Source organism: Cetorhinus maximus, chromosome 18 (genome assembly GCF_964194155.1).
Source record: "Cetorhinus maximus chromosome 18, sCetMax3.hap1.1, whole genome shotgun sequence".
Taxonomy (NCBI): Eukaryota; Metazoa; Chordata; class Chondrichthyes; order Lamniformes; family Cetorhinidae; genus Cetorhinus; species Cetorhinus maximus.
In genome coordinates this window covers 82683729-82827907 of record NC_135896.1, presented here as the reverse complement: position 1 = coordinate 82827907, position 144179 = coordinate 82683729, and the positions used below count along the sequence as shown (strand labels likewise).

Sequence of the window (144179 nt, the reverse complement as noted above, 5' to 3'; positions counted from 1 at the left end):
GCCAACAATGATCATTATCATTTTACTAGGACCGTTCTGTGATTGATGAATCTTGAAAGGGGAAAAAATATCATGCATGATTGAGGCGGGGGGTAAAGGGGGTGGGGGGGTGGAGACAGGCCATTCGTGAGACCACATCTCGAATACTGGGTCTCCTTATTTAACGAAAGATGTAAATGTGTTAGAGGCAGTTCAGAGGTGGTTTACGAGATTGATACCTGAATTGAGTGGGTTGTCTTATAAGGATAGGTTGGGCAGGCTGGGCTTGTTTCCACTGGAAACACTTAGAAGAGTGAGGGGTGACTTGATTGAAGTATATAAGGTCCTGAACGGTCTTGACAAGGTGGACTTGGAAATAATGTCTCCTCCTGTGGGTGAGTCCAGAACTAGGGGGCTCTGTTTTAAAATTAGGGGTCACCCTTTTAGGACAGAGATGAGGAGAAGTTTTTTCTCTCAGAGAGTTGTGTGACTTTGAAACTCTCTGCCTCAGAAGGCAATGGAAGCGGAGTCATTAAATATTTTTAAGGCAGAATTAGATGGATTTTTGTTAGGCAAGGGAATCAAAGGTTATTGTGGGTAGATGGGAATGTGGAATTAGAAATACGAACAGATCAGCCATGATACTATTGAATGGTGGAGCAGGCTCAATGGGCCGAATGGCCTACTTCTGCTCCTATTTCATATGTTTGTATGTTCAAGTAAGGGGCCCAGAAACAGGAGAAGCACCAGGGCCCAAGATTTCTCTCCTTGGCCCTGGGCAGCATAGACAGGAGATTGAAAAAACGGCTGACCAAATACTCAAGAGAAAGAATTTCTCATGAATACTGAGTTCTCTCTGTTGTGTCTGTATCTCTGAATGAATCAATGACCTTGAAGAAGGTTCAGTTACCTTCAGATGCTCAGTAGCTTCTTGTCTAGGTAGCTCTTTCCTGCTTCACAAAAAAGAGCATAGCCTCAGTAGTGGTTCAATCTAATTGAGTACTTAACTCTGAATAATCATGTCAGCTTGTCAACTCCAGAAACCCCTCAGAACTTAATCTGCACTTGTTGCAACTCCTTTCTTTTCACAGGAATGGGAAATACTTTTAAAATTAGTTGATGCTCTGCCTTATGCTGTGGCTTAGTGGGTGGCATTCCCACATCTGAGTCAGGAGGTCATGGGTTAAGTTCCTCGACAGGGGCTTTAGCACAGTTCCCAGTATGACACACCAGCACAGTAATGGGTGTTGCACTGTGAGAGGCTCTGTCTTTCAGATGAAACTGAGATTAAACTGTGGCCTGGCCTGCCCTCTCAGGTGAACATACAAGATCTTGCGGCACAGGTTCAAAGAAGAGCAGGGGAGTTCTACCTAGTGTCCTGGCCAATATTTATCCCTTAGCCGACATCAGTAAAACCAATTGGGGCTTGTAGCTGATGGATTCTACTGCTGTTACCATGATACATTCTGTTGTCGCTATGCTTGAAGGATACTGCTTGGACACCATGAAGCAGTCTTGTATAGGTTACAAGGAAGTCTTTATTAACAATACTGAACTATGTACATATTTACAGTAGGTACTCCATACTCGGTTCTTACACATGCTGCTCATCTCTAGACTGGCCTCAGCTCTAGGTCATGTGCCTTCTTACATCACTGTGTAGGTGGTATGTACTCAGTCTTATATTAACCCTTGAGGTACCAGATCCTCCTACTACAATAGTGCCTTCTATTTTGGGGCCTCCTAAAGTTTGAAAATGGCGTCCACAACGCACACACAAACATTGATGGGAGCGCACTGGATGCCATGTTTATAAAGAGGTTTCCCTAACAACCACTGGAATGACCATACAGAGCAGGCAGATCATGTTATCAATCAGTGTGCAACTCTCATTCGATGCCAGCACTGCCATTTTCAAGTTCAATGCTGCAGCTTACATTCTCACTTAACTTCACGCAGTTGAACACAATGTTAAATGACATGAAGAGCCCCTCACCACATTGGTGCTCCTTAAAGGGATCATGAACTCCTTACAGCTTCGTTGCTGGATTACATCTTCTGGGAGTTGGTGCAATTCTGCACATTTTGGGAGCTTTTGCCTAAAATTTCAATAATCTACAGTAGGGCTGGACAAGTTATGATCCGGGGCCTTATCTGGCCAACCAATTGATCCTATTTGGCCCACCACTGTGTCTAGCAAATAACAAATATAATAAATTAAATGAATAAAAATAGCATCTCTCTGAGGTGCAGTACTGGTGCTCATCTTAGGCCTTACTGGAGTTCATGGATTTTGATCACAGTGTTGCCAGGTCCGACTGGAAAATAAGCTCAATTGGTCTTTTGCACAAGCCCAAGCCAATCTGGCGGCAGTGAGGTTGGTGCTTTATAAGCCAAATGCTATAGTTCTCTGTGATTTAAACACTAATAAGTAAACGCTCAGCAAATGTTACGCTGTTCAGCTCCTGTAAAATTCCACAGGACAATATATATCGATGAGGAAATATTTAAGGTAAATGGTGTGCTATTTGTCAGCTATATAATAGCTTTGATTAAATAATACCAATATTAAGCAATGTACTACCTATTGAGCACATTTTTACTTCTGTTCCTAGTGCTTATGTTTCTTTTTGCCATACCTAACCAAATTTTTCGGAGGTATCTTAGAAACTGAAATATCTCAGCTTAGTGTATTGTGGACATTTTCTATTGACTTTGACTCTAATAATCAAAAAATATGTTAACAAAATATTCAACCCAGGGATGAGCAAGTAAGCAGCAGTGTAGGTGTGGGTAACATAGATCAAATACAGCGATTGATTATTTTCTGTTTTATGTTAGATGTTTGTTAGTATTGGATTTTTCTTACCCATTATTGTTAAAATGAAAAGTTCTGAAAGTTTATAATTGCTGAAAGTTTTTCTTTTTCTACAAAATTTTTCAGCACTTGTCAAGCAATCAGTTTTACAGTTTTATTTATGGCACAGCAGTATTAGTGACTAAGTTTTGGATAAACCTCTATCATGTTCATTAGCATGTTAACAACAACAACAATTTTGTCTTATTTCCCATCTCAAAAGTTTTATAACGAATAATCAAAGCGTTCAAAGAAAGTGTTTTTCAAAACATGGGGCAGAATTTTACTGCCTCTCCCCATGGGCAGGTTTCCCACCAACTACCCACCTGCCCCCAAACTTGTTGTGATTTTATGGGCGGCGGGTGAGGCCTGGGTTGTTCCACCCTCCCTTGCCCAATTGAGGCCCCTCGAGTGGCCGCTTCCTGACCCAACCGCTATTTTGCACCAGGCAGGAGGAAGTCAGGGGTGGAGGCAGGGAGTGGGGGGTTGAGGGGGGTGGTGAAGCCCAGCAAAGTAGCCGGTTCGGGCCTCGGGGTGGGAAAGTGGTAGGGGGTGGGGATTGCCTGCTTCATAGGTCCCCCTTTTGTGATTGGGGGCCCCCATCTCCCCTGGTGCCCTACTTACCCCTGATAGCTTTTACATCCTGTCCACCACCCCTTTGGCCCCACGCTCCAGGACCTCCAGTCCTAGCCCTGCCGAGATCTCCCCGAGTACACGCCTCGCAGCCAGCTCCTGGTACTTTGATGTCCGGGACTGGATGCAATCCCAGCAGTGGCCACTATTCTCAGTGGCATTATTGGACCCAGGGAGCTGCTGACCAATCAGATGTCTGGCAATTCTTGGAGGCAGGACTTCTTCCACAGATAGGGGCAGAAGGCCCATCTTTTTTTAAATTCATTTACGAGATGTGGCCGCCCCTGGCTAGGGCAGCATTTATTGCCAATCCCTAATTGCCCTTGGGAAGGCGGTGGTGAGCTGCCTTCTTGAACCGCTGTAGTCCCTGTGCTGTAGGTACACCCACAGTGCTGCTACAGAGGGAGTTCCAGGATTTTGATCCAGCAACAGTGAAGGAATGGCAATATATTTCCAAGTCAGAATGGTGAGTGATTTGGAGGGGAACTTCCAGGTGGTGGTGTCACCATGTGTCTGCTGCCCTTGTCCTTCAAGATGGTAGTGGTCCTGGGTTTGGAAGGTGCTGCCTAAGGAGCCTTGGTGAGTTCCTGCAGTGCATCTTGTAGATGGTACACACTGTTGCTACTGTGCGTCGGTGGCGGACGGAGTGAATGTTTGTGAATGTGGTGCCAATCAAGCGGGCTGCTTTGTCCTGGATGGTGTCGAGCTTCTTGAGTGCTGTGGGAGCTGCACTCATCCAGGCAAGTGGGGAGTATCCCATCACACTCCTGACTTGTGCCTTGTAGATGGTGGACAGGCTTTGGGGAGTCAGGAGGTGAGTTACTCGCTGCAGGATTCCTAGCCTCTGACCTGCTCTTGTAGCCACAGTATTTATATGGCTAGTCCAGTTCAGTTTCTGGTCAATGGTAACCCCCAGGGTGTTGACAGTGGGGCATTCAGCGATGTAATGCCATTGAGTGTCGAGAGGGTTGGTTAGATTATATCTTGTTGGAGATGGTCAGTGTCTGGTACTTATGTGGCGTGAATGTTACTTGCCACTTGTCAGCCCAAGCCTGGATATTGTCCAAGTCTTGCTGCATTTGGACATGGACTGCTTCAGTACCTGAGGAGTCACGAATAGTGCTGAACATTGTGCCATCATCAGCGAACATCCCCACTTCTGACCGTTTGATGGAAGGTCATTGATGAAACAGCTGAAACTGGTTGGGCCGAGGACAGTACCCTGAGGAACTCCTGCAATGATGTCCTGGAACTGAGATGATTGATCTTCAACAACCACAACCGTCTTCCTTAACTCTCTTCAGAGCATTACATGGCTGCAGGGCAGCCTTGTGGAGTGGGGGTGAGTCCCCATCCCCACCGCCGACTTTTTTGGTAGTGTGGCAGGGAACCCTGTCACCTGTTAAATGTTGCCCATGAGTTTTTTCTAAAGCCTCTGTGATTTGTCTCCTGAGTTTGCTTCCAGGGAGTGTCCTGCAGGTTAGTCTTTAATTCCTGGAGACTCCTGGTTATTCCTGGAGGGTTGGCATCCCCACGCCAAGCTGAAGTAGGTGTGAAGGGATTTGAGATGTGGAAGAACCCTTTAAAATCAGGGATATCACTTCACAATAGATGGACTGAGAGAGGGAACCCCAGCAATTTCAGGACCTTCAATGTCTTATTCCTCAAGTTTTGTGACTTGAGTTAGTTGGAAAAGTTCTCAGTAAAACACAATAGCAATTAAAAAGCTCCCCAACTATTTGATTTATTTTAACTTCAGGAGATAAATGTTACCTCCGTCTACTGGTTGTAAACAGCCATTTGAAAACAGTTCAACAACTATTTGCATTTATGTAAATCCTTTAACATAGTAAACAGGCCCAAAACACTTCACAGCAGTCAGTCAAAGAAAATTGAAACTGAGCCCAACAAAGAGGCATTGGAACAAATGACCAAAAATCCTAGTCAAAAAGATAAATTTTACGGAGAGTTTCAATGAAGGAGATAGAGGTGGAAAGATGGAAAGAGTTAGGAAGGGAATCCCAGAATTTAGAGCCTAGGCAAATTAAGGCACAGCCCATCAAAGATGGGGCAAAGGAAGTGGGAGATGGAAGACAGGCCAGAATTGGACAAATGTAGAGGTCTCAGCGGGTTGTACGGCTGGAGGAAGTTACGGAGATAGGGAGGGTTGAGGTCATGGAATGATTTGTACACAAGGAAGACAGATTTAAAATTGAGGTGTCTGTGGACTGAAAACCAATGTAGTTCAGAAAGCACAGGAGTGACCGATAAATGGGACTCGGTGTGAGTTAGAGTATGAAGTTTTGGATGAGTTAAAGATTACAGAGGGTGGAGGATGGAAGGCTGGCCAGGAGAGCATTGGAATTGTCAGGTCTGGAGGTAACAAAAGCATATGAGAATTTCGTCTCAGTTACCAGATAAATAGGGGTCATGGAGAGGGTAACTGGGCTCCACAAAGATACACCATACGCCTCACTATTGACTGCTGTTTGGCTAAGTTATTTATAATTGTAGAGTGACAGACTGACATGGATGGGGAAAGGGAAAGTAAATTGGACCTGCAGAAACAGGCCTCATTGGCACCACTCCAGCTTGGTATAGAGGCATAGAAACTGCCAGACAGGCTCACCACAGACTGGCACTACTCCAGTTTGTTCATCGGAGAGAGAAAAGGACTGAGGGAAAAATAAATGAAACCTTCAGTGGCAGGCTTCACTGGCACAAGTCCAGTTTCTTGATGAGAGAAAGAGAGAGAGAAAGAGAAAGTGAGGCCTGCAACGACAGGCCTCACTATGGGACTAGCTAGCCTTTCTTTGATAGATTTAAGGCATGCTTTGCATAAGAATAAATGGGAACAGTGGGTTTAATGAGTGCTTCAGCGCAGATGGACTAAAACCATTGGAGAGGGCCTTTAAAATGCTCTGTAATCCTAACTCAAGTGAATCAAAAGGTTAAATTGCGATCCATATTGACATACAGGTTATCGCAAGGAGCCATATTCTCCAACAAAGTGCCCCAGCTTACTTTGAGTAGTGTGATGATTTCTTTTTGGACACAAAATGAGCTGCTTGTCATTTTGGGTCCCATCCATTTTCCTATGTTTCGATATTTCAATGTGGAAGGTGACTTCACAAGCAAGATAACGCTTTTGGAAGTCTTTCGGTTTTTCCATGTCTTCAAACATCTCCCCAGAGAAGTAAATGGCAGCCCAGAGCAGCTTTCAATCATTTGACCATTCAAAATGGCAGACTGGCATTGGCAGCGCGATCGTAGTGGGACAGAAGGGGAGGACTCCATCGGGTTTCCTAGACTGCTAGTCAGGGAATTACAGAAAGTTGTAGCTATTCATTCGGTTCAACAAATTTGCTTTCTCTAATTGAACCATCAAGTCTCATCCAGCACACTGTCACCCTTTACCATTCCCTTTTTGTAGCGATTGTTAATTTCCCTTTAAAAGAATTGGATTATGGACTCTTCTTCAACATGGTTTTTGTGACAGTGAATTGCACATTCTAACCACCCTCTGTGTAAAGGAAGATTTTCTAACCACCCCTCTGATTATTTTTATTTGTGGTTATCTCAAATTCATGCCCACTCATAGATAAATGGAATCAACCTTTCACATTTAGCCTGCCAGGAGCCTTGGCTATTGTGAAGGCCTCTACCAGGTTACACGTTCTGTCTGGCTCCATTTTCACACAAAGTTTGATTTGCAGGGAGTTAGGAGGATTTTGTCTTTGTCTACTAGACAGAAACTGGGCATGTGGGCACTTAACTATCCCCAGGATACTTAAGAAAGGAAGAGAATTGCAGAATTACGTGGAATGTACAGCACAGAAACTGACAACAAAACCAAGGGAGTACAACCAAGGCAGTTATTGTTGTAAAGTAGGAAAGGTAGCAGCCAATTTAGGGACAGTAAGATCCCACAAGCTGCAAAAGGCAAAAAATCAGGTGATCTGTTTTTAGTGATATTGATTGAGGGAAAGTGCCCAAGAGGGATCCTGAGTTTAACATCCCATCTGAAAAGCTGACACTCTCCAACAGTGCAGCAGTCCCTCAGTACCACACAGGAGTGTTAGCTGAGATTTTGTGCCCAAGTTCTGGGGTGAGATTTGGCCTTCTGACTCAGAGGTGAGAGTGCCACCACTGAGCCACAGCGAACATCCTACACAAGTAAAAATTGAGTCACTAGTGAGAACAGAGTGACTCAATAAATCATTGAAGATACTGACCTTTTAAATAATTCATGTTCAGGGTAGCTTGTACTTCCCTTCCTCCAGTCTTGCTTTCTCCTTTCAATAACAACTTACATTTATAGCACCTTTTAATGTGGTAAAGTGCCTCAAGGTTTTTCACAGGAGCGTAATCAAACAATATTCGACACCAAATTACATAAGATGATGTTAGGGCAGGTGGCAAAAAAACCATGCACAAAGAGGCATGTTTTAAGGACCATCTTGAAGGAGGAGAGAGAGGTGGAGGGACAGGGTGTTTAGGGAAGGAATTCCAGACCTGAGGACGGAGGCAGCTGGAAGCACAACTGCCAATGGCAGGGCAAAGAAAGTCAGGGGTGCACAAAAGGCCAGAATTGAAGGAGCTAAGCGATCTCAGAGAGTTGTACAGCTGTAGGAAGTTACAGAGATAGGGAGGGGTGAGGCCTGGAGTGTTTTGGAAATAAGGATGAGAACTTTAAGATCACCGCGTTGGCGGACCCAGAGCCAATGTAGGTCAGCAAGCACAGTGGTGATGGTGAGCAGAACTTGATGCAAGTTAGAATATGGGCAGCAGAATTTGGCAGCAGAATTTCTGTCTGCCTCTTTCTCTCACTTCCCCTTCTCTCTATCTCTCTCTGTGTCCCTCTCTTTGGGCTATATTCACTTTTCTACCGGAATCACTGTGGTAATGTATGAATGATTTAAACCATCTAGCATTCCTGCACCCACGGGAAGGATTTTGATAGAGTAAATAAGGAGAAGCTGGTTCCAGTGGCAGTGGGTCAGTAACCAGCAGGTTGGTAATTAGCTAATGAATCAGAGGAGAGATGAGGAGATATATTTTCACACAGTGAGTTGTTCTGATCTGGAATGCATTGCCTAAAATGCATTCAATCATAACTTTCCAAAGGGATAAATACTTGAAAAGAGAATATCTTATGCAGGATTACAGGGAAGAAGTGGGCAGTGATATTAATTGGCTAGCTCAATCTGTGCTCTATGACCTTTTAAATATGTCCTCTGGTTATTTTAAAATACTCTGTTCTCTTACACATTTATTTTATTCCATTTTGGAATATTAAAAGAGTGAACGCGTAGGAGGTTTTGGGAACCTGAAAACTTCACTGGTACTCCAAGGGTTAACTTCCTTCTTGTTTGGTGCTGGCTGTGATTCTGTTGGAATATCCCTTCTGCCGTAATTCAGGGGAATTCCACAGCCCTAGACAGAGGACAGCCTAATGTCCTCATGCTAATGTTTCATGACCTAATGCTTTGGGCTGTAAAATTACAGAGGTGGATTTGAGGGATAGTCCGAGGTTAATGGGAGTTTTGTACAAAGGGCTCTTCCTGAGCAGGGAGATTTAGAGGATTGTTTGTGTGTGCATGAACCAATGCTTTGATTCGCTATCTAGCTCTGTTTAAAAATATTTTGCCTTCTTTTAATATCTTTTCTTGGAGCTGTCCTGATACCTTTGGAGTCCTAAATTTTCGAAGGTCAAATGCCGTGATCAGAGGTGGAAAGCATAGGGACATGAAAACAGTTTTCTTTGGAGAAATGAAGTGCATTCAGTAGCTCTTGCATGGATTGGCATCTAATTATTCCTTCAGTCACAGCTGGATTTGAGGCCTTTGTTAGGTGACTGATGGGAGCTTACAGACCCACTCTTGACGATCATAAAGTGAAAGTTTTAAAAAAATGAGATCCTTGGCTTTATAAATAGGAATATAGATTCTTTAACTCAGAGGTGCATTGGGTGCCGGGGTGGGTGGGTGGGTGGGTGGGGGGGGGTGCAGCGGGGGTGTACTATAACCCACGGGAAATTTCAGTGCATCTGTCAATGGCATTTTAATGCAGCCAATTTATTGCCATTTTATTTCTGGGTCTGGTGTCAGTGGGTATGATAAGAATCCTCACAAGTTATCTTAACCCCAGTCCTTGAAGGGCCATTCCAAAGATGGAATTTGGAAGAGATTGGAGTTGAAAGCAAGAGAAAACAAGATGTTACCCTGTTTCGATTATGTGTTCTTTGATGTGCTGCGGGGCCCATTGGGAGCTGGAGAGAAATACTCTTATCCACCAATGGGAGGGGGAAACCTGCTGCTACCACAAAGAGGCTGGAGGTGGCCCAGAGGTTAGCGGTAGGAGCATAGTCCCCCACTCCTGGATTCGATGCAGGAAGTGCTTTAATGACCTAACGAGGTCAGGAAAGGTTGATTGAGCTGCTGGAGCTGATTCTCCATGAGAGTCGCCAATCTCTCGATGGAGGATATTGTGTGTTCAAAGCAGAGGGAGACTGCAATGTTCATGCCCCGGATGGACACCTCCATTGTATGGACCAGGGCACACATACCTTCTGGAAGCTCCATCAGATCTCTACGTACTTCCCACTGGGACTTCAGCATGTTCCCCCTGATGGGTGACTCCAGAGCTTCGTCATCTGTCTAGACTGTTTGGATCCTTGATTGGTCTGGACGATGATCCATCTGATGGATGAAAAACAGCAGTAGGTATACATGAGCATTAAGGAAGCAGAGCAAGTAGCTGCTGCTGTATTCTGCACCTGGGTATGGTGTAATTCAAATATATAATGATACAAGAACACGGAGAAACAGTGACCATAACCTTGCATTTCTTGCTCCTGAGCCCTTCATTTCTGATGCCACCCCCATCGAAAATGTATCCCCTTCATTTTCGTCCTCCTCAAAAACTCCTGCCTCTCCTCAACCAGCAGATCTCAACTCCCTGCTAGCATGGCAATTCTAAAATGTTCTCCTCCACTGGCATCAGCACTGCCAGATTTGGGACTCCACCACTGAATTCCAGCACATTGTGTTTCCTGTTCTCCTATGAAGACCAGAGCACATTCGTGTATCCCTATTCTATATGGCTGAGGTTTACATGCTTCTTTCCATCATCGCTGGTCCATGTGCCCAACACATTACAGGACTTCTCCCTCCCAGGTATACCTGCCATCCTACCTGGTCCTCAACAGCATTGATAGGCACATGTCTCCTTTGCGTCTGGAGCCAATCGTTCAACACCTTCCAGCTCCATCAATTGCATACCCACACATATACATCCATTCAAGATGTAAATTGGCTTCCTTACTCACCCTTGCGGAGGGGAGAAGGTCATTCACCCTCTTCCGACACTGCACCCAGGTCCTACACACAAGCCCATGGCTGCTCACTTCGCCCCCATCTCTGCCCAAGCTTTCATGGTTAGATGTGGAGACTTCCTCTTGCCATCACCTGGCAGCAGTAGCTACCATCGATCCCTGACTGCCTGCAAGCAGTCGGTCAGCTTGGCATTGTCCTCTGGCCATGCCTCAAATCCCTTCACAAGCTGGTCCTGCCCGTTCTGCAGGATAGCAGAGATTGACTGCCTCTGAAGAGGGTCCTGTCACGGCACAAAGTCCCAAATTTGTTCCCTTGTGTCCTCCCAGCATCGTCCCTGACGTGATTTTACCCTCCGCCCCGGCCTGCAGTTGGCTTCATGGAAGAGCCCGCCCTGTACCCCCGGCCCAGAGCGCTGGGCCTCTCAGCGAGTGACCCTCACGCTGGCCGGCCAGCGGGTGTCGGCTGCCGGTGTTGGGCGGGAGTGGAGTTTAGCCGCCGGTCCGGCACGCAAGCTGAATGAAACATTCAGACCTCGGGACAGAGAGAGAACCAGAGATGATCTCCCGCAGATTTTTCAACTGGTAACTGCAGAGCAGGAAGTGCTGCGGACCGCTGACTTCTTGATGTCCGAGGCCATTGGCGATGTCCCATCTCCAAATACCAGGAGACAAACTTAAATACCAGCAATGCTGATGTGGTACAGCACTCAATCATGGATATCAACAGTGAGTGAAATATGGTCATCTTCATCATAATAAATTGCAATAGCTTGCCAAGACTAATTCATATATTTTCTCTCAGTCCCTTCACATGTACATCAGAAGTCATGAACATCACAGACGACGAATCCTCTGAGGGGCTGAATCCTTCTATAAGTGCAGCATCACAGGGTGTTTCCCAGTTGAGATATTCACGCTCAGCGAGACCGCTTAGACAGGTGGCTGAGCTTTCACCCGGTGACTCAAACTTCACAAGTGAGGAAGAGCAGATGGTGGTGTTAGGGACAGCTGCGGAGAGTCCATGTTGAAGGGTGCAGCTCTCTCTGAGACCAGCTCAGCTGGATACAGATAAGCTATCCTGGAGGCTGGCGGTGAAAAGGACAATCTTTGGGGAGCACCAGAGAATTCGTGATGTACTGACAGGTCTTCCAAGCACATTGAGCACAATTGCAGAGAGAAGGAGCAATTTGCCTTAAGCATGAGGTTATTGATGCCTGAGGGCATTGAGATGGAGTGTTCTTCCAGGGACAGGGTGACCAACTCCATGCAGCATCAAATGCTGCAATCAAATAAATTCATGCCCACCTTGACCAAAGTTGTGCGGGCTCTGGATGCCAACATGTCAGACACCTTAAATAGGAAAACAAAAACAGAATTACCTGGAAAAATTCAGCAGGTCTGGCAGCATCGGCGGAGAAGAAAAGAGTTGACTTTCGAGTCCTCATGACCCTTCGGCAGAACTGAGTAAAGTTAGGAGAGGGGTGAAATATAAGCTGGTTTAAGGTTGGGGGGGCGGGGTGGGGTGGGGGGGAGAGAAGTTGGTGGGGGGGTGGGTGGTTGTAGGGACAAGCAAGCAGTGATAGGAGCAGATAATCAAAAGATGTCACAGACAAAAGGAACAAAGGGGTGTTAAAGGTGGTGATATTATCTAAGAAAATGTGCTAATTAAGAATGGATGGCAGGACACTCAAGGTACAGCTCTAGTGGGAGTGGGGTGGAAAGACTGACGACAGGGTATTACAGTTATAGATTTAAAAATAATGGGAATAGGTGGGAAAAGAAAAATCTATATAAATTATTGGAAAAAACAAAAGGAAGGGGGAAGAAACGGGGTGGGGATGGGGGGAGGGAGTTTAAGATCTAAAGTTATTGAATTCAATATTCAGCCCGGAAGGCTGTAAAGTGCCTAGTCGGAAGATGAGGTGCTGTTCCTCCAGTTTGCGTTGGGCTTCACTGGAACAATGCAGCAAGCCAAGGACAGACATGTGGGCAAGAGAGCAGGGTGGCGTGTTAAAATGGCAAGCAACAGGGAGGTTTGGGTCTTTCTTGCGGACAGACCGCAGGTGTTCTGCAAAACGGTCGCCCAGTTTGCGTTTGGTCTCTCCAATGTAGAGGAGACCGCATTGGGAGCAACGAATGCAGTAGACTAAGTTAGGGGAAATGCAAGTGATATGCTGCTTCACTTGAAAGGAGTGTTTGGGCCCTTGGACGGTGAGGAGAGAGGAAGTGAAGGGGCAGGTGTTGCATCTTCTGCGTGGGCATGGGGAGGTGCCATAGGTGGGGGTTGAGGAGTAGGGGGTGATGGAGGAGTGGACCAGGGTGTCACGGAGGGAACGATCCCTACAGAATGCCGCCAGGGGCGGTGAAGGGAAGATGTGTTTGTTGGTGGCATCATGCTGGAGTTGGCGGAAATGGCAGAGGATGGTGGGGTGATAAGTGAGGACAAGGGGGACCCTATCATGTTTCTGGGAGGGAGGAGAAGGCATGCCCACCAGCCTCCGCATTCAAAGGATCACTAGAGCTGTACCTTGAGTGTCCTGCCATCCATTCTTAATTAGCACATTTTCTTAGATAATATCACCACCTTTAACACCCCTTTGTTCCTTTTGTCTGTGACATCTTTTGATTATCTGCTCCTATCACTGTTTGCTTGTCCCTACAACCCCCACCCCCCCTCCCCCCACCAACTTCTCTCCCCCCACCCCACCCCGCCCCCCCAACCTTAAACCAGCTTATATTTCACCCCTCTCCTAACTTTATTCAGTTCTGCCGAAGGGTCATGAGGACTCGAAACGTCAACTCTTCTCCGCCGATGCTGCCAGACCTGCTGAGTTTTTTCAGGTAATTCTGTTTTTGTTTTGGATTTCCAGCATCCGCAGTAGTTTTTTGTTTTTACCTTAAACAGGAAGATAGATATCTTAGTCTTAGTTATACGCCACCCCATTAATCGGACCAAATTTCTCTCCCAATTCATTGGTAACAGTACAATCCGACTGGCTGACAAGAGGGATGATGGTGAAAAGGGGACATAGAAGGGAGGACTCTGCTCAAAGTATTTCCACTTTTCACCCATTGCTTCCTCCTCGGTCAGTATCCAATGGCAGTGACAGCCGCTGCACAGGTGCAGGTGGGGCATTCTTTGGCAGGCCTTCAAGGGCTCCAAAAGCCAGTGATTATCGGCCAAGAGCATCTCTGCAGTCAGAGCAAAGATCTGAGCAGCCTGTCTCTACCTCCATGTAGGAGCAGTAGGAAAAGAAAAAATAAAGCTTTGTAGTTACACAAGGGTATGCACATGAGTGTGTGAGAAAATGTTATGTTGAGAAATTTCTGTTCTTTAGCAGAATTACATAAATAGATTTGCACTTCTTTCCTATCTTGTCCATTCTTGGTTGCTTGGTGACAAGTTACCTTTTAACTGGCTTGATGATGAATGAGAAGACCTAAATTGACAGGGATCAATGGGGGTTGTGCAGGAGTTGGTTGTTTGCTGAACTGCTTTGTATTAGTGGCACTGGGAGAGTGGTCTTTGCACACAGTTCTGACTTCAATCCACTGCTGCAACCTAGGTGAAGCTTGCTTTAGTAAGGACATCGCCAGAATCCTGGGCAGCAATATGAGCAGCTAGTGATGCATTGTCTTCATCACTTTCCACCTCCATGCCTTCCTCCTCCTCCCTAGAATTATTTGCAGACATTCTGTGCTCTGGGCCTTGTAACTCCTGCGGATCCAAACCTCACTGTGTGCAATGCTGTACAGAGCCCAGTACTTCACAGTCAATCTGAACATCCTGGCTGGTGCACACTGAATAGTGCCTCTAATCTATCCAGATGCCTGAAATGTATCTTCAGCATGCTGCTGGCTTATTTGCTTATCTAGTGGTCATTTGGCATTCATTGTGGTGCTGTTGAGCTTCATTGGTTGGGTTTCTGAAAGGTATTGTCAGCCAAGTTTGAAGAGTCTCTTAGCAACCAACCTTTTATATCTCCCTCCTGGTCCAAAGATGTCAGGGAGCTTAGGATGAAAGCATCATGGCAGCTCACTGGGAATCTTGCACAGCCCTGTGGTTGACAAATACTCCTTTTCCTTGCTGACCTGGGGGTGCCTGGATTGCCAGGTGTACAGTTGATGATGCTCTGCATCTGTGGGAAGCCAGCCAGAGATGCAACTATGTCTCATAAGCCAATTTATTAGTAGCATTGTCACAGGCAATATTCACATAATTGCCAGCCCTGGCAAAAATGACACCAGTCACCTGTCTTATGCATTTGTGGGCCATCGACTAGGGGGATCCTGGACCTGCCACCATCTGACGTGATAACCTGCGCCTCCTGAGGCCCCACTGTTCAAGGAAACCAAGCCTCTGCCAGTACACCTTGTGCCACGGACAGTGCCTCCTGTGAGCTACTCCCCTTTACTGCTTCCCCTGCCCCCACTACCCTGCTGTTCCTTTCCTATGCTGCTATCTTCTTGGCTATCCAGCTACTGATCTCTCAGGAGGAGGCTGCCGTGCTGCTGCTGCTGATTGATCATCTTGGTTGGCATCAGAGGTCCAACCTAAGACAGCCAATGCATCACGCATGCTGTTGTGATTCAGTAAAGGATGTCAAGGTCTTGAAGAGGGTGTGAAGGAGATTTATCAGAATGATATCAGGGATCAGGGAATTCAGCTATGTGGAGAGACTAGAGAAGTTGTATTTGTTTTTCTTCGAACAAAGAAGGCTAGGGGAAATTCAATTGAGGTGTTCAAAATTATGAGGTGCTTTGATAGAATAGATAGGGAGAAGCAGTTTCCACTGGCATAAGGATCAGTGAAGACAATTGGCAAAAGAACCAGTGTTGGGGATGAGGAGAAAGCTTTTTGTGTAATGAGTTGCCTTGATTTCGAACAATTTTCCTAAAATGGTGATGGAAGCAGATTCAATAGTAACTTTCGAAAGGGCATTAGATATGTATTTCAAATTTGCAGGGAAAGAATGGGGAGGTTTTGGACTAATTGGACTGCTCTTTCAAAGAGACAGCGCAGGAATAATAAGTCGAATGGCCTCATTTGAAGAAGAGATGCTGAGCTACCAGGACATCAAAGCCAAGGACAACTCAAGTCCTGAGTCTGAGACAATGCTAGGAAATTGTGGAAGAGTGCCAGTCAGGGTACAGAGCCTAGCCAGCCAACCCATACTGGAAGCTGAATTCATTCTTGGTGTTAGGGATTCAATGGAGGCTTAGCCAGGTACTGGGCACCAGGCAAAGGGCCTGGTCTGTCAATTTTTCCACCGCTGTAACATAATAGCTTAATGTAGCTGCCACTAAAATAATTGTTTTACCATAAATTAAATTAGGAATTGCTGACCTCTTGTCTAGTTGCCAAATATGTCCATGAAATTGTGTAATATTCAAAGTAGTTCATTCTGTGTACTGCATGATTGATTCACATGATGGCCCTCGAACAGCCAAAACCAGCAGTGGTAATGCAGTACATTGTCCTGTAACTGTGTCACAGTGTGCGTACACATTGTGTAACTCTGAGTTGTCCTGTACCCGCACCACAGTTTGTAACAGTGAATTTTATTGCCTGTATGTCTCTGTGCATCTACACACCATGTACCAGATCTTGTGTCTTCTTATCAAACTCCCAGACAGTTGCTACTCTTTGAAAGTACTGATATTCACAATAATTCATTATTAACTTGACACTTTCCAGTGCTTTCAGGTTTGACGAAAAATGATTTGACAAATCCATGAAATACTTATGATTTTTAAGCTCTTGGGGTCATGGGCCTATAATGGTTATTGTGTTGTAATTAAATGTGGTTAGTTCAATGTTGTATCCCAGATCATTTTAATTGAATTCTCCTTGCTCAATTCAATGAAGCCCTTTACATTTTTCCACTCCATGCCCTGTGCCTCTGATGCTCTCCTTGTTGCTCCCACTGCCTGACTGGTGCTTGTGTCTCCATCCATGAGAGTTCCACTGGCAGTCTGTAGGCCCCACTGAACAGAACAAGAGACTGGCATAGAATCATAGGGCGGAATTTTACAGCCCCTCCCCTCGGTGGAATTTTCTGGTCCCGCCGAAGTCAATAGACTCTCGATCGGCTTGCCGCATTTCAGGGCCCTGTCCCCGCTGCAACGGGGCCGTAAAATTCCATCCATAGAATAATTACTGCACAGAAGGAGGCCATTTGGCCCCTGCCAGCTGTGGACAGAGTTGGGTCTTTTGCTTCCAGTCCAGCTGAGTGTTGGAAATAATTAATATTGATCACTGTTGTCTTACAAACTGTTCTTTGCATCATTTAAATTCCCAGTGCTGTGACGATATGGAACTCCATGGAATTGGGTTTCCCAATGTTATGTGCATCCAAGATTTAGTTAAAGGAACATGAAAAAGGTCAGCTAGAATTTCTAGATGCTTCTTTTTGGTTTCAGAAAATGGCTTAAAGTAGCAATTCAAGTTAAGTACTTTATTTCTCTGCAGCTGATGATTTGTTTTGCTTCTGTATAAACTTTTGTTCTGCTATAACTATTTTTTGTTATTTAGCCTGATGCTTACACATTGTTCCATCTGTTGGAGAGTCCAAAGGCATAGAGTGAGCATCCTATTCACTTGCAGTCAATGCCCCAGGGATAGATAGCAAATCTTGCTATTTTGATCACCATTTTGTATCAATTTAATAGTTCATGGGAGGTGGGCCTACCTGTGGAAACTATCCAACTAGAGTGAGTACAAATAAAGTGTAAGTTGAAATCATAATATTCCTTCTTGGGGTGTGTTAGGCTCTGGTACTTACTATGGTAATATTAATAGAGTGAATTAAGGGTGAACTTGGTTTGCTCCTCAATGAAAAAGTAGGGTTGTGCTCCTTACTGTGTGAGCTATTGCTGTTCCCTGACTGTGGTAAACAGTCTATAGATGATAAGGGAGTAGATAATTGCAGCTGAGGTACTAAGCTAAGGTGAGAGATGAGCATTATTGCAGAAGCATAAATGAGCAGTGTTGGTGGCTGACAGGATGTGGGGTATGAAATCCAGATCTGAACTAAGCAGGAAACTGAGGTTTTGCAAGGTCTTTATTGATTTACTTTTATTTTTTTCCATTCACAGGATCCCTGAAAAGGCCAGAATTTATTGTCCATCCCTATTTTCCCATGAGAAGGTTATAGTGAGCCAAATTCTTGAATGGCTAAAGTCTAAATGGAGAAGGTCCTCCCACAATGCAGCATTTTGATCCAGCAACAATGAAGGAATGGCGATATATGTCCAAGTCAGAATGTTTTGTGACTTGGAGGGGAACTTTGAGGTGGTGGTGTTCCCATATGCCTGCTGTCCTTGTTCTTGTAGATGATAGAGGTCACAGGTTTAGGAGATGCTGTTGAAGAAGCTTTGATAAGTTGCAATAGTGCATACTCTGCATGATACACACTAGCTGGGATTTTCCGCTGCTGTTTATGGTGGACGTTATCGCAGGGGGGAGCAGAAAATATCGGGAGATGGCAAAAATCGGCTTCACATTGTTGTAAAACCAATCGATGATTGTCCGCTCCACCCATCAATGGCAGGCTGCGCTTTCCGCCTCCACATGTTGGGAACCTAATTCCAATATTTGAGCATCTCATTATAAGCCCTGCTCATTGGAATCATCCCCCCGTGCTGGATCATGAGCTAATTAAGCTGATGTGTTTCACAACGGTACATAAGTGACGTGCACCTGGCGGCCTGCACTTTGCTCGGGACTTCGAGGTTGATTTGCCTACCTTGCTTCGGGCAGCACTTGCGGTCATCAGCGGCAGGCTCCGCAGGCAGCACCACATCACTTTTAAGGGGGCTCATGGGCAGGTCTCAACCTACCAGATCAGCAGTAAGGCAGGGGTGTCTTTTTAATGGCTGCAGGGCTGGGAAGGGGGCTTTCCCAGGGTCTAAGTGGGGTCACATGTTGATTAGTGTAAGTGGCCTCAAGATGGTGAGGGCTATGGAGGCAGTCTCCAGAGGAGATGAGGCCAGATGGAGATGTGAGGGTGTGTGTGAGAGATTGAGTAGTGATGACTCTTGAGCTGGCAGTGAGTGACGTGCCACTGAACGTGACATGGCCTTGTGAGTATTTTTTATTATTCATTCATGGGATGTGGGCGTTGCTGGCTAGGCCAGCATTTATTGCCCATCCCTAATTACCCTTGAGAAGATGGTGGTGAGCTGCCTTCTTGAACCACTGCAGTCTATGTGTTGTAGGAACACCCACAATGCTGTTACAAAGAGTGTTCCAGGATTTTGACCCAGCGACAGTGAAGGAACAGCGATGTATTTCCAAGTCAGAGTGGTAAGTGGTTTAGAGGGGAACTTCCAGGTGGTGGTGTTCCCATGTGTCTGCTGCTCTTGTCTTTCCAGATGATAGAGGTTCTGGGTTTGGAAGGTGCTGCCTAAGGAGGCTTGTTGAGTTCCTGCAGTGCATCTTGTAGATGGTACACACTGCTGTACCTGTGCGTCAGTGATGGATGGAGTGAATGTTTGTGAATGGGGTGCCAATCAAGTGGGCTGATTTGTCCTGGATGGTGTCAAGCTTTGGAGCTACACTCATCCTAGCAAGTGGAGAATATTCCATCGCAGTCCTGACTTGTGCCTTGTAGATGGTGGACAGGCTTTGGGGAGTCAGGAGGTGAGTTACTCACCGCAGGATTCCTAGCCTCTGACCTGCTCTTGTAGGCACAGTATTTATTTGGTTGGTCCAGTGCAGTTTCAGATTAATGGTAACCCCTAGGATGTTGATAGTGGGGAATTCAGTGATGGTAATGCCATTGAATATCAAAGGGCGATGGTTAGATTCTCTCCTGTTGGAGGTGATCATTTCCTGGCACTTGTGTGGTGTGAATGTTATTTGCATCTTGTCAGCCCAAGCCTGGATATTGTCCAGGTCTTGTTGCATTTGGACATGGACTGCTTCAGTATCTGAGGAGTCACAAATGGTGCTGAATATTGTGCAATTATCAACGAACATCCCCACCTCTGACCTTTTGATGGAAGGAAGGTGAAGATGAAGCAGCTGAAGATGGTTGGGCCTAAAACATTACCCTGAGGAACTCCTGCAGTGATGTCCTGGAACTGAGATGACTGACTTCCAACAACCACAACCATCTTCCTTTGTGCTAGATATGACTTCAGCCAACTGAGTTTTTTCCCCCTGATTCCTATTGACTCCAGTTTTGCTAGGGCTCCTTGATGTCACACTTGGTCAAATGCTGCCTTGATGTCAAGGGCAGTCACTGTCACCTCACCTCTGGAGTTCAGCTCTTTTATCCATGTTTGAACCATGGCTGTAATGAGGTCAGTAGCTAAATGGCCCTAGTGGAACCCAAAGTGAGAGTCAGTTAGCAGGCTATTGCTAAGCAAGTGCCTTGTAATAGCACTGTTAATGTCCCCTTCCATCGCTTTACTAAGCGTGTGTGTTTAGAGTGATGAGATAGTTGCCTTACCCTGGTGGCACAGATGAGATCATTCATCCTCTTTCTGTATTGGATGGCTGACCTCTTCTGTGCAGCGTTGGCACTGACTGCCACTGCCTCCCAAGCCAGAGTGGTGAGATTGCTGGACATCCTGAGGCCAGGGCGGGTGTAGAGGACATCACGGTGGGTCTCCAAAAGCCATTCCAGGGACAGATCGCTGAACTCCTCTTGGCTTTCGGGCCCAGATCTTCACTGGAGCAGTCCTGGGCTGCAAGCATTGAGAACTGTGTGCGCAGCTGCAGTTTAGATATGGCACCCGGAGTGAGGAAACGGTGAGGTAACAGTGTGGCAAGCGATTCAGAGGCCGCCCGCCAAGGACACGGTGTGTTTCCTGTGGCTGCATAATTAATGAGGTGGGAAAGCAGATGATACGGCGCGTGTGCATGCGTGTGTGTGTGTGATTTTTCTTACCCTCTGTGAGTAGTATTAATTATTCGCCTTTAACCCTTTTATAATCTGCATCAGCAACTTGAGTCTATGTAGATAATAAATTCACAGCCTCCAGAAAAATGAATGTGTAGTTTCCAAGTTTTATCACCAACCTTAAAGGAAGCGATGAGTTCTCAACATAATAAAAACAGTGAGAACTGGAGATACTCAGCAGGTCTGGCAGCATCTGTGGACTTGAAACGTTAACTCTGTTTCTCTCTCCACAGATGCTGCCAGACTTGCTGAGTATTTCCAGCAGTTTCTGTTTTTATTTCAAATATCCAGCATCGGCAGTATTTTGCTTTTATTTTAAAGTTCCCAACATGTTTTGTTAGTGATGGAACTTGGGGCAATGGCTTAACAGCTGAGATTGAGCCACAATGTATAGGACCTGACTTATGAAACATTTGGTGATGCAGTTTTGGTCTCTATTTTTAAGGTAGGATACATTTGCATTGGAGGTGGAACAGGGAAGGTTCACTAGATTTGTCCTATAATGAGAGGCAGGAGTTTAGAAAAATGAGAGGAGAGGGTCTTGACTAGGGTAGACACTAAGAGGTTGTTCTCTTTGCCTGTGGAATTTAGAACACGGGGGCATAGTCTCAGGATAAGAGGCCGATCATTTTGGACTAAGATGAGAAATTTCTTCACTCAGAGGATTGTGAATCTTTGGAATTCCCTACCCTTTAGATTCTCCATTGTTTAATATGTTTAGGGTGGAGATAGACACCTTTTTGGTCTCTCAAGAAATCAAGAAATATGGGGCGCAGGTGGGAAGGTGGAGTTGTGGGCATCGCTGGCAAGGCCAGCACTTGTTGCCCATCCCTAATTGCCCTTGAATCAAATGGCTTGTGAGACCATTTCAGAGGGCAGTTGAGAGTCAACGACGTAGCTGTGGGTCTGGAGTCACATGTAGATCAGAGCAGGTAAGGGTGACAGATTTCCTTTTACAACAATCAATGATAGTTGTGATGGTCAGTATTACTGAGACCACCTTGATATTCCAGATTCATTAATTGAAATTAAATTCTGCTAGCTTCTGTGGTGGCATTTGAACCCATGTTCCCCAGAGCATGAACCTAGGCCTCGGGATTACTAAGATAAAAGCAAAATACTGCGGATGCTGGAAATTTGAAACAAAAACAAAAATTGCTGGAAAAACTCAGCAGGTCTGACAGCATCTGTGGAGGGGAAGACAGAGTCAACGTTTCGAGTCCGTAAGAACTGATGAAGAGTCATATGGACTCAAAACGTTAACTCTGTCTTCCTCTCCACAGATGCTGTCAGACCTGCTGAGTTTTTCCAGCAATTTTTGTTTTTGCCTCGGGTTTACTAGTCCAGTGATATTACAACTAGGCCATCATCTCCCCAGTTGAGGCAGAAGACCAGCCATGATCGTATTGAATGACGGAGCAGGCTTGACAGGCCATATGGTCTACTCCTGCTCCTATTTCTTAATTACAAATCATAATCTTTCCTCTGCCACTTTGCAGCTTAATGAAGGCTATCCTATCTGGGATCATAATTGGGCATTGAGAGCCGTGGTAATTTAAACTGCTCGGGTCCAGCAAGTAAAGAGATTATATTCTGACTATAACTGTTCTGAATTATTTCATTAGGCGTGCCTCTCCTCCCTGTTTATTACATTGTCTGACAATGTACCAATTTACCTATTGCATTCATGAGTGATGAAATCAAGTGTTTCTCAAGAAGATCAGCTGTAACAATTGCCATTAGTCCTACAGTGCACATCAGAGGAGACAGCAATAACTCCAATCAGTGGGTGCAATGTAATCAGAAAGAAGAGAGGGAAACTGGGAACCATTTTGCATTTGTCAATGATGCATATGAACCTTCTACCTTCCAGCTCCCAGTGTAAAAAATAAAGATGAATCTACTCATTTCTTGTTTTTACACAGCATTACATCAATTAAGAGCAAAGAGTGAGATATTTGTGAGTATTCTGCTTATTATGTGCTTGATTTTCAAGTGTTCTACTGCTTGAAAATGATCTTGAAATGGTACAATACCACTAGATAAGGATTACATGCCTTTGTCTTTACTTCAGCAAGGCTGAAACTCTCATCCAGATTTGACATCCCCAACACCTTCCTTGCCTTTCCCCAAAACTCCAACTAGTCTAAAACTATGTCGTCTGCAGCCTGTCTTGTCCACTCCCTATCACCCCTATCTTCCCAAGGCTATCTGTGCCAAACGTAATACATTCAGGGCCTTACCCTTCATTTACAAGTGTACTTCCACAGCCTGGATTCTCCGGAACTCCATCCATTCCTATCTTCCAGCTCACCACCATCACCACATGTTTTCCTACCACTGTACCACCTTCAGATCCACTCTCATCCTTATATTGCTGAAGCTCCTTGGGGTTGTCGTTGAGTTCTGATGGAATTGATAGAGAGAAACTGTGTTCATTGAGAGGAGTGTTGGTAACCAAAAGACACAGTTAACCAAGGTTCAGGAGATCAGAATGTAGAATCGGTTTGGGGGGCCTGTAGACCACTCCCACTAGTGACTTCTTTCCCCTACTATTCCTCATCACCAAGTTCCCCTCTCCCTTCCACCGCCTGATTTACAGCTATCACTGGAAAGTTTTTGTATTCTCTATAGTAGCAGTGACCATAATATGATTGAATTTTACATCCCGTTTGAAAGGAAGAAGAGTGGGTTTAAGACTAGTATTTTAAACTTAAATAACGGCAACTATATGGACGTAAAAGCTGAGCTAACTGAAGTGAATTGGGATATTAGGCGAGGGGATAGATCAATGGAGAAGCAGTGGCAGACACTTAATGGGGATATTTCAGAATACTCAGAATAAGTATATTCCTACTATAAAGAAAAATTCTAAAGGGAGGACCCAACATCTGGGTTAATTAAAGAACTTAAGGAAAGCATCAAATTTAAGGAAAAAGCATTTAACTGTGCAAAATGTGTGGCAGGTCAGATGATTGGACATAATATAAAGAATGGCAGAGAATGACTAAAAGATGAGTTAGGAAAAATAAATTAGAGTATGAGAGGAAGCTAGCTAGAAATGTAAAAATAGATCACAAGAGTTTCTACAGGTATTTCAAAAAGAAAAGCGTAAGTAAAGTGAGTGTTGGTCCTCTGGAGAGTGACAATGGGAAGTTAATAGTCGATAATAAGGAAATGGTGGATGAAATGAACAAATATTTTGCTTCTGTCTTCACTATAGAGGATACAAAAACTTTCCAGTGATAGCTGTAAATCAGGAGGCGGAAGGGAAAGGGGAACTTGGTGAACTTACAATCACTAGGGAAGCGGTACTGAGCAAACTGATGGAGCTGTGGGCTGACAGATTTCCGGGTCCTGATGGACTTCATCCTAGGGTCTTAAAACAGGTGGCTAATGAGGTAGTAGCTGCATTGGTGTTAATTTTCCAAAATTCCCTAGATTCTGGAAAGGTTCCATCAGACTGGAAAGTAGCAAATATAACCCCTTTATTCAAGAAGGGAGGGAGGCAGAAAACAGGAAACTATAGGCCAGTTAGCTTGACGTCTGCCACGGGGAAGGTGTTAAAATTGATCATTAAGAAGGTCATAGCTGGGCACTTAGAGAAACTCAAGGTAATCAGGAAGAGTTAGCATGGCTTTGTAAAAGGGAAATCGTGTTTAACCAATTTATTGGAGTTCTTTGAAGGAGTAACATGCGCTGTGGATAAAGGGGAGCCTGTAGACATGCAGTACTTCCAGATGCCATTTGATAAGGTGCCACGTCAAAGGTTATTGTGGAAAATAAAATCTCATAGTGTAGGGGTAACATATTAGCATGGATAGAAGATTGACTGGCTGGCAGAAAACAAAGAGTATGCACAAAGGGATCTTTTTCTGATTGACAGGGTGTGACGAGCAGCTGCAGAATTCCGAGCTGCGGAGAGATCTTGGTATTCTAGTGCATATGTCACAAAAAGTTAGTATGCAGCTACAGCAAGTAATTAGAAAGGCTAAAGGGATGCTATCCTTTATTATGAGAGGAATTAAACAACCCAAACACTCCTTTCAAGTGAAGCAGCATTTCACTTGCATTTCCCCTAACTTAGTCTACTGCATTCGTTGCTCCCAATGCGGTCTCCTCTACATTGGAGAGACCAAACGTAAACTGGGCGACCGCTTTGCAGAACACCTGTGGTCTGTCCGCAAGAAAGACCCAAACCTCCCTGTCGCCTGCCATTTTAACACTCCACCCTGTTCTCTTGCCCACATGTCTGTCCTTGGCTTGCTGCATTGTTCCAGTGAAGCCCAACGCAAACTGGAGGAACAGCACCTCATCTTCCGACTAGGCACTTTACAGCCTTCCAGACTGAATATTGAATTCAACAACTTTAGATCTTGAACTCCCTCGTCCACCCCCACCCCCTTTCCGTTTCTTCCCCCTCCCTTTTGTTTTTTCCAATAATTTATATAGATTTTTCTTTTCCCACCTATTTCCATTATTTTTAAATCTATACCTGTAATGCCCTGTCAGTCGTTCCACCCCATCTCCACTAGAGCTGTACCTTGAGTGTCCTGCCATTCATTCTTAATTAGCACATTCTCTTAGATAATATCACCACCTTCAACACCTCTTTGTTCTTTTGTCTGTGACATCTTTTGATTATCTGCTCCTATCACTGCTTGCTTGTCCCTACAATCACCCCACCCCGCCAACTTCTCTCCCCCCACCCCCACCCCCACCTTAAACCAGCTTAAATTTCACCCCTCTCCTAATTTTACTCAGTTCTGTTGAAGGGTCATGAGGACTCGAAACGTCAACTCTTTTCTTCTCCGCCGATGCTGCCAGACCTGCTGAGTTTTTCCAGGTAATTCTGTTTTTGTTTTGGATTTCCAGCATCCGCAGTAGTTTTTTGTTTTTATAAAAATAAGGATGTTATGCTTCAGTTATATAGGGCATTGGTGAGACAACATCTTGAATATTGTGAGCACTTTTGGTCTCCTTATTTAAGGAAGGGTGTAAATGCATTGGAGGCAGTTCAGAGGAGGTTTACTAGATCGATACCTGGAATGAGTGGGTTGTCTTATGAGGAAAGGTTGGACAGACTGGGCTTATTTCTACTGGAACTTAGAAGTGTGATGGATGACTTGATTGAAATAAATAAGATCCTGAACGGTATTGACAAGGGGGATGTGGAAAGGAAGTTTCCTCTTGTGGGTGATTCCAGAACTAAGAAGCACTGTTTTAAAATTGCCCTTTTAGGACAGTGATGAGAAGAATTATTTTCCCTCAGAGGGTTGTGTGACTTTGGAACTCTCTGCCTCAGAAGGCAGTGGATGTGGGGTCATTGAATATATTTAAGGCGGAGGCAGATAGGTTCTTGTTAGGCAAGGGAATCAAAGGTTATCAGGGGTAAATGGGAATGTGGAATTCGAAACACAAACAGGACAGCCATGATCTTATTGAATGGCGGAGCAGGCTCGTGGGGCTGAATGACCTACTTCTGCTCCTATTTTTTATGTTCATATTTAATAAAAGCATGGAGTACAATAAAGCAGGTAAGTTACACTAAAGTTTTATAAATCGGTGATTAGGCCTCAGCTGGACTATTGCCTCCAATTCTGAGCACCACATTTTAAGAAGAATGTCAAGGCTTTGGAAAGGGTACAGAGCAGATTTACTATCATGGTACCAGGAAATTGGAATTTGAATTTTGTGGAGGGACGAGCGGAGCTGGGATTGTTCTCCTTAGAGCAGAAGAGGTTAAAGGGTTGGATTAATAAAGGTGTTCCAAATTATCAGGGGCTTTGATAGAGTAAATAGAACGAAACTGTTTCCACTGGCAGGAGAGTGGATAACCAGAGGTTTAAAGCTTTAAAATAATGGGCAAGATAGCAGGGGATAGATATATTTTTATTTCTAAATTTACACAGCAGTTCATTATGATCTGGAATGCACTGCCTAGAAGACTGGTGGCAGCAGATTCAGTAGCCACTTTCAAAATGGAATCAGGTAAATACTTAAAAAATAAATATTTGTAGGGCTGTGGAGAAAGAATGGGGCAGTGGGACTAATTGAACAGTTCTTTCAAAGAGTCAGCACAGGTGTGATGGGCCAGATGGCCTCCTTATATGCTGTAAGATTCTGTGTTGCTGCATAACATGGGGAAACCCAAGAGAGAGATGGAAAGGTATACAAAAAAGAGAGGTAATCATTCTCAGGAAAATAAAGAAAAAGATAGTGTTATAAGATTTTTATGGAATTAAATGCCATTTCCTCATCTTTTGGTAATTGTATGATGTTATGACATTGATTAACACACATTAAGTAACTAGTTAATTGCCGTTATTTGCTTGATTACAGAACTGAGAATGTTTTGCAGAAATTAATTAAGTTTGGAAGAGGCCTCATTAGGTTCTCTGTGGAAGAGACCATGTTTGCTTTCTCTTGAGGACTTCTAATGAGAATACAGATAAGAGTAAATAATTTTTTAGGTTATCCCATCTTTGGGATTTCCAAGGGGACCGATAAAGTTTCAACTTTTGCAATGTGTTACTCATTCTTTGGTCCTGCTCAGTGGAACCTCAGAGGTTTCCTCAAGCTCCAAACTGTGTGGCATGTAACTGTGGCCAAGTGGTGTGCTGGACCCGAGAAGTCCTTGCCCAAGGTGTGTGTACTACAAGGAGCAATCAACGATCAAGTGGAAATCCATGATGTTTTTTACCCCAGCTTGGCTTGAGCAAACTGAGTCCTATCTGTAGCACCCTCATAAGCAAACCCTCTGAGATCAGTAACTCAAAAACCAGTGTTCAAGCCTGGGGCATTCTTGGATTGGGTGGTCCACTGTCCCACTAGAATTTATTAAGAACAAAGTTACGGGGCACCTTAGGATATCCTGAAGTACATTACAGCAAAGTGAGGCAGTCTTGACTCTGTTGTTGTAATGTAGGAAATGCAGATCCCACAATATGATAATGGCCAAATAATCTGTTTTCATGATGTTGCTTGAGGTATAAGTGTTGGCTGGGACACCAGGGAAAGCTCCCCTGCTCTTCTTCAAAATTGTTTAATTGGAGGTGGCCACCTGAGAGGGTGGTCAGGACCTCAGTTTATTGTCTCATCAGAAAGAAGGCACTTCAGACAGTGTAGTGCTCCCTCAGTTGAGATCCATATTTTCTAAGTAATTACATTGGAAATCTATTTTAACAAGTTTCATACAGCCCATGAACATCAATACGATAAATTTCAAGCCAAGCCGTGTTTCAGCCTGAAGTCAAGAGGGCTTAAAAATCATCACCTGAACAAGTGTTATTATCAGCCCATTATATCTCTTGACAGAGAAGCCAATTTGTACTGCTGGCTTACTGCATCATTAGATACAGAAAACATAAGTATTATAGATTCCAGTCATACTCAATGTCTCAGAAATCCAGCATTGCTGAATCTAACAATTTTCAAATTTAATATTTTGATGTATGCCAGGGCCAGGTGCTTCCTGTCAAAACCACACAATGCAATAAATCACAACCTGATCATTTTAAACTCAGAAAAAATGCGGAATTAGTGTAGGGAACTATGGGAGGGTTGTTTAGTGAGAGGAAAACCCATTTTTATAAATGTAATGGCAGAGTCTGATTACCATTTTGCTGGATTGTAAGGCTGGCTAGCTGTCAGATAAGCAATCTATGGCACCAGGTTGTAGCCAGGCAGTGGAGATGAGGGAGAGAGAAATTGGGGTTGAGGAGGGAGCATCAATGGGGGAGATGGGAAAGGCCAGGTAGGGACATCGATGAGGTGTCTGCAGAGACCGAGAGAGGAGGGTAGAAGATTGCAGGGGGCCCATAGAGGATATTGTGGGGGCAGTAGCCTAGAGGAGGTCACAGGGAGCCATAGAAGACCTGGAGGGAGGCAAAAACAGGCAGGAAATTGTGGGTTGTGGAAGAAATTGGGAGGGCATCGGATTGTGGGATTGGGAGTTGATCCGATCGCTGGGGAAGTTAACCAGGTAGCTTGGTTGGCTGGGGACAGGTGGGTGTGTAGGAGAACACTCATGCTCCTCTTAGCCCACAGGGAGTGCTGGAAAAGCACTTAAATGTTTCATGCAGTAATTCTCACCTCCCTTCAGCTGTTGGGTTCCCTGAAGTAAAGGAAACCTGGCCACCCACTGTTAACCTTGAATAGGGATAAAATCTTAAGACATGTAACCTTAGTAAAATATTTAAATGAGGTGGGTTGGCTCCCTACCACCACCGTACCCCCACTGTTCTGCCTGTATTAAATCCAGTAAATCCAGAAGTGGACAGATTCAATTTGGCTTTGAATTTTTAAAAAATTGTTGTTTCCCACTAACCCAAATCCACATGTTTTTGGGGATTAAAATTACCCCCACTTCTTTCTTAATTTCCTCATAACTCAACAATCTGTGCCAATGAAGCATGAATAAACTCCATAAGTGTCTGTGCTATTGCATTGCTCTGCCCATTATTAGTTAGGAACCAGATTATGATGAGTTAGGTGTACAAATTATACTGCCAAGGAGGCTGAACATACTCTATGAAAAATAAAGTGCGAGCCAATGCTGTCAGAAATCAATTCTACTCATGCATGGTCAACCCCATGGTCATGCATGGTCAACTCCATGGCCATTCATGGTCAACTCCATGTGTCACATCCATACACAAATTTACCAGCCAGGGGAGGGGAGTGTATCTACAATCGCATGACACAGTTTCAAAAACAGTTGTCCACTGAGGTTGACATTTATTGATGGGCTTCAAAGCTCAGTAGATGCTGCACCCAATTTTTTGTGGAATTTCATTTCCCTGTTGCTTGCTGAAGTAATTTAATTTCAAAATACATTGCAATGTGTGCCTTGAGTAACCTGTATAGCTGGAGGGAATCAGTATTGGTCAATGTGAAGCTGTTAGTAATTAAGGGAAGATAACTTAAGGGTATTATTTACAAGTCGAAACTAACTACTTGACCATTTAAAACACAATAATTACACTACAATCAGAATATTGTCTTATCTTCAAAAGGCATTGATTCAATAGACATGGTTCAGAGAAGATAGCAAAAATTTAAGATGAGATTTACTGAGCAGGATATCTCTTCATTAGAGAAAAGAAGAATGAGGAGAGGAGGATCCAGGTTTTTAAAATGATGAGATAATGGATAAGATGGGTATAATCTGAACTGTGAATGCAGGACTAAAGGGCACAACTGAAATATCAAGAAGTCCAAAGTAATACCTGGTGTTGGGGGTTGTTGCCACAGTGAGTATGATAAATAAAACTCCCAATGTTTAACCTCTTTAAAAAAAGAGTTATGAATAACTGGTTAAGTATGGGTTTAAAGGTTACAAGGACTAATCTTAGATGTATATTGTCTTTGGAATGTGCTGAGTCATGCACTGTTGAGAATATGTAATGGAGGGGGCATAAGTGTAGGTATTATTTTTAAAAACCTCTTTCATGACCCCAAGATGTCCCAAAGTGGTTCAAAATCTTTGAAGAGCATTTGAAATGTAATCATTGTTGGTCAGTTGGAAAAGTAGCACATCTGAAGCAGAAACAAATATTAGTACAGGTGACCAAGAGATTAGCCAAAGAGGTAGATTTTTAAGGAAGGCCTTAACAGCAGGGAGCAGGTTTGTAAAGAATTTCACAGATGGCACAGCTGCCAATGGTGGAAAAGAAAGACTTGCATTTATAAAGCACCTTTCATGACCTCATGACATCCAAAATGCTTTACATGCAATGAAGTACTTTTGAAGTATCCTCACATTTCACTGTTGTAATATGGAGAATGCAGCAACCAATTTGCTCAAAGCAAGCTCCCACAAACAGCAATGTGACAGTGACCAAATAAACTGTTTATATGATGTTGATTGAGGGACAAATACTGGCCAGGACGCTCCCTTGCTCTTCTTCAAAATAATGTCACAGTTGCACTGGAGTGACAGCCTAGATTTTTAATTCAAATCCTGGAGTGGGACTTGGAACCCATAACCTCCTGACTCAGAGGTGAAAGTGACACTGACTGAGCCAAGGCTGAAATGGGTGCTGGACAAGAGGCCAAAGTTGGAGGAAAGTAGTTCGGGATGCTGTAGGTCTGGAAGGGGGAGGTCATGGAAGGAGGTGAACATGGACGATATAGTGATGGTGGAACTAGGAAGGTTTGGTAATAAAGAGGATATGGGGTTAGCTCAGAGTCAAATTAGAACAGTCAAGGCAGTGGGGTCTGGTTCAACCTGAGAGACAGTCCCCCTAAAGCAGGGATATTGAATCAGTAGCTAAAGGAGTTTGTTGTAATGGGGAAGTCCATCAGCTTAGAGATTCAATGGACAACACTTACTGTATTGTCTTAAAGGGGGTACAGTTTTCGTATATAAACAGGTGTCTGTGTTGCTTGTTCTTTTGGGAAAAGAGCCAGGAGAATCATGTGTCATTTTTATCACGGTGATGTCATGTAACAAGTAACCTGATTATGTTACACGTGGTGCGCTCCAAACAAGATAAAAGATTTGCCAAACATTTGCCTCAGCTTTGTGGAGTTTATCCACATCGTTCTATTTTTTTTTTAAGAGAACGACGTTTGCAAACTTTTATCGCCAATGATGAGCAAGTGTTGACCGCAGCAGCAAATGCTGCACACTGGATCGAGCAGGTGGAGACTGGTTTGTGTGTTTACTGCATGTTCGGGGTTGGGGTGGAACTGGGACAAATCGGCTCTTGGCCCGTGTCCGGAGGTGGCGCAGTAACGCCAGCAGCAGGCGTAGGGTTAGGGGTGACTTTGACTTGTCTCACAGTTGAGTGGAGGGAAAAGGATGCTCTGTCAACAAGCAAGCCAAGATTTCTTCTAGGTGGCGACTTGTTATTGTGCGAGGAACGACGCACATTTCCGATGCACCCCCGCCCCATTGCAAATACCACTTTTTATCTTCATTTTCATTATTATTTATTTATTTTTTCGAATCTCCAGGTCGATAAGGGGGACGTGTGTACGTGTGCGTGATTTGCAGAATGTTGCATTCCAGCTCCCGGCGAAGTCACGTTCCCGGAAGCGGAGCATGACATGTTTTCTTTCTCGGGGGGTTCGATTGCCAATTGAACTGGTCCGGACTCTTGGAGCTCAGGTCGGTGGATAGAGGGGAGGAGGGGAAGAGTGGGGAGGGAGGGAGGAAGGAAGGAGGGAGGGGCGGGAGAGGAGAGATAAAGAATGTGCCCGAGATTGAAGTGCGTGCCTCACCGCGTCTCAGCTGCTTGCAAACTTCGACACAAGGTACAGCAACTGGGCTTCCCACACGAGTGATGCACTTTCAGCTGATCGGTTCCTCTTTCCCTCCATTGCAAAAGGCGAGACAAAAACTGAAAAGAAGTCTTGTCGGCCCGTCTTAAACCCAACTCTCTCACTTAAGCGCAGGACAAGTTTTTATATATATATATAATATATGTGTGCGTATATAATATGAATGCACAACGTGTTGTATTTCAAATGTTCGTTCCCTATTAACCAGAACGATACAGAGAAAAAAAAACACGCAGGTCGTTTCTTCCTCCCTCTGCAAACAGATAGGAAGCACGTTGAAAGCCGATTCTTGGAATCGATCGATTATTGCAATCGGGAAGTGATCCCACTCGCAATGCTGCTCTGTTACTTGGTTTTGCATTTTTATTCCAGGAAAGGGAGTGAACTGATCTTTTAAGGGAGGAAGCAAAGGTTATCTTGCTCCGAGAAAAGACGGCCGAATCCCCACACTCTGATTCGGGTTGGGGGTGGGGGGGTGTGTGTGTACTTTCTGCACAGACATCCCCCCCCCCCCCCCCCATGTCCCCGCCTCCATCATTATTTATCCATTACCGCGGCCCATATGGCAACCGTTACTTTTACTTTTGTTATGCAAATTTAATTTTCTTTTTTTTTCGTGCACACGTAATATTACCCACCACCCAAAAAAAAACATGGCGCAGGGCAAGCTGGGCTGAAAAAAAAAGTTGCTGCTTTTTTTTTCTTTTTTGGAAAAAAGAAGAAAACAAAACACCTAAAGAGGAAATGTTCTTTTAGCCCCGCTTGGTTTATGTGTGGTCTGCAAGCAGCTCGAGCCCCAGGTAGGTGTCAGCCTGTCAATCAGCGGGTCCAGGGCTAGCGGCTGCCCCGGGGATCTGGGCTCGGCGCGCGGCTGGACGTGCGGTGGCGATGGTCGCCACATCGGATGCACCGGTCAGAAAAGAAACGGGGGATGCACCCGTCTCGGGCCGGCATGCGGGTGCAATGCAGCGAGCCGCCGGAATGCAGCTTTTGGAAGTTTTATTTGAAATGGGGAAGGATGCAAATTTTTTTGGGTGGCGGGCGGGGGGGGTGGTGGTGGTGGTGAGAGAGAGAGAGAGAGAGAGAGAGAAAAACAACAAACCAGAATTAACAAGGGTGGGTGATGGATGGTGGGGGAAATCGGGAGGGAGGGAGTGATGGACGGGCCGCGGCCGCGCGCGCGCGCGGTGCCAGCTGGACCCCGGGCCGGCTCGAGCTGCCCGCGAGCCTGCTTTTCCCCGGGGTTCTACCCCAACCGCCCGCCAACCGCCGTCCACCCGTGTGGGCGCTGACCGGCCCTCTTTTCCCCCCCCCCCCCTCATAAAGCCTGAAGGCCGCCCTTCGCAGCCCCGCTGAGGGAGTAATGACCCGGCCCGTCCTGACACCAGCAACCCCCCTCCCCCCGGCGCCGGACTGTGCTAAAAGGGCAGGGACGGGGAAGACTAACAGCCCACAGGCCTGCCTCGTCCTCTACCGGAGTCCGGCTCGCTCCACCACCACCAGCCCCCCCCCCCCCCGCGCGCGCCATCTTTCGCAGCTCAACCGGGGGGTCGGCGGGGGGGGGGGGGGTTGGAGAGGTGAGGGGACGGGGGCGGTTAGGGGAAGGAGGAAGTGAGAGGCTAGAAAAAGAGATCAAAGAAGGTGCGAGGAGCATTAAGAGTGCAGGCGGGGGGGAAGAGGTGGAGAAGAGGAAGAAACAACCGCGGAGAGTGGAAAAGTGAAAGGAGCTGTGGAAAAAAAAAACAGACGGAGGGGAGAAGAGACCAAGTGAGAGGGAAGAAGTGAAGGAGAGAATGTTTAAAATCAAACATAGCGAGAGGGAGGTAGACATGGTAAGGGGGAGATGTTGAAGTGGCTGAAAGGGTGAAAGAGAAAAGCAGGAGAGAGAAAAAAAAAGTGAGGGGGAAGGATAGAGAGATGGGGCTGCAAAGGGAGAGAGCAAGGGTGTGATGGCAGTGGCTCAAGAGAGAGGGAAGGAAAGAGATGGAAAAGGAGGACAGGCAGTCGTGGTGGGATAAGCAGAATGAAGATGGAAGGGGAGGGGAGGCTGGCCAAGGCAGAGCCCTAAGGCGAGGGGTAATGGGAAGATCAAGATCGTGGGGGAGAAAAAGATAGGAGGACCCTACAGCAGAAATTGAAGGGGGAAAATTAGAGAGTGGATGGGGAGAGAATAAGGGAAGAGGAAAGGATGGAAAGTTGAGAATTGTAAGGAAGAGGAAGCTGGAGTGAGGGGGATAAAGGATGAGAGAGAACAGGAGGGAGGGAGTATGACATAAAGGAAAGGTAAATAGAAGATGAAAGAGGGGTGATGAGGAGAATAAACAAGAAATCGCAGGTGAAGACAACATGGCCCATCAAGCCTGCTCCACCATTTAGTATGATCATGGCTGATCTGAGGCTTCATCTCCACTTTCCCACCGCCCCCCCCCCTAAATCACACCATTCTCTGAAAGACCAAAAATCTGTCTATCTCAGCCTTAAATATAATCAATGATGGTAGAAAATTCCAAAGATTCATAACTGTTTGAGTGAAGAAATTTTTTCTCATCTCAGTCCTAAATGATGGGCACCTTATCCTGAGACTTTTTCTATATTTCCTAGCCAGCGCAAACAACTTCTCAATACCTAGCCTGTGAAGCCCCGTCAGAATCTTTAGAGAGGAAGAAGGCAGAAATAAAAGTTCGGAATGAGGGAAATAGTGAAAGATAGGTAAAGGGACCTTGAAAAGAGGAAAATGAGTAAAACAGGAGGAGGTGGGATGGAAAGGCAAAGGGATGTGATGAGTGAGAAGGATAGAAGGGAAGAAGTGGAAAAGTTGGGGGATATACGAACAGCAGAGAGAAATGATATGGAAGGGGGTGAGTGAAGGAGGTGGGAAGTAAGGGAGGAAAAGGAGCGAAAGGATAAAATGAAAATGAGGGAAAGAAAATGGGATTAATGGGAAGAGGAAAGCTGAAAAGGAAGAGATGCAAAAAATGATTGTGAAAGGAATTAGTGGTGAAGAGTGAACGAGGAGAAGGGGATGGGAGGAATGATGAAAGGGAATAATGGAATAGTACAAAATGGAGAAAGATGAAATGAGATGCTGAGGGGGAGGAATGCTGAGGGAAATGCATAGGAGAACTAACTATTGTGTCAAAGGTCTGAGTTTGAGGAAAGATGGCACAATCTTGGGTTTCTCAGCCTGAAAATTTGTCTGGAATGTGGTGTTACAGTAGTGTTTGGTAGATGTATGGAGCAGGGAAGCCTGGAAAATTACTTTAACCTGTGGAGAAGGAGAGGCCATAACAGAGAAAGGAATGGTGATGAGTGAAGAAGGCAGGGACATGAGGGCTAAGAGCAGCATTTTGGGAATGTGTGGGGATTAGTGAATGGGTGACAGACATGGGAGGGGTGGGGGGTGTGATGGGACAGTAAAGATGAAGGGCTGTGTGTGGTGGGGAAAGGAGAATCGTGACAAGGTGTGGGAGGGCAGAGTGGTGGGAAGGAAGCATGCAATGGGTTGAAGGGAGGGTGAATAATATTTTTGCTTCCTAATCAATGAATCTGCAATATGCTTTTACTTTATACAGTTAGATGAAGATGAAAGGTTGGGCGGAGGGCAGAAGGGAAGAGAGAAAAGGAATTTGTTACTTTTACTACTTCCATTGCACTCCTGACATCATAGGAATGTTCAGCAAAGTGGTAAATGTTGTTTGAGGTGGTGAAGCCATGCGTAATGCTGGGTAAGCAAACTGGCCATGTGCTAGATGTGCTCAAGCCTGTAGGCCTTGGATCTGAGGTCATGGAGATGGTTATTATACCAGCAGAATATGTAGGTAGGGGATTGTGATCTGATGGGGGCAAGGGCATGGAAAGCTGGATAGATGACTGAAATGGCAGTTTTGTGGCTGAGTTGAGGGCCAAAGCAGGAATTTGCTAGAGAAGGTTCTGCTGGAGCATGAGTATGCTGGGTTGGAGATGGGCAGAGAGACAGATTGCTCAGATGAAACATTTGCATGATGGGGATTTGTGCAATGGTGAGGTGAAAAACATGGATGGCTGATTAGGAAGATTGATGGGGAGAATTTAGAAGAGAGTGACTGTGGCAGTGCAAGGTGGAGTTCATGAGGGGGAAACTACAACTTACTGAAAGGTTAAGTGAGGGTAATATGGAAGTATTTCTCCAAGAAAGCTACTGGAATGCTTTGGATGTTGCAACCCATTGAGGACTTTGAAGTCTGGTCGGAGGCGATAGTGGAGTCCACCAATGAAAAGATAATGGAGAAGTTGGGGTGAAGCTAAGGTGGGACCTGAAGAGAAGAGTTCTGCTACAACCCCAACTTTTTAAGTTGGGGGAGGCATGGACTGAACAACTTTGTTCAATGTCTTGAGTGATTTACAAGAACGAAAGGTTAGAGGATAGGGTAAAGAAAAACTCCAAGTATTGTGGCTGAGTTTTAGGCAGAGATTTGAAGAAAAAGGAGGTAACAAGATGGTGTTTTTTTTGGAAAGGGTTTCAAAGATCAACCTTCAGTGGAGGACAGCAACATATAGTAAACTGGAGTTGGGGGCTGCTGTTGAGTGGGGGAGTGAAAAGTTGCAAAGCTGGGAAAGAGCAGGAAGGCTGTTTTATTTCTCCCTGACTCTCTCTAACTTTTTATATGGAAGTGTTTGTTTTTATAGTTTTGTGTGAAGATTAATCAATATTCTGCATTTACTCTTTTCTGCTGCAGCTTTGACCCCTGTTCATTTTTGACTTAAGTAAAAAGTGGCATTTGGGTAGAAAATGAAAAGTGAAGGTTAGATAAAGAATTGGAGGGGGGGAGGCAGGGTGGTTGGGAGTGAGATGTATCCTTTCTTACCTCTACACCATGTACCCTATGAAGCTAGACAGAACTGGTGACAGCAGAGAGCGAGATAGGAAGTGCCTGCACTGGAGTGGGTAGTATGTGTGTCAGAGGATAGGTAGACATGAGTGAGTGTGGGCACGAGACAGAATGTGAGGAAACAGGTGGAGTGGAAGAATGTGAGAATGGAAGCGGAAGTGGTGTATACAAGGGGATTGTGATATTTAAAGTGGTTCACGGTGAATTGTATGAGGCTGAAGAGAGAAATTGATTTAGATACGTTAGAGTTTTATGTGAGTTTTGTAGATGCTGGGCTTCGTGGGATGAAAGTGAATTTGTCTTGGAGAGGAAAGCAGCTCAAAAGTTGTGTGTAAAGTAATTTAACAGAATAAAACTTTGGGGCAGATGGAAGAAAGACTTGTGTCTCCTGTGTGCAACGATGCAGGAGAGTTAATTCTGCAATTTATTGATGACTTGTAAATTGCCCACTACATTGAGAGACACTTGTCCTCCTGGACCCAGCTCTGGTACAGTATGTGCTTGATGTGTATGTTGTTGTAAAGAATAGGATTGTGGGGAGAAATGTGTTAAGGAGCTGTGTTAACCTTTTTTCTTAGTGAATATGTGTGCTTTGTGTGCACTGGGTGGAGCTAGTACTGGCTATTTGAAATCCAGGCTAATTGGCACCAATATTGTGCAGTGGGTAGCTGATGTGATTAGGACAGTAACTTTAGAAAAGCCTGTTTGCGAAATGTGCAAACACACTAGGACCAGAAGATAAAAACAGTCATGGAATACATCCAATTTGCCTGAAGTGACTTCCTGCCTCTTTTCATTGCTTTGGGCAATATATAAACTTTGGGCAGGATGAGATGTGATGCCACACTTGCTCAGGGCAGTCACAACCTGGCTATGCCTTGTCAATGTAAGAGCATTTGTGTGTTCCTGATGTTTGATTCTGGCTGAGCTGTACTTTTGCTAGTGACTGTCCTATTGATTGAATGCAGATTTTTTAAAAAGTGGGTGGGGAAGCAGAGTTGTTTTCAAAGGACAGTGTGTGGTGCAGAGGTGATAATGTTTTAGCTTCTGAAGAACAATGAAATTCAAAGCTCACAACTCTGGAGGAGAGGAGCATTTGTAGGAGAGAACACATGTATATTCACTTTGTGAGCTACATTTCTCAATTTTGTGATAATTGTGTTATGACTTTTCCTCACCCCATGTTAAAACTTATGCCCATCTCTTGAAGTTGTTGATCCCTCATTGGGGTTTCTGGCATCAGTTGCCACCACCACCTAAGTCACGTGCAGGTCTTTGACAGTGAGTGTTGTCACGTGGGTAGACCCTGGTAGGGAAGGGCACATCACAGCTCCACCTGATCCTGTCTTCACTGGCCAGACAGCTGCACATGTGCACTTTTAAGAGGGGATCATGATCAACAACAGGATTGTAAGTAATTTTCCACTTCCCCAACACAGTGGCACTAAGGCCATTTGTAATGTTTCAACTGCCTTCCCTGTTGGAACAAATACCTCAGCACAGACTTGGGAGTGAGATCAGGAGAGGGAGAGTTCTACACTGCAGATAGTGTCAAGGATACAGCTCTTACATAAACCAGTGACAAATTTTAATTGTTGGTAATCAGGCAAAGATAAGAACTGAGGGGACAGGGGAAGTTAAAGGTCAGTTATCACTGGTTACAATTGAATAATGATGAGGGGTGAAATAAATTAGAGATGGCTGTTCCTTGGGTCTGCCATTTCCAGAGCATTGAAATGTCAGACATTCAATTTAGTGAATTCTTTTTCCACCTCAACTGGAAGTTGGGTACAACAACTTCATCTACCTTAACTTAATGTAGGGGGTGTGAATAATGATATATATGTATGTATCATATACATTGTCCACTTCTGATGTAAAAGCCCTATGTAGGTACAATAGGGATTGTAGTGGGTGTCTCGCTTGTATGTTTTTTCAGTGTCAGTTTATGGAACCTTGTTCATGAATGTATTGTATCTGTTGTGTAGCATTAAACTATGGATTGTGTGGTAGGATTGCTGCTTTGCAATATTCCCCTATGGAGAACACAGGGGAGTAGACTAGGTGGCTGATTTCCCTCAAAAAATTCTCAATATTGGGAGTCCGTATGATCAGTTAAAATCACTTTTGAGGGAGAGTTGCAAATCAGCATGTTCCAACAACAGTTTAGTAAGAAATTGCCTCAGGGCAAGTGCTTAACATTGCCTGTAATTAGTTCTGTGTTAATCAGTGCTGTTTTATAGTGAATGAAGGTGTTTGTACATGCTGCTGGGGGAGAACGCAAGAGAGATGATCAAAAGAATTACTTGATTTTTGAAAATGTAGCCTGGATCACAACAGTGTGACATGGCATTCGATAGAAGTAGTGAACTGGTGTGTTGGGAAAGGGAAGGAAGGCATATCAAATAACAATCTGTTGCTATAATCTCTTATTACATAGAAATTTCAACATGGAAGCAGACTGTATTGGTGTTCATCTTCACACACACTGATTCTAATTTTGCCCACCCTGTACTTGTATCCAGTTATTCCCCCCCCCTCCCTTAAACCACCTGTTTTAATTTTTAAATGTTGGTTATGTTCACTCTGATTCAGTCGCTAATTCTGGCTGTGTACTTCACAGTTTCACAATGTTTCTCCTTTGTTCTAAACCTCTGGAGAAGCCAGGGTGATTGCTCTTGGAGCAGAGAAGGTTGAGGGGAGATTTAATAGAGGTGTTCAGAATTATGAGGGAGATTTGATAAGTGCATGGTGCCAAAATTTTTCCACTGATAGGATTGTTGGATGTGTTTTTAAAAAATCTTAAGGCTGTGCCACAATTGAGATGCAAATTTTCAACATCAGTACTTCATTTTTCAATCTTTTATTTCCAAGTTATTGTCTTTCAGACAAGACATTCAACCTGCTTTGGTGGTCATAAAAATGGCACTGTTTGAAGAAGATCAGGGAGTACTCTGAATCCTGACAATGTCGCTAAAAATAAATTAATTGGTTAGCACCTCATTTGCCGTTTGTGGGATATTGCACTGTACAATTGGCTGCTCTGTGCTTACGTAATAATGATTGTACTTCCAAGGTAATTAATTGGCTGTGAAATGCCTTGGGACATCTGAGGATGTGAGAAGGAGCTGCGCAAATTCAGAAAGAAAGACTTGCATTTATATAGCACCTTTCATGGCCACTGGATCTCTCAGAGTTGCTTTATAGCCAATGAAGTAGTTTTCTGAAGTGTGATCACTTTTGTAGTGGAGGAAATGCAGCAGCTAATTTGCAGACAGTAATGTGACATTGGCCAGATAATCTGTTTTGTGATGTTTATTGAGGGATAAGTATTGGCCAGAGCACTGGGTATAACTCCCCTGCTCTTCTGAGATAGTGCTATGGGATCTTTTTACATTCACCTGATGAGGCAGGTGGATCCTCCATTTAACATCTTATCTGAATGGTAGCACTGCTGCCAGTGCAGCACTCCCTCAGTACTGCATTGAAGTGTTGACCATTATTTTTGCACTCAAGTCCTGGGGTGGAACTTGAACCCAGAAGCTTGTTACTCAGGTGAGAGTGCTACCAACTGATATTGTTTGGCAAGTTTAAGTTTGTTCTTTTTCTTAGCTTTGGGAAAATGTACGACATCAGATATGACACTGAGCCAATAAATGAGAAAGGTTCCAAGTTTTATCCCTGCTCTGTTAGCTAATTTCAACTGGCCTGCAGGTGTTATTGGCTGAAGTGCCGTTGGGATAGGAATGGTGGATGAACAAAATTTTCTGACTGCTGGAAACAGCTTGTTGATGGGCTCAGGTCAAGGATAGGATTGGCCTCTGATGCAATGAACACTGCAGTTGAATAGTCTGCTGAGAATGTATTTTTTGTCCAAAAATTTTGAATTATCCAATGGTTTGAATAGAATAAAACAACAGTTTATTTGCTGAATTTGAATTCAACCGTTATGAATTGAGAAGGATATATACTGTATTACTCAGACTCTCAGGAAGAAAGACTATTTGAACAAGATGTTGGAGAGCTACTGGCACCTGTGGTTTACACCTTCAGGAGAGAAGAGAGAGAAAAACCTGTTGACCTGAATACAGAGACTTCAGTGTGTTCTCAGGTCATAGCTGATGTAATATTTACTAGTTTAAAAACTTTTAAAGATCTGTGGTGTGCAGATATGTTTGTTCTTCTGAGCATGCATGGCACATCCTCTTCTGATTTAGTTGGTAGTGACACAGCCACTCCCGGTGATTCTACCTGGCTTGCCTGACCTTTTTTTTAAAAAGGCAGACGCTGACATTCCTGTATTTCCATACTGAAGAAGTGTTGGGTCTTCCCTTGATGGCAGTTCAGTGTGGTCTTAAGAAGCCTGATTTCAATGTCTGGTTAATGCTGTGTGGATTTGATTCCATCAGGCGAGCTGAGGAGATTTGCAAACTTGGCAAAGTGAGTTTCTTCAGAAGTGGTTTTTGTCTCGAGTTTCACTGTTAGTGCAGCACCACGCTACTGAGTCTGCAGAAATGTTGTATGGTTTACAGAAGAGCCTCTTGGGCTCAGTGCTGAAGGGGTGGGGTGTGTGTGTACATTGGTAAATTGTCAGGATCTTTGAGCTTTCTTCCCTGTTGCCTCAGTGGCCACCTCTGGTAACAAAGGATAATGCTGAGGCCTAGTTGAAGGTAAAAGTCCTTTATTGGCATGTGTTGATTTGAAATTCTTGGGTTTGCTCAGCCTTGTTGCAACTTTACAATGACCACAGTAATTGCTAGCTCTAGTAGAAGCCTTGGAGACCTTCCCCTCATGCCACCTGGGGTTTATTCACAGCATGCTTATGTCATGTAACAAACTCACTGCAGATTATATCATGGGTTGAGTGGAATAAGCAGCTGATAGGTGTGTTGAGTAACCTTCAAGAGAGCTGAGATTTTCATCCTGATTGACCTGCTGCCAGCTAGTAAAGAAAGAACTTGCATTTCTAAAGCATCTTTCTCAATCTCAAGATGTCCCAAAATGCTTTACTGCCCATGAAGTATAGTCACTAGTATGATGTAGGAAACATAGCAGCTCACTTTAATCAGTTAGAAAGTTGTGGGTTTAATGGCACCAGCCGAACCACAGTTGGCTCGTGAAGCGGCTAGTGCCAATCCTGAAGCAGCCTGGAGTAAGCTGGAGTGAATGGAAATTGCATGGCTGGGATATTCTATGCAATTCAAAAAATCAAATGTTCTATTTGTTTTAACAAATCTTTTTTTTCACAAATATATCTTTTGTGATAGGGGAGAAAGTGAAAAGTATAGATAAATTTACGGAGTCGTGGCTTGCTAGCTGAACAGTATAGGGACTTGGCTGGAACCCCTGTGCCACCAAGGTTTGGCAGAGCTGGGCCAAAGTGTGTGATGAGTTCTTTATCTCAGTGGCTGGCCTCTGTAAAACTTACAGTAGACCTGGGTAAGTATGTTGAAATATGTGATGTTGGATGGGATTAATTTAGCATAAAAGCACAACATTACCTTGGTTTCGAGGCAAAGGATAAACCATGGCAAGAGCCCAGCAATTTGAATGGGAGGTGGTGGCGCAGTGACTGTCACTGGACTAGTAATACCGAGGCCCAGGCTATGCTCTGGGGTTATGGGTTCAAATCCCACCTTGGCAGTTGGTGGAATTTAAACTCTCTTCCTCAATAGATGGTGGAAGCAGTCTTTTGAATATTTTTAAGGCAGAAGTAAGTAGATTCTTGATAAGCAAGTGGGTGAAAGATTATTGGGGGTAGGAGGGAATGTATAGTTGAGGTCAAAATCAGACCAACCATGATCTCATTGAATGGCAGAGCAGGCTTGAGGGGCTGAGTGGCCTCCTATTCCTAAATTGTATGTTCGTATGAAGCACATTAGACAAATGGTTCCAATTTGCAGCTGGGCATAAAGATGATTTTCATTAGCTCATGTAGAAATTTTCTCCTCTTTCTCCTTCCACCTGCCCCCCCGCGCGCCCCCCCCCCACCCCCGTTTTCAGCAAGGTGTTATCACCATTGCTAGTTGTCATGAGGGTAGATAGTTAACCTGTTCCTAGGCCTGCATCAATTGCTTTGAAATTGGTCACTGGGAGTTACCCAAGATAGGTTCAAGTTGACTCTTGCTCTGCCTCAACAGCCCTGCTGTGATCAGTATCACAGTGGAAGTGCCATAGACACGAGCCAGGTACCTGTTCCCGAGAGAAATTGCTGCAGTGCCACCCTCTGTGCCATGAACATTTCAACATGAAGCGCAGGAGGTGACCATTGATGTCAAGTGCCAGATCAAAATTTTAAACATTTATTCAGCTCTTCAGCTGAAATTTTAACTGATGTTCTGTCAGCCGTCTAGGGCTATTGTGAAAGATCCCACAACACTACTTTGTAGAAGAGCAGGGTAGAACTCCCCAGAGTCCTGGTTGATATTTATCCATGAACCAACACCAGTAGCATAGATGATAACAGAAAATGCTGAAAATACTCAGCAGGTGAAGCAGCATATTTGAAGAGAGTAGCAGCGTTAACCATTCAGGGCAATGACACATTGTCAGAAAACTTGATTTTGTGCAGAATAGATTATCTGATCATTAGCACATTGCAGTTTGTGGAATCTTGATGTACGCAGATTGGCTGCCACATTTCTATATTGCACCAGTGACTATTCCTATGATACATAATTAGATGAAGTGCTTTGGGACATATTGATGTCATGACAGGCGCTATATAAATGCAAATCTCTTGTTCGCTTTCACATTTGCTTGCTGTCCCTTTGGTTATTATGTCAGAGATTCAGAGGTGCAGATGTTCTTTGTTCTCTTTCTGGAGTCCTGTCATGGTGAGTCCACTTGTGGGCTATGTTATGAAGGCATCACACAGGAAAACCTAGCTTTTGTATTCTGTTCTGGGCACCTCCAGACTATATCTGTTACAGGCACAAATTAATTTGGGAATACTGAAACACTCAATTTTTTTGGAGCTCTGCACTTTTAGCTTTTTAAAATCATAATATGGGGAGATTATTGATAGCAAAGATACTGCCTGTGGTTTATCAATCAGATGCTGACATCTGGTGGAAAATTAATAGAAAATTGATTCTGTGCAGACTAAGACACATTTGATTTTTAATTGTAAAAGTTGTCTGGATTCTGAATGGCTGGGTGTTTCCTAGTTCTGTGTGGTCCACATATCCTGATATAAGGTGGTCTGTTCCTGGAGGATGTGGGCTAGGTAAGCTAAAGCCACATTAGATCAGACTCCCAGAGGATGAGATCATGTGATGTGGGGTGAGCTCATGCAAATGCAGATCAGCTCCGTGAATGGAGGGTTTGTCTTTGGCTGAAAAGGTCCTTACCTATGTGTCGCAGCATGTGAGACACGACTCTTTGGGAACTGTGACTCGTGTAAGAGAGACCATTCTACATAGATAACCTTACCCCTATGCCAGTGTGTGAGAGGCCACTGTATACAGAGCCTGGCGCATGTGTCCTAGTTGATGAGATTACCCGTGGGTTTGCATTGTAGGAATAATATGATGCACTTTACTGAAATTGTATTGCGCAATGCTGGGTGTATTAAATTTTTGTTCGGTGTTTACGTGAATGATGAGGACAATCAGCACCTGCATCTTACATTCAAAGCAAATGAATACACAAATATAATAAAACATCCCAAGCTGCTTCACCGGTGCATATACAAAGCAACATTTGACACTGAGACACCAAAGAGATATTAGGGTGGGTTTGGTTGAAGAGGTAGGTCTTAAGGAGCATCTCAGAGAGGTTTAAGGAGGGACTGAAGTTGTGCAGATTGACCAATATTACCCTCAGCTTTTTTATTTTTTCACAGAATGTGGGCATCATTGGCTAGGTGAGCATTAGTTGCCCATCCCTAATTGCCCTTGAGCTGGGTGTCTTGCTAGGCCATTTCAGATGGTAGTTAAGAGTTAGCCATATTGTTGTGGGTCTGGAGTCACGTAGACCAGACCAGACAAGGATGGTAGATTTCCTTCCCTATAGGAGATTAGTGAACCAGATGGATTTTACAAAAAACTGATAATAGTTGTCATGGTCATAATTACTGAGACTAGCTTTATATTCCAGATATTAATTGAATTTTAAGTTCCACCAGCTGCTGTGGTGGGATTTGAACTTATATCCCCAGAGCTTTAGCCTGGACCTCTGGATTACCAGTTCAGTGACATTTCCAGTAAACCACCATCTCCTCACAGCTGAAATACTGGAGGCTGCTTATCTGTAACTGATGGGAATTTAATGTAATGAGTTGACAGTATTGCAAAGGAGGGTATCGTTCAACATCAAAGCATAGTTTCTAAAGCATATCTATGTCAATATAGTCAATATAGTAAAGGTGCTAAACAATGAAAGGTCACGAGGGCCAGGGGGAAATAGCAAGCTTTTTTCTGTTCTGGCTACTGTGCACTGTTTGGCTCAGTGACCTCTTGAGTAGTTACCTGAGCTGCACGCTGAAGGCTCAGCAGCTTCTCTGGAATGGATTTTAAATGCAGCATTACAAAATATGAACTGGAACCTTGACACTGTGCTTGGAGTGGTTTGTGGGCTGCTGAGAGATGTGATCAATATTTGTTGGGCTGACTGAGTAACTTGGTGTCAACAAGTGGCTCTGGTCAGCTGGTGATTGGTGATATTTATTACTGCCACAATATTGCCCAGAATATCCAGTTTGTTCTGGGTTGGAAAGCATTTCCTGCATTGACAAATGAATTTGGGAGACTGAGCAGCACAAAGCTTTCAGCTAAACCTGTAAGGCAGCTTGATGATGTGTTATAAAATGCCACAATGGTCTGTGCACTTTTTTTAGCATGGGAGATGACATCATATAAAAATCTTAATAGTTTGTCCCAACAAGAAAGAATCTTCTAAAGAAAGAAGTTGGATTTCTGAAGTGCTTTTAACGAATTTAGGACAACTCAGAGTGATTTACAATTAGTGAAATGTGTTTTGAAACATAGTCACTGTTGTCATTTAGGAAATCCTGCAGCCAGTTTATCCACTGACAGCAATGTGGTAATGACTAGATCATTTGTTTTTTATTGGTTAGGACATTGGGAAGAGCTCCTTTGCTGCTCTTTGAAATAGTGACATGTGGTGATCCATGTCCACTTGAGGACTGACCAGGCCTCAGTTTAATGTGTCATCCAGAAGATGGCACCTCTGAGAGTGCAGAAGTCCCTCAGCACTGTGCTGGAGTATCAACCTGGATTGAGTTTAAGAACTAGAGTGGGACTCAAACCCATTACCTTCTGGTGCAATCCAAGTCCTATGGCTGACCAATGATGAGAAACCCAATAGAATAAATTTAGGACTTTTTGGCCAGAGGGGTCAATGCAGTGGTCAAAACTTAATCTCCCCCATGAACAACGAACAGCTGCCTGGAAGTGAAGGGTGTATGTCACTATGTTTTAGCTCCAGAGTTGCAATGTTGTTATGGGAGCTAAGCAGAAAGTAAGCTGGACATCCAATTATTGTTCCTGGTCTGGAGGCTAACATTTTCAGCTTGCTGGCCTCTATGCTACAGTTACCAAGATTACTCAGGGGCTATTTGAGCAGGGACAAGTCAGGTTAAGCAGCTCATTGTTTTAACTATTCTGCATGCTCCCAGGCTCCCTGTGAGAAATACCAAGGGATACCAATAGTTAACTAGTAAGAAACTACATTTTAAGCCCAGCAGAGACAGGAGATATAAAGAAGAGCTTTAGTCTGTTAAATAATTAGGCAGACAAACGACCAAACAGATTTAACAGTGAGAAATGTAAAGTGTCAGCCTTAACAGAGACAAAAGGTCTGGGCAGCTGACACTCCAGTACAGCACTGAAGGAGTGTCAGATGCTATCTTTCATATGAGACATTAAATTGAGGTTCCACATGGTACCTCAGTTAGATGTACTATTTAAAGAACAGGGGACTTCTCCCCAGGGCCAAGCCAGTTTTTATCCCTCAATCTACAAGCCTGGGCATCGGGAGAATAGTTGAGGTGTTTAGCTGCTAACTTGACCAGTCTCTTTTTAAGTTCGCTGCTCAAACACTTGCTGTGAAATCATGGTAACTGTAGCTTAAGAGGTCAACAAGTTGAAAATGTTAGCATCCAGATCAAAAACGAGAATTGATTATTGATGTTTGTGGAACCTTGCTGTGTGTAATTTAGCTGCCACATTTACAGTGACTACACTTCAAAAGTACTTAATTGGCTGTGAACCGCTTTGGGATGTCCAGAGTTTGTGAAAGGACCTCTTGTGTAATTGCGAGTTCATTCTTTCTTAAACTAGTGCATGCTATTGGGAAAGTGGGTGGGGGGTGCACTATGGGGAGGAGTGATGTGGGTTCTAAATGTACAATAAATAGAATAGAATTAGCACAGGGGCGTTAGAGGACCTGGGAAAATTGCAGTGATTAGTTTCAATTGTCTAGGCTGTAAAGTAATTAAGGCAGCTAATAGAGTGCTGTGCTGTATAACTTACAGAACTGTACTGTGGTTGTACACCAAGGCTTTACAATACACAGGGCTGAGTGTGTGGAATACGGTGCTGAGTTCTGGTCACCATGTGAAAATGGGGAGGAGCAACACAAGTAATCATAAATGTGTGAAAAACAATGATAAAATCTCAATCTCTACATTCCAGAATGATGGCGGTTAAAAAGTGATCTTCTATAAAATACGAAGTGCATGTAAAACTTGTTTTGGACTCCTTTTTAACTTCCAGGATCGATTTAATGTTTTTGCAATAATCTTCAGTCAACTAAGGGCAAAAGCAGGCTATTTTAAAATGCAGTTAATAGTTGTGGTTTTGGTGGAGTGAACCTTGGGCTTCTCTTGTCCATGACTTTTCTGAAGATTATTTATAGCTGCCTGCATGGTTTCATTGTGCTGTGTTGATCTTTGGCTACTGCTGGAAGTGTGGGGCAAATCATAGGGGGAGGGGATAGTTATTTAAAATTGGTGATTAAATTTAGAACCCACTTACTATCCTGCTTGTTTGAAATGGTGGTTTTTAACTCAGTTGGTTGCACTCTCTTCTGAGAGCGAGAAGGTTGAAATTAAGTCTGGCTTCAGAATTTGAGCATGAGGGTAAGTGTAGTACTGAGAGATTGCTGCGTTGTTGGGTGCTGCCCTTCGTGTGATGTTAAACAGAAGCCTAAACATCTGGTTATTCACTTGAAGTTAAAAGATCTTGTATTAAATAAAGATATGCACTTTTCACAGCTTCAGGATGTTCCAAAGCTGTTTACAGCCAAAGTTAGTTTTGAAGTGTAGCCACTGCTGAAATGTAGGAAACACGGCAGCAAATTTGTGCTCAGCAAGCTCCCACATGCGGGAGTGTGATGATGACCAGGCAATCTGTTTTAAAGTGTTGGTTAAGGGATGAATATTGACTAGAATGCTTGGGAGAACTCACTTGGTCACCTTTATATGGTGCCATGGGATCTTTTGCCCACAGGCAAATGAGACCTTGATCTAAATGAAATATCTCATCCAAAATACAGCACTCCCTCAGTCCTGCACTGGGGAAGCAGCCTAGATCTTGTGCTCAAGTCTCCAGAGTAGAACTTGAATCCACAACCTTCTGATTCAGACCATCAAATTAGACCAGAGACTTTAACAAACTCTCTCTTTCCTTCCCAGCCCCCACCTAAGAGACTAGTAGATGAGCATCGATGATTCAGTGAAAAGTGATAATATGTTGAGTTTCTGGTTGAAATATGATGTAGCTTTTAGCTTGATGCATACATACTGTACAGAACGCAGTGATCCAGTGTTGGGATAAGGGCACTTGCGTAGGATATTTCAACACAAAAGTGCCGTAGCTTAATTCTGCACTGGGATTTTTCACAATCATTTCTCCTGCATGTTCCCAATACCCTTTCAATAATGTGTTCTTTCTGATTCCCTTTTTCAAAAGAAAACTCTGCTTTAACAACAATTTGGAGCAGAGAATTCCACATTATAACCACTGTCTGCATAAGAGATTTTATTCCTGACAGCACGGAGTAGGACCAGGAGTTGGCCACTTGGCCTTTTGAGCCTGCTCTGCCATTCAATAACATAATGGCTGATCTGACTGTGACCTCCTGCCTACCCCCAAAACCTTTCACCCCCTTGTTTATCAAAAATCTATCCGCCTCTGCGTTGAAAACATTCAAAAACTCTGCTTTCACTGCCTTTTAAGGAGGGGAGTTCCAAAGTGCCTCTACCCTCTGAGGCAAAAAAAATCTTCTCATCTTTGTCTTAAGTGGGCAACCCCTTATTTTTTAAACAGTGACCCCTAGTTCTAGATTCTGCCACAAGAGGAATCACCCTCTCCTGTCCACCCTGTCAAGACCCCTCAGGATCTTCCATGTTTCAATAAAGTTGCCTCTTACACTTCTAAACTCCAGTAGGTACAAGCCTAGTCTGTCCAACCTTTCCCCATAAGACAATCCGCCCATTCCTGGTATTGGTCATCTAAACCTCTGAACTGCTAATCCATTTACATTCTTCCTTAAATAAGGAGACCAATACTGTACACAGTATTCCAGATGTGGTCTCCCCAATGCCCTGTATAATTGAAGTATAAACTTCCCTACTTTGTATTCAATTCCCCTTGCAATAAACAATAACATTCTATTAACTTTCCTAATTACTTGCTGGATTTACATACTAGCCTTTTGCGATTCATACACTAAGATACCCAGATTCCTCTGCATCTCAGAGCTGTGCAATTTCCCACCACTTAGTTAATATGCTTTTTTATTCTTCCTGCCAAAATGGACAATTTCACATTTTCCCACATTATATTCCATTTGCCAGACCTTTGTCCACTCGCTTAGGCTATCTATGTCCCCATGTAGCCTCTTTATGTCCTCTTCGTAACTTAGTTTCCAACCTCCCAATACTGCCCCTACACACACCACTCCCCCCCCACCCCGCCCCCCACCATTCTTTTTGCGATTGTTTTCAATTTTTGCCCCGTTGTTACCACCGTACCGGTCAGTGGAAACAATCTCTTCACTTCGTTTGGAAGTCACACTTTCAAGTTCTCCTCCAGGGGCTTGGGCATATAATTTAGACTGGCAGCATTGCTTTGTACTACTGAGGGAGCTCTGCACTTAGAGATGCTGTCTTTCAGCTGAGATGCTAAACTGAAGTTCCGTCTGCCCGCTTGGTGAGATGCAGAAGAGCCCATGGTGCTGTTTGAAAAGAGCAAGGGAGTTCTCCTTCCCTGGCCAGCATTTATTTTCGATCAACTTCACAAAATCATTAGCTGGTCATTACCTCATTGCTGCTTGGGGAGCTTGCTGCCACGTTTCCTACAATACAACAGTTGCTCTCCGAAATTATTTAATTCTTTACGAATGTCCCAGTGTATGAAACTAGTTAAGTTCATAGTGTTGGATTGCTCCTATGTGTGGAAAGAATAGGACTGATGTGACGAATGACCTTTCATTGTGCCCTCGTTATGTTGGGTTTTGTGCTAAAAGAGTGTGTCAGTATTTGACCTAAAGGGCTGTGATTGTTACACAGAAGTGCCATGTGTTTGCAGTGAGTGGATGCTCTCCAGCATCTGCAATCTCCTGAAGTTTAGAGCATGGAACACAGCCAAGAATGTCTTAAACTGGGTATAGAACAGAGGTCCTACATTGAGAAAATTTGTTCTAAACGGGTTAATTAAAATGGGGAGCAGGGAGGTAAAGAAATCTCTCCATGGCCTGGCCCCTCCCTATCTCTCTACCCTCCTCCTCTATCCCTACAACTGTCAGATCTATGTTCCTATAATTCTGCAATCTTGCGCATTTGGATTTTCATTACTCCATCATCTGTCTTCAGCTGCTGAGACTCGAAACCCTAGAATTCCCTTCCAAAATTATTCTGCCTCTCCACCCCTCTCTACTTTAAGATACTCCTTAAAACTTGCCTTCTTGACCAAGCTTTTGATCCCCTATCTTGATGCATCCTATTTTGGTTTGGTGTCAGCTTCTGTCTGATTTTACACTCCTGTGAAGTGCCTTTGGATCTTTTACTCAGTTAAAGATGCAATATAAATGCTTATTACTGTACTGTGGGCACAGGCAGAATTCTTAACTAAACAGCTAATCCTTTTTGGCCTTGCACTTGTGTTTAAAATCTTGTGATTCCTAGTTGTTTTTAAGCAAGTTTGACTAAGTTGATGTCCTGACAGCATACTGTCTGCACCAGCAAGCTGCTGAAATACCAACCTAGATGGAAGATTGTTTTTCTTCTCTTGTATGGTGCAGGACACTGGGTGACTGACAGACTTTTGGAGCAGTCCAGTGAGTGCCTGAGCTGCGAGAGTATTTGGTCACTATATTTTTCATGCTGACAGTTATCACGTTTGCATCTCACCTTAGTTCAGTTAGGAGCATGGTGTAAAAATAAGTCTTTTCATGGAATTTGGAGAACAAAAAAAGCAGCCTGGCTTGCTATTAAACTTCACCCTTTTTAAAGAGAGTCAGCTGAACTCAGTTGGTAGTGCACTTATTTGAGTTAGAAGGTTGTGAGGTCAAGTCCCACTGCAGATACTTGGGCACATAATTGAGTCTGGCACTCATAGTGCAATACTAAGGCTGCATCTGCCCCTTCAGCTGGACAAAAAAGATCCAATGGATCCTATTCGAAGAGGAGCAGCCCTGTTGTTTTGGATGATATTTAGCCTTTAAAAAGAGATCACTAAAACAGATTATCCAATCATTATCACATTTTTACTTGAGCTTGCTATGTGTAAATTGACTGCTGTGTTTCCTACATTATTACAGTGACTATGTTAATTGATTTGTAGATTGCTTTAGGATGTCCTGAGTTTGTGAAATGCAACATCCTTAAAATCATTGGGTAGTTCAAGTTTCTGAAACTCTGGATCACAAGGGTTTCTAAAGGCTGGAAGGGAAATTTGGTGGAGAGAAAATAATTAATTTCAGGAACCCATGTAAGTGTAACTGAAGGTCTCTTGACAAGATTGTGTGTGAGAGGAAGGGGCATTTGTGTGCCAACATCTGGAGAGCCCCTTTAATGCAGTAATTAATTAAATGGAAATAAAAGCCTAGAAGCAAGTATGTTTTCCAATAAAAGTTCACACACCTCACCTTAGGCTGAAAGTTTTCCCATATTAAATAACTAATTGATCTCCCATGCTGTTGTTAAGAGAATTGGCAAGAGATGTTGTGCGTACCTGCTTGAAGTTTATGTTGTGACTTCAGCCCATGTCCAAGCCCATCCACTGATCTGGTGTGCTTTGCTTATCCTGTAGGACAGTAGTTCGTTGGGGTGTGGACATTGACCTGGTGATGCTGAGAGTGGACTAGCCTTGCTGCTGCTGCGCGTTGATTACTTGTATGCTTTTTCCAAGGGAATAATGCGTGGTTGGGGAGAGACTGCTGTGACTCCTTAGCTCTTGCTTCGCTCAGTTTTCATCAGCTGTGCTGGCCTTGCACTTTGGCTCCTTCTTCCTTTTCAGTTCTTCTTTGCTCTCCTAATCTGTGGCTTTGGTGAATTTGGTATGTTCTCCTCTTTCTGTCTCACCCCGCTGTCTTTTTTCTTTATTTGTTCATGAGATATGGACGCTGCTGGCTAGACCAGCATTTATTGCCCATTCCTAATTGCCTTCAAGAAGATGGTGGTGTGCCGCTTTCTTAAACTGCTGCAGTTCATGTGTTGTAGGTACACCCCCAGTGGTATTAGGAAGTGTGTTCCAAAATATTGATCCAGTGACAGTGAAGGAGTGACAATATAGTTCTAAGTCAGGACGGTATGTGGCTTGGAGGGGAACTTGCAGGTGGTGGTGTTCCTCTGCATGCCCTTGTTCTTCCAGGTTGTAGAGGTCGTGGATTTGGAAAATACTGTCGAAGGAGCCTTGGTGTGTTGCTGCAGTGCACCTTATAGATGGTACATACCGCTGCCAGTAGGTGTCGATGGTGAAGGGATTAAATGTTGAAGGTGGTAGGTGTCAGTCAAGCGGGCTGCTTTGTCCTGGGTGCTGTTGAGCTTTGTTGAAGCTGTACTGATCCAGGCAAATGGAGGGTATTCCATCACACTCCTGACTTGTGCCTTGTAGATGGTAGACAGTCTTTCAGGAGTCCAGGGATGAGTTACTTGCTGCAGAATTCCTAGCTTCTGACTTGTTCTTGTAGCCAAAGTATTTATATGGCTGGTCCAGATCAGTTTTCTGGTCAATGGTAACCCCAGGATGTTGATAATGGGGGATTTGGCGAGGGTAATGCCATTGAATGTCTAGAAGAGATGGTTGGATTCCCTCTTAGAGAGTCACTCCCTGGCACTTATCAGCCCAAGCTTGAATATTGGCCATGGACATGGACTGTTTTAGTATCTCTCCTTTTCTCTGTTTGTTTCTGTCTCTTTCTCTATCCTTTCATCATCCCCCCCCCCCCACTTTCTCAGTTTGTCTCTCAGACTCGAGTTTGAATACCAATGATGCAAATGCATAAATATAGTGTTGTGGTCCATGCCTGCCTTCACTAGTGCTTAAAGTGAGTACCTGCATCTCTGGAGAGCCTTCTTGTAATTGTGTAATCATACTGGATTTGCATAATTAGATTTAACTTTAGGCATCGTCAAATTCTGAATTCAGTTAATTGTTTTTCTGACTTCAGTTTGGATACGTAAAAATGAACAGATGGGATTGTCTGCTACAGTACCTCGTGGAATTGTTGTTCAGTGTCAGTTTCTGATTTATTCAGCAGGATAAGAGTTGCACTCATACTGTGGAGTTAATTGATTAGCTACTACGTAATAGTACAGCATTATCTATTTAATCAGCAAGGTAAAGGTTACTTAGTATGAAACTTTATGCTGTTGCTGTTTGCTCAACAGGTAATGCGTACTTCCTGTGTAACTGTAGAGTTTTTCTATATTCAGTACCGTAAGGTGTCAATGATATGGGTTGACAATTTATAAATACAAGATTATAAAGTATTTACAGCACATTTGGTCCATCACTCCCATACTGGTGGTTCCACTGCACACAAACCTCCTCCCACCTTTCTTCATCTAACCCCATCGCCATCTCCGACTGCTTTCACCTTCATGAACTTGCCTAGCTTCCCACTTAAATGCATCTATGCTATTTGCCTCAACTACTCCTTATGGTAGTGAGTTCCCCATTCTCATCACTCGCTGAGTAAATAAGTTTCTCTTAAATTCTCTATTGGATTTATTAGTAACTAGTTTGTAATTGCGGCCCCTGGTTCTGGTTCCCCTGGCAGTGAGGCATTCCCTCCGTGTCTACTTGTCCAAACCTTTTTTTTCTCCAGAGAAAATATCCCAGCCTGTTCAGTTCTTAATAGGCATAACCTCTGGGTTCTAGTACACTCTAATAATTTTTTTTTGTATCTTCTCCAGTGCCTGTATATACTAATTAAAATATGGAGTTGAAAATTGCTGACAGTGCTCAGAGTGTGGTCTAACTAGACTGCTATACAAGTTTAATGTGACTTCTCTCCTATTCAAATCTATCCCTCTAGAAATGAACCCTAGTGCTTTGTTTTTTCTATGGCCTCATTAACCTGTGATACTACTTGTAATGACTTGTGTATCTGCACCTCTGACCCCCCTGTTCCTCTACTCCATTTAGGGGCTTATTTTTCAACGGATCATGTAGTCTCCTTATTCTTCCAACTAAAATTTGTTGTCGACATACCCATTCTGAATTTTGAAATTGTACTTCTGAGATCTAAGTCCAAATCGTTTTTGTAAGTATTGAACAGCAATGGTCCTAGCACAGATTTGCCACTTCCCACCATTTCCCCAATCTGAGTAACCACCTTTTAAACCCCACTGCTTTCTGTGTTGTAGCCAAATTGCTATCCATTCTGTTTTCTGTTCCCTGACCACATACATTCTAAGACCTTCGTCACTAATAAATTTAAGAGGGAATTCAGGAGAAACTTCTTTACTCTGATTAGAATGTGGAACTTGTTGCTATATAAAGTTCAAGAAAATAGCATAGATGCATTTAAGGGAAAGTTAGATAAACACATGGGAGAGAAAGGAATAGAATACATATTGATGAGTGAGATGAGGCAAAGCAGGAGGAGGCTCGAGTGCAACATTAACACCAGTATGGACCAGTTGGGCTGACTGGCCTGTTTGTGATGTAAATTCTATGCAAGCTGGTTCGTTTTCAGTCGTTGTACAGGAGCCATGGATACTTGGAGTTTAGTGGGTTGGAGCAGTGTCCTTTCAGCGAGAATTATAGAATAGATCTGGGCTTTGGGGGTTTTGAATCTATGCCACCAGACCAATTGTGGACGACCCCTGACCATAGCTAAATAACTTGGACGGTGGCCACAGATGGCATCCTATAATTTTACATTAATTTGGCATGTTACCAACCCACTAGAACCCTTGCTCCTGTTAGGAGTTCCTAGCCCTGGTCAGAGGGATACAACACTGCAGTGCAGATTTTCGGACCTCTTGAGCATGGATCGGCAAATTTACACTGAAGGTGGGAATGATTATTAGGGTATGGTAGCTTTCCCCTGTACTTTTGAGGGCCTGAGGCATGTAATCCAGGGACACTCTGAAGAGCAATGCTGTATTTAATTTAGATTTAATGCATTTAAAAGGAAGCTAGATGAGTACTTGAGAGAGCAAGTAATGGAAGAATTTGTTGATGGGATTAGATGAATCAGGTAGGAGGCTTATGTGGAGCACAATCACCAGAGACCTGTTGGGCCAAAAGTTTCTGCACTGTGAAATTGTGTAATTTACATGATGCTCATTTTTAAAGCCCATAGAAACCGTAACTACAAATTGACTCTCCTGTGCAAATGGTTAGCAGAGCCTCTGCATATGTTCCTGCTTTATCTAGAATACACACCCTGAAAGAGAGGTGGAAGCAAATTTAACAACTTTCGAAACAGAATTGTATTAATCCATGAAGAGAAAATGAATTACAAGATTCTGAGGAAAGGGTGGATTAATGGAGGGTAGCAATTTGGATAGCTTTCTTAAGCTGGCATAGGCATGATAGGATAAATGGCTTCCTGTGCTCTACAATTCTAGGTTTTTACTTAGTTTGGAAGAAGCTTCTGCACCCCAGTACACAGGCGAACAGCTGCTCCAAAATGTGGTGATGGTAGATGAGATTGGACATTTCTGGGGTACCTACAAAGGAAGGAAAAATGCATTTATATAGTGCCTTCAATGACCTCAGGACATCTCAGCATATTACTTCAAAAAGTACTTCATTGCTAGTATAGTCACTGTAGTGTCAAAGGCAGGAAATTGCGCACAAGCAACCACTGCAAGTTATTTACAATTACATAGAATTGTTCAGTGCAGAAATGGACCATTTGGCCCAACTAATTCGTGCAGGACTTTATGCCCCACTTGAGTCTCCTCCTGTCTCTCTTCACTCAACTCATGTTTGTATAACCCTCTATTTCCTTCTCCCACATATGCTTATCTAGCAGCAAGTAGTTAGGATCTGGAATGCGCTGCCTGAGAGTGTAGTAGAGGCAGATTCAATCGTGACTTTCAAAGGGGAATTGAATAAGCATCCGAAGAGAGAGAATTTGCAGGGCTATCGGGAAAGAGCAGAGTAGTGGGGCTAACTAAGTTGTACTTGCAGAGATCCAGCATAAACATGTTGGGCCAAATGACTTGCAACCCTGCAAAGATTCTATGATGCTAACCTCCCTTTAAATGCACCTATACTATTCACCTCAACTACTCCCTGTGGTGTGACAGTGACCAAATAAGTTGTGTTTAGTGATGTAGAGTACAGTGTACAATATTAGTCACCTTATTTAAGGAAAAGTTTAAATGTGTTGGAAGCAGATAAGGTTTACCAGACTAATACCTGGAATGGGCAGGCTGTCTTATGAGGAAAGTTTGGACAGGCTAGGCTTGTATCTGCTGGAGTTTAGAAGAGTAAGAGACAACTTGATTGAAACATATAAGATTCTAAGGGGTCATGACAGGGTGGAAGGGGAGAGGATGTCTTCTCTTGTGGGAGAATCTAGAACTAGGGGCCACTGTTTAAAAACATTTAAGACCGAGATGAGGCAAAATGTTTTCTGAGGGTAGTGAGTCTTTGGAACACTCTTTCTGAAAAAGCGGTGGAAGCAGAGTCTTTGAGTATTTTTAAGGCAGAGCCACATAGATCCTTAGTCAGCAAGAGGGTGATAGGTTATCAGAGGCAGGCGAGATAGAGATTTGAGGCTGCTATCAGATCAGCCATGATCTTATTAAATGACGGAGCAGGCTTGAGGGGCTGAATGGCCTACTCCTCCTTGTTTGTATGTTAAGGGTAAATATTGGCCTGGACAGCAGGAAGAACACCTCTGCTCTTCACTAGGGGGACTGATAGGATCTTGATTTAAGTTTTCATCTGAAAGATTATGGATTCTGTGGTTGAAATCTTTGGAGTGGAGCATGAATATTCTGACTTGGGGGTGAGTATTAATTATTGAGAGATATTAATCTGGTAAATCTTCTCTGAACTGCTTCCAACGCATTTAAATCTTTCCTTAAATAAGGTGACCGATACTGTACACTGTACTGCACATCACTAAACACAACTTATTTGGTCGCTGTCACACCACAGGGCATGGTTGAGGTGAATAGTTAATCTCCACAGATAATTTTTTCAATCTTCATAGTCAGATTGGAGAATACCAGTGTTTTTTGTGGACACTTTTGTGTTCTGATACTCAGTGAATTTCGTAAGATCTGCAACTGTATAAATCATTATGAATTTTGTCTCTGCACAATTCTTGCTATCTCCGACTTGAAGTGAAGCTAGCAGCAAATTGGATAGATCTTTACAAATTGTTCAAAATGTCTCAGCAGGATCAGAGCTATTAACAGAGTAAGTGAATGGACAAAACCATGGCACATGGATTTTGAAGTAGGCAATTGTGAGGTCATTCATTTTGGGCCTAAAGAGGATAGATCAAGGTACTTTCCAAATGGTCAAAAATGGGAAACAGTGGGGCCAGATACATGGATCATTTGATATGTCACGAATAAGTGAAGGAAATAATCAATGCTTGCCTTTATATCCATCTGGAGGACTAGAATTCAAGGGGGAGAATCATGCTTTAGTTATGCAAAGCTCGGGTTAGATCACACCTGGAGTACTGTGAATAATTCTAGGCACCACCTCTTTGGAAGGATATATTGGCCTTGGAAGGGAGTGCAGCATAGATTTACCAGAATAATACCCAGACTCCAAGAATTAAGGAAGGCCTGATTACACAAACTGCTGTTGTATTCCTTGAAATAGTAGGTTAAGGGGAGATTTGTTTGAAGCTTTCAAGATATGAAAGGGACAGATATTGTAGATAGAGAGTGACATTCAATAGAGTACATAGCGAGAAACTCTCCATTGGCAGCACAGTTGGTAAACAGTGTTTGGATTTTTGTTAGTCTGTCATTGCTCAACATCTGTGCCACCATCCCTTCTTTCATCCCCTGCCTCCAATAAATGTCTAAATGTTGCATACCTCTACCAGTGACATCTTGCAGTCTGGCCACGACAGTGCTGGTTGCTGGTGCAATGTGCATCCATCCTGAAAGGGGCATGATTTTCAATTTTTCTAGTCAAAAATAAAATATGCTGCATAGGGACAGGAGCAGACCATTCAGCCCCTTGAGCCTGTTTTGCCATTCAGCCAGATCATGTCTGAACTGTATCTCAACTCCATGTATTTGTCTTGGTTTTGGTAACCCTTAATATCCTTGCCCAACAAAAAGCCTATTAATCTCAGTTTTCAATTTTCAGTTGACATGCCTCCTGCACCCCTCCCTGCCACCCCACCTCAACTCAACAGCTTTGTTGGTCAGGGTGTTCCTAGATTTCCATGACTCTGGGTGAAGACCTATTTCCTGACATGAACTCCTGAACGACCTAGATCTAATTGTAGTGTTATGACCCTTTGTTCTAGATTCCCCCATCAGAGGAAAGGCTTTCTCTAAGACGATTGAAGGATTTGTCAGGGTAGGTAAACACCTCAACTAGATCACCCCTAACCAAAGTGCCGAACTGACCAAATCTCAGGTTCCTTTAATTTTGACATGTTAGGAAATTGTTATGTAAACCTTTCAGTGAGTATGCCAAGAATCAAAACAGTTGCCAGAATTGACAGCAAGCCAGTTGAGGGAAATTATTGCTGTCTCACAGCACTGCTGCAGTTTACTTCCCCTCTACAAGGAATGCCCGAAGCTTTGTTGCATTTTACCAGAACTTTCCATCAATAAAAGATTTTCTCTTGATTTGTAATGACTCCAGGTGATTTGCAATGATTTCTTACCTACATCAATCTGCTTGCGTTCATTTGGAGCCCCAGGCAAACACCATCTATATCACAGACGCAAGCTATTCTGTAAGGATTGATGGTGATTACTTCAGCTCACTTTATGATTTTAAATAAATCCTGAGCGTCTCTGGTTTAGCTCCATAACAACCTTTGCCCAGGAGAAGGAATGTGCAGTTGTCTTTGGTGCCATTAAGCTTGAACTTCTAGTGGGAGTTTTCCATTCATTTAATGCCTTGTGCCTCCTACCCATGTTGCACACTTCCCACTCCCCACCCCAACCCCCCACCCCAGCTGTGAATGATATTATTTCGTTTCCTCATTGTTTGTATGTTTCCAGTGAAGCCTCCCTGGTTCATTACAAGCCTAATTGTTTGGTAATGTAGTGCTTATGCTACTGGATTTGTGATCCATCCAGGGAATGAAAGTTCAAATCCTACAACGGCAGCTGAATTTCTTTTTTAAAAATCTGGATATAAAAAGCTGATACCAATAAAAGTGACCTCGAAGCTAGCAGATTCTCATAAAAACCTGACTGATTCAGAAATGCCCTTGAAGGAAGGAAATTTGCCATCCTTGCCTGGTCTGGGCTATGTGATTCCAATCCTCCATCATTCTTAGTTGATTCTTATCTGCCCTCTGAAATCATTACATCATGCCAACCAGGAGTTGGCAGTAAATGCAGGCATCACTGGCAATACCTGCACTCTGAGAATGAGTCACAGGAAAAAAATACTGACTAACCTGTTTCAGCTCTGAGTTGGGTTGGGTGAGTGAGGATTAAGGGAGGATTGTGCAGGTATTTCTAATCGAGCACCAGTTCTTTATTGCTCACATTCCCAAGTTCCACCAGAATATATCACTGCTCTCAGCTGAGCAGTAGTATTAATCCTGAAGTCAGCTGCTTCTAACTGCAATAAGGCATGATTTTAATTGTGTCTGTGGTTCTCCTGACACTCGGAATCTTGTGTATTCTGGCAGTGGTGAAGGGGAAGTCGCCTTTGGTCAAGGCTGTGGAGGTGAACCTGATTGCCTTATTGTCTCATGATCCATGGCAGTGTGACCATGCAGGGAAACAGAGTAATTGGATCATTTGAGGGCCACACTTGGGTGGGGCAGTGTATGTTGTCTTTTTACAAAGACCAACAGGAATGATACGAAGTTGTTGCTCTCCATTACTAGTAGCTGTATTTGACTTTTGCTGTATATATTATTTGAACATAACCTCCAAAAAACAAACTGTTTGCATTGCCAGTCACATCCCTTAGGGAGCCATTACAGGAGCTCCTCGGGATGCTTCCCTCTTTACTTGGGGGAACGCTGGCCTCATTTCAGTAATCCTTCATAGATTGTGCAAGCTCTTTGTATTATGGGAGGGAAAAGCCAGCTGATTGAATTGTGGGTGAACCCCATCAGTTTGGGGGACGGAGGGGGAGCAATAACACAAATCTATGGTCCATTTTACCTTGATGATGTGGCGTTATATTTTGACTAATATGAATCTGTTGAATGATTAAAGATTCTGTTCTGCTCTTGTTTTTCCAGGTGCAATTATGAAATGTCCTGCCTCTTGATGTCATACGACATGAACTGCACTGATTGCAACTTAACGAGGCTAAGCAGCACAACCATGGGTAAGATGATGCTGGGACACAACGGGGTCAGAGGCAGCAGAGACTATGATGAGAGGGTGGCCGATACCGAGAGCAAGCACCGCAAGACATACCCACTCCGGAAACGTATGCATGCGCAGCCAGGCAATTTCTCTTCCCCAGGGGTTGCCAAGGAGCTGGAAGGGACATCGGTTGATGGAATGAGCCCTGCTCAGGATATTGTGGAGCAGTGGGATTACCAAGGCAACCAGGACCGACTTGGAGGACAGGCACCCCAGGCAGAGAGGAGTGAAGACACTGGCAAAGAGAACTCCAAGATGGCAGCTGTGGCCCCACGCGCTGCTGAGTCACGCCCGCGAAGGCTGGCCAGCCTGAACGCAGAGGCAGTCAACAATCTGCTGCTGGAGCGCGAGGACTGCCCAACATCCAACAGGCGCTGCCGGAAAGGTCCCAGCTGTGGCGTGGAGTACGCTGAGAACCGGCCCGAAGGCAGGACGGGCCACCCAGCAAAAAAGCGGATGGGTAGCTCGGGTGGCTCATTGGATGGTGACGTTTTTACCTGCACTGAGAGTGAGCCTGCACCAGCTGGGGGCGGCTGGGAGAGCGGGTTGACTGACGTACCGGCTAAGAAGCGCATGGCCAGTCTCAATGCTGCCGCATTCCTCAAGTTGAGCAACACCAAGGACGTTTCAGCTGGGCGGCGCAGCCGCATAGATGGAGAAAACAAACCGGGCAAGGTGACAGGCGGGACCCGGCCCTCCTGCCCGCATCCGCTGGCTGGGCGCCGCTGTCCTCGAGCCAAAAGAAGGGACTCCAGGAGTGACATTGCAACCAAGCTTTGCCTTGGCACTGACTCAGGGGATGGTGAAGGGCAGCGCAAAGAGGAGTCGACCAGCGCAGGGCAGCACTCAAGCACGTTACCTATTAACGCGGACCTTCCCTGCCCGTATACGGACAAGACCAATGGATATTTCCATCGGCTATCAATGCTTGTTGGAAGCCAAGCCATGATTCAGCCCAAGTACCAGGCTCTGGAGGAGAGCACTGCTTCTGGTGCCGAGTTTACACAACCAATGGCTCCATTTCAGTCGCACTCTACGTTGACTTTGCTGGACAACTTTGTGTCTGGTCCGGACCACTACGAGTTTCTGCCTCCTGAAGTCTGCCTTGCTTCCCCGGTGGATGACCTCTACCTACACTACGATCGAAGCGACTTGCTGCCCATTGGCTGCAATTCTACACATGGCTGTCACGTGTGCTCAGCTGCTTTCTCCTGCTGTACTCCGCCCGATGATGAAGGGAGTCTCCTCATTTCGCAGAGCGCTGTGCCCTCAGGTATTCCCTACTCGCACGCTCCATGTGGGGGTGCCCTTTGCTATGTGGGAGATACAACAACCATGCAGTGCATGGACATGACTGGCTATGACCTTTGCAGAGTGCTCCATCCATCATTCAACAGGGATGTAGTCGGGAGGACTTTAACCTCCAACAGGACAAACTGTCTCCACGAGCTGGGGGCAAAAACAGGTATGTGGGTGACAACCTAGATAAGACAAATGTTTATTAAGCAAGGGTATTTTACACCATAATTAGGGGCCATAAATACAAGGTAGTCATGAATAAACCCATTAGGAAATTGAGAAGAAGCTTACCCAGAAAGTGGTGAGAACATGAAACTTGCTACACACGGAGTAATGTAGGCAATTAATATAGATGCATTTAGGGGGAAGCTAGATGAGGTTAAAGAATCATATAATGGATACAGCACAAGCTCCTGCCAGCTGTCTGCAGGGACTGCCTTTTCCCTGTAGCCCTATAATTTTTTTTCCATTCATATAAAATTATTCAATTCCCTTTTGAAAGCCACGGTTGAATCTGCCTCTACCATACTCAGGCAGTGCATTTCAAATCTTAACTACACCCTGCATAAAAGGTTTCCCTCATGCTGCCTTTAGCTCTTGCGGGAGAAAGAAAATAGAGCTGTTAGGTTTTGGAGGGTTATGCTGCTAAGGAAGGATATGAGGAGGCTTGAGGAAAGTATAAATGCTGACATGGACTGGTTGGGCTGAATGGCCTGTTTTTGTGTTGTACATTCTATTTAATTATGGAGAAATATCTTCTGTAATAACCTCCTGAGAGTGTGGGGGTGCAAAGAAACCCCGTGCAGGGATGAAACATCACTTCTGATTGCACAGTGCTCTGTAACTGGCAAGCGGACTGTTCTGATGTAAATGGGGTAATTAAGAATATACAAAAGAAAATCTCTTGACTGTGCAGTTGTGGTTTATCGGGCTCGCAGGGTGACGAAAATGATTGGGCTGTTGCTCACTACGCAGGGTCTTGCGGCTTGCACTTGGCTTTCCTGCAGCCGCCCCACTCCTGCTTGCCACCACTCCACAGTGAGGGCTCAGGAGAGGGAGGGAAAGTCGATGAGTGGAGGTGAGTAGAAAGAATTAGTAAGTTATTAAATACTTCAATAACTATACACTTGGTGTGCTGTATACGGTTACGAATGTGTTTATCATCATTTTTGTTATATGTAACAAGATACCTTTTTGAGGAAATCGCAATTAATCCATAGGTATTTTTAAAATTCTACTTGTGACCTGATTAAAATTTTCCAAGATTCAATTTGGCCCTCACTATTTCTTCAGTGAATACCACTGTCAAAGAAAAGGCTTGCATTTATATTGCAGCTTTCATGACCTCAGGTCATACCAAAGTAGAATATGGAGGTTTATGGCAATGGATCCCTGTACACGATTAGCTCTTCATAGATTTTTTTTCCAAGCCAACGTCATCTGAAGATATAATACCAGGTTCCACATGTATTCTGGCAGCACCCATCTCTACCCCTCCACTGCCCATTACAAGCCCTTGATTTCCTCTACAAAAACAAAAATACCTGGAAAAACTCAGCAGGTCTGGCAGCATCTGCGGAGAGGAGCACAGTTAACGTTTCAAGTCTGAATGACCCTTCAACAGATCTAAGTAAAAATAGAAGAGAGGTGAAATATAAGCTGGTTTAAGGGGGGGGTGGTGGGACAAGTAGAGCTGGATAGAGGGCCAGTGATAGGTGGAGATAACCAAAAGATGTCACAGCCAAAAGGACAAAGAGGTGTTGAAGGTGGTGATATTATCTAAGGAATGTGCTAATTAAGCGTAGAAAGCAGGACAAGCAAGGTACAGATAGAAACAAAAAGCTACTACGGATGCTGAAAATCCAAAACAAAAACAGAATTACCTGGAAAAACTCAGCAGGTCTGGCAGCATCGGTGGAGAAGAAAAGAGTTGACGTTTCGAGTCCAACATGACCCTTCAACAGAACTGAAGTATAGTTAGGAGAGGGGTGAAATATAAGCTGGTTTAAGGTGGGGGGTGGGGGGAGAGAGAAGTTGAGGATGGGGTGGTTGTGGGGACAAGCAAGCAGTGATAGGAGCAGATAATCAAAAGATGTCACAGACAAAAGGATCAAAGAGGTGATGAAGGTGGTGATATTATCTAAGAAAAGTGCTAATTAAGAATGGATGGCAGGATACTCAAGGTACAGCTCTAGTGGGGGTGGAAAGACTAACAAGGTATTAGTTGTAGATTTAAAAATAGTGGAAATAGGTGGGAAAAGAAGAATCTATATAAATTATTGAAAAAAAAAACAAAAGGGAGGGGGAAGAAACGGGCTGGGGGGAGGGGGAGTTTAAGATCTAAAGTTGTTGAATTCAATATTCAGCCCGGAAGGCTGTAAAGTGCCTAGTCGGAAGATGAGGTGCTGTTCCTCCAGTTTGCGTTGGGCTTCACTGGAACAATGCAGCAAGCCAAGGACAGACATGTGGGCAAGAGAGCAGGGAGGAGTGTTAAAATGGCAAGCGACAGGGAGGTTTGGGTCTTTCTTGCGGACAGACCGCAGGTGTTCTGCAAAACGGTCGCCCAGTTTACGTTTGGTCTCTCCAATGTAGAGGAGACCGCAAGGTACAGATAGCCCTAGTGGGGGTGGGGTGGGGTGAAGGAATCAAAAAAGTCTAAAAGGTAGAGATAAAATAATGGATGGAAATACATTTAAAAATAATGGAAGTAGGTGGGAAAAGAAAAATCTATATAAATTGTTGGGAAAAAAAGGGGGGGCGGAATCGGAAAGGGGGTGGGGTTGGAGGAGAGAGTTCATGATCTAAAATTGTTGAACTCAATATTCAGTCCGGAAGGCTGTAAAGTGCCTAGTCGGAAGATGAGGTGCTGTTCCTCCAGTTTGCGTTGAACTTCACTGGAACAATGCAGCAAGCCAAGGACAGACATGTGGACATGAGAGCAGGGTGGAGTGTTGAAATGGCAAGCGACAGGGAGGTCTGGGTAATGCTTGCGGACAGCGGTTTCCTCTACATTGGAGAGACCAAACGCAGACTGGGTGACTGCTTTGCAGAACACCTTTGGTCTGTACGCAAGCTTTCTACCCTTAATTAGCACATTCCTTAGATAATATCACCACCTTCAACACCTCTTTGTCCTTTTGTCTATGACATCTTTTGGTTATCTCCACCTATCACTGGCCCTCTATCCAGCTCTACTTGTCCCACCCCCCCTTAAACCAGCTTATATTTCACCTCTCTTCTATTTTTACTTAGTTCTGTTGAAGGGTCATTCGGACTCAACATTAACTGTGTTCCTCTCCGCAGATGCTGCCAGACCTGCTGAGTTTTTCCAGGTATTTTTGTTTTTGCTTTGGATTTCCAGTATCCGCAGTTTTTTTGCTTTTACCACAATTTCCTCTACCTTGTCAGGCTGCTTGTCTGACATCCAGTTCTAGATGCGCTTTAATTTCCTCCACTTAATCATTTAGGAAGAAGATTAAATCCATTGTCTTTGTGTCTACAACATACCTCTAACCACTGATTTCTCCCCCTCCTAGCCATTGTCTCAAACTGTACGTGACAATTAACAACCTTGTGCCAACTCCCATTCACCCTTCACCTCTGTACCCACTGAATTGATATTGGTTCCTGGTCCATCAATCCCCTGAAGCTAAAATTGTCTAGCTTGCGTTCTGATCCCTTCACAACATTGTCTCTCCTGGTGCTGTAACCCCCTCCAGCCTAACAAATCTCAAAGAAATCTGCATTAGCTGACTAGCTCCTCTGCTCTAGAATTCCCTTCCTAAACTTTCCCTGCCTTTCCACCTCTCCTCCTTTTAAGGCTCCCTAAAACCTCATTGATCCAGCTTTGTCATCTGCCCTAATTAGCTCAGTACAAGTTGAGTATCCTTTATCCGTAAAACTGAACATGTCCAAAAACAGCTTTTTTTTTTAAACCTCATCAACTTTTAGCATGGGAAGTTGCTGACCCAAGCCAACACAAACCTTCGGTCTGTCCACAAGAATGACCCAGACCTCCCTGTCGCTTGCCATTTTAACACTCCACCCTGCTCTCTTGCCCACATATCTGTCCTTGGCTTGCTGCATTGTTCCAGTGAAGTTCAACGCAAACTGGAGGAACAGCACCTCATCTTCCGACTAGGCACTTTACAGCCTTCCGGACTGAATATTGAGTTCAACAATTTTAGATCTTGAACTCCCTCCTCCATCCCCACCCCCTTTCTGTTTCTTCCCCCTCTCTTTTGTTTTTTCCAATAATTTATATAGATTTTTCTTTTCCCACCTATTTCCATTATTTTTAAATGTATTCCACCCATGGTTTATTTCACCCCACCCCCACTAGAGCTACCTTGCTCGTCCTGCTCTCCAGTCTTAATTAGCACATTCTTTTAGATAATATCACCACCTTCAACACCTCTTTGTTCTTTTGTCTGTGACATCTTTTGGTTATCTGCTCCTGTCACTGCTTGCTTGTCCCAACAAACCCACCCCCCTTCTTCCCCCCCCCTCCCCCTTAAACCAGCTTATATTTCACCCCTTTCCTATTTCTACTTAGTTCTGTTGAAGGGTCATGAGGACTCGAAACGTCAACTTTGTTCTTCTCCGCTGATGCTGCCAGACCTGCTGAGTTTTTCCAGGTATTTCTGTTTTTGTTTTGGATTTCCAGCATCCGCAGTTTTTTGTTTTTATCAACACAAACCTCGCTGACCAAACCTGACCTTTAGCGCAGCAAGTCTAATTGTTTGTCTCCGCTGTTTACCTTGCGCACCCTCTCCTACAAGCAGAATCTCAGATGGCAGATAGATGAGAACTTATTACAGGTACCCTGTATTTATTATTCAGTGGTACATCTTAATTTTCTAGCCATTCCATTTACATTAGACTATAGTCAGCCTAGGCTTCGGCCATTGTAATGTAAGGAGGTCTAGTCCTATATGTGGTATCTGAAAACCAAAATTATCTGAAATGCAATCGGACCCGAGGATTTTGGATAAAGGATACTCGACCTGTATTAATTTTTCTGTGACCACACATCTGTGAAGTGCCTTGGGACATTTTCCTGTTTAAAGGTGCTATATAAAAGCTAATTATCTTTATCAACCTTAAGAGTTTAAGAATTGCTGAGAAAAATAATTTCAAACCCCTCTGCGATTTTGTGCTGTGATGTTTGGTTGAATTCCCGAGGATTGCGTACAGTGTGGTAGTAACAAGATTTATTGGACAAAAGGCTAAAAGAGCTCTTGAGTGTGCCCTGTCCATGTGTGTTGTATATAGCTGCGCATATTACTGTTGCCAGCTCAATCTGATTTGGATGTTGCTGCATATTATTGGTGTGTTTATGGGCAATAAAGGATGAGGTCATCTTTGGAGCAGCATATTAACCATATTGCTGAATGAAAAGTGAGTACTTCAACTTGCTGCTGTGACTCCAGGGCACTGAAGATAACCTACCCCAGTACAAAAACTTAGCAGAGGGATTCTCTTAGATCAGGCCATCACAGATGAAATGACGTATTGTGGGCTTTTGTTCATGCTCAGTAAGTCTCCATACCTGTTGCCCTATCTTTGTCTTATTTGGTTTACCAGATTGAACAAAATATTTTAACTGTTGATGAAAAGTTTTTAATTTCATTAGATATGCTGGAGAGGGGAAACATGATATGGGGAGAGTTGAGGCAAAAGCCTCTAGTTGAGCAGCCAGTTATTGTTGTTTAATGAACTTGGGAGAGGTTCGGGATCAGCCTACAGAAGGCTGAAGGTTAGGGTGGGCTGGAAGTTATGGGAGCAAGTACCTAGTTTTGCTATCCCTACTGCTGCCCTACATACTCTGCCTGCCAGGTCCAGGAGTCCCTTATTTGTCTTTATCCTGAGTGAGAAGGTATGTTCCCAAGCTCTGTTGCAAGCAGGCACTGCAGAGAACCTGAGATGCCAATCAATCTAAGCAAGTATAAGTATGTGGGTGGGATTAATGTTAGCAAAAGGGTTCTTGCACACTGGTTGGAGAACTGGTGGGAAATGCACTTTGCTTCCGTGGGGGAGACATAACCAAATTAAGTGCCTGTCAGACACTAAACTGGCCAACTTCAGGCATTCCCCAGGATTTAGGACCCTGGTGGTAGAAACCCCACCTTCCAAGAGCTGCCAGCCAGTTGGAGGTTGGCAGAACTCCATTGCCAGCAGTACCAATGGGAGCACTTCAGGGATTTCAGGGCTCATCGTTGGGTGGCCAAGTGGATGAGAGCAGGATGGGGGTCATGGGGAGGATGTTGCAGGAGGGAGGAACAGGGGGGCCAGAGGCAAGGTCAGGGATATGGCTTTTAGCAGCCTGGCAAGAAGGGACCCCACTGGTAAGCCGCTGACAAAGCGGTCTTCAGGAGGCACAAGAAAGCCACGCGACTCCCATTTTATCCCTGTGCCACCATTAAATTCTGATGGACTTGGACTATTGGTGTCAACTGACTCTTTAATGAGCCTAATTGACATCCTGCCATGTGCAGTTGTTTTTTGCATCGGCCCTTTTCCACCTTCAACTTAATTGCTGGAGATTTTCCTGCTGCTGAGAAACTGATGCACAGCCTGCCCTGCGATTGTGAGCCTGGCTGTCATGTTTACAGCTGTGACAGACTTGATTAAATTCCACCCTGTAATTTTTATTACACCTTTCATGATTGATCTCAGGACATTCCCAAAGTGCTTTTCAGTTAACAAAGTGCCTTTTGTTTTGAGAAGTGTAGCCACTGTTGTAATGTAGGAACTACAGCAATCAATTTGCGCACAGCAAGGTCCCACAAACAGCAGCATGATAATGAACACACAATCTGTTTTGGTGATGTTGGTTGGGGGATAAATATTGGCCAGGACACTGGGGAGAGCTACTCCGCTCTTTTTCAAAATAGTGCGTCCACCTGAGACAACAGATAGGGACTTTGTTTCATGTCTCATCTGAAAGAGGGCACCTAAAACTGTACAGCACTCCCTCAGTATCAGGGTTCTGCCACTGAGCTACAGCTGACACTGAGGGAACTCTAATTGTACTGCCCACCTTTGCCCCAGCTGAGATCAACTGACTCTCTTCTGTCCTGGCTTTGTCTATCATGAAATGTGTGACCTGAAACAAAAGAAGAAACTTGGCCTGCAAGAAGAAACTGATGACCTGTGTTGTGAATGTGAAATGGGGTGGGGGAAGGTGCTAGGAAATTATTAGGATGAGGTGCTAAAGACCCGATTTATTCCAGTATCAAGCCTTTAAGGGGACAGAGTTCCAGATTCCTGCTACCTTTTGTGTGGAAAAAGTGTTTCCTGATTTCGCTCCTGAATTGCCCAGCTATAATTTGAAGAACGTTTTCCTCAGCAGAGGAAATAGTTTCTCGGTAACTACCCTATATAATCATAGAGCACAGAAGGAGACCTTTTGACCTATCGTACCAATGCCTGCTCTTTGAAAGAGCAATCCAATTATTCCTATTCCCATGTTTTCTCCCAATTCTCTTTTCAAAGTTACAGTTGAACCTTGCTTCCATCATCTTCTCAGGCAATGCATTCAGATTATCATAACTTGTGTTTAATAAAAAAAACTAGTTTCTTCACTGGTTCTTAAATCTGTATCCTTTGGTTAGTGACCCTCTTAGCAGTAGCAAGTTTCTCCCAATTTTCACTATCTGTTTTAACGTTTTTAAATGCCTTGCTCACATCACCCTTCAATTTCCTATGGCCCCATAATTTAATCCTTTAAGCCCCATCATTCTGGGTGCCAGCTTTCAAACTCCACACTTACAAAATGCAGGTTATTAATCCCTCCAGTTTTAGCAAAGGACAACCAAATACTTTTTGACTTTGATTGTAAACCTCTACAGGTTGGGCGTGATAGGTGAAAAATGTCTGGAAAGAAGGAAGGGTCCGTGTGTGAATGTTTTATTGAGCTAGTGTTGCTCTTTAACATAGCATTATAGAACCCAAGGTCCTGAAAGTGTTATAGTGGGATAAAGATAAGCTACCATGAGCTTAGCAACAAGCTTCTCAGGGACACTCTACCCCCGGGAGAGTAAAATGAGTGTTTAATGAAGGACTGGGCCAGCAATTAAAAATACCATATTAAAACTTTTGCCAAATAGAAAGTTAAAAGTTCACAGGCTAAACGAGCATATTTAAAGGAAATCTCAGCATTAGGACCCCACTGACACTTTTTTTTTAGTTAGTACTACTGACCTCACTGGGTTATTATGATGAAAGAATTACTGAGCCTGACCATGTAAGAGGACTGGATTAACATCAGTAGAGGAACTGTCAGAATACTGGATGGGAGGAGTTAAAGTGACTCCAGACTTGGGCATATTAATATGGCTGAAATAATGCTGGTCAGTTGTTTAATGAGAGGAGCTGACCAAAGCAATCAGTGGTTTTATTGCTGTTGCCTGTTTCTGAACATTTTCGTGATTATGGTACTGTGTATCGCGCCAGCCTTGTTGCAAATTGTTTGGCTGAAATTTGACCTAGTTCCCTATGATTGTGAGTAATTTGAAGCTGTTTTTGTGCTGGTACTTGTTTGCAGCAGGTACTGGGAGACTTGTAGACATGGCCTAGTCCTGGGGTTTACACTGAATCTTATTTGCCTATTCCAGTGGAACAATTGTAGCCATGGTACTTGGTGGATTAGCGAGCCAGACTGATTTGTTCAAATGGTGGAAGTTGGAATGTGTCCACAATGGTTACATTCTCACCTCTTGAATTACAAAGTTATGGGTTCAAGCCCTGCTCCAGAGACATGAGCACAAAATCCAGGTTAAAACCCAGTGCTGGAAATGCTCTCTGTAAATGAGATATTAAACTGAGACGCGCTCAGGTTGAGGTAAAAGATCCCATGGCATTCCAAGAAAAGCAGGGGTGTTCTATCTGCTGTCCTCGCTGACATTTATCCCTCAAACTGCATCACTAAAATAGATTAATAAATTTATCTCTGCTGTTTGTGGGACCTTGCTATGTGCAATTTTTAAAATTCTTTCACGGGATATGGGTGTCACTCATTAGGCCAGTATTTGTTATCCACCCCTAATTGCTCTTGAGAAGGTGGTGGTGAGCTGCCATATTTCCTAATACAGCAGTGACTGAATTCAAAAGTACTTCACTGGCTGTGGAATGCTTTGGAATGACCTGAGGTCATGAAAGATGTTGTATCGATGTAAGTCTTTCTGTCTTCACATTCTAGTGACTGTGTTCTTATACAGAACCATTTAAGATTTTGGGAACTGATTCCTGTTGTTAAACTCATTCTAGTGGCAAACTTGACCACCCACCTTGTGTTTGCTGCTGGACTCAGGAGAAATGCATGGGAGGAAAGTTCACTTTAATGCTCCTCATATCCTCATGATGTACAGAGCTGCTTTATCATTTCTGAATCAGTTCAAATGTGATGTGGTTTTTGCAAACCAAGCTGAAGAACTGATGTTGCTGTCTCCAGGCCTTAATTTAAAAACAAAAATAGCTGCACCTTAAAAGTGGCTTGGGAGACCAGAATCAAAACAATAACTGTATTTATGTAGTGTATTTAACATGGAAGATCATTAAACGAGTACAGGACATTATGTAAGAGGATGGGGAACAGCTAAAAGTCATGAACTGTGTTGGAACCAGTGACATAGGGTCAAAAACCTGGAACTCCCTTCCTAACAACACTCTGGAGGCACCTACATGGACTGCAGGAGTTTACCACCACCTTTTTAAGGGCAATTAGGGATGGGCAGCAAATGCTGGCTTTGGCAGCGACACTTAGATCAGATGAATGAATAAAAAAGGAGAAAGGTTGAGATGCTTCAGATATAGTTTCAGGAGCTAGGAGAAAGATTGACAAACAGGACTTCCAAAGGTGGTAATCTCCTGGGTTACTCAAAGTGCCATGTGCTACCATGCACAGAAAGAGAGAGTACCGCAAGTGAATGGATGGCTAGAAATGTGGGCTTCGGAACCCTGGTATATTGGGACAGTTATGGGGCATGGGGCAAGCGATGCAAGCTGGGCAGTTTCACCTGAATACATTTGTGGGGAGGTTAACTAGTGTCATGTTGGAGGGAAAGTTTAAATGAATTTGGCATGGGGAGGGGCATCAAGACTCAGTAGCAGAGTCAAGAGATGTGGCGCAAAGAAAACTTGGGAGGCAAACAGCAACAAAATAAAGAATAGTGCAGAAAGAGCAGGAATTAGATGGAGTGAAATAAAGTTAAACAGATCAGCGCACATTGGAGTACACGTGTTAATGCAAGGAGTGTTAGAAATAACGATGAGTTACAGACATGAGTTGTGATATAGAGTTGCAATGCAGATCTGGTTTAAATATGGGTAAGAATGGGATCTAAACATTCCTGGCTACAGTTGTGTTCAGGAAGGATGGGGAAAGAACAAAGAAAGGTGGATGATGGGTGGTTGTATTGCTTGAGGATAACGTTACAGCTCTACAGAGGAATGATATACTAGAGGGCTCTTAATTCATTTGGTTAAAGCAGCTAAGCGGCAAAGGAACTGTTACGTTGCTGGTGTCACTGTATACCCCCAAATAGTGAAGAGATAGATGAGCAGCTATGTGGAAAAATTCCAGAGAAATGTAAAGAATAATAGAGCAGTAATAGTAGGGCGGGAGAGGGGTCTTCAATTGTCTTAAAGGCAGGAGGAAAAACATTGTAAAGAGCAAGGAATGGAAATTATGCATAAAATGTGCATAAGAGAACTTTCTCCATCAGTAATTTCTATTTCACTGAGAATTCTGGAAATACTCAGGTTAGGCAGCAGTTGAGGAGAGAGAAACCCATCAACTTGTCAGTTTTGATGAAACGTCATTCATCTGAAATGTTCACTGTTTTTCTCCACAGATGCTGTCTGACCTGAGTATTTTTAGCATTCTTTGTTTTTATTTCTGATTCCAGCATCTGCAGTATTTTAAGCTTTTTTTATTGGAGGGAGGAAGCAGGACTGGGCCTAATTCTGAGGAATTAAGTAGGGCAAAAGGCGTATGTTTCATTGGGAGAAATTTGATAACAGTGATCATAACTACTTTAAATCTGATTATATTATGGAAAGAGACAAAGAAAAATTAATGGTGTAAATGCCCAACTGGAAGAGCCAATTTCAATGACTTCAGAAGGGATCTTGCACAGGTAGACACAGATTGGCCAGGAAATCAGTAATGGCAGGCCTTCAAGATAGTTCGGCTACAAACCAAGCATACTCTTTGGGGCATCTAAAGCTAGAGTTCACTGAGTACCAAGGAAATAAGAGGTTCAAATAAAACTGGAAAAGCAAGTTTACTGCCAATGTCAGGTACAGAATACAGTTGAAATGAATCAGGCAGTAAAGTGTGTGTGGGGGGAAATTGAAATATGATACAAGAAGGGCAAAGAGAGAATGTTCCTCTTTCATAAACTGAACCCAAAGATCGATCTTAAACATGAAGGAATGGTGGGGTCAGTTGGGGACAGGAAGGAAATCTTATGGATTCAGAGGGCTAGACTGAAGTACTGAATAAATACTTAACATCTATCTTCAGAAAAGATGATGATGAAGTTGGTGTCACAGTAGAGGAGGAAGTAGAAATATTGGATAGGATCAAAACAGATAGAGAGGAAGTTTGCGTTAAATAGCTTGCCATCGCTCAAAAGGTAACGAGTCACTTGGCCCAGGTGAGCTGCATCCTATGTTGTTGAGGGAAGCAAGGATGGAGATTACAGAACTCCTGAGAACAATATTTCAAACCTCCTTGCTTATTGGAGTGGTGCCAGATTACTGGAGGAATTCAAATGCTACACCCCTGTTTAAAAACAAAGTGGAGCAGGATAAACCTGGCAGTTATAGGCCACTTGGTCTTTGTGATGAGAAACCTATTAGAGACCATTGTGAAGGAAAAAATATAATTTGCACTTGAAGAAATGTGGTGTAAAAAAAAAAGGACAGCCAGCACAGATTTGTTAAAGGTAGATTGGATCCGAGTAACGTGATTGAGTTTGTTGAAGTAACAGTGCTGACGAAGGAAGCGCAGTAGACATTGTGTAGATATGGACTTCCAAAAGCCATTTAATAAAGTACCACCTAAAGAGACTTATTCTGAAAATAGAAGCATATTGGTTTAAAGGGACGATGGTAACTTGAGCAGATGATTGGCTCAAAGATTGGGGGCAGAGTGTGATGGTGAACAGATGCTTTTCTGACTAGAGAGAAGTATGCAGTGGAATCCCCCATGGGTCAGTATTGAGAGCATTGCTTTTTTTTATCATTGCCTTAGATATAGGGAGTGCAGTTTCCAAGTTTGCAGATTATGCAAAACTTACGAATGTAGTAAATGGTGAGCAGGATAATAAAAGACTTTAAATAAACATAGACTGATGAAATGGGAAAGCCTACAGTAGATGCAATTTAATACGGTATGAAATTATGCATTTTGAGAGGGACTTTGTGTGGTTGTATAGTCCAAGTGGCACTATTAGCACGTGCTTGGAGAGGATATGGGGATGCATATTCACAAGTCTTTGCAGGTGCAGGGCATGTTGACAAGGTGGTTAAGAAAGCGTATGGCGTATTTGGCTTTAAATAGGGATGCGGCATACAACAACAACAGAAATCATGCCAAACCTTTGCAAATTATTGTTAGGCCTCGGCCCAATTCTGGGTGTTGCACTTGAAGAATGTCAGAGCCTTGTAGAGGTACACAGGAGTTTTACTGGGGTGAGGGACTTCAGTTATGTGGAAAGATTGGAGCAACTGGGATTGTTCTTGAAGCAAAGTAAGTTAAAGGGAAACTTAATAGTGGTGTTCAAAATTGAGGGGTTTTGATAGAGCAAATAAGGGACATACTTTCTCCTTGCAAGTGGGTAGGTAAGCAGAGGCCATAAATTTAAAATAATTGGCAAAAGAGCTAGAGAGGCCATGCAGGGAATGTTTTTCACAAAGGTGTAACGCACCTCCCAAAGGAGTAGGAACTTTCAACGGATGTACTTGAGGATTAATATGCAGGGTTTTGGGGGGAGAAAGCTGAGTTGTGGGACTAAATTGGATAGCTCAGAGAGTCTGCACAAGGATGACTGGCTAAATGACCTGATCCTGTGCTCTAAGACGCCCTACTTAAACATTCCAAGGAACTTCACAAAACCTTATCAAACATAAATTTAATACTGATCCACATACGGAGATAGTAGGACAAGTAACCAAAAGCTTAGCCCAAGAGGTAGGTTTTAAAGAGGGTATTGAAGGAGGAGAGTGCGGTTACAGAGATGGAGGGTGATGAGAGCAGAGGTGTGAACATGAGAGTTGATTGTGTCAGGTTAGGAGTTACAAACTTCCTGTTAAGTGTGCTTGAACACCAAGCAGGACTGCAGCAATATATTTTTAAAGTGAAACATGAACAAGGAATTTGAGTTGCACTGTCTCGTTTCGTTGCTGGAGATTGAGAGGTTGAGGTAGGTGGTGGGGAGAGAAAGGGACAGAATCAGTGCCTATCAAAATTCCAAGTGACAGCTTCTTGCATTTACACCACATGTTTAACAGTAAAATGTACGAGGGTGCTTCATAGGAGGCTAATCAGACGACATTTAACACAAGAGCCTTATATTGGAATAGGTGACTAAACTCTTGGTGAAAGTGGTGGGTTTGAAAGGATGAACTTCAGGGGTATTAAGAGAGCTTGAGAGAGAATACCAGAGTTTCAAGCCTAGGCAGTTGAAGGCAATAATGAATGGAAGGAAATCGATGATGAACAAGAAACCAGAATTGGACGAGTGCAAAGATCCTAGAATATTGTGGGGCTGGACGAAGAGTTGGGAGGGGTAAGGCCATGGAGGGATTTGAAAACAAGGGTAAGAACTTTAAATTAAGCCAGTCAATTAGGATCATTGTGTGCCCACTATAAACTAGATTAAGAGTGTCTGAGCTAATTGCACAGGTTTAGTACTGACCCACCTCAGTTCAAACAGAAGAATCTTTCACCCATTTGTCTGGGCTAGTTATACAAATCCATGTGTCAAATGAAAGACCAACGATTAACCAAGGGTCAGTGTGGGAAATAGTTTATGGAGGCTGAGCTTGAGGTAAATTGATGGAGCCTTGCTTTCAGTTATGCTATAATCTGACCTTCGGGTGCTTGGTTGCTTTTATTTATTCATTTATGGTATGTGGGCATCGCTGACTAGGCCAACATTTATTGCCAGTTGCCCTTGAGAAGGTGGTGGCGAGCTGCCGCCTTGAATCGCTGCAGTCCATGTGGTGTAGGTACACTTTATTATACGCTAGGAAGGGAGTTCCAGGATTTTGACCCAGAAGTTCTTGCAGTGCATCTTGTAGATAGTACACACTGCTGCCACTGTGCGTCAGTGGTGGACAGAGTGAATGTTTGTGAATGGGGTTCTAATCAAACAGGCTGCTTTGTCCTGGATGATGTCCAGCTTCTTGAGTGTTGTTGGAGCTGCACTCATCCAGGCAAGTGAGGAGTATTCCATCAAACTCCTGACCTGTGCCTTTTAGATGGTGCACAGGCTTTGGGGAGTCAGGAAGTGAGTTACTCGCCACAGGATTCCTAGCTTCTGACTTGCCCTTGTAGCCATAGTATTTATATAGCTAGTCCAGTTCAATTTCTGGCCATTGCTAACTCCCAGAATGTTAGTGGGTGTTCGGCGATGGTAATGCCATTGAATGTCAAGGGGCGATGGTTAGATTCTCTCTTGTTGGAGATGGTCATTGCCTGGCACTTGTGTGATGCAAACGTTACTTGCCACTTGTCAGCCCAAGCCTGGATATTGTCCAGGCCTTGCTGCATTTGGACATGGACTGCTTCAGTGTCTAAGTCATCGCAAATAGTGCTGAACATTGTGCAATCATCAGTGAATATCCCACTTCTGACCTTATGATGGAAAGAAAGTCATTGATGAAGTAGCTGAAGATGTTTGGGCCAGGTTTAACTCCAACCAACGGAGAGTGTCCCCCACCCCCCCTGATTCCCATTGACTCCAGTTTTGTCAGGGTTCCTTGGTGCTACACTTTGTCAAATGCTGCCTTGATGTCAAGGGCAGTTAGTCTTGCCTCACTTCTAGACTTCAGCTCTTTTGTCCATGTTTGAACCAAGGCTGTAATAAGATCAGGAGCTGAGTGGCCTTGGCGGAACTCAAACTGAACATCAGTGAACAGGCTATTGCCAAGCAAATTATCCTGGACGGCATTGTTGATGGCCCCTTCCATCGCTTTACAGATGATTGAGAGTAGACTGATGGGGTTGTAATTGGCCAGGTTGGATTTGTCATGATTTTTGTGTACAGGACATACCTGGGCAATTTCCTATATTGCTGGGTAGATGCCAGCATTGTAGCTGTACTGGAACAGCTTGGCTAGGGCTGCGGAAAGTCCTGGAGCAAGTCTTCAGTACTATTATAAAAGCAAAATACTGTGGATGCTGGAAATCTGAAACAAAAACAAAAACAGTTCTGATGAAGAGTCATACGAACTCAAAACGTTAACTGTATTCCTCTCCGCAGATGCTGTCAGACCTGCTGAGTTTTTCCAGGTATTTTTGTTTTTCTTCAGTACTGTTACTGGAATATTGTCACGGGAAGGTAGTGACATACGGGGAGGTGGTTTTGCCATTGGACTAGTATTCCAGAGACCCAGGGTAATGCTCTGGAGACCCGGGTTCGAATCTTACCACAGCAGATGGTGAAATTTGAATTCACTAAAAATCTGGAATTAAAAATCTGGTGATGACCGTGAAACCATTGCTGATTATCATTAAACACCCATCTGGTTCACTGATGTCCTTTAGGGAAGAAAATTTACCATCCTTGCCTGGCCTGGCCTACATGTGATTCCAGACTCTCAATGGATAATTCTTAAATGCCCTCTGAACAAGGGCAATTAGGGATGGGCAAAAATGTTGGCCTAGCCAATTATGTCTGAGTTCCATGAACAAATTTAAAAAAAACTGTCAGTGCCCATAGCATATGCAGCATCCAGTACCTTCAGCTGTTTCTTGATATCATGTGGAGGGGGGGCCTCCACCTCCAGTGAGTTGTTTAATTGTCCGCCACCATTCATGACTGGATGTGGCAGGACTGCAGAGCTTGGATCTGACCTGTTGGTTGTGGAATTGCTGTCTATTATTTGCTGCTTATGCTGTTTGGCACATAAGTAGTCCTGCGTTATAGCTTCAGGTTGACACTTTTTTTTATGTATGCCTGGTGCTGCTCCTGCACTCCTCACTGCACCAGGGTTGATCCCCTGGCTTGGTGGTAATGGTAGACTAGGGGAAATGCCGGGCCATGAGGTTACAGATTGTGGTTGACTACAATTCTGCTGCTGATGGCCAACAGTGCCTCATGGTTGCCCAGTCTTGAGTTGCTAGATCTGTTAGAAATCTATTGCATTTAGCGCGGTGGTAGTGCCACACAACACGATGGAGGGTATCCTCACTATGAAGATGGGACTTTGGTCATACCTACTGATACTGTCATGGACAGATGCATCTGCAAGTTGGTGAGGATGAGGTCAAGTATATTTTTCCCTTTTGTTGGTTCCCTCACCACCTGCCGCAGACCCAGTCTAGCAGCTGTACCCTTTAGAACTCAGCCAGCTCAGTCAGTAGTCACTACCAAGCCACTCTTACGTCCCCCACCCAGAGTACATTCTGTGCCCTTGCCACTGTGCTTCCTCCAAGTGGTGTTCAACATGGAGGAGTACAAATTAATCAGCTGAGGGGCTGATTAACCACCTCCTGTAATCAACAGGAGGTTTATTTGCCTATGTTTAACTTGGTGCCACGAGACCTCATCGATGTTAAGGACTTCCAGGGCAACCCCCTCCCAACTGAATACCACTGTGATGATGGTGGTGTCTGGGACATTGTCTGTAATGTATGATTCAATGTGTATGACTGTGCCAGGCTATGTCTCTGAGACAAGTCAAGCCCCCAGATGTTAGTAAGGAGGACTTTGCAGGGTCAACAGGGCTGGGTTTGCCATTTCCGATGCCTAGGTCCGTCTGGTTTCACTCCTTTTTGACTTGTTTTTAGCGGTTTGGTACAACTGAGTGGCTTGCTAGACCATTTCAGAGGGTATTTGTAGAGTTGTATAGCCAGGCAAGGACACAGATCTCTTTCCCTAAAGGGCATTAGCGAGGATGAGGTTTTTATGACAATCGCAATGGTTTTGTGGTCATCATTAGACTTTTAATTCCAGATTTTTATTGAATTCAAACTCCTCCATTTGCTGTGGTAGGACTCAAACCCAGGCCCCCAGAGCATTATCCTGGATCTCTGGATTACTCATCCAGTGACAATACCATTATGCCACTGCCTGTTGCATGTTTGAATTGGCACATGTCCCAGTTCCTAAGATTGAATTTCCCCACCTAATCTTGTGAAAGAAAAAAACATTTATTTATATAACAATTTTAACAAAATTCGCAGGACTCTTCAGAAGAGCGTTTTAAAGCAAAATTAGACACTCAACCACATAAGGTGACATTAGGGCAGATGACCAGGAGGTCAGTCAAAGAGGTGGGTTTTAAAGAGCGTCTTAAAGAAAGAAAGCAAAGTCGAGAGGCAGGAGAGATTTACAGCGAGAATTCCTCAGCCTGGACCCTAGGAAGCTGAAGACATGGCCACCATTGGCAGAGTGATTAAAGTTGGAGATGCTGAAGATGCCAGAATTGGAGGAGTGCAGATGTCTGAGGGTTGTGGGGCTGGAGGAGATTAGAGATCGGGAGGGATGAAGTCATGGAGAGATTTGAAAATAAGGATGAGAAATTTAAAATTGAGGTGTTGACCAGAAGGCAGTGTAGATCAGTGAACACAGGGACGATAGTTGAACAGGAGTTGGTGCGAGTTAAGACACCAGCAGTAGAGTTTTGGATGGCCTCAAGTTTACAGAATGTAGAATGTGGGAGACCAGCCAGGAGCGAGTTGGAATAGTTGTCTAGAGGTAACAAATTCACGAATGAGAGTTGCAGGGCAAAGTTGGACGATGTTAGAGGCAGCAATAAAATGTGGTCAGTTGGTCTTCTCCAGGTAAAATATGACACCATGTTTGGTTTAGTCTTACATGGTTGCCAAGGAGAGGCTTGGAGTCGGTAGCTTGGGAGCAGAATTTAGATTTTGAAAGCAATTAAAAGGCAGCTAAAGATCCTTTTAAAGAAGAGATGGTATAATAACAGTACATGTGCATTATTGTTACAATGATTGAATGGAATTATATAGAAAATAGAACACAGAAACAGGTAATTTGACCCAATGAGTTCATTTTGGTGTTTGGGCTCCATTTGAGCCTCTTTCCATCCTTCGTCATGTACCAGCATAACCCTTCTCCCTTCTCCCTGATAGCTTAATTAGCTTCTCTTTAAATGCACCTGTACAATTAAACTCAACTACTATCTGTGGTAGCAAGTTCCACATTTCACCACCCTAGGTAAACAAATATATTCTGAATTGCCTACTTGATTACTTGCTGACTACCTTATATTGATGGCCTCTAGTTTTGCTCTTCCCTAGAAATAAAAATGGTGTCTCTCAGGCACATACTCACCCTCCCAACGCATCCTCACCTCTGCCCACTCCCGTCCTCCTGCGCTCCCGCCCTCTCTTTGAGACTCAGCCTTTCCTGATCGATATAATTTTGTTTTCCTGATATCACTCATGTAAATCTTTTTAGCACCTTCTCCAATGCCTATGTGTAAAATTTTGATAAATGGTGACTAGAAGTGAACTCCTGTCATCTAATTAACATTTGATACATAGCAATCTATTCAATCCTATCCCTGAGGAAGAAACCCTCATGCTTTATTTGCTTTTATTCTGACCTTAGTGACCTGGGTCACAACTTTGTGATTTTTGTAATTGTACTCCCAGACTCCTTAGCCCCTCTACTCCATTAGATTCTTCTTCTTCAAGCAAAACGGTAATAAAAATTAGATTGCAACATGTGATACCTCACTTACCGACGTTGAAATTCATTTGCCAATTTATGTGCCCATACTGCAAGTTTATTCATGTCGTCCTATAATTTGTTTCAGCCCTCCTCCAGTGTTGTCTGTCCCTCCCCATTTGACCTTGTCCACAAATTTAGAAAGTGATTTTGATTCAGATGTCTAAATCATTGATATAATTTGTGCTGGGACCTCTGTTGTACACTGACCCTTGTGGGATCTCAATTCCCTCTGTCACTTTGAATAAATACTCTTTACCCTTACTCTCTGCTTGCTGTATTGCATCCAGCTAGCCATATATTTTGCTACTTGCCCCCGACTCTGCATGATCTGACCTTATTCGTTAGCCTATTATGTCGTACCTGATTGTAGGCCGTTTGAAATACTTATTAACTATCCACTGCATTACCCTTGTTTACCCTGTCTGTTACCTCCTCAAAGAATTCAGTGCGGTGGGTCAAGCGAGACTTTCCCTTTTGAAATCCATGTTGAGTTTTCATCATATTTTTGGTTTCTAGATGTTTCTCTGTAGTCTCTTGTCATAGGGATTGCATTTTTTTCCTACTACGATATTAATCATATAGCGGGCATGTAATAATGTTACAAAGTGAATATCATGGTATTGCAAATCTTTATTACATGTGCAACGGTTTCACCTGTCTTGTAACTACAGTTGGCAATTAGCCTGACAGCTGAGCCTCAATGAAGGTGGGGTTTAGAATGGATCAAGTTACAATGAGAATTACTGTTATTTTTGTTCATGGCACTGTGTGACCATGTTTGGATGTGGTAGGTATGGAACAGTGTTATAACTGAGTTATACTTCCAAGTGTAGGGCCAAGGGATAATATAAGGGTCGGTGTGTAAATTTTCTTTGAAAGAAAACCTTAGAATGAAGATAGAATTAGGAACATAGGGGCAGAAACAGTCCATTCAGTCCCACTAATTTGCTGCTGCTTTTGAGTGTGATATGTGAAGCTGGGCAGGAGAAGAGAGTTGGTGATTTTAATCTACTTTTTCTTTTCCTTTCTAGACGGGTACAGGTCCTTGAAGCCACTCAGTGTAACCATCCCAGTCACAGGTCATCCAGTGTCACCAGCAAACCCTGTCTCAGGCTGCCCTGTTCCTCCAGCTCCTCCTGCTGCTGAGCCTGTTCCTCACCTGCAGCGCCCTGGTTCGGACACACCAGCAACCTCTCGCCCTCACACACTGTCCATGCTGAAACTGAGTAGGGAGTGCCCTCAGAGCTCCAAACCTCCCAACAGCTCCAAGTCCAGCCTCCGCAACCCAGCCAGTTCACCAGCCCAGCAGACTAAAGCAGGTACAGTGCATGTGGAGAGCAAGCAACAGAGAATCAACAGAAGACGAGCCACGAATGGTTGGCTCCCTGTAGGAGAACCATATGAGAAGCCTGTCTATGTTGTGGTAAGTAGATATTGCAGAGTCTTTCTCTGATTGAGAAATTTGGAAATTGCCCTTTAAAAAGAGATCACGGAGGTTAAAAAGTCAAATTCATCTCCTTAAAATAACCAATTGTTGTATTTTGAAGAAAGACAGACTTGCTTTGAAATAGCATCTTCTACTCCAATGTTCCAAAACTCTTTGTAATTAATGAGGTACTTTTGAAGCTCAGTCACTGTTGTAATGTAGGAAATGCAGCAGCCAATTTGCACACAGCAACCTCCCACAAGCAGCAATGTGATAATACCAATTAATCAGCTTTTAGGTGTTGGTCAAGGGCTAAGTGCCCAGGATATGGGAGAATTTTCCTGTTGGCCTTCAAAATCTAGGCTGATGCTCCAGTGCAGTACTCAGTACTGCCCTGTCCAAGCTACCATTTTTTAAAGGAGATGTAGAACCAAGGTACCGTCTGCTCTGAGGTGGATGTAAAAGCTTCCACGGCACTATTTCATAGAGTAGGGGAGTCCTCCTCCGTAACCTGGCCAATATTTAAAATAAGAAACAAATTAGCATCCGTGTGTTCAGGAGTGATTCCAGGAAATACCTCTTTGTATGGATAGTGGAAACCTGCAGCATTTCCTCTAAGAAGCTGTTGAGGCTGTAGGTCAGTTGACAGTTTTGAGGCAGAGACTGATGGAAATTTTTGTTGAATAAATGTATTGAGGTTTGCTCATGTGGGTAGATCAAGTTAACAATAAGATCAGCTGTAATCTAATTGAATGCTGGAGCAGGATTGAGGGGCTGAATGTCCTCTATCTGCTCCCATGTACCTAAAGCTTGTTTTTATTTCAGCACAGACCACAAGTGGCAAGCATACAGAAAAGCTCTGACCTTCTCTTGGCCTGGAGAGTTGCGCCTAGTCTCAGCCAGTCTTAGTGAGGGTCAGTGATCATATTGGGTGATGGGTAAACAAAATTTAGTGTGAGTTAGGAACAGACAGCAGAGTTTTGGATGAGCTGGAGGCCAGTAAGGTGAGCATTGAAATAGCCTTGTCTGGTGGTAATGAAATCACGAATAGGGGTTTCAGCAGCAGAAAGGCTGGGTCAGGTTCAGATAGACTGCGTTACTAAGTGGAAATAGACGGTCTTTGTTTTGTTGAGGATGTGAGGTTAGAAGCTTGGCTCTGGGTCAGAAAGGTTGCAGAGGCTGTGAACATCTGATGCAGCATGCAGTAGTGGCTAGGAAGGGGGTGGGATTGTTGGTAAGGGATTTGGAAAGATTCTGAAATTGCAAATGGTTAATGTACCGAATATGGCGCTAACTGTGCAGCATCGAAATATACAGTAGTTAATTTTTGCCTCAAGTTACCATGTTGTAAGTTAAAAGCTTTGAGGTTTAGTACCCAGTTGGTGACATGTGTTCACCAAGAAAAACAAACAGCAACCTCCATGTGTCTCACCATTGTGAATTGAATAGTTGTTTTCCTTCTTTGTGTTGTTGGGTCAAAACCCTGGAACTTCCTACTCCATACCGTCATGGGAACAAGGACTGTAACGGTTGAAGAAGGTGGCCCACCACCAACTCTCGGGGCAGCTAAGATCGGTCAATAAATGTGTCCTTGCAAGTGATGCCCATGTTCTGAGAATAGTTTTTATATATAGTATTCATTTGTCATATCTGAATGACTGTAGGTGCAAAACCAGTTGGGATTTATGGTTTCCGGTGGGGGGAGGAAGGCAGGAAAAGAAATTGCAGTGATGGACAGATGTGAATATTTCCCAATCGAAGTGGTATATTCCATTTTAATTTTGAATTGAGAGTCTCCCTGGATGTTTTGGTAATGAAGACCACTTTGGCATGTATTGCTCACATGGCTCAGTGCCTTTCTTTCCTGAGGTTCGGAGATTATTTTGCAGTCTGCTACCATTTAGTGTAGCACCATAATTGCTCCTCGCTGCCTTGTTGAATTGTGATCCATAAAGGTGCTGGGAAACGTGGGATGAGCATTCCAATGATGCCTTCAGGTTAAAGCTAAAACCCAAATTAAAGCAGCCACACCTTTGCAAATCATAAATTAAAATGTTAATGCTAAATATGTGGCTATTAGCTAGTGTATCACTATGTCTTGTTCTAACTGGTATGTTGCACATGCTATATATAGACAGTAATTATCATCACAGTGATTCCATATCTTTCAACTGGTTCTAAATTAATGCCTGTAGGTTTCTTTCAAAGCAGAAATTCTTGGAATGGCATAAAATGCCACTGTGTTGTAACTGGCCAAATCTGAAAAATCCTGCCTATTGATGGGAACGGACCAAGAATTTGTTTCTATACTATTCCTCAGGAATCTGATAATGTTTTTTGAAAAAGAATTCTCAGGATATAGGTGTTGCCCTCCAGTTATTGCCTGTTCCTCGTTTGCCTAATGAAATGGTGGTGGGCCACTGTCTTCAACTGTGCAGAGATTTGATACAATTGAATGGTTTGTTAGGCCACTTTACATAGCGGTTAAGAGTTAATCACATTGGTGTGGGACAGGAGTCATGTATAAGTCAGACTGGATAAGGACAGCAGGTTCCCTTCCCTAAAAGACATTAGTGAACCAGATGGGTGTTTTGATAATCTAACAATGTTGTGCTCAGTAGTGCTGACGCTAGTCTTTTATTTCCAGATTTTAAAAAAAACTGAATTCACATTACATCAAGCGTAAATAAAGTGAAAATGTTGGAGAAGATGTGGAGAAACAGTTAACGTTTCAGTTCAAAGGCCTTTTACATTTCTATCACCTGCAGTATTTTGTTTTTGTATTATTGAGATTTCTAGATTACTAGCCGAATAACGATAGTAGCCGTATCCTTGCAAAATTACTCTCTTCCCATTGTTGCTCAATGCACTTCTCAACGAAAATTTCATCATCGTGATAATGGAGAAAATGCAGCAGCCAATTTGCACGCAGCAAGCTCCCATAGACGGTCATGTAAGGACTGAGTAGTTGATCTGTTTGGTGGTACTTGTTGATGGCAGAATAATGACCAAGACGCCTGGAGAACTCCCTGCTCTTCCAATGGTGTCATGAAGTCTTTAATGGCTGCTGCAGCAGGTAGACAAGACCTTGCTTTGACATCTGAAAAGACAAGTATCATGTATTACTATGACATTCCTCCTTTATTGCTTTGGAATGCTGGCATAGGTTATGTGGTCAGGTTCCTGAAGTGGAGCTACCAGTTGAATAAAACTGGAACCAAGCCATAGAGAATTGTGCCTGTCATGAATTGGCTGATCTCAGTAGGATGGCAATGTATTTGACCTTGGCATCCCTCAAAGAAGGGAAAAAAATGGTGGGACTCCTTATCCTCATCCAAACGACCCGTACTAAGTAGTCATCATTACAAGAAAGTCACTAATAATACTGTATTTAGGAATTCAAAAGAAATTACCCATAGTGTGATGGGAATGTGGAATTCCTAACCATAGAGTAGTTGAGGCAAATAGCATAATTGTCTTTAAGAGTAAGCTGGATAACTGCATAAGGGAGAAAGGAATAGAAGAATAGACTGATGGGGTTTGATGGAGTAGCATGGGAGGTAGTTAGTGTGAAGTAAAACATCAACGTGGATCTGTTGGGCTGAATAGCCTGTTTCTGTGCTATAAATTTAATGTTGTGGATGCTGGGCGAGAAGAAGGTTACATTATGCCACTGTTTCTCTGATTAGATGTTCAAATGAAGTGCCATTAGCCACAATTCACCAAATAAAGAATGGCCCATTTGCCTTGAGAGGAGTAACAGTATGAGGAAGCAGGCAAGTGCCTTCGGGGCTAGGGCTAAGTGTAAGAAAAATAAGTGTGGAAGGCATCAGATAGCAACCTCAGAACTTAAATGTTGGCTATTGGTGTAAAAAATATTGGACCACCAACAAATTACAGCAGATGTTGCCCCAAAAATAGAAGATTGTTGTTAATATGTGTACAAATAATAATGTCTGGTGTTTTTCAAAGTTAGAAGGAAGTAAATCTTAAGTGGGACTGCTGAGTGGATATATGCTGGAAATTTGGAAGCAGTCCAAAATCTGAGCAGTTCTGGCTGTCTTATCGAATTGTGCCAATTTTTTTTCACTTTTACCACTATATATAAATTCCATTCAGAATTTCAGAGTAATCCCTTGTAGCACTCTGGTAAATCATGTTCAGCAGCCAATTTTTTAATTTAACTTTTCAATTTGAATAGTCACATGATAGAAGAGAACTTGAATATTGCTGAAAAGAGAGACAAGTTGCTTTTTCAGTTCTTTCTCCCTGTGTATCTGTTTGCAGTCAGACCAAACAGAAAGTTGTAATGCCATGTGTGGTAGGTAACATTGAGATTGTAGTTTAATCTAGCTATTTAACTAGTGTTTACGTTACACCTTCATTGTATATACATGTCTGACCTCAAAGCTGAATCTAAATTTTATTTTCAGTCTGTAAATCCATGACTGCATTATTGTCTGGAAGTGAAGTTATAGCCTTTTACTCCATCCCATCTGCAAATCTATATGTAATAAGCTTCCCTCAGTGGCTGTTACTAAATGACTTTGTCCAGTGTGACATTGACCCATACGGTCCAGAAAGTCCAAGTTAAATTCAGATACATTAGCTGATCTCGGCTAGACTGGTCATTTAGGGTGCTAGAGTTAACTTTAGCAAAATTGCTTAAGATACACTTTTGATTGGAGTACAGTGAACTTACGCTGTGAGGACTTTGGGTGTAGGGCTCTGCTGCCCGTATCTTGAATTGCATCAAGTACCGTCACCCCAGTGCTCACTGACCTAGATTGGCTCTGGCCTGGCATTCCTCTATCTTTGTGTTCAAACCCCTCCTTGGCCTTAGCCCTTCATATCTCTAACCTCTTCCAGCCTGGAACTCTCAAAATCTCTGCAGTCCAACAATTCTGGCCTTTTGTTCTTCCCCAATTTTCATGCCCAGCCATTGGCTGCTGTGCCTTCATCTGCCCTGACCCTAAGCTCTGGAACTCCCTCCCTAAATTTTTCTTTCCCTCTCTCCTCCTTTAAGTCCTCCTTTAAAATCTACCAGTTTGACCAAACTTTTAGCTACCTATCCAAAGGCACAATATTAATGCAAGCTGTGTTGGAGACCAGGTTAGATTTTTGCTGCGATTGCTCACATTGCGCATTACCTCACCCTATAAGGTGTTGGCATATTATAGGGTGGGACTATATCTTGCAGAGGTCATTACCTTTGTTGGGACAGTAGTTAGGTTGTGATACTGCTCGTGTACTATCCCAATTCTTTGTAGAACAGAAGTCTGTTCGTGCTCATTTCCTGCCAACAAGCTTTGTACAGTTTCTACTCTCCCATGTTATTGAATCTCCTGAGGCAGCTGTATAGCCTGAGGTCTTTCAAGGAGAGAAAATTCGCTTGGCGTTTCTCCCTGATCCTAAAGGTTAGTGAGAGAAACTCTAGGTATATCAGTATTGAGGTATGTTCTGATGTTTTTACCCTTGACAGATTGCGTCCCATCAGAAGAGGAACCATTCTTTTATGTAGTATTTTGTTGACATTAGTTGAGACTCAAATTACCTTTTGGGGTACGTATGGAAGAAAAGGCATCGCAAAACAGCCACGTGCATTTCTGTAGTATTTTTGATAACCTTGTGGTGGCCCAAAATACTTCACAGCCAATGAAGTACTTTTGAAGTGTAGTAACTGTTGAAATGTTTTTTAAAAAAGGCTGCTAATTTACACAGAGCAAGATCCCATAAACAATGTGACTATGATCAGGTACTCTCTCTTAGTGATATTGTAGGAGGGATGAATATTGATTAGGACACCAGAGAGAACTTCCCTGCCCTTCGGAATGATGTCATGGGATTCTTTATGTTAATTTGAGAGGGCATACAGGACCTCAGTTTAACCTTTCATTCAAAATGCAGCACCCCAGAAATATAACACCGGGATGATCAGGTTGGGTTTTATGCCCTAGTCACTGGAATGGAACTTGAACCCACGACTTTCTGACTCTGAGGATGAAGGCTTGATGGGCTCATGGACTTTACTTCCAGTCATACTTTCTCACTATTATTTTTGCTCTTCAGGGTGAAGTGGAACTCCTGATTCGGAAGTGCTATCCCGCAGTTCAAAGGGATGGAGAAGTAATCAAGGTTCGAGACACTGTTTTATTGAAGTCCGGACCGAGGAAGAAGTCCATTCCTTACGTTGCCAAGGTTTCTGCACTCTGGGAGGACCCTACATCAGGTCAGCCTGTTGATTCAATGCAGTGCAAAGCAGAGCCTACAAGAAATACATGGTGTTGCTTTTCGGATTTGGAAATCATGCAGCGCATAACAATTCCAGATGTGGGCTTAATAGATTGGTTCCAATATCCTGTCTAGTCAACTAACCCAGGGAAAGGAGAGAGATCCTGTCTATTAAATTGGGGGAGGAGGCAGAAGAGAGAAATCCAATGTGTAAAATTGGTTAGGCTTGGGGCGGTGGCTGGGGGTGAGAATTCCAGCTTACAGGCTGACGGGTTAAGAATTTTTTTTAAGCAAACAGATTGCTAAGCAAACCTTTTATTTGCATATTACAAGGGTAAGCTGAACTGTATGTTGTGCTCTCCCCTCAGCCCAACTTCCCCTTTCTACATAACCCCCTGCATTTGGTACTGATGGGTGTGGACTGGAAATGGACCCTTGCTATTCCCAAGATATGTTTGAAAGTGACATACATCCATTTGGTTCTCAAAGGGCCAGGCCTGTGAGGATCTGCTGTTGTGTTGCTTGCAATGTAGGAATAATGTGCTTCTCCATTACTGCGGAATTTGTGGTTTTGTAGCCCATTATTTTCTAGGGTCTCTTTCCCCCAACTCAACCATTCTGAGGAAACCTACACCAGTATAAAATCAACATAGCATTTGCAGGCTGGTGTTGGGGCGGGGGATGGCTGGGAGAAATGTTGGTGGGGTGTTTCTTGGGGTGCCTGTGACCAGTTGGGACCTGTCATCTTGTGTCCAGGTGGGGAGAACTTACCATCTCCATCTATGCAGGACAATACTGAAGTATTTGGGTCTGGGATCAATAAGAATGCATCCGGTTGAATGTTTCTTCCTTTCTTGAGCCCAAGGTTTGGATTATTGCAATTCTAAGAAGTGGCCTTTTGTTTTGCTTATGTGAGGGGAGAGTTGGGAGCTCTCCATAACTGATGTTTCCCCAGTACCTCAGTTGTTTATTAGTGGCTCAGGGGCTGTGAAGTGACGTTTATTGCTTGGGAGGGTTATTGTACTGTAATAAGATGTCAGGGGAGCTGTGTGAGGCAGATGGCCTGTGAAATGTCACAGTGATTGATAATGTGATGAGCAGAGAAAAAATGACACCTCTGCCATTCTTCCCCCCCCCACCACCCCCCACCCCATTTTTTTAGTGCTGTGATGGAGCTTGTTGTGGAGATTCGGTTACTTCCCGACAGACCACATCATTCAACAGTTTCATTGTCTCTCCATCCCGTTCTTTTAACCCTACCCCCAAACACCCAGTTCTTTAATTGGATCACCTGCTGCTGAAAGCTGGAGATGTGTACATGACTTCACCTCTGCTTTGACTCTGATTCCGAAGGCCTGGCATTGCAAACCCAATCCCAACATTTACACAACTGAAATCCAGATCCTAGTTTCTAATGGGCCTTCAATCCTGATGCTCCAACAATGTACAGTAATGAAAGGCAGCAGGAGCAGATTCAGAGATTTCGTTCTCCTGTGCAAGTATAAAGAAGTGCTGCAGCGTTATCCTAGAATCATACGGCATTGAAGGTGACTGTTAGCCCATTGTGCTTGTGTCAGCACCCTTTTCTGAAATTTTACATTACATCTGCTTGCATGAACCTTCCAAGTGGTGCATTCCAGGTTGTAGCAATACAGCGTTTTAAAATATATTCTCATCTTCCCCCTGGATTGTAATATGCTGAGATTAGTTGACTCCCCCTGAGCTGCATTCAAATAGCTGACAAATTTGCAATTGCTTAGTCGTAAATATTTCATGCATCTGGCACTTAAGATATTAAGTCTGTCTGCTGTTCAGTTGCTAACATTAATCATTCATTCTGAAGGGCCTTGTAAATCACCCAATTCTTCTCTTAGGATCCAGCTAGCAGGTGGAGTAGTCACTGAACCCAGCTTTTACTTGGGATTACACAGTTTACAGCACAGGAACAGGCCATTCAGCCACATGAGCATCCCCCCACCTTACTTCATCTAACCTATTTCGCACATATCCTTCCATTCCTTTCCTCCTCATCTTTTCATGGTTAAAGTTGTTTCTCCTGAATTGGATTTATTACTATATTTATAGCCCCTAGTTTTCAACTCCTTCCTACAGGTGGAAAAATCTACATCTATAGTATCAAAGCCCTTCATTATTTTAAAGACTTTTATCAGTTCAGTGTTTTTTTTTTGACAACAGAACCTCAGCCTGTTCAGTCTTTCCTGTAGCACCAGACACTTTTACCCCTGTGAACTGAAGAAGCCTTTTGATGGGCTGTTACGAGGAGAAGGCATCCATTGGTTAACTAATGCTTGACACACACACACACACACACACACACACACACACACACACACACACACCCCCCCCCCCCCCCCCCCGGCCACCACCACCCATTGGCTTATACTTGTAAATCTAAGTAAAACAAACTACTTTGTTGTGGCTGCCTTGAAAACCTCTTTTTCAGTGCTGCTTCAACTGAGTTTGTTGCCTCCTGTTCTGAATCTGCTGACATGTGGAGCTGGTTTAGTTAGCTCTGTGGTAGTCGGAAATGAGCCCCCTATTCCTAATTGGCTTAGTGTGGCAGAAGGTGAGCTTTGACCTCTGCTGTCAACAAGCTTGTCAATCATGGCTGGGGCTTTGCCTCCAAGCCTGATCTTATCCCTATCTCACCACCTCTTGATATGTGTCATACTGTTACTGGTCAGGAGCAGGGGATAATGACTGCCCTGTCTATCTCTCTTCTCTCTCCTCCCTACTTGCTGTCCATCTCTCCTCTCTTCTCCCTTCTTCCCGGTTGCTACCCAAGCTCAAGAGATTTTGCCCATGTGGATTTCTCAGTAACTTTCTAAAAATTCTTAAACATTTGAAAGGGAATTGAATAAATACATAGAAAGGAGAAATTTGCAGGTCTATGGGGAAAGCGCAAATGGAGTGGAGCTAATTAGATAGCTCTTTCAGGCATGTGGGTCGACTGCCCTCCCTTGCTGTAGGCTTTTTTTTTTGGAAGATAACAGCCTTAAAGACCTTGGTAACCAGGTCAAATGCAAATCCTGGTTGAAATCTTAGCAATTTCTAACTCTGTACCTTGTTTGTTTAGAGGGTTCAATACCTCACCCACACATTTTCAGACTGAACCAACAGGGAGAGTTTTTCACTTATAAAACTTATATATGTCGATAGAGATCTTTTTACTGCTTAGCTGTCTGGAGCCATTGTAACCTGTGTCTAGCGAAAGAGCAGGTGATTAATGCACTTTAATGCCTCAGTACAGGAATCTGACACCAAATGCTAATTACACCTGTCTGGTTTAGTCAAACATCAGTGCTGTCAGCTCCTGACATGAAGGCCTCGTTCAACTGAGTGAGCAAGCTGCGAGGAAGAACCAATTCTCTGTACTGCCAGCTGTGGCTTAGTGAGTAGCAGTTTTTCCCCCGAGTCAGAAGGTCTTGGGTTCAAGTCCCGAACTAGAGATTTGGGCACGTAATCCAGGCTGAGAATCCTGGTGCCTGTACAGAGGGAATGCGGCACTGTCAAATTGTGTCAAACTGGCAAATAATATTTAAGCAACTTTGTTGAGCTTTTAATGAGGTAACGGAGAAGGCTGTTGAGGGTAATGCAGTTGATGTGGCCTCTATGCACTTCCAAAAGGTGTTTGTGAAAGTGCCATGTAATAGGCTTACCAACAAAGTTGAAAATCATGGAATACAAATGGCAGTGACAACATGGATACAAAATAAAAATAAAAAATGCTGGAAATACTCAGCAGGTCAGGCAGCATCTGTGGAGAGAAACAGAGTTAACATTTCAGGTCAAGATGACCTTTGGATACAAAGTTGGCTCAGTGACAGGAAACAGTAGTTGTGAACAATTGTTTTTCACACTGGAGGAAGATACCCCAAGATTCTGTGCTGTGTCTACTATTTTGCCTGATATGCTTTTATGATTTAGACTTGGGTGCACGGGGCACAGTTTCAAAATCTACAGATAACACATAACTTGGAATTATTGTGAACTGCGAAGAGCATAGTGATAGACTTCAGGAGAGCAGAAAAAGGCTGATAGCATGGAGGGACACATGGCAGTTGGAATTTAATGCAGAGAAGTGTGCAGTGATACATTTGGCAGGAAGAACGAGGAGAGGCAATATAAGCTGAAGGTTGCAAATCTAAAGAGGGTGCAGGAACAGAGACACCTGAGTGTATATGTACACAAATCATTGAAGTTGGAGGGCAGGTGAGAAAGTTGGATCAATTTCAGGATCCCATATGCTTTTTTATAAATAGAGGCATAGTGTACAAAAGCAAGGATGTTATAATGAACCTTTTATAAAACACCACTTCAGCTTCATTTGCACGATTGTGTTCCATTTGTGGCACAGCAGTTTGGGAAGGATGTGAAGGCTTTAAAGAATGCAGAAAAGATTTACGAGAATGGTTCCAGGGATGAGGGATTTCAATTACATGGAGAGATTAGAGAAGCTGGGGCTGTTCTTCTAGGAAGAGAAGATTGAGAAGAGATTTGATGGAGGTTTTCAAAATCTCTTGAGACTAGAGTGATCTTCTAATCCATCTTTCGGACGTACCATGGTTTGCTGATCTGATTGGTCTCTGATGAATGAAGGTCAAGGGAAGTATTTCTGTTCAACAATATCTCCACATATTGTGTGCACACTATTTTTCCATCATCTTAATTGGCCGTGTGTTCTAACTTGCACCCTGTCTTGAATATATGTCACTATAGAGGCTCATGGTATCGATCACAGGAGTGAAATTAATTTGATATGTTTATGTCAAAACATGAGATGGATGTAAATCTGAAGGATACATTGGCTGTACTGTATGGAATGGATTAACCTTTCGTGTGTGTCTGGCACAGGTTCTGGAACAGATATGGAGCAAATGTAATTAATGTGAGTGTCATAATCCATAGAGTAGATTGCAAATATTAGATCCATCTGTCACAAAACTTGGAATGGATTACAAGTAGTGGCATGAATGTCTACCACAATGTATTGAATGCGTATTTCAAAAATGGACTGGATTACAAGTAGTGGAGTGGATATCTATCTCAAACAATGTAATGAATTTGTATCACAAGACAGTGGACTATCACCGCCTTGTTTGGAGAGGCATGTTTTGTACAAGGTTGTGTGTTTGCTTTACAATAACTTGTTGTCTTTGAAGATTTTTGCTTAATCTTATTGCAAAGGCTGTGGCCAAGTGTCAATGCCTGTTTACTGTTGTGTATGTCAGTACCCTTTTTTATGGATTTTATTGAGTACCTAATGCTCTTCGCTTGGTGACTGAAAAATTGACTGTATTCCCTTCCAACTAACCAAGGGCTGACCAGCCCTGAGTTGACCAGATGGGTTTTTGCACTCCAGCTTTGTAAAATGGCCTCCCAATCAAACATCAATTATGTAAAAAGACGCTGTGCCCCAACAGTGTCCATTTCTGCATTCCTGAAAATAGAAAATTAGCAACATTGGACTTCCCAATAGCCACCCTCAGTCATTTCCCTTTTTTCACCAACGTTCCTCCCAGCTCCCACCAAAAAAGTGTCAGTGGTCTGAGGCCAGTTTGGAGATTGAACCTGCCATCTCCTTAATCAGTGATGTTAAGATGCTCCACAAATACATTCGCTGCAGAGCAGCATTATGAGTTGATAGTTTGCTGTATTCTAACTCATACTACATCCAATCGCCCCTGTCCTTCACCCTTCCCTATCTCTTTAACATCCTCCAGCACCCCTGGGATCTCTGCATTCATGTAACTCTGACCCCATATGCACACCCTGTTTCCTCTATCCCGCCATTGGTGGCTGTACCTTTAGCTGGCTAGGCCCCAAATTCTGGAATCCACTCTAGACCTCTACATATCACTCATCCTTGAAAGAGCCCCCTAAAACCAAACTTTTTGTCACCCATCTTAATATCTTCTTAAGTGGCTAGTGTAAGTCTCCTTAAATTTTACTTGATAACACTCCTGTGAAACATCTTGAAACCTTGTCTGTTTTTAAACGCTAGTTGTTAGTACAGCTCTGATTAATTTGGCTGTAAGCTCCTACTTTTAAAAGCTGGTCCTTCTGTTCTTTGAGACTATCTTGGTTCTTCTAAGGGCTTCCTCCAGTGATCATTTTGTTCCCCATCTGCTGTGGGGATAGCTGACTGATTTGCTATCCAGGCAAGTGTGGTTTCTTGGTAGTCACATGATGCCAATTTGGCATGAGGTCTCTGCCACTATGGGCAGGATGTCACTGCTCACACACCGTGGCCAAAACTGTTTCCAAAACAACCCTTGGCTGGCTGAAGAGTCTAACCTTATCATTGAGATGTCCCCAGTTCTCCAAGTAAGAACATCAGTCTGTTACACATTGACATATTACTTGGCCCTAGGCAGACTCTGCAGCTTATTGGGAGAAGAGTGTATGTTACCTTTATGCATGTCGGGTATTTTTTTTAAAGAAATTGCAGTTTTCACCTCCACATTTCAGCTCCTTTGCTGGGTCTGGTTTATTGGGTGTCAGCAGGTTTATAGTAGTTTCCTCGTGGTTAAGCCTGTGAGCAACTGCAAGTTGTAACTGTCCCATGGCACTTCATAGGAACATTATCAAATAATAATTGGCACCATGCCAAAGGTGGAGACAATAGGACATGCAATCTAACTAAGGCTTGGTCAGAGAGTTAGTTTCAAAAAGTATCTTGAGGAGAGGGAATTAGGGAGGGAATCCCAGAACTTATGATCCAGACAACTGATGGCCACCAGTGGTGGGGTGAAGGGAGTGGTGGAGTGACAAGATGTTATTGTAGGAATACAGAGATCCGAGTTGAGCATCAAAACTCAATTACTCGATGAAGAGTTAGTATCGCAGTTGTGTCTGATTCTGGCCTCACCCCAATGCCTATATGCCTGTTTGTCCAGCAGAAGTCGATGGATTACTTTGGGAGCAGCAATGCTGGCTTTTTTTTTAACATTTTCATTACCTTGGAGCAGAGGCTGTTTTTTTGAAGGCTAGCTGTTACTAACTGTAAATAACTACTCTAGTATATCAGCAAAGTGAGTGATTGCTAGGGATTGCTCTCTATTCAGGTGTAGCAAAACAATTCTCTGCAGTGGATTCTATTCCCATCTCCACCCAATTGAACTCCATTACCTCAAATCTCCCTGAACCACCTCTTTCTTACCTACAGAGCTCGCAATATCATCCAAAGACGTGACATTGGGTTCCTCACAGAATGCTTACAGCATTGAAGAAGGCTGCTCAGCGCTCAAGTCCATGGCATCTCCCTGCAGGAGCAATTTATCTCGTCCCACTCCTCCACCCTTTCCCCAGAGCCCTGCAAACATTTTCACTTAAGGTGCTTGCCCAATTCCCTTTTGTTAACCATGATTGAATCTCTCTGTTCCACAATCTAAGGCAGTGCATTGCAGATTGTAACCACTTGCTGTGTAGTAAAACTTTTCCTCGTATTGCCTTTGGTTCATTTACCAATCGCTTTAAATCAATGTCCTCTGGCTCTTTATCTTCTGCCAATGGGAACAGTTTTACTCTATCCTGTACAGACCCCTCTATCTAATCCCCTCTCAACCTTCTCTTCCTAAAGAAAAACAACCCAAGCTCCTCCAGCTTATCCACATAGGCAGCCTATCCACATAGGCAGCCTATCCACATAGGCAGCCTATCCACATAGGCAGCCTATCCACATAGGCAGCCTATCCACATAGGCAGCCTATCCACATAGGCAGCCTATCCACATAGGCAGCCTATCCACATAGGCAGCCTATCCACATAGGCAGCCTATCCACATAGGCAGCCTATCCACATAGGCAGCCTATCCACATAGGCAGCCTATCCACATAGGCAGCCTATCCACATAGGCAGCCTATCCACATAGGCAGCCTATCCACATAGGCAGCCTATCCACATAGGCAGCCTATCCACATAGGCAGCCTATCCACATAGGCAGCCTATCCACATAGGCTGCCTATCCACACAGGCTGCCTATCCACACAGGCTGCCTATCCACACAGGCTGCCTATCCACACAGGCTGCCTATCCACACAGGCTGCCTATCCACACAGGCTGCCTATCCACACAGGCTGCCTATCCACACAGGCTGCCTATCCACACAGGCTGCCTATCCACACAGGCTGAGTCCCTCATCCCTGGAACTATTCTTGTAAATCTTTTCTGCACCCTCTCTAAAGCCTTCATATCCATACTAATGCCCAGAGTTGGACACAATACTAGAGGGAAGCCAAATCATGATTTATTAAAGCTCATCATAACTTACTTTCTTTTGTACTCTATAAAGCCCAGGATCCCAAATACCTTTTTTTTTTACCATTTTCTAAGTCTGTCCTGCCACCTGCAGTGATTTGTGTTTATGTACCCCCAGGTCTTGTCCTGCACTCCCTTTAGGATTGTATTCTTTTGTTTACATTGCCTTTCCTGTTCTTCCTACCAAACTGCATGACTCTCACTTCTCAGTGTTAAATTTAATCTGCCAACTACCCACCTATTCCACCAGCCTTTCCATGTCCTCTTGAAGCCTGTTACCATTTTCTTCAGAGTTCACTATACTTCAAGTTTTGTGTCATCGGAATATTATAAAATTATGCCATGAATACTCAAGTCTAAGTCATTAATGTATACCAAGAAAAGTACACTGATGACACCCAGCTCTACCATCACCTCTCTGGGCCCCTGCAATGACTTTGTTGCTTTTATCAAGCAACTTGTTGTGGATGAGCTGCAATTTCTTCCAACTGAGTAATGCGAACGCTAAAAACATTATTGTTGGTCTCCATCACAAGCTCCATTCTCCTCCCTGGTCACTTGTCTCAGACAGTTTGCAGCATCCTCTATGACCACGAGATCAGTTTATGACTTCATATCTGCTCTATCACCAAGATTGCCTACTTTCACCTCCTTGATATCGCCTGATTCTGCTTCTGAAAGCCACATCCATGTTTTAATTATCTCCAGGATTGACTATTCCAACACTCTTTGTCAGCCTCCTGTTTTCCACCCTCTATAAACTTGAGCTCACCAAAACTCTCCTGCCCATATACTCCACATGAGTAAATGTGAGGTTATTCACTTTGCTAGTGTGATTAGAAAACTAGTAGTTTTTTATTCTTCCACAGGACGTGGTTGTTGCTGGCAAGGCCAGCATTTGTTGCCCATCCCCAATTGCCACTGTGCACCAGTGGCAGAGAGAGTGAATGTTTAAGTTAGTGGATGGGTGCTGATCAAGTGGGCTGCTTTGTCCTGAATGGTGTTGAGCTTCTTAGTGTTGTTGGAGTCGCACTGGTCTGGGCAAGTGGAGAGTATTCCATCACAATCCTGACTTGTGCTATAGACAAGCTTTGGGAAGTTATTGCCTCAAAATTCCCAGCCTCTGACCTGCTCTTGTAGCCACAGTATATGACCAGAAACTGAACTGGATAAGTCAATAGTAACTCCCAGGATGTTGATGGCTTGGGATTCAGCGATGGGAGATGGTTAGATTCTCTTGGTGGAGGTGGTTGTTACCTGGCACTTCTGTGGTGCAAATGTTACTTGTTAGTTATCAACCCAAGCCTGAAATGTTGTCCAGGTCTTGTTGCTTATTGGCACGGACTGCTTCAGTATCCAAGGAGTAGCAAATAGTACTGAACATTGTGCATCAGAAAACATAATCACTTCTGACCTTATGATGGAAGGAAGGTTATTGGTGAAGTAGTTGAAGATGGTGGGGCTAGGATGCTACCCTGAGGAAATGATCGGGAGGAGGCTGATGGGGCAGTAATTGGCTGGAATGGATTTGTCCTGTTCTTTTGTTGAAAAGACGTACCTGGGCAATTTTCCACATTGTCGGGTAGTTTTCAGCTGGAACAGCTCGGCTAGGGACGCGGATAGTTCCCTAGCCGCTAGTTAATGACTTTTCATCAAGTTAGTATGGAGTGTACCTCTATACCATTCTGTATGAAAGCAATTCAGGGATGAGAAATTTCTGCTGTTTGGCAGATTTCCAACTTTTGGATCATGGAATTCCACCCTTTTAATTTTATTCCCAATCTCTGCCTGGCCTGGAGGAGCTGTCATTCAGCCCCTTTCTCTTTAATCCAGTGCCAATCTGACTCTCTTTCTGTGATTGGGAGATGCAGAGGCCGTGCCCCTAGTAGCTGCTGCTCCCATGTGCAGCCTGGGCTGGACTGTCTTTCTGGTGCAGGGTAGCTGGATCTTCTCACCCAATCCAAGGCCCGGTTACCGATGTAGCAACTCAGCAGCAGCCCACCTCTTGGCTTCAGGCTCTGGCCCTGTTGGGGGGAGAGTCCTGCCAGCCTTGATTTCAACTACACCTTGCTCTAGGCAGCAGTCGCTGTCTTGTACTGCCTCTGACTCAACCTGCTTGAGACCCCAGCACTACCCAAGTGCCCAGTGATGGAATAGGCTGCGCTTCCTGGCCTGGCAGGTTGAGCCCCCTGGGAGCAAGCTGCTATCCCCTGGGGAGACAGCTTCCTCTGCCCCAGCAGTGCGCATCCAAGAGCCACAGCTGCCCACTGACAGTGGGGAGGTGGTGTAACGGTGGTTGGAGGAGCTGCTGTTCAGCAGCAAGGAGGCGCAGCTGGAATGGCTGCAGGTGTGAGAGAACAAAGCTAGGGGGTGTGTGTGGGAAGCGGAGCCTGGGATCTGGGGTTTGGGACCTGACAACCGCTTCTCTCCGATGTCAATCATTGTTTCAAAAAGGTTTAGGATTTGAGTCTAGTTTATAAAATGTTCCCCTTTTATCCATCATTATTGCTGGTTTTCCATTCCAGCTCTCCCACACCTGGGCAAGTTAGAGAAATTCGAGCACACTTTATGGACTGAATGTTATAATGTTGCTTTTTAGTTTTGCTGGTGTCTACAGTCATGTTAATTTTTAAGAATTTGTTTATGGGTTGTGGGTATCGCTGGCAAGGTCAACATTTGTTGCCCCATCCCTAATTGCCCTTCAGAAGGTGGTGATGTGTTAAAATAGGGTCACATTGGAAAATAGTTTTCAAAGCACTGCTGTGGTCCTTTTGCTTTGCATGTACATAATCCAGCAAGGTCATATTCTGTTGTTAGTATGGACTTCATCCTGTATTACGTGCACTAACTGCATTGAATGCTGAAATACTGAGGTCATTTTGGTGATTTTATAGAAATGCATTGGTCCACAGTCTTGACAGTAATAGAAGATAAACAAAAGGGAGAACTAATGTTTCTACCCACTTGAAGTCGTCTTTTTGAAATGGCCTAGAAGCATTTGCATTTCCACCACAGATCATTAAAAGATCATGTCGTAATTATATGATTCTTTATCACAATCACAAAAAAAATCAGACCTTTTTGTCTTCGGCTGCTCTCGTCCCTAGCACTAGGAGACAAATGGCATTGTTGGCTTTTATTGTAAAAAGGAAGTTTTGCTACAATTGTATATAGGACTTTAATGAGACCACCCCTGGAATACTGTGCAGTTTTGGTCTCCATATCTAATGAAGGATTTATTTGCCTTAGAGGTTGTACAACAAAGGTTAATTTGTTTGGTTCTGGAATGAGGGGGTTGTCCTATGATGAGAGGCTAAGTACATTGAGTCTATATTCTCTGGAGTTTAGTAGGATGTGAGGTGACCTTATTGAAATATACAAGATTCTGAAGGGGCTTGATAGGATGGACACTGAGAGGTTGTTTCCCCTGGCTGGGGAATCTAGAACACTGGGGCACATCCTCAGAATAAGGGGCAATCTTTTAGGACTGAGGTGAGAAATTTCTTCACTCAGGGTTGTGAATCTTTTGAATTCCCTACCCCAGAGGGTTTTGGATGTTCCATCATTGATTATGTTTAAGGCTGATATGGACAGACTTTTGGTTTCTCAAGGAATAGAGGGATATGGGGAGTAGGCAGGAAAGTGGAGTTGCGGCATAAGTTGGTCATGATTGTCTTGAATGGCAGAGCAGACTTGAGCTGTATGGTCTAGTCATCCTGATACTTATTTAACTCTTACCAAGTTCCATTCATCCATCACCCTATACTCGCTGACCTGCATTGGCTCTTGGTCTGGCACCGCATCAGTTTTAAAATTCTCATCCTTGTTTTCATTTTCTTCCATTGCCTTGCCCTTCACTATCTCTAACTTCCTTCAGCCTTACAACCTTCAAATCTCTGTACTCCTCTAGTTCTGGCCCCTGTGCATTCTCTTCTCTCTTCACCTCACTGTTGGTGCAGGGGTCTTTCCCCATGCAAATTGAGCTTTCTACCTCCCTCTCAATTTTTAAGACTCCCTTTTAAAAAATGTTTACTTTACCAAGCTTTTGTTCATGTGTTGTAATATCCCCTCCCTTGGTTTGGGATCACTTTGTCTGATTATGTTCCTGTGAAGCACCTTGAGATATTTCACTACATTAAAGGTACTGTAGTTGCTGAAATGTATTGGCATAGGGACTGATCCCCAGTGTGGAACGTGCAAAAGATGTGTTTGAAAACAGTAGTTAAAGGACAGAGCAGGAACGAAATTGCAGCACTATAAACCTCCATTTTTCATCTTCTAAGTGGACTATCTGCATGGTTAGGAATCCCACCTATGTTCTTTCCTGTAGTCCCAGGGCTATGTCAGATAGATCTCCTTGATCTTTCTTCACTCTTCCTTGCAGCCCTGGTTTTATAACCTTGTCAATGTAGTGGGTTGGATCCAAAGAAATCTAACTGGAAAATCTCAGGTGAGTGCTGCATCCAGCTTTGCAGTAAGATCTCTGAGAGGGGCATCTTTGTCAAGTAATGTTAGTTTAAGATTTCCGGCAATCATTTTTCCAAAATTTTCAGCTCCCATGACTCAAGAATAAGTTGCGCCTCTGCAAGATCAGGAAGTGACAAGCTGTCTTTGGCCTAGTGTTAATAGGAGTGATGAGACAGCCCCGCAGTGCTTTCCTGATATCTTCACTACTTCTGAAGTTAGCCTTTCCATTTCAACTATTTTCCACATGTTTGCTCATGCAATTGTTATCTATTTTTGAGTTTTTTTTGTCCGCCTGTTTCATTAACCACCACCTTCACATGTAGCTGTTTTGTAACTCATGCAAGCAGGATAAAGTTATTTCTATCAGTACACTAAACAGAACACCAAAAACACTGTCCTGTGTATCTGGAGCTCAATATTATGATGATCATAACTGGGAAGAAAACTGAGCTTTGTTATGTAAACTGAATACTAGTTAAATAAACGATAGCAGCAATTCAAGTTACTATCCCAAGCTAAAGCATTGGGAATGGGACATGATTCAGGTTAACCTCCTGCATTAAAGCAGAGGGAATCGGTAGTGATTGAGGCTAATCTCTCGAGTTTAAAAACATTACAGATTTTGTGTTTTTATGATTTTGACTAAATTCAACTACTTGATCTTCATAAAACTGTAGGTGGCTGTTGGCAGTTGCTCTAACACTCCAGCTACTTTCACCTTCCTCCTGTCCCCAAATATGGTTGTGAGACTTCTATCAGCATCTGTGTGTCATTGCTACCGCTCTATCAATACCTGGGTGATCTCCCAACAAGCCCCTCCCTACCTTGTAAATCTCACAAGTGCTATTTTATTGCTGGTCTCTCTAGCAGAAGTTACTGGCGTAAGAGTGCTGTATGGAATAATGCATAAAACACCTACAAGATTTTAAATATTCTGCTTCCGTGATTGTTCGGGTGCTTTTTGCCTTGATTAGTGCGTCTTTTAATTGAGATGGATTACGTTTTGTTTTCCTTTTTTTTATTCGTACTCAGTAAGTTGGCGTCTCTTGTTAAGACCAGAATTTATAATGTGTTTGTTTTCCCTCAGAAGTGGGCAGGGTAGAGGTTTGGTACAACTGAATGGCTTGCCAGGCCATTCAAAAGGCATTTGAATCGTGTACCTTGGTGTAGATCTGGAGTCATGTACAGGCTAGACCGAATAATGATAGCAGAATTTCTTGCCTAATGGGTGTACTGGTGAACTACTTTGATTTTTATGGCAACCGTATAGCTTCATGGTCACTTTTGCTGATAGGTTTTTTTTTTAAACAAGAGGCTACTAAATTCAGATTCTCAAATTGCCATGGTGGGATTTAAATTCACGTTCTTTGGATCACTAATCTAGTAGTGCAAACCAGTGCATTAGTGTATCCAGCCAGGCTACTCTAGCTGGTCGCAGAGAAGCCCAGTGGTTCTCTGGAGGCAGCTGAAGTTGCTAGGAGCATTGTGCAAGTTTGAGTGGTTACTGGGGCCTTCGCCTGAGCTCAAACTCATTAAAGTATTGCTTTCTTCCTGTAGGGGAACTCATGATGAGCCTTTACTGGTACTACAGGCCTGAGCACATCCAGGGAGGCAGAAATCCAAGCATTCACTGTGAGGTGAGAATCAGTAATCTTCCCTACAGTCTTTAGGCGTTCACTTCTAAATCCTCTGTCTCTGCCTCTTGCTCTGTGCCTCTGCTGCCCTGTACTGGCCTCTTGCCCTGCTCCTATGTCTTCCTGCCCTCTGCCTCTTGCTATATTAGCGTCTTCCCAGCACCTGTTTCTTGCGTGTATATGTGTGTGTGTATTGTAAATATACTCTCCGTTCAGCATTGTCTTGGCTTTCAGTCGTCGGCTTCTTATTTTCAAGTTATTGTGACTATGTTTGATATGTAATGAAACAGTGATGTAGAAGGCAAGAGGTTGTGTGTTTAACCTACGTTTGGTGATGCAAAAGGAAGAATTTGCATTTAGAAAGTGTCCTTTATCACATCTTGAAGTGCTTGAAGTCTAATGAATTATGCAGTGTTGTGGGCCAAGGCAGCAACCATTTTTAAATACGGCAGGATCCCAGAAATGACAATGCACTGGTTGATGTGTCGGTCTCATTTTGATGCGGGGTGCTGGGAAAACACCCAAGCCAGGAGGTAGTGTAGCAGTTCAATTCCCAACCTGGAGAATGGCACCACTGATAATGCAGCCCTTCCTGGAGTACAACTTGAACTTCTGATTTGGCGAAAACAGGAAATGAGCGCTACCAGACTGAGCAACACATTTTCGTTCCTGCAGCTTAGTGTCAAGTGGCTCCCTTGGACAAGTGCCAATAGATTAAACAGTACGGTGATCTGAAGAATAACATTATTGGGAGCTGAGGCTGAGACTGTTTAGTAGGGGAGAATTTCTCAGCTCACAATCGCAGTACACAGTTTAGGATGAAGCCAGGCACAGATGCGGTTAAAGCATAACAGAAACTTGGATCGGTTGGCATCCATAAAGAGTTCTGTCTCTGATTTTTAATAATGGTGAAGACTACCCTGGCTTTACAGGGTCTGTCTTATATACAGAATGACAACTGACCTTTCCCTCTCCTCCCCCTCTGCAGAATGTGGTAGTTTCATCCATGGAACACAAGCAGTTTGTTTAGGTCCAGGTGACCAGGGTTGAGCATACTGATGGGTGCCTTGGCATCATGATGATGTGCTGCTGGAATGGACAGGAGCATTAATGAGATTGATGAGGCTGAATAGGCCAGTGTTTTGTGTAGTGCAGGCTTTTTAAAGTTCTATCTCTCGTCTTCTCCCGCAGAATGAGATCTTTGCTTCTCGGCATCAGGATGAGAATAGCGTGGCCTGCATTGAAGAGAAATGCTATGTGCTGACCTTCTCTGAATATTGTCGGTGAGTGATTCCAGACATTCCAGTGCTTTTGTGGGGGAAGAGGGCATAGGAATGGGACACACTTTCATAGAAATGTAGCCTCTTGATGGAGAGTCTAAAACCAGAGGCCATAAATATAAAATCACCACTAATGAATCCAAAAGAGAATTCAGGGGAAAATTCTTTACTCAGTGGTTGGTACGTGACATTCCCTAGCACATAGAGTAGTTGAGATGAATAGCATAGATGTATTGAAGGGGATGTTAAATAAACACGGAGAGAAAAATGAGGAAAAAGTGAAACGGAACAAGAGAAAAGACAGAACAGCAAAGTTGGCAGGAAATCTATTGCAGGAAATTGGTTAGTAGTCGGAGATAGAGAGATGAGCAGAGGGGATGTAGGACTGATGGGGAATCTGGAGGGCAGCTCCCTTTTTTTTTCTTTTTAGTCTGTTTCCAGGTACTGTTTTACTTGAACAGGAGTCAGTGCCCTTTCAGCTTGCTCCGCCATTCAATTATATCATGGCTGAACTGTATCACAACTCCATATCACTGGATAATCCTACCTAACAAACATACAAACATAAGAGTTAAGAGCAGGAGTCGGCCACTTGGCCCTTTGAGCTTGCTCCGCCATTCAATAAGATAATAGCTGATTGGAGTGTAACCTCCCGCCTACGCCCGATAACCTTTCACCCCCTTGTTTATCAAAAATCTGTCTACCTCTGACTTGAAAACATTCAAAGACTCTGCTTCCACTGCCTTTTAAGGAAGGAAGTTCCAAAGACTCACTACCCTCTGAGAGAAAAAGTTTCTTCTCATCTCTCTTAAATGAACGACCCCTTATTTTTAAACAGTGACGTCTAGATTCTCCCACAAGAGGAAACATCCTCTCCACATCCACCCTGTCAAGACCCGTCAGGATCATATATGTTTCAATCAAGTCACTTCTTACTCTTCTAAACTCCAGCGGATAAAAGCCTAGCCTGTCCAATCTTTTCTCCTAACACAACCCGCCCATTCCTGGTACTAGTTTAGTAAACCTTCTCTGAACTGCTAATGCATTTGCACCCTTCCTTAAATAAGGAAAACAACACTGTACCCAGTACTCCAGATGTGGTCTCACCAGTGCCCTGTACAACTAAAGCGTAACCTCCCTACTTTTATATTTAATTCCCCTCACGACAAACGATAACATTCTATTAGCTTTCCTGATTACTGCACGCTAGCCTTTTGTGATTCAAGCACTAGGATACCCAGATCCCTCTGCATCTCAGAGCTCTGCACTCTCCCACCATTTAGATAATATGCTTTTTTATTCTTCTTGCCGAAATGGACAATTTCACATTTTCCCCCATTATACTCCGTTTGCCAGATCTTTACCCACTCGCTTAACCTTGTAGCCACCTTATGTCCTCTTCAAAAATTACTTTCCTACTTATCTTTGTATCATCAGCAGATATAGCAACCATACCTTCTGTCCCTTCATCCAAGTTACTTGTATAAATTGTAAAAAGTTGTGGCCTGCCACTCGTTACTCGCCAATGAGGAAAAGACCCATTTATGGCTACCCTCTTTTTCCAGTTAGCTAGCCAATCTTCTATCCATGTCAATATGTTACCCCCTACACCATGAGCTTTTATTTTCCTCAATGACCTTTGATGTGGCACCTTATCAAATGCTTTCTGAAAATCTAAGGACAGTACATCCACTGGTTCTCCTTTATCCACAGCACATGTGACTTCTTCAAAAAAAAACTCCACTAAATTGATTGAAGATGATTAGATGATTTCCCTTTCACAAAACCATGTTGACTCTGCCTGATTGCCTTGCCCAAGTGCCCTGCCATAACATCTTTAACAATAGCTTCCTTATTTTGCTCCTGAGTGGCCTGGTTCTAATATTAATATTATGTCTCCTTGTTCTTGATTACTTCAGAGGAAATAGTTTCTCCCTATCTACCCTATTATTATATAAAGCACCTTGATCCGATCACCCCTCAACCTTCCTAAACCAAGTTCATGCGATCTGTCCTCATAATTTAACTCTCTAAGCCCTGGTATGATTTTGGCCAATCTGCCTTATGCCTATTCCTAGGTCAAGATAACTTGCCTGAGGTTTGGTGTCCAAAACTGAATGCAGTACTTGAACTGGGGTGTGACCAAGACTTTGTATAACTGAAGATTAGCTTCCTGCTCTTTGTATTCTAACCCCAGTCCCCTTGAGATACATTGAATGGAAATGGTTTCAGTTTTTCTGATGGCACTGTCCGTTATCAGCCCAGTAGTCGGGGACGTCTGAGAGGCGGGCGGGTTCTGGTGTAAATGACCCTATCTGACAACATGTCTCTTCCTCCATTTTCATTTCTGTTTCCTCCTATGCTCTTCTGCAGGTTCTGTGCCTTGGCAAAGTGGCGAGAGGAGGGAGCCCCTGATCACAGACCAATGGTCCCTCCCTCCGAAGAATACTCCACTCCTTCCCACCGCAAGGTCCCGGAAAACACAGACCCGGATCTGGTCTTTATTTGCAGACATGTGTATGACTTCCGCCATGGTCGAACTCTGAAAAACCCGCAATAGGTTATAGCACTTCCCGAATTCCAAGGGAACTCAGGCTTAGAAAACAAACACATACAATTACAGGAAAACGCATATAATGGATTTTGACTGGAGGTATGATTCCACACAAACTTCCTGGTGGACAACAAACACTCTTCCCTTTGCCTTATGTACATAAATTAGAGAAATTTTTAAGACCTGTTCAATCACGCTGATGGCATACCAAAGGACAGTGACCGATCCGAAAACTGGCTTCTGGAAAACAGCGCTGGTTTCTGCACTAATCAATTCGACGATGTCATCACAACACTTGTCACTTTTCTCATGCTCATCCTCCATCACCACTAACAACGGGACCTGTTTCCCGAGCAATTGACGACCCATTTTGCGATTTTTAAAAATTATAAACGGTAACAAAAAAATTGCACTTATATTCCAAACTGATTTATTTCTCAAATGACCCTTACCCAATTTCCACGTTGGCAATGAATGCCAGCACTTAAATGTTTACGTCTGAATTGGGATAACATTCCAAATTCTTCTCTCTCTTCCCTCTCTTTTTAATTATTATTACAAAGAAAATTACTTGTTGGTATTAAATTTCAGAAAAATTGTATTGCGTTTTGAGGAAGAAAAATTAATATATGATTTAAGTTTGATAGCTATGTTCTGAAGAGACTGTTTTTTAAAAAGAAAATGTTCACTCTCTACTGATGTCCTGATGTTTTCACTTGAAAGTTTCTAATTATGTTTGAAGTGTTAGGCCTTTTGGCCACATAGAATTAAAGATGTTTCTGCCATCACCATTGGGATTTACTTTCGCTGCCATTTCTCCCAACATTTAGCACTACTGCTCCAGATTCTGTTTTCAGCTTGTTAGAAATGCCCAGCATTGGTCATTCTTGAATCTAAAATGGACGTCAACAACTGTGAGCAGATTCTGACCATCAAAGCATCAGTTTGACATTCCTAATGGGTACTTTGTACTAGAGAACCTGGGAAGGACCTGCATTGATATAGCACCTCTCATTATGTTCTGAAGCACGTTGCAGCTAATGAAGTAATTTTAAAGTGCAGTCACTGTTATAATGCAGGAAACACAGCAGTCAATTTGAGCACAGTGAGCTTCCACAACAGTCGGGTAATGACTAGATAATCTGTTTGTTAATTTTAGTTGAGGGATAAGAACGACCAGGACACCCCTGCTGCTGTTTGCATAGCACAGAGCAATTTTCATGCTCACCTGAGAGGGCAGACAGGGCTCCTGTTTTAACATCTCATCTGAAAGACAGCAGCTCCAACAATGCAGCACTTGCTCAGCACTGCACTGGACTGTCAGCTTGGATTATGTGCCTGGAGTGAGGCTTGAACTCGACCTGGAGACTTAAGAGTACTACGCACTGAATCACAGCTGACATTTGGAAATTCTCACAATAACATGGAAAATGCCGGAAGGACCCAAGCCTGTCTGTGTTCAAAATGGAGAAAAGGAGGCTTATGTTTGTTGTATATCCATTAGAATTTGAAGACAAGTGAATCCCTTTGTAGAACTAGGAAAAATGAAGGGGAATGGGTGGCGGCGCGGTGGGGGAGGAGAGCAGGTTAGTATGAATTTCTCATGTGTAGCATCCATAACTTTGGATAGGCAAAAGGTTTTCAAGACCATTAATGTTATGTTTCACTGGAAATTTGCTGGCATCTGTGGAACTGCAGAGATCCCCCGTGCAACAGAGGTTAACTGCGATCATAATGAATGGAAAGGAAAAATTTGAAAACACTGAGAATGGAAGAAGTACAGTGGAAGATTTCATGGGAAACTGACACTCTCCTTCACCAAGTTGATCTTCAGTCTGTTAATCAGCACTCCCATTAGTCTTCCTGATGACTTCACTCGCTGAGTATCACCCAGTAGTTTTTCCATAGCCATATTAACTGGGTTTCTGATTTATCTCCTGGATGCTGCTGCCAGGAACTTGGGAGGAAAAAAAACTGTATGGTTTGCAATTCTTAGGAGTAGGAGAGCTGTGAACACAGTTGGGGAAATCTGCTAAACAGAATGGTGACTGGAATTTGAAAGTAGAAATTTGGTGCAGAGGGGGAAAGGAGGTGCTGAGTAATTTTAAAGCATAGGCAAAAATAAGTAAATGTATAACTAATCTAATTAGATAAATATATATTGTACACACCCCCACACAAATAATGTGTGTGTAGATAGACTTTTCAGCAAAATGATTTTTACAGCTGAGGTCCATTGTCTGCAATTCCTGTGTCATGTGGGAACTTCAAGATACTTCATGTGTCCTGGATAACCACTTACACAGCAAGTGCTTCCAGTTACTTAAACACTAGTTTGGGGTTTCTTGAGGACCAGAAAGAGTCCCTGTAGAGCATATAGGGGCTGAGAGTGCATGTTCCAGAAGGTGGTAACCTTACAGTCAGTGTTCAAAGGTATAGTAAGTGAATGGCCATCCAGTTGGTTGAAAGAAACAATGAATACAGGAATCTTCCAAGAGGGTGGAACACTGAAACAGGTTTTCAGTGCTGAATAAGGGTGAGGGTGATGACACTGGAGGTGTGCAGTTTAGAATACTTCTACAGCATCATTCACTGCATATGGGGTGATTGCAACAAAGAGTGGAAATGCAGTTCTTATAAGGGATTTGATAGGGATAGAGATTTCTGCATCTGCCGGTGGGAGTCCTGCATGTTGTGTTGCCTCCATACTAACAGGGTAAAGGATGTCACTGAATGGGTACAGAACACTATTGAGGTGGGAACAGTAACAGCCAGAAGGTGTCCATATTGGAACCAATGATGTAGGTAGGAAAAAGGTTGTGGTCCTGCAGTCAGAGCTGCAGGAGTTTGGCAGAAAATTAAAGTGTAGGACCTCAAAAGTAGACCTTTTATGGACTACGCCAAGAACTGTATAAATGGTTTTGTTGAGTAAAACAGGATAATGAAAGCTAGATAAATGATGCAGAGGGGAGGGCTTCAGATTCCTGGGGCATTGTAAACAGTTCTGTGGCACAGGAAGGACCTGGTCAAGGTGGGTGGGTTACACCACAAAAGGTTTGGGGCCAATGTCCTCACTGGAAAGTTAACTAGTGCTGTGGGGGACTATATAAATTAATTTAGAAGGGGATTTGGCACCAGGAAGAAACATTTGAGAGGAGAAACAGCACTCGGGACTAGGAGAGGCAAACAACATTAAAACAAAAAGCTGTTCAAAAATCAGAGGGATCAGATGGCAGTGGGGGAGGGAGAGTATTGCGAGGCAGACTAAGACTGGTTTGAAGTGCATGCACAGAAATTCCTGGAGTGTGGAAATAAGGTTGCTGATCTGCAGGCAGAAGTAATCATGTAGGATTATGATGAAGTAGTAATAACTGGTCTGATTCAAATAAGGGAAGGCATGGGTACTTTTAGTTACAAGGTATTCAAGAAAGATAGCAAAGGGAAAAAGGTGCCGACAGTATTGATCAAAGAAACTTTTAGCACTGGAGAGTTCAGACACGATCTATTTTCTATGAATTAAAAAAATAGAGAAGCTATTACAATGTTGAATAGAGGCAAAAAGCCACCAAATAGCGGGAAAGAGACAGGGGAGAAGCAGATTTGTTGTGAAGTTGCAGAAAGATGCAAGAGCTATAGAATAATAATGAAAAACTTCATGTGGCCTAATATAGACCAGAACAATAACTGTGTAAAGGGGAGGGAGGAGTTCCTGAAATATGCACAAGAGAATTTTCTTGGTCATTGTGTTTTCAGCCATTGAAGAAGCAGCAGAGCTGGATCAAGTTCTGGGGAATAAAATGGGGCAAATTAAGCATTTTTCACTGCTGAGTTTTTGGGAAACAGTGATCACTATCATTAAGATTAAAGTAGTTATGGAAAAGGACAAGGACAAAAATCAAATGTGAAAATACTCAACTGGAGGAGAGCCGATTTCAATGAGTTGGAAGTGGATCTGGCCCAGGTGGATTTGGAATCAAAGATTGGCAAGTATAATAGTAAACGAGCAATGGGAAGCCCTTAAAGAGCAGGTCATTCGGATACAGTAGGTACATTCCAATGGGAGGGAGGAAGGGTATCTAAAGCTACAACTCCTTGGATTACAAAAGATGTAGAGATGAAAATGAAACAGGAAAAGGAAGCTTATTATAAATGTCAGATTCAAAACTCTGCAGAGAACCGAGCTGAACACAAAGTACAGGGGAGAACTGAGAAAGGTTAAGAGGGACAAAGTGTATGAGAATAGATTGGCGGATGGCCAAAATAAAAGAACCCAAAGACTTGCATAAACATTAATAGTAAAAGGGAATCTTATGGTAGGGTATAGCTGAATAGTGACCCAAAAAAATCATTTAATGAATGCAATGGGTATGGCTGAGACACTGGATAATTACTTTGCATCTTTCTTTACTATCTCTTCTGTTATTGTGACAATGTCAACATTCATTTCTTCAGTGGAGAAATTTGTAGAGTAAAAAAAATTAAAGAGGTACTTAAAAGGTTGACTGATCTTAAAGCAGAAAAGTTGCCTACTGTGGCTGGATGCATAGTAATATACTGAAGGATGTAAGGGTGGAAGGTACAGGCTCTGGCCATAACCTTTAAACTCTTTTTATGTATGGGAGTGGTGCCAGAAGACTGGAGAATTGCAAATGTTACATCCCTTTGACAAAAGAGGAAAGGGACAGGCCAGTCAGTTTAAGATTGATGGGTAACCTTATATATATTAATCCAGGGCAAAATGAATTGGCAGTTGAAAAAAATATGGGCTAATAAAGAAGGCCAACGACTAGCTTGATTGAGCTCTTTGAAGTAATGGAGTCAATGAAGAATGTGCAGTTTATGTTGCTTATATGCATTTTCAAAAGGTGTTTGATCAATTACCACAACAAACGTGTCAGCAGAATTGAAGACCATGGGATTAAAAGGGCAGTAGCTGTGTGGATACAGAATTGGCAGAGGGACAGAAAGCAAAGAGTAGGGTGAATGGTTGTTTTTCAGACGAGATAAACGTGCAGTGGTGTTTCTCTAAGGGTTGGTTTGGGAACCTGTGCCCTTTTTGATATCAGAGATTTGGCTTGGGTATACATGGCATAATTTCAAATTTTGCAGATGACACGGAACACAAATATAGCAAACAGTGAGGAGGATAACAATGAACATAGACTGGAGAAATGGGCAGACATGTGGCAAATGAAATTTAAGAATGTGAAGTAATTTACTTTGCTAGGAACAATGAGGAGAAGCAATGTAAACTAAATTATACAAATTTAAAGGCAGCGCAGGAACTAAGACACCTAGGTATTATGTAGACAAATCTTTGAAGGCGGCAGTCTAAGTTGAGAGGAATATTCAAAAGGCATATAGGATCCTTGACTTTATCAATAGACACAGATTACAAAAGCATGGAAGTTACGCTAAACCTTTATTTGCTAGGCACCAGCTGAGAGTATTGCGGCCAAGTCTCAGTACCATACTTTAGGAAGGATGTTAAGGCCTTAGAACAGCTAAAGAGGAGATTTATGAGAATGGTAGTAGGGATGAAAGATTTCAGTTATGTGGAGAGACTGAAGAAAGTGGGATTTTTCTCTTCAGAGCAAATAAATGATTTGGAAGAGGTGTTAAATGTTATGAATGGTTTTGATAGACAAAATATGGATAAACTGTTTCCAGTGAGAGGTTTAGTGACCAAAGGACACAAAAGTATGGTGATTGGCAAAAGAACCAGAGGTGTCATGAAGGAAAATATTTACTTAATGAGTTATAATCTGAAATGCACCGCCCGAAAGGGTGGTTGAAAGATTGCATAGTAACTTGTTGGAAGGGAATTGGTTACTTGGGAATGAAAAATTTGCTGGACTATGGGTAAAGAGTAAGAGAGCAGGACTAATTGGATAGCTCTTTCAAAGATGCAGTGGGTCAAATAGCTGCCTCCTGTGCTGTCATATTCTACGATTCTCTGCGTAAGCCATTCAGTTCCTTTTGCCATTCAATTAAAGCATAGCTCATCTGCACCTTATTACCCATCTACCTGCCTTGTTTCAATTCCCTTAATATCCTTACTGATCATAAAAACCTATTCATAGGCTGGGATTTTTGGTCCTGCCCGCAGCAGCAATCGTTGCAGCTGGGATGGAAAATCTGACGGACCAGCCAAGGATCTGTTGATTTCGGGCGGCAGGTGGATCGGAAAATCCCGTACTTGGTTTTCAAATCTTCAGTTGACCCCCCAGCCTCATCAGCTTTTTGGGGAGAGTTCCAGATTTCCACTACCCTTTCTGTGAAGAAGTGCCTCCTGACATCACCCCTGAATGATCTAGCTTGTATTTTAAGGGTTATGTTCCCTTGTTCTGGACCCCACTCCCCGAGAAAATAGTTTCCTCGCGTATCCTTTCAAATCCTTTAATTGTCTGAAGCACCTCAAATAGATTACCCCCTGAATCTTCTATATTCAAGGGAATAAAAGCTCAGTTTATGGAACCTGCGCTCATAATTTAACCCTTTTAGCCCCAGATTGATGCTTGCTTGTTCACTGTTGGGTGTCTTCTCTCAGTCACACTTACATTGTAGCAACTGCAAGCAGTTGCTTTGAGTCAAAGACCCTATGCACACCAAGCAAAAGCCAATGGGAGGGCGTGTAGTGTGTTTGGAAGGGCATTGATTGAGGAGTGGAAGGTGTTGGAGCTGTGAATCGTTTGTTAGAATAATTCCAGAGACTGCTTGTCCCAAAGTTGTCTGCATGGTGCCCAACAGCAGGTCTGCAAGAGAAAAAGAATGAGATTGCTGTTGAGTCATTCATTTAAGAGGTTTTGTAGCTTCTTTTTGGAATGGCTCCAGTGTAGCACTGAGGGAATGCTGCACGGTTGGAGGTGCTGTCCTTAAACCAAGCCTCTGTCTGCCCTTGCAGGTGCAGGTATAAGATTTTATAGCACTATTTTGAACTACAGCAAAAGACTTCTCCCTGGTGTTTTGACCAATATTTATCCCTCCACCAATATTGCAAAAACAGGTTATCTGGTTATCGTATTACTGTTTGTGGGACCTTGCTGTGTGCAAATTAGCTGCTGCATTTCCAACATTACAACCGTGACTACATTTCAAAACTACTTTGGCTATAAAGTGCTTTGGGATGTTCTGAAAGATGCTATAGAAATGCAAGCTTTTTAAGTGCCTTGTGTCATTTTGTTACAAGACAGGAAGATTTTATACTTGTGAATTTCAGCTATTAATTTTAATGGTGCAAACTTTCTGAAGTATCCTCACTTACAATTGGGAGTACATGTAATACAACTCCTAGAATCTACTACTAAAGTTGACCATTCTAAATGCAGTGGGTATTCAATCACCAGTTCTGGAGAGATGTAGCATTATATTCCAGTTCTGTCACAGGTCAGTCAGCATCATGAAAAGAAATGAATTCCAGGTGTGACAGCCCACCCGAAAAGCAGAACCTTCAGTCCCTGTTGAAGTGTTAATCTGTACTCACTCTTCAAGAACTTGTTTATATATTACATTCAACAAAATAAAATGCCTCGATGATTTACAGGGGCATCATAACATTGAGCCACATGAGATTTAAGGAGCATCTTAAAGGAGGAGTGAGGTGGAGCGGTCTAAGAAACAGCTTTGGGCCTAGAAGGCTGAAGGCACAACTGCCAATGTTGAGACGAAGGGAACTGACATGCACAAAGGTGGAAACATCAGTAAACTGCAGGCTGTATTTTTGTTTTGACATGCAAGGACTTGGGGGAATTGTGTACCTAATTTCTCAGTGTGCTGCTGCTTTTGTGGTAGTGAGCTCCTGATCCGCACAGAAGGGCTTGAGACAGAGAAACTTCGGGAGGGAAAAGGGTCTGGTGATGAGGGGCAGACTTAATAGGAACATAGGAAATAGGAGCAGGAGGGGGCCATTTGACGCCGCGATCTTGCTCCGCCACTCAACTAGATCATATTTGATATACCTCAATGCCATTTTCCCGCACTAGCCCCATATCCATTATGTCTTTAATATCTAGAAACTTATTGACCTCTTTCTTGAACATACTCAATGACTGAGCCTCCACGGCCCTCTGGGGTACAGAATTCCAAAGATTCACCACCCCTGAGCGAAGAAGTTCCTCCTTGGCTTGGTCCTAAATGGCCCACCTCTTATTCTGAGACTATGTACCTGGTTCTAGACACCCCAGCTAAGGGAAGCATCTTGCCTGCACCTACCATGTTGGGCCCTGTAAGAATTTTGTATGCTTCAATGAGATCACTTCTCATTCTTAAACTCTAGCAAATACAGGCCCAGTCTCCTCAATTTCTCCTCATAGGATAATCCCACCATCCCAGAAATCAGTCTGGTGAACCTTCATTGCACTCCCTCTATAGCAAGTGTAGCCTTCCTTGGGAAAGGAGACCAAAACTGTACACAATACTCCAGGTGTGGTCTCTCCAAGGTGCCATACAATTTCAGCAAGACATCTTTACTCCTGTACTCGTGCAGTAAAGGCTAAATTACCATTTGCCTTCCTAATTGCTTTCTGCACCTGCATGTTAGCTTTCATTTACTCATGAGCAAGGATACCCAGGTCCCTTTGGACATAAATGTTGAGAAATTGGAACTGTTTAAGAAATATTCTGCGTTTCTGTTTTTCTTACCAAAGTGGATAACTTCACATTTTTCCACATTATATTCCATCTGCTATGTTCTTGCCCACTCTCTTAGCCTGTCTAAATCCCCTTGAAGACTCTTTGCATTCTCCTCACAACTCACATTCCCACCTAGTTTTGCGTCATCAGCCAGCATGGAAATATTACATTTGATCCCCATGTCCAAATCATTAATATAGATTGTCAATATCTGAGGCTCAAGCACTGATCTTTGTGGTATCTTAGTAGTTGCAGCCTGCCAACCTGAGAATGACCCATTTATTCCAACTCTGTCTTCTGTTAACCAGTTCTCAATCCATGCTAGTATATTACCCCCAATCCCATGTGCTCTATTTTTGTTTACTAACTTCTTGTATGGGACCTTATTGAAAACATTCTGAAAATCCAAATACACCACATCCGCTGGTTCCTCCTTATCTATTCTGCTAGTTACATCCTCAAAAAAACTCCAACAGGTTTGTCAAACATGACTTCCCTTTCATAAATCCGTGTTGACTCTGCCCAATTCTACCATTATTTTCCATGTGTTCAGTTATCACATCCCTTATAATAGATTATAGCATTTTCCCTTCTACTGATATCAGGCTGACAGGTCTGTAGTTCCCTGTTTTCTCTCTCCCTCTTTTAAATAGTGGGGTTACATTTGCGACCTTCCAATCTGCAGGAATCGTTCCAGAATCTACAGAATTTTGGCAGATGAGCACCAATGCATCCACTATCTCTACAGCCACCCCTTTCAACACTCTGGGATGTTAATCATCAGGAGATTTATTAACTTTCAGCCCCATTAATTTCTCCAGTACTACTTTTTTACTGAGACTAATTTCTTTCAGTTCCTCATTCACACTAGTGCCTTGGCTCACTAGTATTTCTGGGAGGTTTTTTGTATCTTCCTCCATGAAGTTTTTGTTTAGTATCTCTGCCATTTCCTTATTCCCCATTATAGATTCTACAGTCTGTTTTTATATTTCTGGCTAGTTTGCTTTCATATTCTATTTTCCCTTTATCAGTTTTTTGGTCCCCCTTTGCTGAATTCTAAAATGGTCCCAATCTGCAGGCTTGCTATTTCTGGCAACTTTACAAGCCTCTTCCTGATCTTTTAACTTCCCCCGTTAGCCATGGTTGGATCACTTTTCCTGTTTGGATTTTGTGCCTCAAAGGAATGTATATTTGTTGTAAACCATGTATTAATTCTTTAACTGTTAGCCATTGCCTGTCTACTGTCATACCTTTTTCTGTAGTTTCCTAATCTACCACAGCTAACTTGTGCCTCATACCTTCATAGTTTCCTTTGTTTAGATTTAAGGCCCTAATTTCTTATTGAATTACATAATTTTCAAGCTTAATGTAAAACTTATAATTTTATGATCACTCTTTCCTAAAGGCTCCTTTACAATGAGATTAGCCCTTCCTAATTGCACAATACCAGATCTAAAATAGCCGGTTCTCTAGTTGGTTCCTCAACATACTGTTCTAGAAAACCATCTCATATACATTCTAGGAATTCATCCTCCACAGTATTAGTGCTAATTAGGTTTATCCAGCCTATGTATAGATTGGAGTCCCCCATGATTACTGTATTACCTTTGTTACATGCACCTCTAATTTCCTGATTTATACTGTGCCCTACATTATCACTACTGTTTGGTGGCCTATAAAAAAAAACTCCCACCAATGTTTGCTGCCCTTTGCTGTTTGTTCCACCCAAACTGATTATACACCTTGACCATGCGATCTAAGATCCTCTGTTAGTACTATACTGATCTCATCCTTTATTAACAGCGCTACCGCACCTCCTCTTCTTTTTTGCCTGTCCTTCCTAAATGCTGAATACCTTTGAATTCACAACATTGGTTACCCTGTAGCCACATCTCTGTAATGGCAATTAGACCTTATCCATTTACTTTTATTTGTGCTGTCAATTCATCTACCTTATTGCAAATGCTGCATGCACCTGGATAGGGTGCCTTTAATTTTGCCCTTTTTAATATTTTTCCGTATTTTGACCCAATTGGATGGGTACAATATGAACTTATTAGATAATTGTCACGCCATTTGTTTTCTGATAGTTTTATTAAATTCATTCTTGGGATGTGGGTGTGGTTGACAAGGCCAGTGTCATTGAGTATCCTTAAATGCCCTTGAGAAAGTAGTGGTGAGCTGCCTTCTTGAACTGCTGCAGTCTTTTTGATAAAGGTGCTCCTATTGTGCTGTTGGGTAGAGAGTTGGAGGATTTTGACCCAGTGATGATGAAGTCAGGCTGGTGTGTGATTTGAAGGGAAACGTGGGTGGTGGTGTTCCCATGCTTTTGCTGCTCTTGTTTTAACCAACTTATTGGAATTCTTTGAGGAATAACTTTGAGGAAGAAGTTGTGGATAAAGGGGAACCGGTGGATGTACTATACTTAGATTTCCAGACGGCATTTGATAAAGTGCCACATCAAAGGCTATTGCAGAAAATAAAAGCTCATGGTGTAGGGGGTGACTCATTGGCATGGATAGAAGATTGGCTGGCTAACAGGAAGCAGAGAGTTGGCATAAATGGGTCTTTTTCAGGTTGGCAAGATGTAACGAGTGGTGTGCCACAGGGATCAGTGCTGGGACCTCAACTGTTTACAATTTATATAAATGACTTGGATGAAGGGATGGTTGTCAAATTTGCTGATGACACAAAGGTAGGTAGGAAAGTAAGTTGTGAAGGGACACAAGGAGGCTACAAGCAGATATAGATAGGTTAAATGAGTGGGCAAGGATTTGGCAGGAGTATAATGAGAGAAAATGTGAAAGTGCCCATTTTGGCAGGAAGAATAAGAGGAGCATATTATTTAAGTGGTGAGAGATTGCAGAGCTCTGAGGTGCAGAGGGACCTGGGTGGCTTAGTGCATGAACCACAAAAGGCTAGTATGCAAGTACAGCAAGTAATTAGGAAAGCTAATAGAATGTTATCATTTATTGCCAGGGAATTGAATACAAAAGTAGGGAGGATATGCTTTAGTTGTACAGGGCACTAGTGAGACCACATTTGGAGTATTATGTACAGTATTGGCCACCTTATTTAAGGAAGGATGTAAATGCGTTGGAAGTAGTTCAGAGAAAGTTTACCGGACTAATACCTGGAATGGGTGGGTTGTCTTATGAGGAAAGGTTGGTCAGACTAGGCTTGTATCCACTGGAGTTTAGAAGAGCAGTGGGCGACTTGATTGAAATATATAAGATCCTGAGGGGTCTTGACAGGATGGATATGGAGAGGATGTTTCCACTTGTGGAAGAACCTAGAACTAGGGGTCACTTTAAAAATAAGGGGTCGCCCATTTTAAAGAGAGATGAGGCAAAACTTTTTCACTCAGAGGGTCGTGAGTCTTTGGAACTCTTCCTGAAAAAGTGGTGGAAGCAGAGTCTTTAAAAATTTTTAAGGCAGAGGTGGATAGATTCTTGGTAAGCAAGCGGGCGATAGGTTATCGGCAGTAGGTGGGTTGCAGATTTTTAGGTTACTATCAGATCAGCCATGATCCTATTAAATGGCGGAGCAGACTCGAGGGGCTGAATGGCCTCTTGTTCCTTGTTCATATGTCCTTCACGATCATGGAGGTTGTGGGTTTGGGAGAACTCTCCAAAAAAGCCTTGGTGAGTTGCTGGAGTGCATCTTGGAGATGGTGCACACTGCTGCCATGATGTGCTGTGGAGAGAGTGGATGTTTAAGGTGGTGGATGGTTTGTTGAAGGATCAAACTGCTTTGTCCTGGATGGTGTCAATTGCAGTATAAAGATCTGGCACATAAAGGATTAACGTGGGACTGAGTACAGTACCGCCCACACAGTGATGTAAGAGAACACATGACCCACACCAAGAGGCCAGTCTGGTACAAGCAACCATGGAGACAGTTCGTAGCTTCAACCCTTTATATATGGACATGGTTCTTGTCGTTCATAAATACATGCAGTTAACCTACTTAAGACTGCAAAAACTTCAATAGGACCTACTGAATGGTATCCAACACTTGGTGGCAGCGAATGAAAAAACCCAAAACCTAGCAAAAAAATACAGGAAAAACTCCTGCAAGACTAAAGAATAATTCGAAGGAGCATTCTGACCTGAAGAAAAGCTCGAGAAACAGACATGCAGAGAAAAATCGCCAGGGAAAAGCCCTGAAGAAAATCTTGGAAGCTGAAAGCAGAAATTTAAAATTCCCCACTGCAGTAGAAGACTCCATAGGATCTCCTGGAAGTAGCAACTGATGCACTCTCAGACATGCTGCAAGCGAAGGAAGGCCTAACCCTTGAGAAAGCTATCCAGATTGTTAGGCAGTCTGAACTCAGTGTGTAGCACGGGTCCATTTCAAGAAGAGAAAGGAAACAATGGTACAAAGGAAACCCTGCAGTCCAATTAATTAAACAGCCCAGAAATAGGGACCAGGCCAAGGGAAGTAATACCCTAACCGGTCAGTAGAGTGACCATGTCAGCACTGGTGCCAGAGCAAAGTGCCCCTACAGGAGACATCAATGCTCTGCAATTTCAGCCCAATGCTTTCCACTTAACAGAATTGGACACTTGGGCAAACTTTGCAAGGCCAAAACATCCAAACACACAGAAGACCCGAAGCTGATTCATGAGGCTGAGACCGCACATCAAGAAGACACAGCCATGCTTCTTGGGTGAGGTCAAAGTTGCTGGATTTTTGTATTGACATGTGGACATATCAATTAATGGCCACCTCACAAAACTTTAAATTGGACACTGGAGCTAGTGTTACGGTCCTATCGGACAAAGAACCATGACTGAGAGACCCCTGGCTTCGAACAATAGACATACCACTCTATGGGCACGGAAGAATCCGACTTCCGGTTCAGGGCATGATTCTGGAACCATTAAGGCATGGCAGCAAACAAACCTTCGAGCTGATGTACATCATCCATAACGGGCCTTTTCCTCCCTTGAGCAGAGATGCCCGTGTAGCCCTGAATCTCCTTAAAACGGCAGTAGATTTCAAGACAACACCGTCATAAATTATTCGGAACTGCAAGTTCCTGAGAGCCAAACAAGAAAGAGTATCCTGACTGTGACTTCAACTCTGAACTACCTTCTCTCTATGCAGAGCGGATTTGTCCATTTCTGTTACAGGTGCCAGAAAGCCCTCATTGGTCAGACCAATGCCACTCAGGTGGTTACCACGACGCCTGTAGTGGAGGATAGGCAAAGGAGTAACCAGGAACCAGAAGAGCCTCAGCCTGCAGCTCCGACGACTTGTTGATGAGGTCAACACTGCAACCACAGAGCAAATGCTGCAATTCCCAGCCAGCAGGACAGTGCTACAGACAATGCTGGAACCAAGTAGCAGACATCCATTGCTGACAGCACACCGCACAGCCAAATGCAAAGGTAGGCTTACTAAAAAAAAAACACATCCTCATAATGGGAATGGCTATCTTCATCACAGAGGACATCATGATGACCCACACAATGAAGGAAGGGGAAAAAGAACGACATGGAGACGAGCACGACGTTCATCCACCCCGCAAGAAACATGTTGGAGCAACAACCACTATCCCCATAACTGCCAAATTAACAGAGTGGTTCGATACCAAGGAATGGAAAAAGAGGATAAATAGATACCCTGATGCCAGAACAACCTCCAAATCAACAGAGTTTACCTGCAGCGACAGAGCCAGCCATTCCTCCAACAGTAGTGCGAACGAGATATGGAAGGGTTATAAGGCCTCCAGACTGCTTGAACCTATGAACTCAGAGACTTGAAGGGGGGAGGTGGGGTAGTAATAACGATGTAAGTACATAAGGTAAACTAGAATAACTTGAAAGACATTGGATAAAGACTTGGGGGAGGGGTGGGGGTGGTGTAGCACAAGGGTCTGGCACATATAGGGTTAACGTGAGACTGAGTACAGTACTGCCCACACAGTGATATCAGAGTGCACATGACCTGCACCTAGGGGCCAGTCTAGTGTTGGACAAAGCCGTGTACACAAGCAAGCATGGAGACAGTGCCTAGTTTGAACCTTTTATTCTATGTACATAGTTCTTGTAGTTAATAAATACATGCAGTTAATCTACTTAAGACTACAATGACTTCATTAAGACCTACTGAATGATAACCAACATCCTACAACATTGAGCTTCTTGAATGGCGAGTGGCTGCACCCACCAGGTGTACGGTGAGTATTCCATCACGTGCCTGACTTGGGCTTTTATATTTTGCATGTTCCCTAGCAACTAGTTGCGGATTGGGATTGGCAGAGTCTTCCCTCCCTCCAAGCCCAGGATTGAGGTTTGGTATAGGTTTTGAACCACCTACACCCTATCCAGTGTTGCCGCACCCTGCCACTGCAGTTTGGAATTTAGTTCTGGAATTATGTTGGGTAAGTACATTCCATTCCGTGCTGACCTCCTGTTTAAGCAGTGATTGATGTTGACTTGTGGCAGGCAAGTGCTCCCCAGCTAATTGGTACAGCTTGCAGAGTCCTGTTATCATGCTAGGTTTTGACTTATTCTCCTTCTGTCTGACTTTAACATCTGTTTTCCCCCCTCTCATTGCCAAAATTCCATTTCGACTTGCCAGCTCTAGGCATAATCCTGAAGGTTCCATCATGTGACTTGCTGCTTTCGACAGACCCACCCTCACACTCCTGATCTGACATGTCCATCCTCCCCCTGCCCTGCTTTCCCGCACTGATTGGAAAGCAAACAGATTCTTCCTTATCCATCTGGATGATTCTTTACTGTCAGTCAACCTTTTCTTCCCCACCCTCTATATCCCATATTTTTATAGCTATTAACTGAATTGTTCCAAGAACTCACTTTTGCCCTTATGCTTTTCCTCTTGGGTTGTTAGCAGCAGTGTCCTGGAATGTATCCTTCAATTCCTGGAGATACCAGGGAATTCCTGAAGGTTGGGAGCCCTTTCTACATTACACTAACAGGATTAGAATGATTGCAAGCAATATGCAAGCAGTAAATTTTTTAATGCTGATGCAGGTCAGAGGTCATAACTTGGATTCCATCTAGACCAATTTGAATGATGTAAAATGGCCACATTAGTGACCATTTATTTAGATCCATGGCTAGGGCGGGGAAATGGACTGGCAAAGGCACAAACATGTCATTAGAGCAAGAGTGAAGACAAAAAAATAAGTGCCAGCCATTGCTCTGTCGGCAGGGCTCTGATCTCTGCATCAGAAGGTTGTGATTTCATGTCTCTTCGCAGAGACTTGAGCACATAATTTAGGCTGACGCTCCCAGGGCACTACCAGAATGCTGCATTGTTGGAGGTGCTGTCTTTTGGAGGAGACATTAAACTGAGGCCCCATCTGCCTTCTCAGGTGGATGTAATATCCCACTGCACGATTTCAGGAAAAGGATGGGTGCATACTCCGCAGTGTGCTGGCCATTGTTTAGCTCACAACTAAAAGAAATCAGCTTATCATCATCACACTGCTGTTTGAGGGAGCTTGCTGTGTGCGCACTGGTTGTCACGTTTCCAACATTACATAGTTTGACTGCGCTTCAGAAGCACTTCATTGACTGTAAAGCACTTTGAGACATCCTGAAGTCATGTAACACAAGTTTATTTCATAAAGATCCAGACTTAGTTCTCTTCTTGAATCGTCATCACTTATATTCAAGTGGCACCCTCCATGCTTGAGCATGAAAATCGAGGCTGACACTCCAGTGCAGTACTGACAGAGCACTGCACTGTCTGAGGTGCTGCCTTTCGAATGAGACTGTAAACCGAGGCCCCATCTGGCTTCTCAGGCGGAAGTAAAAAAAAAAATCCCGTGGCACTATTTCGAAGAAGAGCATAGGCACTACCCTCGTTGTCCTGGCTAATATTTATCCCTCAAGCACCATCACAGCAATAGATTAAATGGTCATTAATCACATCGCTGTTTGTGGGAGTTTAGTGAGCATAATTTGGCAGCCACAGTTCCTACATTACAACAGTGGCTTCAGTAAGCTTTAATAATACTTCAATAAGTACTTCATTGCATATAAAGCGCTTTGACATGCCTGGTGGTTGTGAAAAGCGCTATGTAAATGCAAGTCTTTGTTCTGTCGTGCAGATGAGGAAAATAGCAGCAGCAATGTGCCTGTATGTGGTACTTGAGCTATGCTCTGCTGCCACCTGCAGGTTTGTTTCTGAAGGAACCTCTGACGACAATCAACTGAAAGGCAGCTGAATAAGTGTAATCAGTCCACTGTGGAACTTGTTTCTTTCTCTGTTTCTTCTTGGCTTCCCTATGGGAGGGAGCAGATCGGTGTTAGATGCTTTGTTTGAACTATTTTCTGCAGAGCGTACTGATGTCATTCACAATGTTCCATCACTGACTGCAGATTTTCGATCACTTCTGAAGATGTTTACTCGTTGCTCCATTCTGTGTTCACAGGTTCCCTCTGGTCCCTCACTAGGCTCTAGATTCACAGGTCCTGGTCCATCACTGAGCTCTGCGTTCAAAGGTTCTGGCTTCTCACTGGGCTCTGGACTCACAGATTCCTTCTGGTCCTTCACTGGGCTCTGGGCTCACAGGTTCCTTCTGGTCCTTCACTGGGCTCTGGGCTCATAGGTTCCCTCTGGATAGTGAAGGATAGTGATAGACTTCAAGAGGACATAGACAAGCTGGTGGAATGGGCAGACACATGGCAGTTGAAATTTAATGTAGAGAAGTAAGAAGTGATACATTTTGGTCAGAAGAACAAGGAGAGGTGACATAAAATAAAGGGTACAATTCTAAAGGGAATGCAGGAGCAGAGGGACCTGGGTGTATATGCGAATAAATCACTGAAGGTGGCAGGCAGGTTGGGAAAGCAGTTAATAAATTATACTGAATCCTGGGTTTTATAAATAGGGGCATAGAGTACAAAAGCAAGTAAGTTATGAACCTTCATAAAACACTGGTCCAGCCTCAATGGGAAGGATGTGAAGGTTTTAGAAAGGGTGCAGAATAGGTTTCCGAGAATGGTTCCGAGGATGAGAGAGTTCAGTTATGTGGATAGATTGGCGAAGCTGGGTGTCCTCCTTGGAGAAGAGAAGGTTGAGAGGAGATTTTTCGGACGTTCAAAATCACTAGGGGCCTGGATTGAACAAATGGGGAGGAACTGTTCCCATCAGCAGGATGTCGAGAACCCGAAGGTGATTAACAAAAGAACCAGAAGTGACATGAGGATAAACCTCTTTATGTAACAAGTGGCTTGGATCCGGAACGCACTGGCTGAGCATGTGGTGGAGACAGATTCAACTATGGTTTTCAAAAGGGTACTGGATAATTATCTGAAGAGAAGATTTTACAGGGCTACATGGAAAAGGCGAAGGAGTGAGACTAGCTGCTGAGCCCGGCTCTGACCCGCCTGAACCCCGCTACAGCTGCCTCGCTCGGGCCCAACTGGGCTCCGCTCCCAACCGCCTCATACTCCGGGCCTGCAACTTACCTTTCAAACTTACCTTCCCAGTCTTTGCTGCCCATCCAATCACAGGCTGGTTCCTCCCTGTATTTGCGGCTGAGCCTATCAGTGGCAAATGCAGGGAGGAACCAGCCTGTGATTGGACGAGCAGCTTTACAGCAATTTTCAATTATCAGTCAACAAGTTTGGCAGGCTGCATTGAGTTGGACAAGCCTGCTTTAAATGGAAGGTGCCAGAGTGACACTCCAGTGCCCTCCGGCAGCACTGCACCACTGCACGACACTATTCGAAAAAGAGGAGGGTAGTTACCCCCAGTGACCTGACCAATATTTACCCCTCAATTAACATCACATTATCTGGTCATTATCATGTTGCTGTTTGTGGGAGCTTGCTGTGCACATTGGCTACTGCGTTTCCTGCATTACACAAGTGACTACACTTTAAAATCATTTTATTGGATGTAAAGCACTTCGGGATAACTTGATGTCCTGAGAAATCCGATACAAATGCAAGTCTTTTCGTCTGTCTCTGTGTGTGTGTGTGTGTGTGTTTGTGTGAGGACGTGGTCAAGCTCAGATGACACGCTGCTCACTCTCAATACAGTCTTTGTGGAGCAGAATTCCCTGTGCTAGGAGATCCCTATTCTGGCAAATGCCACTGCCATGAATACAATTCTTTGCATTAAATAAGCATTACCATTAGCATCCCACTAGATGGACCTCTACTCCAACTATGCAAACATGAAGCTCAGCTCTGGGCTGTTCTGTTGCAGTGATTAAAAACCCCTCCAGTAGGTGTCCCTGGCAGGAAGCGGAGTGAAGGTCCGAGAGACCAGAAGGCAGTGGGTACTCTGTGAAGGACTGACCGTCTCATTCTTTGACAAGTCAGCTCTGTTCATTGCTAACTGTGGGGTGAAAGGAGATAGAATTTGGCAGCAAAGAGTTAGGTTAATCTTGCAGTCCAGTCTGCAGTTTGTTGCCTCCTCTGTATTAACTAAAATATTTCCATGTGGTTTAATCAGCCTACAGGGTGCTGTCAACCAAACAAATTAAATACCGGACCAAGCAGAAGCATGGGAACGTTGGAGCTGTGTTGCAGTTTTACTGGATAGTCCATGAATACAATCTGCAGATCTACTTGTTATAAACACAGCTGTGTTAACAAGCCCTCTACTCCCTTGAGTTTAGAAGATTAAGGGGTGATCTAATTGGGGTCTTTAAGATAAATTAAAGGAGTTCATAGTTTCTCTCTATCCACCCTATTTCCTCTGGTAGGGGAATCCAGAACAAGGGACATAACCTTAACACTAGAGTGGGCCGTTCATGGGCGATGTCAGGAAGTGCCTCTTCATACAAAGGGCAGTGGAAATCCAGACCTTTATGACCCAAAAGGCTGCTGATGTCAGGGGCCAATTAAAAAACTGATATTGATAGATTTTTGATTGGCAAGAGTATCAAGGGATATGGAGCTATGGGGTGTAAATATCGATATACATCAGCTATCATCTAAGGGAATGGTGGAACAAGCTCAAAGTGCTGAATGGGCTTCTGCTGTTTCTGTGGTGAGCAGGTAGCTGGGCACAGCACAGGTTTCTGTAATACCTCCTGTGAGTCTCTTCACATACTGTATGGAGCACAACTTACTGCTCACATGGGACAATTCTGCATCAAAAGGCCTTTCTAGTACACTCAAATGGCATGCTGGTAAAAGCACCACCCTTCCAAGCCTTTCACTCTCTCTTTCTCTCTTTCTGTTATGTTGTTATATTATTGCAAAATGATTTAGTATTATTATATTTGTAACGTGTGGGTAAACATGTATATCCAGATTGCCACATCCACTCACTGCTGCAATACATCAGTATACCAAAGTAGCAATGTACCATTCTGGAGCCCATGGTGAGACTTGGGAAATACATTTAATGTCAGCTCCTCCACCTGTACAATAGAATGATTATTTCAAACTTCTGGGAACCGTGAGACATAACACTTTCTCTGCTTTTCTCCCTCTCTCTCTTCCACTGTTCTTGGAAATAGTTCCACGGGACCTATCAACCTGACCTGAGACAGTTCCTTTTAAGGCCTTCACCCGAAAGACCAGTGTGGTACCGAGGGAGTGCTGCACTGAGTGTCAGCCTGGAATTTGCCTCCAGTCTCTGGAGTGGGTCTTCTTCATGTCCTCCTGATTTTGAAACAAAAGCGGCACCCACTTTCTCTCCCTTTCTCTCTCTCTCTCTCTCATGCACAAATATAGGAGAAACATCTGATGGGCCTCTTGGTGTGTGCACACTAAGTGTCAATATGACCGAAATATTTCTAAATAGGGTAAATCCCTTTTTACATAAACAGTCACTCGAAAGACATGAGAGCTGTTAAAACGAATCAATGTACGTAAGGAACCCTGCAGAAAAATAAGCTTTGAGATGTAATTACCATGAAGCCAACTGAGTGACACTTACCCTGAGTGTTTGATTGCCTCATTGGAGCCCCCTCCTGCAATGACTAGAGAGTGATATGTTGCTAGGGAAACCAATGCTCCAGTCTAAGCCATGGTGATTGTACAATGCACTTTGTATTTTTCTAATATTCAATCTTCCGACATGAATGTTCGATAAGGGGAACTTGGAAATAATTAGACGGATGGATCAAACAGCTATTGGCTTTTCAATATTGCTGCATTTTTGTTGAGAAAATTGACGCTTTTTATCATGCGAGAAGCATTAAATATCAGAACATTTCTATTAAGCTGGCAAAAGCACTTAGAAACTCATTACTTGAATTATACAAGCCACAGGGCATCACAAAGAGCTTTGCAACCAATTGTTTGTTTTTGAAGGATGGTGCATGTTGTTTAATCGGGAAACACAGCAAATACTTCCAAGATCCCACCATCACAATGAGGTAAACTGGTTTGGGTGGTTGGAGTTGAAGGAAGAATGTTAGGAGGAAAGATCTTACATTTGTACAGTGTCATGCATAACCTCCATATTTTCAGTGTAGCCCCCATTGTAATGTGGGAAATGTGGCAGCCAACGTGTGCACAGCAAGCTCCCACAAGCAGCAACATGATAATCAGTCTTAAACGATATTGGTTGAGGGATAAATATTGGCCGGGACACTGGGGTGGACTCTCCCACTCTTCTTGGAAATAGTTCCCTGGGATCAATCGACTTGAGCAGGCAAATGGTGTCTTTTAATTTCTTCACTCGAAAGACCAGGGCGGTGCTGAGGGAGTGGTGCAGCCTGGAATTCGCCTCAGGTCTCTGGAGTAGGAATTGCTCATGCCCCTCCTGATTTTGAGGCAAAGGCGGTGCCCACTGAGCTAAGGTTAACTTCCTACATAGTTTGTGCTGGGTGTGAGTGTCAACTCAAATTATGTGTGACTAAGTTGGGGCCTACACTTTACTGCCCGAAACATCTGGTGGAAATGAAGCTCCCAGAAAACAAGCAAAAACCCTGCGCCCAGAGTCGCTCCCAATCCATTAGAGAAGCTGGGGGTGAAATTTGGGGAGTGATGTGGCCACTTTCGATTCCCCAAATAGAGCCTCTTTATTACCATGAGGCCAGCATTGTGAGACTAGCCTCCTGAGAAGGGGTTAGGAAGATCAGACCCCTGGCCGGACACCACGGCCCTCGAGCTTTTTTATTTATTTATTCATTCACGGGATGTGGGCTTCGCGGGCTGGGCCAGCATTTATTGCCCATCCCCAATTGTCCTTGAGTAGGTGGTGGTGAGCTTTCTCTTGAACCGCTGCAGTCCATGTGGTGTAGGTACACCCACAGTGCTGTTAGGGAGAGAGTTCCAGGATTTTGACCCAGCCACAGTGAAGGAATGGCAATATATTTCCAAGTCAGGATGGTGAGTTACTTGGAGGAGAACTTCCAGGTGGTGGTGTTCCCATCTATCTGCTGCCCTTATCCTTCTAGATGGTAGTAGCCATGGATTTGAAAGGTGCTGTCAAAGGAGCCTTGGTGAGTTCCTGCAGTACATCTTTTAGATGGTACACACTGCTGCCAGTGTGCATTGGTGGTGGAGGGAGTGAATGTTTGTGGATGGGGTGCCAATCAAGCGGACTGCTTTGTTCTGGATGGTGTCGGGCTTCTTGAGTGCTGTTGGAGATGCACTCATCCAGGCAAGTGGAGAGTATTCCATCACACTCCTGACTTGTGCTTTGTAGATGGTGGAAGGGCTTTGGGGAGCCAGTAAGTGAGTTACTCGCTGCAGGATTCCTAGCCTTTGACCTGCTCTTGTAGTCACAATATTTATATGGCTAGCCCAGTTCTGTTTCTGGTCAATGGTAACCCCCAGGATATTGATAGGGGGAGGTTCAGTGATGGTAATGCCATTGAAAGTCAAGGGCGATGGTTAGATTTTCTCTTGTTGGAGATGGTTGTTGCCTGGCACTTGTGTGGCATGAATGTTACTTGCCACTTGTCAGCCCAAGCGTGGACATTGTCCAGGTCTTGCTGCAATTGGACATGGACTGCTTCAGTATCTGAAGTGTCGCGAATGGTGCTGAACATTGTGTAATCATCAGCAAACATCCCCACTTCTTATGATGGAAGGAAGGTCATTGATGAAGCAGCTGAAGATGGTTGGGCGTAGGACACTATTCTGAAGAACCCCTGTAGTGATGTCCTGGAGCTGAGATGATTGGCCTCCAACAACCACAACCATCTTCCTTTGTGCTAGGTATAACTCCAGCCTGCATAGCATTTCCCCTTGATTCCCATTGACTCCAGTTTTGCTCGGGCTCCCTGATGCCACACTCGGTCAAATGCTGCCTTGATGTCAAGGGCAGTCACTCTCAACTCACCTTGGGAGTTAAGCTCTTTTGTCCTTGTTTGAACCAAGGCTGTAATGAGCTCAGGAGCTGAGTAACCCTGGTGGAATCCAAACTGTGCATCAGTGAGCAGGTTATTGCTAAGCAAGTGCTGCTTGATAGCACTGTTGATGACCTCTTCCATCACTTTACTGATGATGGAGAGTAGACTGATGGGATGGTAATAGGCTGGATTGGATTTGTCCTTTTTGTGTACAGGACGTACCTGGGCAATTTTCCACATAGCTGGGTAGATGCCAGTGTCGTAGCTGTACTGCAACAGCTTGGCTAGGGGCACAGCAGGTTCTGGAGCACAAGTCTTCAGTATTATTGCCAGAATATTGTCAAGGCCCATAGCCTTTGCAGTATCCAGTGCCTTCAGCCATTTCTTGATATCACGTGGAGTGAATCGAATTGGCTGAAGGCTGGCATCTGTGATGTTGGGGACCTTTGAAGGAGGCCGAGATAGATCATCCACTCGGCACTTCTGGCTGAAGATTGTTGCTAATGCTTCAGCTTTATCTTTTGCAATGATATGCTGGACTCCCCCATCATTGAGGATGGGGATATTTGTGGAGCCTCCTCCTCCAGTGAGTTGCTTACTTGTCCACCACCATTCACGACTGGATGTGGCAGGACTACAGAACTTAGATCTGATCCATTGGTAGTGGGATCGCTTATCTCTGTCTATTACTCGTGCTTATGCTGTTTGGCACACAAGCCGTCCTGTGTTGTAGCTTCACCAGGTTGACACCTCAAAATGAGGTATGCCTGGTGCTGCTCCTGGCATGCCCTCCTGCACTCTTCATTGAACCAGGGTTGATCGCCTGGCTTGGTGGTTATGGTAGTGGGGGATATGCTGGGCCATGAGGTTAAAGATTGTGTTCGAGTACAATTCTGCTGCTGCTGATGGCCCACAGCACCTCATAGTTGCCCAGCCTTGAGTTGCTAGATCTGTTCGAAATCTATCCCATTTACACAGTGGTAGCGCCACACAACACGATGGACTGTGTCCTCAATGCGAAGGTGAAATTTCATCTCCACAAGGCCTATGAGATGGTCACTACTACCGACACTGTCATGGACAGATGCATCTACGGCAGGCTGGTTGGTGAGGATGAGGTCAAGTATGCTTTTCCCTCTTGTTGGTTTCCTCACTACCTGCCGTAGACCTAGTCTAGCAGCTGTGCCCTTTAGGACTGAGCCAACTCGGTCTGTTGTGGTGCTACCAAGCCACTCTTGATGATGGACATGAAGTCCCCCACCCAGAGTACACTCTGCACCCTTACCAACCTCAGTGCTTCCTCCAAGTGATGTTCAACATGGAGGAGCACTGATTCATTAGCTGAGTGGGGATGGTACGTGGTAATCAGTAGGCCGTTTCCTTGCCCATGTTTGGCCTAGTGGCATGAGACTTCATGGGGTCCGGAGTCGATGTTGAGGACTCCCAGGACAACTCCCTCCCGACTGTATATCACTGTACCACCACCTCTGCCAAGTCTGTCTTGCCAGTGGGATGGAGATGGTGGTGTCTGGGACATGATCTGTAAGGTATGGATTCCGTGAGCATGATTATGTCAGGCTGTCGCTTGACTAGTCTGTGAGACAGCTGTTCCTTGACACAAGACCCCAGATGTTAGTAAGGATGACATTGCAGGGTCGACAGGGTGGAGTTTGCTATTTCCAGTACCTAGGTCAATGCTGGGTGGTCCTTCCAGTTGCATTCCTTTTTTGACTTGTTTTCAGTGGCTTGATACAATTGAATGGCTTTCTAGGCCATTTCGGAGGACATTTAAGAATCGTCCACATTGCTGTGGGCCTGGAGTCACACGTAGACCAGAACAGGTAAGGATGGCAGATTTCCTTCTCTGAAGGGCACTGATTTTACAAAAATTGACAATGGTTTCATGGTTATCATTAGAATTCAAATTCAAATTCAAATTCCACCAAATGCCGTGGCGGGATTCAAGCCTGGGTCCCCAGAGCATTACTCGGCTCTCTGGGTCACCAGTTCAGTGACAGTACCCCAACACCAACGCCTCCCCTAAAGTAAATGAAGGAATGTGGATTTAGGAGCTTTTGCTGTGATCTTCCTTCAGTGTTCAAACAAAAGACTCAAGGTGGACTGTCTGCGTATTTAAAACCTTGAGGTTATGTTGTCAGTTTCTCCCCATCTCTGTAATCTCCTCTGCCCCTGCTTCAAGATCTCTGTGTCCCTCCAATTCTGGCCTCTCGTACAACCACAACAATCATCACCCCACTCCTGGTGGCCGTGCCTTCAGCTGCCTGGGGCCCTAAGCTCTGGAATTCCCTCCCTAAATCGCTCTGCCTCTCTCTCCATTTTTAAGACACTCCTCTTTAACCAAACTTTTTGCCTCCTGTCCAAATATTCCCTTACATATCACAATATTTATATGATTATGCTACTGTGAAAAACGTTGGATGTTTAACCATGAAGGTGAGGTGCAAGTACAAGTTGTTGCTTTCTTACTACAGGACAATATCTTGCAACATAGTCACACCAAGATTTGGTTAAATTCCACATGTTTATTTGTTGGCTACATTTTGTAGTTCAAATACAAAGGCCTCCAGTTAAAGTAGGTCATTCACGGGACCTGAGTGTTGTTGGCCATTTATTGCTCACTCCTAATTGTCCTTGAGAAGATGGTGATGAGCTGCTTCCTTGAACTGCTGCAGGTTAACCCACATTGACATTAGGGAGCAAGTTCCAGGATTTTGGCCCAGCGACCATGAAGGAATGGCCATACATTTCCAAGTCAGGATGGTGTATGAGTTGGAGGAGAAGGTGCAGGTGGTGATGTTCCCATGTGTCTGCTGCCTTTGTTCTTCTAGCTGGTAGAGGTTGTGGGTTTGAAAAGTGCTGTTGAAGGAGATTTGACAAGTTGCTGCCCTGCATCTTGAGGATGGTACACACTGCTGCCAATATGCGCCATTGGTGGAGGGAGTGAATGTTTAAGGTGGTGGATGAGGTGCTGATCAATTGGGCTGCTTTGTTCTGGATGGTGTCGAGTTTCTTGAGTGTTGTTGGAGCTGCACTCATCTAGGCAAGTGAAGAATATTCCATTGCACTCCTGACTTGCAGATGGTGGACAGGCTTTGGGGAGTCAAGAGTTTGTGAGTTACCCGCCACAGAATTGCCATCCCCGACCTGCTCTTGTTGCCACAGTATTTATGAGGCTAGTATAGTTAAGTTTTTGGTTAATGGTAACCCCGGGTTGTTGATGGTGGGGGATTCAGCAACGGCAATGCCATGGAATGTCATGGGGAGATGGTTAGATTCTTTCTTGTTGGAGATGGTCATTGCCTGGAACTTATGTGACATGAATGTTACTTGTCAGCCCAAGCCTGAAAATTATCCAGGATTTGCTGCATGTGAGCACGCGCTCCTTCAATATCTGAAGAGATGCAAATGATACTGAACATTGTGCAACCATCAGCCAACATCCCCACTTTTAACCTTATTATGGAGGGAAGGTTTATGAAGATGCAGCTGAAGGTGGCTGATGCCTAGGACAGTAGCCTGAGGAACTCCTATAGCAATGTCCTGCAGTTAAAATGATTGACCTCCAACAACCACAACCATCTTCCTTTGTGCTGGGTATGACTCCAACCAGTGGAGAGTTTTCCCCCGATTGTCATTGACTTCAATTTTGTCAGGGCTCTGTGATGCCACACTCGGCCAAATGCTGGCTTGATGTCAAGGGCAGTTACTCTCACCCCACCTCTTTTGTCCATGTTTGGAACAAAGGCTGTACTGAGGTCAGGGGCTGAATGGCCCTAACAGAACCCAAACTGAGCATCAGTGAGCAGGCTTTTGCTGATTAAGAGCGACAGTTACCATCACTTTGCTGATAATTGAGAGTAGACTGATAACGCGGTAATTGGCTAGATCATCAGGTAGATGCCAGTAAAGTAGCTAGGAACTATGACATTAAAACCCTTTTGGCAGTATCAAGACCCTCAGCAGATTAACTGGACATTCATCTCATTTCTGTTTGTGGAGTCCTACTGTGCACAACATGACCAATGCATTTACCAATGAAACAACAGTCCCGCTCCAGCATTTCTAAGTACTTTACTGTGTCTGAGAGATGATATTTTAATGGGGTAGGATCTGCACCAGTGTTGCAAGGATTGAATGGACACTTGGAGCATCTCACTGAGGTTCACCAAAAGCCTGCGGAGGAAAGGTCACAGTTGTTACGGATAGGAAGGGGTTTAATTTAAACAGCCCTGATTTCTCCTCTCACCATGCGTCCGCAAACAGAAAGGTGTTTTACTTTTGATTCCCTCCTTTTTAAGCGGTGGCGTATTTCACAATCCCTCAATTTTTGATACGATGCAATTTCTATTAATAACCACACAGCAAACTCGAGAGGCAGATAAAATCAGAGGGTTAGTTTATTTGCACGCACTCGGCCGCAGGGGAGGCGGGGGTGGGGTGGAATGTCGCTACGTAGCCCCCATGCATTTATACAATAAAAGAGGGACAGAGAAAGAAAGGGTTTACAGGGACAGAGAAAAGAATTATTGTTTCAAGTGAGCCCACCATCCAGAATCAAAGACCAATGGTGTATTCTTTCACAGGGATCAGCAGGCTGAAGATTGATGCTGGGTAATTCACTTTTCCAGTAGAGATGACTTCCACGATGGGATAGGCACGTAGAAATGAATTAGTTTTGTAGGCGCTGGTACAGAAGTTCAGAATTGCCAGGCATTTAAACCTGGACAGTGCTCTGGTTCTGAGCTGCTGCTTGCTAGATGGAAGAGGGAAAACTGAGTGGCAGTACAGCAAGGCAGGGTAACTGGATCTCCTAGCTAGAAGGGTCATGTGACATAACACCCACTTCTGCACTTTGGCTTTGACATTTGATATATATTTCTTTGTCTGGATTCCTCAGATTGTTAATGTTTAACCATTAAGAATTTGAAAGGAAAGGTGAAGGATCCTTTGTCCTAGCAGACTGGTTTGTCTCCATTGGCCAGGCCTGGCTTAGGAAATGTAGATGGCCATTGTATAATTCCCTTTGAATTTGATCTCTGCAGCCACAGATGTCATTAGCGTCGCTTCAGAGATAATGATAACTTTTCTGATAGTGCCAGAAAGTTCCCTTTGCTCAGGGTTACAGACAGACATAGCTCCAGTCTTTTTAAAGTCTTTGTCCAGTTTTTAAAATTTTTTAGCAAGTAGCCATGTTGATTATATATATATATATATATTTCATAAAAATATAGCATGAGGTCTTAGCTCCGGGACAAAATCATCCCAAGGCAATGGGAAAGAAACATCCTTGCTTTTTAGGGAGACAGTGGGGTAGTGGTATTGCCACCGGACTGGTATTCCAGAGACCCAGGATAATGCTCAAGTTCAAATCCCACCACAGCAGATAGTGAAATTTGAATTCAATAAGAAATCTGGAATTAAAATAAAAGCAAAAAACTGCAGATGCTGGAAATCCAAAACAGAAATACCTGGAAAAACTCAGCAGGTCTGGTAACATCTGCAGAGAGGAGCGCAGTTAATGTTTTGAGTCCAAATGACCCTTCAACAGAACTAAGTAAAAATAGAAGAGAGGTGAAATATAAGCTGGTTTAATGGGGGATGGGACAAGTAGAGCTGGATAGAGGGCCAGTGATAGGTGGAGATAACCAAAAGATGTCATAGACAAAAGGACAAAGAGGTGTTGAAGGTGGTGATATTATCTAAGGAATGTGCTAATTAAGGGTAGAAAGCAGGACAAGCAAGGTGACATCTTTTGGTTATCTCCATCTATCACTGGCCCTCTATCCAGCTCTACTTGTCCCACCACCCCCCCCTTAAACCAGCTTATATTTCACCTCTCTTCTATTTTTACTTAGTTCTGTTGAAGGGTCATTCGGACTCGAAACGTTAACTGTGCTCCTCTCCGCAGATGCTGCCAGACCTGCTGAGTTTTTCCAGGTATTTTTGTTTTTGTTTTGGATTTCCAGCATCCGCAGTTTTTTGCTTTTATCTTAGTGTTTAATTGACTGCCACCTCTCTTCAAGGAATGCCTACCTTGATGAAGTTCTGCTCTTCTCTCCGTCAGGATTTTCGTATCTCTCTTTTGCCTTGTTCACCTTCATTGCTTTCCATTTCTCTCCTGGTGTTTGACAAGGTGTTTACTAAAACCTGCTTTCACAGCCATATTTCCTTCCTCAGTGACTGTCTCCGTCTCCGACTTACCCCACGTGGATTTCAACTGAAGTTCCATCCCTCATGTTTCGAACCCACCCAGGATTACAGGTATCTCCGGGACATACAACGCTCCTCGGACTGCTGTTCCCGTCGCATTCTGAGATCCACACTCAGTGCCATGTGCCGCCATATGAACACTCGACCTCTCCCTCCAGCAGCACCGCCGCACCCTTTTTCAACACTGCGCGTGCCCCCAGTTTCATTTTATTCTTCGTCTCATCCGACGCCTCAACAAGAAACTTTGTCTCTTTCTTTCAGGGGCAAAGGAACGCAAGCTCCAACAACTCATCGACACCAACACCCATCCAGGACCCTCCACCCCTGCCTGTCCCTCTGTCCCCATCCCGTCTTCCAATCCCAGCCCCGGCCTTGTATTCACTATACCCCCTGACCTTCCCCTCTCCGATGCTGAACGTTCAGTGCTCAGCAAAGGACTTAGTTTCATACCCTTATGCCCTCATCTCAATGAATTTCGGGCTCGGCATGATGCTGAACTCTCCTTCCGCCGCCTTCGTCTCCGTGCTCACTTCTTTGGGCAGGATTCCTCTCCCCGTCCAACGGATCCTTTTACCCACCTCCAATATTCTCCCTCCACCTGGACCCCTCCCTCTGGATTCTTACCTTCTCTTGATCTTTTTATTGAGAACTGTCGGCGTGACATTAGCCGTCTCAATTTCTCTGCTCCTCTCACCCATTCTAATCTGTCTCTCTCTGAACTTACTGCACTCCGTTCTCTCAGGTCCAACCCTAACATTGTCATCAAACCTGCTGACAAGGGTGGTGCTGTTGTTGTCTGGCGCACTGACCTCTACCTCGCGGAGGCTGAGCGTCAACTCGCAGACAGTTCCTCCTACCTCCCCTTGGACCATGACCCCACCACTGAACATCAAGCCATTGTTTCCAGGACTGTCACTGACCTCATCTCCTCTGGAGATCTTCCTTCCACAGCTTCCAACCTGATAGTCCCCCAACCTCGGACGGCCCGCTTCTACCTCCTACCCAAAATCCACAAACAGGACTGTCCCGGCAGACCAATCGTGTCAGCCTGTTCCTGCCCTACGGAAATCATTTCTTGCTATCTTGACTCCATTCTCTCTCCACTTGTCCAGTCCCTTCTCACCTACATCCATGATTCCTCTGACACCCTACATCATATCAACAATTTCCAGTTCCCTGGTCCCAACCACCTCCTCTTCACCATGGACGTCCAATCCCTCTACACCTCCATCCCCTACCGGGATGGTCTGAGGGCTCTCCGCTTCTTCCTCGAACAGAGGCCTGAACAATCCCCATCCACCACTACTCTCCGTCTGGCTGAACTTGTTCTCACACTGAACAATTTCTCCTTCAACTCCTCTCACTTCCTCCAAATAAAAGGTGTGGCTATGGGTACCCGCATGGGCCCCAGCTATGCCTGTCTCTTTATGGGGTATGTGGAACATTCCTTGTTCCAGTCCTACTCCGGCTCCCTCCCACAACTCTTTCTCCGGTACATCGATGATTGCTTTGGTGCTGCTTCATGCTCTCATCGGGACCTGGAAAAATTTATTAATTTTGCTTCCAATTTCCACCCCTTCATCATTTTCACATGGTCCATCTCTGACACTTCCCTTCCCTTCCTTGACCTCTCTGTCTCAATTTCTGATGATAGACTGTCCAGCAATATCCATTACAAGCCCACTGACTCCCACAGCTATCTGGACTACAGCTCCTCGCACCCTGCTTCCTGTAAGGACTCCATCCCATTCTCTCAGTTCCTTCGCCTCCGTCGCATCTGTTCTGATGATGCCACTTTCAAAAACAGTTCCTCCGACATGTCCTCCTTCTTCCTTAACCGAGGTTTTCCACCCACGGTGGTTGACAGGGCCCTCAACCGTGTCCGGCCCATCTCCCGCGCATCTGCCCTCACACCTTCTTCTCCTTCCCAGAAACATGATAGGGTCCCCCTTGTCCTCACTTATCACCCCACCAGCCTCCGCATTCAAAGGATCATCCTCCGCCATTTCTGCCAACTCCAGCATGATGCCACCACCAAACACATCTTCCCTTCACCCCCCTGGCGGCATTCCGCAGGGATTGTTCCCTCCGGGACACCCTGGTCCACTCCTCCATCACCCCCTACACCTCAACCCCCTCCCACGACACCTTCCTATGCAACCGCAGAAGGTGCAACACCTGCCCCTTTACTTCCCCTCTCCTCACCGTCCAAGGGCCCAAACACTCCTTTCAAGTGAAGCAGCATTTCACTTGCACTTCCCTCAGTTTAGTCTACTGCATTCGTTGCTCCCAATGTGGTTTCCTCTACATTGGAGAGACCAAACGCAGACTGGGTGACCGCTTTGCGGAACACCTTCGGTCTGTCTGCAAGCATTACCCAGACCTCCCTGTCGCTTGCCATTTCAACACTCCACCCTGCTCTCATGCCCACATGTCCGTCCTTGGCCTGCTGCATTGTTCCAGTGAAGCTCAACGCAAACTGGAGGAACAGCACCTCATCTTGCGACTTTACAGCCTTCCGGACTGAATATTGAGTTCAACAATTTTAGATCATGAACTCTCTCCTCCATCCCCACCCCCTTTCCGATTCCCCCCACCTTTTATTTCCAACAATTTATATAGATTTTTCTTTTCCCACCTACTTCCATTATTTTTAAATGTATTTCCATCCATTGTTTTATCTCTACCTTTTAGCCTTTTTTGATTCCTTCACCCCACCCCCACTCCCACTAGGGCTATTTGTACCTTGCTTGTCCTGCTTTCTACCCTTAATTAGCACATTCCTTATATAATATCACCAACTTCAGCACCTCTTTGTCCTTTTGTCTGTGTCATCTTTTGGTTATCTCCACCTATCACTGGCTCTCTATCCAGCCCAACTTGTGCCCAACTTGTGCCCCCCCCCCCCCCACCCCCCACCCCGCTTAAACCAGCTTATATTTCACCTCTCTTCTATTTTTACTTAGTTCTGTTGAAGGGTCACTCGAACTCAAAACATTAACTGTGCTCCTCTCCGCAGATGCTGCCAGATTGCTGAGTTTTTCCAGGTATTTTTGTTTTTGTTTTGTAAGAAACCCATCTGGCTTACTAGTGAACTTACCTGATCTGGCCTACATGTGACTCCAGACGCACAGCAATATGATTGACTCTTTAAAAAACAAAGCCCCTGAATTGGGGATGGGCAATAAATGCTACCCTAGCCAGTCACATGAATGAATACAAAATAAAATTGTTTCACACACAACAACACAAAGAGGTGTTAAATTAAGTCAATCAAAGAACCAGTCTAAAGCAGTTGTAAATTGTGTAGTATATTCTGCGCAGCACGGACCTTGATCAGCCGCTCAAAGATACAGTGCTTCATTATGTTAAATCATTTGACAATAATGTCTCTCCAGGGCTTTGACAGCAGCATGCAAGTAAACTAATCTCACCAAATTATTTTCCTAGAAACAGTTACTGCAGGAACATTACATTGATAACACCACCCTACTCTGCTTACTGTCATTCTCTTGGGTTTCACAGGTCTCTGCTTCTAACTGACACTACTGATAATAAGCAAAAGTCCTGAAGGTGAGGAGCATTCAATGCTACTGACATCAGAGCCCCTTTAAGTTGGTCTCTGAGAGAGTCGTCCCTTTTCTTTTATCCATTCTTGGGGTATGAGCATCATTAGTAAGGTCGGCATCTATTGTCCAGCTCTAACTTCCCATGAGAAGGTGATGAGTAGGTATTCTCTTGAACCTACTACAATCTGTGTGGTGTAGGGTCTCCCACACTTCTCTGAGGCCGGGTTGTCCATGATTTTGACACAATGGCAAATAAGGAATGGTCAATATGTGCCCAAGTTGGATGGTGTGTGACTTGGAGGGGAACCTGGAGGTGATAGTGTCCTTCTGGGTGTTGGAGGGCATGGGTTTGGAAGACCCCATCAAGGAAGGTTCATACTTGCTGATCTCTGTGCTTGTGCTGAAAATCTACACACAACAGACACTAAGCTGCTGGCCTATTTGATGTCGGAGGGAGTGCAATCGCTATTTGTCTAATTTACAGGAAATGTTCATTTCTATTTTCCCTGGAATCATTCCCTCCAGCAAAGCATTTGATACTATAGATACCACAGATATTTGCAGCATAGAAGGCAGCCATTGCATTAGCTAACCACAGCTCCGTCTTCTCCTCACCATCCTGCTTCTTCCTGCATTAGAAGCAGTTCAGAGAAGGTTTACTGGGATGAAGGGGCTATCTTATGAGGAAAGATTGAGCAGGTTGAGCCTATCAATACCCATTGTATTTTAGAAGAATGAAAGGTGATCTTATTGAAATATAGAAGATCCTGAGGGGACTTGACAGGGAAGATGCTGAGAGGATGTTTCCCCTTGTGGCGGAGTCTGGAACTAGGGACATGGTTTAAAAATTAGGGTCTCCCATTTAAGATGGAGTTGAGGAGAAATCTTTCAGAGGGTTGTTAGTCTGTGGATTCTCTTCCCCAGAGAGCAGTGGAGGCTGGGTCATTGGGTATATTCAAGGCTGAGTTCGGTAGATTTTTGATCGACAAGGGAGTGAAGGGTTATGGAGGAAGGCAGGAAAGTGGAGTTGAGGCAGTAATCAGATCAGCCACAACCTTATTGGATGGCGGGGCAGGCTCAAGGGGCAGAATAGCCTACTCCTGCTTGTCAGGCAGATATAATAATTTTCATAATGTTATTGGAATTTATTGTATAGTAGAGTAATAGTGGGGTCTGTGTCTATTTCTGTCTGTGTGTGTGTGTGTGTGTGTGTGTGTGTGACTTAATTGAATTAAAGGCAACTGGTCTGAAAGCTTTGATGTAACAGAAGATAAGCTGGGTTTGAAATGTTAAGTAGATAGACATAGGGGTAAAGGGAACATCTGCATTTTTAAATAAACCAGACTAGATTGAATTCAAAAGAGGGAGTGAAATATTACACCTAGCCAGGAGAAGTTAAGAAACAGTCTGTTTATTTTTCCTAAAGATTACTGGTAAAATTGGTACAATGAGAGATTTTTATTATTAGCGAGGTAAAGTCTAAAGACATAGCAGTCTGAATTTTTCAGTTGGTGGGCGGGCTCGGCAGGAGCGGGGGGGGTCAGTGGGAGCTGGGGGGGGTCGGTAGGAGTGGGGAGGGGTTCGGCGGGAGTGGGGGGGTTGGTGGGAGTGGGGAGTGGGGAGGGGGTCAGCTGGAGCGGGGGGGCTCGGCGGGAGTGGGGGGGATGGGTGGAAGCCGGGGGGCTCGGCGGGAGCGGGGGGGAGTTGGTGGGAGTGGGGAGGAGGTCTGCGGGAGCAGGGGGGCTCGGTGGGAGTGGGGGGGCTGGTTGGGAGTTGGGGGGCTCGGCGGGGGCGGGGGGGTGTCGGCGGGAGCAGGGGGTGCTGGTTGGAAGTTGGGGGGCTCGGCGGGGGCGGGGGGGTCGGCGGAAATGGGGAGGCTCAGCGGGAGTGGGGGGGGCTGGCGGGAGCAGGGAGGGTTGGTGGGAGCGGGGGGCTCGGCGGGGGCGGGGGGGTCGGCGGAAACGGGGGGCTCGGTGGGAGCAGGGAGGGTTGGCAGGAGCGGGGGGCTGGGTGGGGTGGGGGTCACATGCAAGTGGCTCTGCTTGAACCACCAGTCATTGAAATACTGAATGTCGAGTGGGCAGGGCAGATTGCTCATTGAGAAAGTATTGTACAGAAGCTGTTCCAGAATTTAAGGGCTGAATTTTCTCTTTGGCGTGTGGGGGCGGGTCCTGCATGCCCGCGTGTAAAATGACGCCCGGTGATGTCGGGCAAGCATCCCGACGTCATGGCGCGCCATCGCGATATTTCACTGGGCAGCCGCGCGATGATGTCCGACATGCGCCCGCTATTAATTAATGGGGCACTTGAGACCCTTGAGGCGCCCGTGCGATCTTCGGGTCGGCGCACGGGTGCAACAGATAGGCAGGTAGGACACATTTGTATTTACCTCATCCACAGGCAGGATAAGAGGGCTCACTGGGGTCGCGAGTGTGCACAGTCAAGCATTTATTTGTGTAAGTTTTTGATACTTGCCTGTGTGATCTGCAATACTTCAAAACACGTCCCTGCAGCTTTTCCTGGACTCTTAACCTTCAGGTCAGCACTCTGCAGTGAGGAATCTTTTCTTCACCTGCAGCTTTCAGGAAGCCTTCCCTTAGCCTGGGAATGGGAGATGATCTGTCCACTGGAGGCAGCTCCTCTGAGGAGGAAGGGAGGGCTAGAAGGGGGAGGAGGCCAGGAGTGCACATTCAGCCTGCAGGGGAGCCACCTTTGGGAGGACAGGCGCAGGCACGAGGGGTGCAGGGTCAAGAGGTGGACCAAGGCGGAAGGGGCCGCAGAAGATGCCACTATCCTGCTGCCAGGGCTTACAGGCGGCGAAGCAGCTACCTCAATATGTCTGAGATGCAGTGCCAAAGGAGGCTCCATCTCTCAAAGGAGACAGTCACCTCCATCTGTCAGATGATTGGCCCTGAGATCTCTGCTAACTGTGTGTGGGTGGACACCCCATGCCAGTGGCTCTGAAGGTCACAGTTGCCTTTAATTTCTATGTCTCTGGCTCCTTCCAGGGCTCGGTGGGTGATCTTTGCGGTGTCTCCCAATCAGCTGTCCACACTTGTGTCAAGCAGATTACAGACCCTCTGTTCAGGTGTGCATTGACCTTCATCCACTTCCATTGGGGCCAGGCAAGTCAGGCACAGCGAGCCAGAGGCTTCGCGGCCATTGCTGGCTTCCCCCGTGTCCAGGGTGCTGTAGACTGTACACATGTGGCCATCAAGGCGCCAGCAGGTGAGCCTGGTGCCTTTGTCAACAGGAAGGGCTTCCACTCCATGAATGTGCAGATAGTGTGTGATCACAGGATGCTGATTCTACAATTCCCACAACGCCTACATCCTCAGACACTCCCAGGTGCCGGGGCTCTTCAGTGCTCCAGCTCGGCTGGATGGATGGCTGCTGGGTGACAAGGGCTATCCCTCAGAAGGTGGCTCATGACGCCTCTCCGCCATCCAGAAGCTGAACAGCGGTACAATAGGAGCCACGGCTCCACAAGGGCTGTGGTGAGAGAGCCATCGGTCTTTTCAAGAAGCGCTTCCGATGCCTGGACCGCTCAGGGGGTGCACTCCAGTACCCCGCAGATCGTGTCTCGGTGATAGTGGTTGCATGCTGCGCTCTTCACAATCTGGCACTGGAAAGGGGGGACGCAGTGAACAATGAAGACATCGACGCAGTGGCTGCACACGATGAGTTCAGCAGCCAGTCTGAGGATCAGCATGCGCAGGGAAATGCTGAGGGGGTAGATGTTGATCTAGGCACACTCCAGGGAGGCCTGGACATTCGGAAGGCTTTATTCCAATGAACCTTCGGCTACCACACCACAGATGGACCACCAGGACAAGCCTGGGCTGTAGGCTCCATACTCGGCACCTAAGTGCAAAATCTGCCAGGTTAGGCACAGTCACTAAGGGCCTTGTTAATAAAGCACTCATTACAGTTTTGGAAGCCATACACATGCAGAAGAAAAGAGGCACCCTCAGCCATGGTGACATATCTGAATTTATTCTGTCAAGCAAACCAACTTATCCCAAAAAAAAGAGAATAGTGTTACCAAACAAAGCAAATCATAAAGACCTCATCTCGGGCCAACACAAAAGCACCAGTGAAAAACCCACCTTATGTTTACGTTTCCCGGTGCTACGTCTTGTTGCTGCCCCCTCGCTGGGAGTGGCATTTGAGCCAGCCTGCTGACTCTGCTGTCCTGTTGGCCTCGATGACCTTGGCGGTCGTTCTCTAGCCCATGGAGCCAGTGCTGGCCCCGCCTGGGAGGGAGCTGCCAGTTCCACAGCTGGCATCTCCCCAGTCGTTGTAGCCTCACCGGATGCTATGGTCATTGGCAGAGGGGCGGAGGAGCTGCCGCCCTCATCTGGAGCGCCCTGAGAGGTTCCCGCAGAGACGATAGGCAGCTGCTGTACCGACGTGAGATCGCTTCGGACCTCTCTGCTCACCCTGGACGGATGGGCATTGAGCTGTGAAAGTTGGTGCCCAAACCATCTCCCACACTGGCACTGACCAGCTGAGGTCAATGCTGATGT

General features: G+C 44.1%; 1 protein-coding gene across 10 annotated transcripts; it reads left to right on the top strand.

Moving 5' to 3' along the window:
- Positions 1-31232: 31232 nt before the first annotated feature.
- On the top strand, positions 31233-107756 carry bahd1 (bromo adjacent homology domain containing 1). 10 transcript variants are annotated; one of them, XM_078563080.1, is made up of 7 exons: positions 31233-31363; positions 60727-62321; positions 82125-82516; positions 88589-88748; positions 103055-103134; positions 104323-104414; positions 106785-107756. In XM_078563080.1, exons 1-7 carry the CDS (start codon positions 31341-31343, stop codon positions 106969-106971), a joined length of 2529 nt encoding a protein of 842 aa, XP_078419206.1. In that variant the 5' UTR covers positions 31233-31340; the 3' UTR covers positions 106972-107756. The 10 variants fall into 10 exon arrangements, 9 of the variants coding, with proteins under 9 accessions (XP_078419206.1, XP_078419213.1, XP_078419211.1 ...); XM_078563087.1 differs by having other exon boundaries at positions 31271-31373; XM_078563085.1 differs by lacking the exon at positions 31233-31363 and adding an exon at positions 31467-31832.
- The last annotated feature ends 36423 nt before the right edge of the window (positions 107757-144179 follow it).

Excerpts from the sequence above, each read along its gene's own strand:
- bahd1 (XM_078563079.1), top strand. The coding sequence starts at position 57,762 with ATGGATTTTGAAGTAGGCAATTGTGAGGTCATTCATTTTGGGCCTAAA. Across the intron at positions 57,824-60,726 it reads CCTAAAGAGGATAGATCAAG|GTGCAATTATGAAATGTCCT; the intron begins GTACTTTCCAAA and ends TTGTTTTTCCAG. Across the intron at positions 62,322-82,124 it reads CGAGCTGGGGGCAAAAACAG|ACGGGTACAGGTCCTTGAAG; the intron begins GTATGTGGGTGA and ends TTTCCTTTCTAG.